This window comes from Haliotis asinina, chromosome 2 (assembly GCF_037392515.1).
Source record: "Haliotis asinina isolate JCU_RB_2024 chromosome 2, JCU_Hal_asi_v2, whole genome shotgun sequence".
In the NCBI taxonomy this organism is placed as follows: domain Eukaryota; kingdom Metazoa; phylum Mollusca; class Gastropoda; order Lepetellida; family Haliotidae; genus Haliotis; species Haliotis asinina.
Genome location: NC_090281.1, coordinates 20,530,157 through 20,659,296, shown reverse-complemented (window position 1 = coordinate 20,659,296; position 129,140 = coordinate 20,530,157). Strand labels below are relative to the sequence as shown.

Sequence of the window (129,140 nt, the reverse complement as noted above, 5' to 3'; positions counted from 1 at the left end):
ACAATCACACACAATCAGGCACACTTATTGAAGAAAAGATATAATGAAGACTAAAGTGTTATGTTTTGATGCCGGTCACGATCCAAATCAAGCAATTCATTTCTAATAGCTTTAGAATTATTGATATTTTAATATTTATATTTTCATCAAACATTTATGTGAAATGAGTTTTTCATGTTACACTATTAGTCGTTGGAATTAGTCAGTGCTGTCACTGTTAAACGAATTTACATTGTTTTAGTATATCTGATTGGACAGTATTATTATATGTAAACATACTGACGTAATTAAACTTTATCAAGTTCACTCCATTCTTCCACAGAGGAGTCATCCGTGTCCAGACGAATGACGACTGGATCAATTGTTTGCTCCTTCAAGCCATCTTTGAGCCAGTACTCTTTCTCCACCTTCTTGACATGTTCAACACATGCATGTCAGCGTGCAATGTTAATATCAAATATAGTAGTGTTGACAACGTGCTTGACATCATTCAACTTGAACGAATGATTTTTCCGGGCCACTGTAATTTTAAGGTCTCCCCAGTGAGTGAGTTTAGTTTTACGCCACACACAGCAATATTCCAGCTATCTGACGGCGGTCTCTAAATAATCGAGTCTGGAACAGACAATCCCGTGATCAACAACATTAGCATCAATCTGCGCAATTGGGAACCGATGACGTGTCAACCAAGACGGCGAGCCTGACCATCCGATCCCGTTAGTCACCTCTTACAACAAGCACAGTCGCCGTTTATGGCAAGCATGGTTTGCTGAAGGCCTGTTGCACCCCGGGACCTTCACGGGTCACAGATCATCTTGAACCGAAACCAACATAGCCATAGCATCAGTTACATGAGTTATAAGCATGTCTATGTCCATCCGCGTCAGCCGGAGGTTTCAAATGAAATATTCCCGTGCTTCAAATACTCAATAACACCCGGAAATTGGCCAACACATTATGTTTATCTCCTAAATATTATTGCCCGGTCATTTCCTGACCTCTTTGGAAAGCATTGTTTCAAGGACGATTATATTTCATTACTTGAGAATTACGTCTGTATGAATTCAAACTTCCTACTTTTAGCTGAGACTTTGAGATGTAGGTGTTGGGGGGACTAAAGACAGCAAGCAGTTAACATCTCAGTGTAGATAGTAGGAAAATAAGTAAATCACGAAGATAAAAGAACAACCTAAGAAAATTATTTTTTCCTACAACCAACACCAGCATGTAAGGAAGGTGTGACGTATTGTTTTATGTTTACATTATGTTTACATATATGGAAATTTTTTTTTTCTTCTAAATATTCACTGGCTTGCATAAGTATAGGATTGCAGTCTCAACCCTAACAGATGTGAGCCTATATTGGTTGTGATTGTGATTGTATAGGTTATTTTATATAATCAGAGTCTCGGAGATTCTACCAGTAGAGACTCCGATCGCAATCATTACTGGTAGAATTTCCGATTCTACCATATCGGAATCTCTACCCTGACATATACATATTACTGCATCAATTACAACTATCACATACGTAAACATAAAAAGAGAGTTACGGTTTGTTGTGTCTGACGAGCTCTTTGTAGAAGCACAGAACAATTGTGAGAAGATTATTGATAACGTAATTAGTTTTCTGTAAAAAAAACAAGCTTTGTGTCTTGATGATAAAATCATGGACGGATTCAACTATTTCCTGGTTTTCACAGTGAATACGTTTTTTGTTTCCGTTCACCGAAGTCATCACAGACCACAATGAGAAAAGGTCTATCTTCAATCAGTCACATTGACTTGTATCGCTTAGAAACAGCGCTCGAAAGACATATATGTGTATAGACCCTACCCTAGTACTATATAAAAGGAAAGGGATGTAACGAAGAGACCACCCCCTGTACGATCAAAGTTACATGTCACCGGGTAAAATATTTTTAAAGGCAACGTCGAGGCCAACGGATCGAACGCCAGATTTCCCTGCAAAACGAGCCATAAATAGTCACAATCGGATCATTATTTCAAAAGTTATACGCCACGAATCATCGAAAACAGCTACCTGCGCAATTTCACGCCCAAATCATGGATCACCAAATACGGCGAAAACTCACCTTTTAAATTAGGGTATTAATTCCAGACATGTTGACAGCACCAGCGCTGGGCTGGATTCGATCGGCTGCGGCATTCCGTGGGTCGGAAAACTTATTGCAACATCTACATGTCATTTTCTCGACAGTAAGCAAGCATTTTCACCAAAATCGCTGGCAAACCTACTTACTTGTCGGCCGTAAGTGACCTTGACATTCAATGAACAGAGCAGATCCGCGCAGACAGACTCGGGCCATCCGATTGGCCACTGCCACTGTATATTTTATTTTCCACCAATCAGATGGCCCGAGTAAACTAATTTAAAAGGTGAGTTTTCGTATTTGGTGATCCATGATTTTGGCGTGAAATTGCGCAGGTAGCTGTTTTCGATGATTCGTGGCGTATAACTTTTGAAATAATGATCCGATTGTGACCATTTATGGCTCGTTTTGTAGGGAAATCATCTGGCGTTCGATCCGTTGGCCTCGACGTTGCCTTAAAAATATTTTACCCGGTGACATGTAACTTTGATCGAACAGGGGGTGGTCTCTTCGATACATCCCTTTCCTTTTATATAGTACTAGGGTAGGGTCTATACACATATATGTCTTTCGAGCGCTGTTACTAAGCGATACAAGTCCCTGTGCAATCAGTAAGGAACCGTGATAGAGTATGGAGTATGCGTATCTTTCTTGGGTTGGTCTTCTCCTCCGTTACCCCCTCACCCCAGTCCACCACCACCAGTACGTGTGGGATTGTGGGGCCGTGTCAGCGACAACTGGCTCCGTGGATAAAACCAGGGATAATCTACAACAAGAATGCATTCCGCACGCTATCTAGCGCCTCCTCACAACTAACAACTAAATATCAGAACACGTATCAGTTGCAGAAAGATTGTCTCTGAAAAATATACATGTGCCTGACCACACCAACTAATTAACTGTTGTCTCTTGTTTCTTTTCAAACTCAAAGTAATTATTTTGTATAACTTGACTTCTTCGGTCATGTTCCCACGCACGGGGCGACGCCTCACACGGTTAGTGGGTATTTGTCAACTTCATGAACAAGCATTAATAACGATGTTCTGAGTTCCATCTAATTAGTCCCATGCACAATGGGTTGTCCTGAAAATCGACAGACGTTTTGTCATTTTATAGCTAGTCAGCGTTTCAGTGCAAATGTTCTAGTCTTTAAATCATTAAGCCTGAGAGCCACTTCATTGCTCAACACCTGGAGCCCCGTGCTGATCGCCTGACTCGCTGTGACGAGACTAATTAGTGCTTATTCACGCCTGACATCCCTGACAGGTTTCGGAGATTACAGGAAACTGTCTCGTCATACAAGCAAGTCCTGATTGTGTAATTGTTTAATTGCTTTGTAAAGATGTGTGTTGAAACAGGGATAATCTACACTAGGGATAGGTCACTCCCTTGCTTTCTTTACCATTTGTACTAATTAACGTGTGCTTCGTCATGCTCCAACGCACACAGTGACTTGGCTCGTTTTCAGCTCAATCTCAGCTGTGTTAAATAGAACTTCAGCCAGTTTATTGTATCAGCCGGAATTTTACAATGAATAAATGAATTAAAGTAAGAATTAAGAGCAAGAATGAATGAACGAAACAAAAGAGAAGTCCATGTGTGAATGAAAGAAAGAATAAATGATATATCACGGCGATCCCTCCAAAAACATGTGTAAAGGTCACATCCAACGTAAAATACATCTTTGCATATTCTGGTATCTTTTGGTATGCACTTAGCGAAACAAATCATCACAAATGCCATTTCAACCTATAGATTTGAAAAAAAAAACGCGATGAAAAAAAGCCCGCGGAGTCAAAGTTCAAACGATTCACTAAATTATCACACCTGTGCTGCGCCCATAACAAGTCTAAAACATTCAATTATTGTATTATTTAGCTAAGAGAGAAAGTTATACAAGGTCACAAGTCAATTTCACAATACCGATTTCCAATACAATACAAATGAGACAAAATCTAAGGCAATGAGTCGCAAAATATATAGCAAACTCTTACTGCGAGAAACAGTCATGCAGAATGCAACACAGTGAACGGTCTGTAGATCAGGCGTTGACGGAGGCAGAAAGATATATACTCCAGTGAATGTGTGTCCGTGTCATACGGCAAGTAGCCTTCTTATATAGTGATTCAGTTATTTCCCGAAAGTTCGAGCATATACGACCATCGCCACTAACGTGGAGAGCTCTAGAACATGTGGTCTCGTGTTTATATGGGTTTTTTTCAAAGGGAAGTGACTCTAAAGTACTGCCTTAGAGGCGTACCGCTTAAATAATTGTCCGTAGGAAATGTGACCCATAATAACGAACACTAAAACCTTTAATATTGTGACCGAATTACAACTACAGCAATAATAATTAATAACAACTCAATTCATGGAAAATACACTCTCGTAGCAATATGCCATAAACAAAATAAATTGATTTATGACTTGTTGGGATACTTGTACAGAAGACATTTTTTTTAGAAACACCTTTCCATGTTTTTGTCAAATAATAAGATCAACAAGAAAGAAAGAAGTTACAGAACTATTATTTGCAAACATTTTTCACCTGATGGTATATTCCCTTCATAAAAATTAAAGGTGTATGTGAAAGAAGTTTTAGAATAATAATTAGAAACAGTCGAACAACGCAGTGTAGTATTTCAAGACTGATGTGATGAAATCAGCGATACGTCACATTTTTCACACACCTCAAATACAAGCTAACATGTTTTTAGATGATGAAACAATCACTATTACATGCAAACACATTTCACCTGATAGTATATTCCCATCATAAGAATGAAAGGTGTATGTGGAAGATGTTTTTGAAGCAATAACTAGGAACACTCAAACAACGTCGTGTAGTATTTCAGTGGCGGATCAGAACAGATCGGCAATATGTCATATATTTCACACACCTCAAATACACCTCAACACCTCACACACCTCAACCATTTTCTTTGCAGTGAATCGAGAATGGAAGCCAGTGAGCTATAACATACCGACTTGAAACTCAACTACAAATCTACTGTCCCAATACTTACACAAATAACAATTATTTGACTTAAACTGAAGTGACAAAATAGTTAACTTATCTTCTCCATATGTGTTTTCAGTTGTCACAACACTCAGCAAATGTAATCAGCTGTTGAAAATAAACCGGGCTCAATCTTAAATACTAAGCTGCCGCCATATTGTCTACACCGGTCACGTGACGAGGCGAGGTATACCTTCAGCGGCTTTTCGAGAAGTTTCTTCTCCCTCTCTGTATAGCTTCCCTGATAAAACGGGACTCCTATAACCCCGTATGCCCCTTATCACAATGCTATAATTTGTTGTTTTTTGTGTATCAGATTGTGTGCATTCTGTAACATTGTATAGTACTGGTGAATAAGCAATATTTTGCTTGCTAAACGATCCAGATTGTTTCAGAATCAAAATATGTTATAACCACATTTTCAAAGTCCCCATTCTCTATTTTAGTAAACGGGGTTGTCCGATCACACAAGCATGTAAATTGATTTCTATATTTATTTACACTAAAATGGCAATTAATTTAATGCAGGGGGATTTTGAGGAGGAGAATTTTACAAAGGATCGAAATTCAAGATTATTCATGTGGATGTAATGGCATATAAGGTCTGCGATGCATCCCCACTATAAATAACAATTTATTTAGACTTTCTGAGTTCACATTACAAAGGAGATTTATATACAAAACGAAAATCTTGGTGCTGATAAGGTGAGAAACCTCAAACAGAATTCAAGTTGGTCAGCTCGACGCCTTATAAAACGTTCAAACGGCTTCATTGCTCTCTGCATATTAGATGAGGGGTGGTGATGTGGATGAAGGTACGCAGGAAAATTAGGTGATGTGGGTACACTACGTCAACAGACAGCTGAGCAGTCAACCGATAGTTTTTTGTTTAAACCTGTCTGATACACATCGGTATATCTGACCAGAGACACTAACAAGCTGATGTTAACACATGTGATCAAGTTTTGCGTTCCTTAACATGTTTTGGAGCTGATGGCCATGGTGTATCATTTATTCTGTCATTCATTCACACATGTACTTCTTTGTTTTCTTTTCTTTCATTCATTTAGATATAGTTCTTGCTCTTAATTCTTACTATAATTCATTCATTCATTCGCTGTAAATTTCCGACTGATACAATAAACTGGCTGAAGTGCTGTTAAACGCAGCCCTAGTTGCGCTGGAAACGAACCAAGTCACTGTGTGCGTTGGAGCATGACGAAGCACACGTTAATTAGTACAAATGATAAAGAAAGCAAAGGGGGTGACCTATCCCTGTTGTAGATTATTCCTGGTCTGACAACTAGGAGAATACCTCACAAAACCTCAGTAGAAGAAAAGCCGTGACCCGCAAACGAGAATTACTCAAAATGGATCCCATAATGTTAAAACGAAACATGCTAACCTGGGTAGGCATGCTTAAAATGTGCGTAAAGTTTTGCCCACGATAGAATGTATTCAACAATGGAAACTTTGACTACATACCGAGTGTCCCGTAAAAAGAAACACAGTTTTGGTGCTTTGTGTTTTGTGTGAGGTTTTACAAGGCCTTTAGTTCAGGACTGGTGACGTGTGACGTCCTGTACAGAAGGTGACAGTATTTTGAGTTCTTTTCTTAATTACGCAGTTAGGGCGTCTTAAGTAACCATTAGTTGTTCTGAAGAAGCACAGACTATGTACATTATATTTAAGCGGTTACTGGCGATTTTCAGTGGGATTGACAAGACATATTTCAATACAGCTGAAAGCTCTCACAACACTGTTTATTAATGTGTCCAAGCATAGTCTTTATGTCACTGGTTCGGTCACTCTTAATCAGGGTGTTAACCTTTGGTCTTGGCAAAATTGTTCCCATAAGATGTTTACAGTTTAAAGTGTGATGTTTTGCACTTTGCCTAGAGTCTTATGCCAGAAGACGGTGGCTCATGGGCCAATCTGGTGGATTTGGTAATTGTAACTCTTCTGCTGGAGTATATCATCCGAGTATCCTTGGTGCTGCAAGTTGGAGACCCACTTGTTTTAGCATTGTCCTTGTGATACTCCGTGGTGGGTGGGGAGCTCGGATGATGAAATCTAAAACACAAACCATGGCTTACGAAACCCCAAACAAAAAGACTAAACGTCCTCTTGAAAATGACCTTGTTGACAACGACCTCAGACTGTCCAAACCAATTGATTACTGGCAACGATTTGTTGTCATGGAGACAAATGATTTGACACCAATAAAATTTAACCCTTTTGCTGTGTCTAAAGGTATCCAAGGAAGATTGCGTTCTGGTGCACTGTTGATAGAATGTACCAAAAGACAACAGTCAACTGACCTTTTAAACACCAAAACTTTTGTTGGCATTTCCGTTACCATCTCAGCTCACAAGACCCTCAATACGAGCAAGGGAATTGTTAGAGATCGTGAGCGATTACTGGCCGACATGTCAAAACTAGATATCGTCTCCGAGATGAAGGATCAGGGTGTACTTTATGTAAAACGTTTCTCATCCCGAAAAAATGGCACAACCATTCAAATTAACACCTATCTGGGTTTTTTTCGCTACCTACTTCACCAAAATCACTAAAGGCAGGTTACTGTAACCTCAGTGTTGAGACATATATTCCAAACCCTCTTAGGTGTTTCAAATGCCAAACGTTTGGGCACGGTGTAAATACTTGCACATTGTCTGTTGTGTGTGCTCAGTGCAGTGAAAAAACACACGCAACAGAAGATTGTGACAGTAATGTCAAAAAATGCACTAACTGCAACGGGGAACACTCATCATTCTCAAAAGTCTGTCCTGTTTGGAAAGAGCAAATGGAGATCAATAAAATAAAATTCACTCAAAATATCTCTTTTTCCGAGGCCTGATCTGATCTTCAAGACAGTAATGCTGCAGTAGCAAAAACATCATCGGGGTCTAGCTCTAAAACATCAACCACAGGCTGCCACACTACCTTGACCTGGGTAAATTGCGATTCTCCACAGCTTTTGTACCCTGCTATATCATCACTGACTGAAGAATCGCTTCCTAGTACCTCAAAGTCGTCTTCTGATCACAAATCATCATCTGAGTCACACTCAAAGTCTCAATCGACAGCTGATAGTCGACAAACGGTGAAAAGTAAACCGAAGCCAAAGCGCGATGCTTCAAAACAACAAAGTGGCAGAGCTCCGAAGGGGTCACAGAACAAAATTCAATTGTTCAATGAATACGGGTCTCTTGAAGACATGGACGTTTCTGAAAACGTATATTCTAGGGCACATAGCTTGTCGCCCTCCAAAAGAGTGCAGGGTAGATCTCCAATAAATCCACCCCCCACCCAAATAGTTTATTCCAACAATATTATACAGTGGAACTGCAGAGGACTGAGGACTAACTTACATGAATTACAGCTATTAGTCCAAGATTTTACACCTTCAGCGATCTGTCTGCAGGAGACTTATTTAAAACAGACAGATACTTTGAATCTTCGTCATTACAAAGCATAGCATTGCTTTTCACCTCCGGGTGATAATGCCACAGGAGGATCATAGCCCCGTCTCACTTAATACTTATCTTCAGGCCGTTGCAGTACGACTAACTTTGCACATTGCGTTTACATTATGCTCTCACTATATCTCTCCGTCTTTTCTGAGGAACTCAATTCCATAGCTGACGAGTGTATACCAAAGTCCTCTGCAGTTCCACACATACAAAAAACATGGTTCACTGATGAATGCAAACAAGCTAAGAAGGCAAGGAAAAAGCGGAACATTATTTCCAAACGCCAATCTTGGCAAAAATATGTATCCAAAATAAATTCTCAGACACCCATGTCCAAGGTATGGAACATGGTCCAGAGAATTAAAGGTAAGGGTACTAAATCTACTGTCCATCTCAAACATGGAGATGAATTACTTACTGACAAATCAGATGTTGCGAATAAACTGGGCGAATCTCTCGCTAAACATTCTTCCTCTTCTAATAATATACCTAAATTTCAGCAACATCAAAAACAAGAAGAAAAGAAAACTATTAATTTTAATTCTGATAATGGGGAAGATTATAATGAAACGTTTTCTATTCATGAACTCCATACTGCTCTTGATCAAGCTCATGGCACTGCTACATACATTATCAACTCCGGAAGCATTTACCAGAATCCTGCCTAGAAACTCTTCCAAATATTTTTGATGATATTTGGACATCGGGTAACTTTCCTCCCTCATGGCGTGACGCCATAGTAGTACCAATACCTAAACCTGGACGTCATCATACGGATCCGTCCAATTATCGTCCAATTTCATTAACTAGCTGTGTTCGCAAGACCATGGAACGCATGATAAATAGTCGACTTGTTTGGTACTTGGAAACAAATAACCTTATCACAAATTCACAGATGTACAATGTGGTTTCTGTAAAAAAAGAAGAACTGTCGATCACTAAGTGCGTTTAGAATCATTTGTGAAAAACGCACTGATTAATAAACAGCATGCTGTGTCTATTTTTTTTTATCTTGAGAAAGCATATGACACAACCTGGAAATATGGCTTTGAGAGATTTACACAATTTCGGTTTGCGAGGTCGTTTGCCTGAATACATTGTCACAATTCTTATATAACAGACAATTTCTAGTCCGTATGGGTTCTACCCTGTCTGATCATCACAATCAGCATCAGGGTGTTCAACAAGGCAGTATTTTGTCAGTCACACTTTTCAGTATAAAGATAAACAGTTTTAAACGATTCAATTGATCGATCGTTATTTGTGGATGATTTTAATATTTCTTGTCATGGTAAAAATATGCATACCATTTAACGGCAACTGCAGTTGTGTTTAAACAAGATTAATATATGGTGTCTTGAAAACGGCGTTAAATTTTCTAAATCGAAAACTAAATGCATACATTTTTGTCGTAAATATAAACCACATAAACACCCTGAACTATCTCTAGATGCCACGCCAATTAAAGTTGTTAAGGAAGCTAAGTTCTTGGGTCTAATCTTTGATTCACACTTAACGTTTTATTCCGCATATTAAATCCCTTAAAACTAAATGCCTGAAAGCACTTCACTTGTTGAAAGTGGTTTCAAATTCTAAATAGGGAGGGGATCAAGCTACGCTTCTCCATCTCTATCGATCACTCGTGCGTTCTAAACGTGATTATGGCTCCATCGTCTATGTTGGAGCCTGCAAAAGCAACTTAAAACGATTAGATTCTGTCCATCATAAATGTCTAACACTTTGTCTTGGGTCTTTTAGAACTTCACCTATTGACAGCCTCTATGTTGAGGCTGATGAACCATCTCTTGTGCAGCGACGTATAAAGTTAGCTCTACAGTCAGTACATTACTAAATTATGCTCTAATGAATCTAAAGCTGCATATAGCTGTGTTTTCAATCCCCTTAAACAGGAAAACATAGCTCCCTCCCGTCTTCTTTCTTCTCCGTGGCAGTTGGTCAGGCCCCAAGTAGACCTAACATTGACCACATTTAAAACATCAGAAACTAATGAATTACAATGTAAACAAGAATATAATCAACTAAAACTTAAATATAGCAATTATAAATACTTATTTACAGATGGGTCCAAGGATGGTGCCACTGTCATGTGTTCTAGATTACCAGATAATAGTTCTATTTTTACAGCTGAAGCTAACCCCATCGTAACAGCTCTGAAATATATTCTAAGACACCCCAAACGTAAACAATATATAATCTATTCAGACTCTCTTTTTTGTCTTCTTCTTGACATTATTGAATTGTATAATAATCTTGCTACTGGCCAATAAGACATCGTCTTCTGTTGGTTACCCAGCCATGTAGGAATCTTTGGTAACACATTGGCTGACCTTGCAGCTAAAGCAGCACTCAACAAATCTGTGACACCAATTCTTATTCCATACTCTGATTATAAAACTACCGTTAGATCTTATATCCCTGATCTGATGCAGAAGAAGTGGAACACCCAGGTAGGCATCAATAAATTACATGAAATAAAACCCTATATTGGTTATTCCTACTTGGGTTGTCAGTCCAGATTGGAAGAGGTCATTATGAGACGATGCCGTATTGGCCACACCAGATATACGCATAAATACCTTATGAAAGGTGAGGATCCTCCATTTTGTATCCCTTGTGATGAAAGAATCACGGTCAAGCATGTCTTGCTTGATTGCGTTGAATAGTCCATCACAAGGGATACCTATTTTAAATCACGTAATATGGAGGACCTTTTTACTAACATAAGTTCTCATTTAATCATTGCAATTTTAAAAGAATTAGATTTATTAAATGAATTGTAAATAGATAATTTTTTATCATCGGAAGTTTACATTTGTAACTGTGCTTGTTAGTGGCTGTATCCTCAAAGGGGGTTGAAGTACCGTGAAACTATTGTTCTCCTGAGAGGGTACGTAAGTCCACAAACATTCAAAGTAAATTCAAACTTTCCATGTTTTTAATCGTAGAATAAGTGTCCTTTTACTGAATGGTTAGATGTCCCGAATTGCTGACGGCTGAGGGGATGATGTAAATCCAGCTAGGGTCCATGTAGGTAGTAAAGGTACTATAAGTACCCATGGTCCCTAGTATGGTGATCTACCTTCAGTTGTTAGCAATCTATAGCCCATTTTTTATATTGTATTGTCCTCTATAGATAAATTGTTTCAGGTATAGTTACTAGTTTTATATTCTACTCTGTGATATCCTAGCTGTTATACTGTCCTTCGTTGACAGGTTTTATAATAGACATATATTTCATTTCAGTACTAAATGTTCTCGTCACGATATGGCTGCAATATTGCCGATGTGACGCTAATTCTTAACTCACTCACTCACTCACTATGCAGAATTCATCTACATTTCAGGGGGTAAACTATTTCGTTTACAGGTTTGTCGAAACCTGAAATCGCAACAGCTGTTGTGAAAAATGAAAGCTATCTGTTCTCACAATCTACTATCATTTAGTTTTGTCTCCTGCTTTGCCTAGTTTCCGAGTTACAACCCTTGTTTTCATAGACGATTCTGTCAAAATTACATGGTGCCGCGAGGTTGTAATCCGTTTTAGGTGGTATAAACCTACATGTTGTTTGTTATCATTCACTTTATGCTCAGATAACGAATTTATAACAGGTATAATTAGTGGTAACGCCACTTAGATACCCGACAAATGTCACCATTTGGCATTTCTAGTGTCTAGATCGATTAAAGCATTACCCGATAACACGCTGATTGATTACCCGTCTCGGTGAGTATTGTTGAAGTATGAAAATGTAATAGTAGGAACTAAAAACAAATCTCACCGAGACTAGTGCTTCTTCGAACGACGCCATGTTTTGCTGCGTGAGTTTCCGTTCGCGACCGACAAATCACGGATGTGAGCCGAAAAATCTCCGAAGACGGCCGAGTGTGTTTCAAGAATTGCCGACATTGCTTCCGACATGGCCGATGTGTTTCTGTTATTACCGCTAAATTGCCGATATGGCTGCAATTGTTTCGCGAGTGGGCTGCGTTTGTTTACATTTGAGATGCAATTCCTTCAAATTTGCTGTAATTCCTTCAATTACTTAGAGGGACCTGTCTTGGGAGCGAGGTGGACGTCAAAATAATATTACATGCAATATTAATGTCACTTCTTCCACCACCTTGCTTCCGTGGAAGAGGTCGTTATGTTACAAGTTGTGTCATACAAAATCCCTTTGGCCATGATTCAAATACATATTTCACTGCTAGTAAAGAGTAGTTTTGAGTTTGTAACTTGATGAAAACAATCATTTTATAAACACAATGAAACTTGAACACCATTTTCTATCCTGGAAGCGTGTTAGGGGCGAACCATCCGATTTAGTACATACCACAGGCTCCCATAACGCTCGCTTCGCACACACAAACAACCAATTTGAGCACAAACTACGAGACCCGGTGGAAATCTGTGCTTAGTGACACCATCACCTGACCCCAAGGAGCAGTTGACGGCAACACTTCGGCATGTCTTTGATGACGTCGAGAAATCAGCAAAATGACGAGATTCTTTTACATCTTCTATACAACTCACTGAAAATCGTTCCTTCTATGACGTCACTGCAGGGCACTGGTGACAGAGTTGCGTAACCTGTCTGTGGTTTCGTTTGCGGGCGAGAGAGAAGCAGACGGCTTTTTAGCATCTTTTAAGCGCTTGGTATTAATTAACCTCAAAAAATGGTGTTCCGTTTATGACCAGAAGTCTTTCATATGCAGTGGCAAAAAGAGTACAAAAAAATTGAGTTTATTTGTTCTTTAAAGAAGTTGTTATCCATAAAGAATCTTTCTTCCTTAGTACTCGCCAAGTTTCAAAATGCAAAAAAAGCAGATCCGTGCCCTTGGTATATATAATCAGGGATACTCTACAACAGAAATAGGTCACTCGCTTGCTTTCTTTACCATTTGTACTAATTAACGTGTGCCTCGTCATGCACCAACGCACACAGTTCCCAGTGCAACTTCAGTTGTGTTTAACCAGGGAGACTATACAAAGTATTTAAGTTGTAGATTATCCCTGGTTTAACAGAACTTCAGTCAGCTTATTGCATCAGTCGGAATGTTAAAATGAACGAATGAATGAATTATAGTAAGAATAAAGAGCAAGAATTATGTGAATGAATGAACGAAATAAAGAAAAGAATGAAAGAAAGAAGTACAATGAATGAAAGAATAAATTATACACCGCGGCCTTCCCTCCAAAAACATGTTAAAGAACGCAAAAGTATCGCTTGAACACGTGTTAACATCAGCTGTCCTTTCAAAAAATCTACGTAGAAACATTTTTGTTTATATTAATAATTAATTCAGATATCTTATTGCGTGTGGGGAATATAAAGGACATTAACAAAATGTTAACTGACACTGTCACACTGCCCTCAAAAATAAAGTGTAAAACTCTCACAGCTGTTGAAAAAAGGGCTCAATCTTAAATACTACGCTGCCACCATATTGGCTACACTGGTTACGTAACGACCCGAGACATACGTTCAGCGGCTTTTCGAGGAGTTTCTTCTCTTCTACTGGTATAATCAATCGCACAAATGCATTGACAGAATCCCCAACCATTTATTGAACGCGATGCAGCTGCGAAGTACGGATAGCTGCGTGTAGTGAGGGCAGTTTGGTACTACAGAAATATGTGTGGAGAAGAAGGAATGTCTCTTTATATTTTTTCATGCACGTGTCTTTTCCTTTTCACAGTCTCTGCAATCTGTGCTAATGTGGCTATGAAAGATTTCAAGAGATTTACGACATGTGATGACGTTACAAACAAGACGTCAGTGACGGTGCTGACGAAGACAGAGTGTGCCATGGCATGTGCCGGACAGGACTGGTGTATATCATTTTCGGTAACGACAACGCCACCGAGACTCTGCTACCTGCACAGTGAATACCTCAAGCCCGGGGTGTGTGAAGGACAATACAAACACTACTATGACGTAAGTAGTCTTTGTACATGTCACAAAGAATATAGACCCTTCATCTTTAATATAGGTGTGTGTACCATAATGGTAATTGCGGCTGTCCAACCAAATATTCAGAAAACCTTAATCTACGTATGCATACATATATACTCAAAGTAAAAGGTGATTGTGGTTATTTAAAGACAGGTATGGAAAACATCAACAGTTCATAAAAGAACAGAAAAATAAAATTGAATGTGCCACCAAATACAAGAGAGTTGCTGAACCATTATTGAATGATTCTCCGTTTGCACAACACACCACTTCGGCCCTTACTTCACCTAGACGGGTTGTGGAACCAGGCCGGTTCTATCAATCGGCTGGTCATGCCGAGTCCTGAGCATTTTTTGTTTGGGTTTATGGTTTTTTTAAAAATATTATTGACCTGTGTGTTTTTGTATACATTGTGTTACATAGATTATTAAATTTGAACAAATTTGCCTAGATGCGGGTGCCCGAAGGCGATGGGACAAATGAATAGAACTTACTGCTGGTGTATATCATCCTTATATCTCTTGTACATGTATCGGTCTGTTGGACATCCACAGGCGTTAAATACTGTCCCTATTGGCACTCGGTGGCGGGTGAGGCGTAAAGATGATTGAACTTTATTCACATAAACATGGCTTTTCAAACTCCTATTACATAATCCAAACGTATGCTTGAAAATGATTCTAAGACGGATGACGTTAATCTGATTTCAAAATCAGCTGAATACTGGACTCGACTCTTGCTGATGGAAATACATGAACAAACCCCAGTTAAACAAATACGTACCTGTTTAGCTTTTCATCTCCCACTGCACCAAAATCAGGCAGAGCAGGATACTGTAAAATAGATGTTGACATGTATATCCCTAACCCACTGAGGTGTTTTAAATGTCAGAAATTTGGGCATGGTGTCATTCCTGTAGAAACAATATAACCTGTGCACACTGCAGTGAAACCACTCATGTCACCGAAGACTGTTCCAGTGATGTCAAAACATATTACGGACTGTTCTGGGTCTCACTCATCTTCCAGTAAATCGTGTCCAGTTTGGAAAAGAGAAATGGAAATCAGCAAAATAAAATGCACAAAAACATCACGTATGCAGAGGGAAAGAACCTTGTACCAAATAATGAGCAGATTGATACTTATACAAGTGTGACCAAAGGACACACAGTATCAAAAATGGTAGCATCAATTCAGTGTCAGACAGATATCACGTTTTACCCTCTATGACAACTACATCAAAACCCCAGTCAGGTGTACACCATGAATAATCACAAAAGCACCTTCTGGAAAAGGCCAAACCGTTAAAGCAGCATATACTAGTAAATCGGACACGACATCTTCTCGTACAAATCAAGCTGGTAGACAATCTAAAGGTTCAGATGATCCCATTAGATTGTACAAGTATGTATCATTAGAAGGGGTGGATTTCTCAGAAACCAACCACCATAGAACTAAAAGTTCTTCACCTAAAAGAAATGGGCGACGTAGGTATCCAATGAAACCGCCCAAGAGATTAATCATTCCCAAATACTAATGCAATGGAATTGTAGAGGATTTAGGAAAACTTAAATGAATTACAGTTACTGGACCAGGAACTGAAACCTTCAGCTTTCTGCCTTCAGAAACCGTGTTTGAAGGAGTCAGATACAATTAATATACGTCAGTACAACTCGTACCGTTGTTTTTCTCCCCGTGGGGTAAGGGCTACTAGAAGCTCATCTATTTTCACTGAGGGAGTGAGTGATCCACAGCCCTGTCTCGCTGAATGTCAACCTTCAAGCTGTTGCTGTGTGAATTACGCTGCACATTGTGTTTAGCTTGTGCTCTTTGCATTTTCCTCCTTCTTGCGTGCTTCAACATTCTGATCTCAAGACATTGCATGATCAGTTACCTAAACCATGTATCATCATGGGTGATCTAAATGGCCACAACCCACTCTGGGGTGGTAATGATACAAGGTAAATTACTGGAGGATTTCATTTCAAATAATGACTTGTGCATTTATAATGACAGTGCAAATACGTATTTACATCCTGGCACAGGCATTATTCAGCTCTTGATGTATCTATTACCGACTCTAACCTTTTGAGTGAATTTGAATGGCCAGTCCACGACGACCTCTGTGGAAGTGACTATTTCCCAACCATACTAAACCCCGTGAATCCATCTGACGTTCCTCCATCATCAAGATGGAATTTTAAGAAGTCTAACTGGCCTTTATATCAAGGTCTCTGTGCTGACCAACTCACAACTGAACTTTTTTATGATATTCCTGATGCCTTAAAATGTTTTCCAGATAAACTAAATGACATAGCTGACGAATGTATCCCAAAGTCCTTACAGATGAATGCAAACAAGCTATCAACCACAATTTCGGTAAATTAAAACTTATTGATGCTAAAACACGGTGCACTTTAAAGCAAAATAAACGACAGTCTTGGCGAACATATGTATAAAGAATCAATTCCCGCAAGCCGATATCAAAGGTGTGGAATATGATCCAGGAGATCAAGGGTAAGGGATCTAAATCTAGCATCCACCATCTAAAAGATGGGAACAAATTATTGACTAATAAATCATATATTGCAAATACACTTGGTAGCACGTTGATCAAAGATTCTTCCTCGTCTAATTATGTACCTGAATTTCAGCAATATCAAAAACAGTCTATTAATGTCAATTCCGACAATGAAGAAGACTACAACGAAACCTTTTCGATACATGAGCTTCATACTGCTCTTGATCAGGCTCACGACACTGCTTTTGGAGCTGATAATATTCATTATCAACTCCTGAAGCACTTACATAATCATGTTTGGAGACACTACTACATATTTTTGATAACACCTGGAAAAGTGGAAATTTCCCTTTGGCGTGGCGTTATGCATTAATTGTTCCAATCCCGAAATCTGGACGTGATCGAACTGATCCTTCCAGTTATAGGCCCAGTTCAATAACTAGGGCTGTTTGTAAGACCATTGAACGCATGATAAATAATCGACTTGTTTGGTACTTGGAAACCAATAACCTAATAACAGATATACAATGTGGTTTCCGTAAGAACAGATGTACTATCGACCATTTAATGCGTTTAGAACCTTTTCTTAAGAATGACATAATTAATAAACAACATGCAGTGTCGATCTTCTTCGATTCAGAAAAAGCGTACGACACGACCTGGAAACATGGGATTTTAAAAGATTTACATGGCTTTGGATTGCAGGGCCGTTTACCTCAATTTATAGCCAATTCTTTAAAATAACAGGCAGTTTCAAGTTAGAATGGGTTCTACCCTATCTGATCATTACAGTCAGGATCAGGGTGTCCCAAAAGGCAGTATTTTGTCTGTGACATTATTTAGTATTAAAATCAACCATTTTATCAAAGGTTTTAAATGATACAATCGATGGATCAATTTTTGTGGATGATTTTAATATTTCCTGTCGTGATAAAAATATGCATACTATTGAACAATTGCAGCTGTGTTTAAACAAAATGAATAAATGAATAAATCGAAATCAAAAAACTAATTTTATACACTTTTGTAGGAAACACAAACCGCATAAAGACCCCGAATTATCACCAAATGGCACCCCTATTAATGTTGTAAGGGAGGCCAAGTTCTTGGGACTTATTTTCGACTCCCATTTAAAGGTCACATGCAACCAAAAAATCAAACATAATCAAAACACATTTATCACTTATTCATGACATATAATATACACTGCCGCTTTTAAAAAACAAATAAACAAAATTATAAGCGTACAATCGCGATTCAAAAGTGCAATATTTTTTACTTGGGCTTACATTCCCCGAAACGAAGCCCTCGGGAGACCGAACCCAGTCGTAGCGGGTGGATATGCACTCAAGTGTAACGACGGCTTCCGATTGGCTGTTTCATTTGTTGATATGCTGAGGGTTTATTGTGTGTGTACAGAAAGATGATCTGTTTGATGGACATTTTAGAAGTATGGCGAGTCACAAGAAAGTAAGATTCTTTATGGATAACAACTTCTTTTTGTGTACTTGATGCGTCGTTTTTAGTATGGATGCATATACTGTTGTCAAATAAAACATCATATACACTTGAAGAAGTTGTTATCAATGAAGAATGTATATAGAGATGTTAGGTTTTAAAAATACATGTTCTCTGAATTTGCGCTCGATCAAATCAAAAATCATCTCTGTAGAGACGGTAAACTACTGCGTGACTGGAATCTGTCATTCGTCCAAGTACAAAGCAGGACTTGAAACTGACAAGAGTTTGTACCAGTTTCCGTCAGATTCACTCATCCGAAAAAACATGACGTGTTGCACACCTGCCTAATTACATAATGTGGCAGAGACGGGACTCGGGTGCACGAGTCATAAATCAGTTTATTTTCTTTATGTCGGATATTCTGATAGGTGTTAAGTTCAAATTGCACGTGGTCAGTGATTGAAGCTGTGTACTGCATGCTGTGACAGACAGGCAGACATATGGGTGTGAATAAACCAGACACTGAGCTTTCTCTGTAACAGAGACTGCTCACCACAATCAACAAGTTTTTTTAGGTAACGAGTAGATTATTTACTTGTTTGTGTACACAACCAAGATTAGACTACTGCTCACGACCGCATTCTCCGGGCATGCATACTGTTTCAAGCTCCGTGAATCTATTCACTGCGCATGCGTTATGAACGCAGCGCAGCACAGGTGCTGAACCAGTTTCCCCCCCACCGCTGGGGGAAATTTAGTGAAACGTTTGAACTCCGATTTCGCGGGCTTTTCTTTCATCGCGTTTTTTTTCCCAACTTTATAGGTTGAATTGGCATTTTTTATGATTTATTTCGGTAAGTGTATTCCGAAAGGTACCAGAATCTGCAAAGTTGTGTTTTACGTTGCATGTGACCTTTAATTTTTTTTGCTGCATATCAAATCTCTTAAAGCCTAATTCCTGAAAGCACTGGATATATTAAAGATTGTTTCTAATTCATAATGGGGAGGAGATCAAACTACCATCCTTCATTTATATAGATCACTGGTGCGATCTTAACTTGATTATCGTTCCATTATATATGGTAGAGCTTGTCAAAGTAACCTAAAAATACTTGATTCTGTCCACCACCAACGATTAACACTTTGTCCTGCTTCTTTTAGAACTTCTCCTAATGACAGTCTTTACGTTGAGGCTGACGAGCCTTCTCTCAACCAACGCAGTATAAAACTATCTTCATAATATATTACAAAATTATCTTCTAATGAGTCTAATCCTACATTTGATTGTGTGTTTAATCCCCTTTATGAGGATTTATATAACAAAAAGTCTTCTCTTCTGCCTATTGGTCTAAGAATTAAGGTATTTATTGCTGCTTCCGGCATTGAGCTGGAAAACAAAGCTCCTTCCCGTCTTCTTTCTTCCCCTCTTTGGCAGTTGGTTAGGCCAATAATCGACATAACATTAACTACTTTTTAAAATTCAGTAATCAATAACTCAAAATATATACAAGAATATAATCAATTACAAAGTAAATATAGCAATTACAAATCCTAACTTACAAATGGTAAGCGTCGTAGCTTGTGCCACTGTCACTGGATCTAGAACAATTATATCTTCTCGATTACCAGACAGCAGCTCTATTTTTACAGCTGAATCAAACGCTATACTGCCAGCTCTTCAATATATATTAATAGGCACCCCAAAAAAAACAATACATTATCTTTTCTGACTCTCTTTCGTGCCTTCAGGCTATTAAAACTCTTTCTTGCAAGCATCCACTTTGAATAGAAATTATTGAATTATACAATAATCTTGCTACTGGCCAATACGACATCGTCTTCTGTTGGTTTCCCAGCCATATAGGAATCTCTGGTAACACACTTGTTAACCATAATCTGTGACACCACTTCTTATTCCTTACACTGATTGGTGGTGGGGTGTAAATCCAGCTAGGGTCCATGTAGGTATTAAAAGTAAGTCCCCATGGTGTGGTGATCTATCCTCAGTTGTTTGTAATCTATAGCCCATTTTTATATTGCATTGTCCCCTGTAGTTAAACTGTTTTAGATCTAATCACTAGTTTTACATTCTTCTCTGTGATATTCCGGTTAGTTTTACTGTCCTTCGTTGACAAGGTTTTACAATGTGTCATTAACTAATATGTATTTCATGTAAAACTGTTTCTGAAAACGTATGGCTAAAAGACAGTTGGGGGTTCGGTGGATGTGTCGATGTGCTCGACTAAAGTACATCTAGAGCTCTACAAATCCACGCTCCACGAGTTTGTCTGTTTTTCTTAAATAAGACATTGCTTGTCATTTGTATCCAACATATTATGCATCTTGCAAATTTTTCTTCCAACTCAAAAAAACAATTATTACACACTTTTACACTCACACTCTTTCGTACACATCTTTGAATGTATTCTCATGGTTACCTAAGTAAACACTTCATGTTACAATAACATTTGCCTCTGAATATAGGTGCTGATCATGACTCATGTACACATGTTTAGGCTTTCTGAATATTTTAGGTGGGTAATGCCTTGCTAGAGCATCTTCTATTCGATCACAGTTACATTTGTAAACAACCCCATTTTGAAAGCAAAATATTCTACGTTAAGGAAACAATACCATAAACAATGTTATGTCCGTACATATTTCTTACCGATATATTTATGATGGTTACCTTCCCTAAAAGCACCATTATAAAACTAGCAGTGAGTAGCAATAATACGATCATACTGATGACAGACTACATTGGCCAATGTATACTACACACAAAAAGTATGGGAACACAATAGATTTTGATTATCATTTATGCTATAGAGTAAATGCAACGTTTTGTGTACTTAGTGGGCGCTTTAAAGGTCACATGCAACCAAAACAACAAACATAAATACAACACATCTATCACTTATTGATGACATATAATATACATTGCTGCTTGTAAGAAAACAAATAAACAAAATTATAAGCGTACAGTCGCGCTTCAAAAGTGCAATATTTTCTACTTGGGCTTACTTCCCTCGAAACGAAGCCTTCGGGAGACCGAACCCAGTCATTGCGGGTAGGGGTGCACTCAAGTGTAACGACGGCTTCCGATTGGCTGATTTATTTGCTGATACGCTGAGGGTCCATTGTGTGTACAGAAAGATCATCTGTTTGATGGGCATTTTTGAAGTCGAGTCACAAGAAAGTAAGATTCTTTATGAACTTCTTTTATTGTACTTGATGCGTCGTTTCAGTTTGGATTCATATATCGCTGTCAAACAAAATCATATATATATATATATATATATATATATATATATATATATATATATCATACACACACATAACGAATGTGTATAGAGATGTTGGGCTTTGTAAATATATGTTCTCTCAATTTGCGTTTGATCCAATCAAAAATCATCTCAGTAGAGATGGTGAACTACTGCGTGACTGGAAACTGTCATTCGTCCAAGTACAAAGCTGGACTTGAAACTGACAAGAGTTTTCACCAAGTACAAAGCTGGACTTGAAACTGACAAGAGTTTGCACCAATTGTCGTCAGATGCAGTCACCCATGAAAAATGCACATAGTTTGTTTGCAACCCACAGACAAAAACATGTCATGTGTACAAGTATCACACCTGCCTAATTATATAATGTAACTGACACAGGACTCAGATGCACGAGTCATAAATCAATTTAGTTTGTTTATGGCGTATAGCCTGATATGTGTAAAGTTTAAACTGCATGTGGTCAATGATTGAAGCTGTGTATTGCATATTGTCACTAGCAGACGGGCAGACAGGCAGACATAAGGTATCAGTAAAGCTCAACTGAGCTTTATCTGTGACAGAGACTGCTTACCACAATGAACAATATTTTTTAATGTAACGAGTAGTTTATTTATTTGTTCGTGTACACCACCAAAATTAGAGTACTGCTCACGACTTCATTCTCCGGGCATGCATACTGTTTCAAGCTCCGCAAACCTATTCACTGCGCATGCGTTATGGGCGCAGCGCAGCGAATATGATGAAACCATTTTTATTCCTCCAGTGCTTGGGGAAATTTAGTGAACCGTTTGAACTCCGATTTCGCGGGCTTATTTTTCGTCGCTTTTTTTCAGCTTTATAGGTTGAATTGTAATTTTTGATGATTTGTTTCGGTAAGAATCTGCAAAGTTGTGTTTTGCGTTGCATGTGACGTTTAAAGGACATGGACCATACAGTGAAGTAACTGATTCAATATTCGTTGAGTCTGTGTGAAATAAAACATTGTCAAAAGCAGCGAAAAAACAAGGGTGTGAAACACATCAGCACCATTCAAAGGCCCAATCATAACGGAATAGTGCATGCAGGAGATAGACATCACACTCAATCTCATCACACAGGTGTTTTTTTCCATTTCATCATTCACATTTGGTCGTTCGGACATCAACAGCAAGTCTTCTTACCGATGAACACTTGCTATGGAGACATTTACCACTGGTACCTTGCTTGAGAAGTCACTGCTTGAGAAAACAGTTCCAAGCAACCCTCCTTCACTTGTACTGATCACTTATCCGACCAAAACGCGTCTGGGTCCTGCAAAAGCAGCCTGAAACTTCGTGATTCTATCCACCACCAAGGTCTCAAACTTTGTCTCGAATCCTTCAAAAACTCTTTTGACATCAGTTGTTGGCGGTCTGAAGAACGTGTTTTATATCGTATTGTCCTCCTTAATTATAATTACAATGTTTAAACTTTCATGTTGATATCTGGTTCAAACAGGTTTTAACGTTTTCAATTAACTGATTTAATGTTGATACAAATTAAATTGATCTTGTCACGATATGGCTGCAATATTGCCGATGTGACGATAAATTCTAACTCACTCAGTCACTCTCCTGTTGACAGTCTCTGTGACGAGGCCCATGAGTGGTCCCTCTATGTTATAAAAGTACATTCTAACCCTGCATTTAACTGTTTTTAATGATCTTTATAACGATATATATGGCATGAAGACAACTCTTATTCCGCCCATAGGAATATGAATAAAACCTTCCTTTTCTGGTGCTGGGATTGATACAAATGATACAGTTCCTTCCTGTCGTCTTTCTCCTCCTCCTTGGCAGTTAGTGAGATCATAAGTTGACCCAACACTGCCCGCGTTATAAAAAAAATAAAATAGAAACTAATGAGTTAAAATATAAACAAGAATATAGTAACTAAAAGTAACTATAATACGTACAAATTCTTATTTACCTACGGGTCAAAGGATGATGGTGCAGTGACTTGTGCTACTGTCATTGGACGCATGACAGTATCTTCCCGATTACTGGATAATTTACCGTACAAGCAGTACTAATAACTCATAAATATAATTATTAACAGACACCCCAAATATTAACAATGAATCATGTTTTCAGACTCACGTTCGTGCCGTCAGGCAATATAAAATCAATCTTGAAAACAACCACTTATAATATTAGATCTTCCTACTGGCCAATGCCGCCTGCCTGCCTTTTATTGGTTATCCAGCCACGTTAGCATTTGTGGGAACACAATGGCAGATGTTGATGCCTGTCCTGCTGGAGTGTGATTTCCCATCACAGGGGAAAAGTATTGCAAAGCCGAAACAGTAAATGACCTTTTTACTGATTACTGATGTTAACCGTCATTTAATCATTGATCAGTTAAAAGAAAGAGTTATTAGAGATCTTTCGATTACAGTTGTGTAAATAGGTAAATGTTTTATAAGTAGTTGAATTAACATCTGAATTTGGTGTCCTGGATCTATAGCCTGTTTTTATATTGTATTGCCTAAATAGTGACACTAGTTTTAACTTTCCAAGCTTTTTAAAATTCTGATTCTGGTTGTTTTGCTGTAATTCGTTGACAGATTTTTTAAATTTGCATATATTCTATTTAAATGTTAAATGTTCTCGTCACGATATGGCTGAGATATTGCCAGTGGGACGTTAAATATTTACTCGCTCACTCACTCTGTATGTGGTTGTTTCCCCGAAGTTTGTGAAGTATTGTAAAATTATTGTAATACTGAGAGGTTACAGAAGTCCCAAGCAGTTATTGTAAAGTTAAACGTACTACTCATTCTTAACTGCAGTAAACAGTGTTATTTTTATTTATGGCTAGATTGTCAAAAATTGCTAACATCTGAAGAGATTGTGTTAACCCAGCTAGGGACAACGCAGGTAGCAAAAGGCCCCATGGTGATCTAACTTCAGTTGTTGGCAATCAGTAGTCCGTTTGTATATCGTAATGTCATTTAGGGGGTATATTATGTGATTTAGAGTTATAATGTTCATAATCTGATTACTAGTTTTCAATTTATATCTGTGATAATCTAGTTTATATAGACTTTCAGTAACTACAAATCTGTAGTCTCTTTATGTGTTACGAGGGTGTGTTTTCTGTAATTTGTATTACTATTGATTAAGTGATAGTTATCATTGGGTCACAATGTTTAGAGTCTTGAGTGATAGTTATTATGGGTCACATTTTGTGTCACGTGTTCTACCTGCACGCATTTTCAGGTAGCGCTTTAGAGTTGCCTGCCTTTGGTGTGTTTTGACTGTTGGTAGATAAGGCGGATACTTAGCTTGAATGCTCAAGAATCAGTCTGTATATATAAGGCTGGTTGTTGTCTTGACGACACACACGAACTTACACTGGAGTTGGGTTATCATTCGGTTTATCTAAATCTGTCTCCCTCTTCGTTAAGCCTGACCTACATTCAAGATCGCTCGCTGTGAAGAAAAAATAGCAGAACTGTTTCCCACTGAAAACCAAGACTTTGGTGAATTGATATTATATTTGTGACCCATAACCCATTACTTTAGGTCTGTCTCAGTTTCATTGTACCAGAAACCTCTATTGTGAATCTTTGTATCTTGGTCAATACATATTATTGAATATTCTAGACGTGTCATTGTTATATTTTGCACTTTCTACGGGGATTTCTTATACCTCTTGTCACGGCAAATTATTATCTGCAACATATGCCTGAAATATTACCGATGTGACTAAAATATTCACTTACTCACTTACAATATATCATGGAAGAAATTACAACTCAGTGTCACCGTTGTTGCTCCTGTATCATAACATATGAGCTTGGAATATTGACGAAAAATGTGAATTTGTCAAATTTAGGTTATGCACTTCTCACAGTTTAGCTTACTTAGATGTTAAGCTAGGTCAAAGTTCAAGTGTCAGTATAAATTCAAGAGTTTACTCACCTGACTTTGTAAATACATAGCCGTACAAATTTAATGCCTCATGATAGAAGTGCATATGAATCTCTGCCTGTGAAACAATATCACTCCTGTATACATCCTATCACAAAGCCTTGAAGAAACTGGACAATGACAAGTACAACAGACTGGAATTCAAACTGATGCTAACTGGAAATTCAACCTGATGACTGCAGTTGTTGTACTGAAATTAAATGAGAACGTTGTTTCTAAAACTGAATCTTATCCAGTTCCAAGAATTGATGACTGTCTGACTCAATCGGGCAAACCAAGTACGTCAAGAAGTATCACTTAAGAAGAGGATATTGGAGATTCCACTGACAGAGCGTGCCATGCAGGTTACAGCCTTCGTGTGCCGAAATAAAATGAAATGAGAACGCGGTTTCTCAAAATGAATCTTTCCAGTTCCAAGAATCGATGACTGTCTGACTGAATCGGCCAAACCAAGTACGTCAGCAAGTTTGATATTAGAGCTTCCACTGGCAAGCGTGCCAAGCAGGTTCCGGCCTTCGTTAATCCAGACAAAATTACTTCCTCCAGTCTTTCTTTCAGCAAAAGGAGAACGGTGTTATCTATTATACACTGTGATACAATGTTCCAAGTGGAATATATTGTGCCTTTTGGCATTCAGTTGAGGCAGTGATGTCCTGAACAGTGACAGTTAATATCTAAAACTGGTGCCAGTGGTTGGTCCTTTGCTTCCCATCGCTAGTAGTTGTGTCTTTTGAACTGAATACTAGTAAGCCAACAAGACCAAACTGCTTCTACGCCTTGTATTATTACTTGTTCTGTGTGCGAATGATACCCTTGTCTGTTTCTTCATGTTGTGGTAACTGAAAGCCAGGAACTACTAAAGACTGCCCAAAGTATTCGTTCTCGATTCATTGACGTGTATATTCAGTGTCTTTTAGACTACTGTATTTTACTAGAAATCCCTATCATTTATATATTTCTAGCATGTAAATAAACAAGTTTAACCTGCATCTCTCGCATATTTTTATCTCCAACAGATTGAACCTTGTTTCTATGGTGGAGAGTATAACGTTACCAGCGGCAAATGTGTCTGTCATGATGGGTACGTTGGTGACCATTGCGAAAGGCTCATGCAAGGTACGTGCATGGTCCAGTGGTTATTTGCATTTTTCAACATTATCAATTAAACAATTATCTTGATGATGCATTGATCGCTATTTCAGTTATGTTAAGGCGATACTTTCTGAGGCATTGTGGTGAAATGTGATTTAACGTTCAGTTCAAGATTAATGCTCCTATATCTGTATCTGTAACACTTCTGATTTGTTACAGACTGTGGTGAGGGGACACTCTACAGTTACTATGCCAACCAAAACGGTATTTTCCTGTGCCAACCAAAAGGTGCCCCTGCACCAATCAAAGTCCGCTGTTTCATGCAATATAAGGGGCGGGCAGTACTCATGACGCAAACTTCAGGAAATCAGAATTATACGAGGACGTGGGAGGAGTACAAGAGAGGGTTCGGCAGTCTGTCAGGTGACCACTGGCTTGGCAATGACAATATACACTACATAACCAGTGGTAGATCACACTACCTCTTAGTTCAACTTTGGACACCCGGTAATAGCCGGTCAAATCAACTCGCACAGCGATTCTACTATGACTTTCGTGTAGGGCCGGAAGTAGACGACTACAAGGTGACTTTTGCCTCCAGTTTCCCTAACGCCCAATTGGCGCAGCGTCCAGCAGAATGTCTCGTGAATGCCACGCCCTTCAGTACCCTAGATGTGGACCACTCATCCGGAGCAGTTGAGTTGACAAAGTCTGGTTTCTGGCATGCCAACCCCCCAAAGTGCAATCCAACAGGACACCTGAAGCCAACTGACACATCATGGGGAGGGGACAAAACCGATGTGTTCTGGGAGGATGGTATTGATGGAGAGGCTGTTAACAGGATCAATCTGTTTATTATCACTACTAATCCAAACGATCTTGCGTGATCTTCTGAAAGGTTATTCTCCAAGGGGCAATGATGCTTTTATTCTGATCTGCGTTAATTCATGTTTACCATCTTTTGTATGTGGATTTGAAACTGTTTATCGTCGCTGAAGCATTCAGAGACTTTCGATAGGGATGGAATAATGTGTCAGGTCTATCCTACTCTGTTACTGTGAAACTGTTATTGTGAATTTAGTTTCAATGTATATAGAAAACATTCTCTTAGAAATTGGTCTCACAGTATTTTGCAAGAATATGCACTCAAACATAAAACATGAGTTGTTCCATCACAAGGGATATTTTCTTTAACTCACGAACCTTAAAGGATCTTTTTGATAATGTTAGCTCTCATTTAATTATTGCATTTTTAAAAGACTTTGATGTGGTAAATGAATTGTAAATAGATAAATGTCTTATGCTTTGAATTAGTAACTTAGAGTGTTTGTGGCTGTATCCTCGAGGGGGGTTAAAGCACTGTAAAATTATTGTCCTCATGAGAGGGTACGTAAGTCCCAAATCATTTAAAGTACGTTCCATTGTTTCTAATCGTAGAATACCTGTCTTTTTTATTTATGGCTAGATTTCCTGAATTGCTAACGGCTAAAGGGATGATGTAAAATCCAGCTAGGGTCCACGCAGGAAGCAAATGTACCGTAAGTCCCCATGGTCCCTACTATGGTGATCTACCTTCTGTCGTTGGTGATATATAGCCCGTGTTTTATATTGTGTTGTCCAAATAGTGATATTAGTTTTAACATTCCACGCTAGTTTTAAATTGTAACTGTAATGTTCTAGTTGTTTACTGTCCTTTGCCGACAGGTTTATTTATGAAATACATATCATCCATTTCAGTGTTAAATGTTTTCGTCACGATATTGCTGAAATATTGCCGATGTGACGTTAAATATTGACTGATGTGACGACATTAGACACACATTTTAACTTACAGTCCTTATTGACACAATAATAGCCATTTCAGTAGAGATCTTTAACATGTATATATTGCAGACTGTCGGCCGTTGTCCACGCAGGTAGCAAAGGTACTGTAAACCCCCTTAGTCCCGTTTATGGTGAACTAACTTCGGTTGTTGGTGACCCATAACTCTGGTGTTTATATTGTATTATCATGTATTGTGTAAATGTTGTGATGCCGACATGCTAGTTTTTAATTTCTATCTGTGATAAACTAGTTGTTTTATTGTCCTTTGTTGACAGATTGTACGAAATATATACCGGGGATGGGAATATATATATATAATGTGCAAACTGCTCGGGAAATCATTCATCCTTTTCTAAAGAATGTCCCATTTGGAAAAAGCAAATGGAAATTAACAAAATCAAATTTACCAGGAACGTCAGCAAAAACGATTGTACAATCTACTGAGCACACTGAAACGTACGCCTCTGTCACAAGTACATATGAAACGTTATCAACAGGAATTACTAAGCCCGTACTAACATCGTCAAGCTCATGTGAGACTGACGTGACATGGGTGAACACATATATTCCCAAGTCTATCTCTCCTGATGTTCCACAGTCTATCTCATAACAGTCTACACAGACAGATACCGCACAGTCAACGCAAAAGATCGTATCCCCTTCGACTACAACTCCTTCACGGTCTGATAGAAATGATAAACAAACTGTAAAATCGAAATTCAAGACAAGGCCAGAAACTTCGAAATCAAATCGAACATCAAAGGGGTCAGATAATAAAATCAAATTGTTTAACAAGTTTGGATCACTTAAGGTATTCGATTTATCTGATCATATCCATCCTAGGGCGCATAGCTTGTCGCCCTCAAAGAAAATGCGTGGTAGATCCCCAATCAACCCACCCAATCGATAATGTATTCCAGAAATTTAGTACAGTGGATCTGTAGAGCATTAAAGACAAATTTAATGAGTTACATCTTTAGTTCAAGACCTGGCACCATCAGTATTTTGTCTGCAGGAAACTCATTTGAAACAGATAATGTTAATCTTCGTCAGTCCGATGCATTTCTTTCTTCCTCACCTCCGGATGACAGGGACACTGGTGGATCTTCAAACCTTGTGAAGCGGAATGTTATTCATAGCCCGCTAACACTTAAAACTAATCTTCAAGGGCACCCGTGGCGAGCCACCTCCTCGTGGTGGGTGCTGGGTAATGCTAAGAGCTCGCCGACACCCCCGTAGTGGACCCGGGGGATATTTGGTCCACCAACCCGTTTGCCGTGGGTTGCGGCCCTGTGTCGGCGGAGGAGGGGATCCTGGTGGTTGAGGGCAATGGGGGCCTTGCAACGTGTTCCAGTTGCTCAATACACCACTTTGGCCCTGACTTCGCCTAGACGGGTGGTCGAATGGGCCCGGTTCGACCAATCGGCTGGTCATGCCAAGCCCTGTGCATGGACTATTTTTTTATATTTATCAATGCACACATGTCATTTTGGAATTGTTGTAACTTTGGACTTGGTTTTTGTTATCTGAAACATTTTTGATTTTGAAATATGTTGTTCTGTAATTTGCCTAGAGTCCTATGCCAGACGGCGGTGGCTCATGGGCCAGTCTGGTGGAACTATTAATCTTTTAATTCTTCTGCTGGAGTATATCATCCGGGTATCCTTGGTGCTGCAGGCTGGAGGCCCGCTTGTTTTTAGCATTGTCCTTGTGATACTCCGTGTTGGGTGGGGAGCTCGGATGATGAACCATTTACACTAATCATGGCTTGTGAAAACCCAACAAAAAAAAGCAAAACGTCCACTTGAAATTGACCCTGTTGATAGTGACCACAGACCGTCTGCATCGATTGAGTATTGGCCGCGTTTCATTGTGATTGAGACTCCTGACAAGACACCGTTGAAGTTGAACCCCTTTGCTGTATCCAAGGGTATTCAGGGTATTGCAGGGGACGTAAAGAACATAAGACGCTTTTTTTCACGTGGCCTACTAGTAGAGTGCGGGAAAAAGCAACAAGCAACTAATTTCCTGAACATCAAATCTTTCGTGGGCATTCCGGTCACGGTCTCTGCACACAAAACCTTGAACTCCAGCAAAGATATCGTTAGAGATCGCGACCGATTGTTTGATGATATGTCGGAACTTGATATAGGATCTGAAATGAAGGATCAAGGTGTACTCTACGTCAAGCGCTTTTCAACTCGCAGAAACAACGAAACCATCAAAACGAACGCGTATCTGTTTACTTTTTCATGTCCTAATGCTCCCAAATCAGTGAAGGCAGGCTATTGTAATATTCCAGTTGATACTTACATCCGCAACCCGCTAAGATGTTTTAAATGTCAGAAATATGGACACGTTGTGAATACTTGCACATTGTCTGAAAACGTCCATTCTAGGGCACATAGCTTGTCGCCCTCCAAAAGAGTGCGGGGTAGATCCCCAATACATCCCCCCAGGCTGTTGCAGTGAGAATTACTTTACATGTAGCGTTTACGCTATGCTCTATTTATATTTCACCATCTTCGATGGTTGCCAAAACCGATCTTCAGCTCCCGAAGCCCTGTATTATAATGGGAGATTTAAATGGGCACAACCCACTCTGGGGTAGTGTAAATACAAACACTAGAGGTAAATTGTTGGAGGACTTTTGTTTTGACAATGATTTATGTATTTATAACACATATTTACACCCTGGTACATGGACTTATTCTGCTCTCGACTTGTCTCTTACAAATTCTGAACTATTAAATGAATTCGAATGGTCGGTCCACGATGACCTGTGTGAAAGTGACCATTTTCCTACTATATTAAAAGCTGTAAATCCATCTGATGTTCCTCCATCATCAAGACGAAATATTAAAAAGGCTAACTGGGCTTTATATGAAACACTGTGTTGTGAAAAACGTTTTTATTGACGTTCCTGATGCTATTAAATGTTTCACTGATGAACTGAATTCCATAGCTGATGAGTGTATACCAAATTCCTCTGTAGCTCCACACATAAGAAGACCATGGTTCAACGATGAGTGCAAACAAGCTAGGAAGGCAAGGAAAAAGGCAGAACATTATATCCGTCGCCATCCTATTGTACATAATTTAAATAAATTTTAAATTTTAAATGCTAAAGCACGGCGTACTTTTAAACAAAACAAACGCCAATCTTGGCAAAATTATGTGTCCAAAATAAATTCTCGGACACCCATGTCCAAGGTATGGAACATGGTCCAGAAAATCAAAGGTAAAGGTACTAAATCTACTGTCCATCATCTTAAACATGGCGATCAATTGCTTACTGATAAATCAGATATTGCGAATAAACTAGGTAAAACCCTTGCTAAACACTCTTCCTCTTCCAATTATGTACCAAAATTCCAGCAATATCAAAAACAAGAAGAAAAGAAAACTATTAATTTCAATTCTGATAATGGGGAAGATTACAATGAAACGTTTTCTATTCATGAACTCCATACTGCTCTTGATCAAGCTCACGACACTGCTACAGGAGCTGATAACATACATTATCAACTCCTGAAGCACTTACCAGAATCCTGCCTAGAAACTCCTCAATATTTTTGATGATATTTGGACATCGGGTAACTTTCCTCCGTCATGGCGTGTAGTAGTACCAATACCTAAACCTGGGCGTGATCATACGGATCCGTCCAATTATCGACCTATTTCACTAACTAGCTGTGTTTGCAAGACCATGGAACGCATGATAAATAATCGACTTGTTTGGTACTTGGAAACAAATAATCTTATCACAGATATACAGTGTGGTTTCCGTAAAAACAGAAGTACTGTCGATCACTCAGTGCGACTGGAATCATTTGTTAAAAACGCACTAATTAATAAACAACATGCTGTGTCTATCTTTTTTTATCTTGAAAAAGCATATGACAACCTGGAGACATGGTATTTAGAGGGATCTAAAGACCAAGGTCTAAGACTTTGTCTTGGGTCCTTCAGAACTTCACCTATTGACAATCTTTACGTTGAGTCCGATGAACCATCTCTTGCACAACGCCGTATTAAATTATCTTTACAATATATCACAAAACTATACTCTAACGAATGTAACCCTGCATATAGCTGTGTCTTCAATCCTCTTTACGAGGATTTGTTTAGCAAAAAGTCTTCTCTTGTGCCACCTCTTGGGCTCAGAACAAAGCCGTTTATTGGTGCTGCTGGTATTGAGCTGGACAATATAGCTCCTTTCCGTCTTCTTTCCTCTCCCCCTTGGCAGTTGGTTAGGCCACAGGTTGACCTAACATTAACTACATTTAAAAAATCAGAAACGAATGAATTACAGTATAAACAAGAATATAATCAATTGAAACATACATATAACAATTACAAATCCTTATTTACAGATGGGTCCAAGGACGGTCCAAGGACAAGCAGTTGCTTGTGCTGCTGTCATTGGATCCAGACATTCTAGATTACCAGATAATAGTTCTATTTTTACAGCAGAAGCGAACGCCATATTAACAGCTCTTAAATATATTCACAGACACCCGAAACGTAAACAGTATATAATATATTCCGACTCTCTTTCTTGCCTTCAGGCTATTAAAAATATTTCTTGTAAACATCCACTTTTAATTGAAATTATTGAACTGTATAATACTCTTGCTACTGGCCAATACGACATCGTCTTTTGTTGGCTCACGTGGGTATTTCTGGGAATGTGATGGCTGATCTTGCTGCCAAGGCAGCACTCATCAAATCTGTGACACCACTTCTTATTCCATATTCAGATTACATAGCTTGCATTAGAACGTATACCCGTGATCTGATGCAGAAGAAGTGGGACACTCAAGTAGGTATCAATAAATGACATGAAATAAAACCGTATATTGGCTACACCTACTTGGGTTGTCAGTCCAGATTTGAGGAGGTCATCATCCGACGATGTCGTATTGGCCACACAAGATATACACATAAATATTTGCTGAAAGGTGAGGATCCTCCGTTTTGTATCCCTTGTGATGGAAGAATCACAGTCAAGCATATGCTGCTTGACTGTGTTGAGTATTCCATCACAAGGGATCAGTATTTTAATTCACGAACTCTGAAGGATCTTTTTAATAACACAAGCTCTCATTTAATCACTGCATTTTTAAAAGAATTAGATTTATTGACTGAATTGTAAATAGATAAATATTTTATTATTGGAAGTTTAAATTCAGAACTGTGCTTGTTAGTGGCTGTATCCTCAAAGGGGGTTGAAGTACTGTAAAACTATTGTCCCCCTGAGAGGGAACGTAAGACCACAAACATTCAAAGTAAATTCAAACTTTCACGTTTTTAATCGTAGAATAAGTGTCCTTTTATTTGCATGGCTAGATTTCCCAACTTGCTGATGGCTGAGGGGAAGATGTAAATCCAGCTAGCGTCCATGCAGGTAGCAAAGGTACTGTAAGTCCCCATGGTCCCTAGTATGGTGATCTACCTTCAGTTGTAAGGAATATAGCCCATTTTTATCTTGTATTGTCCTCCATAGATAAATTGTTTTAGGTATAGTTACTAGTTTTATATTCTCATCTGTGGTATTCTAGTTGTTTTACTGTCCTTCGTTGACAGGTTTTATGATAAACATGTATATTTCATTTCAGTATTAAATGTTCTCGTCACGATATGGCCGATGTGACGTTAAATATTACCTCACTCACTCACTATTCTTCAAGCCGTTGCAGTGAGAATCACTCTTCATATTGCATTAAAATATGTTTGCTGTATATTCTGCCTTCTCTCACACTTCATCTATCTGATAATCAAGCTCTCTAAGATCAACTTCCGAAACCCTGCAATATAATGGGTGATCCTAATGGTCGTAATCCATGCTGGGGTGGTACAAATATTAAACCTAAGGGTAAAATACTGGAATAATTTTATCTCCAACAAAGATTGATACAATGATGGTTCGAGCACTCATCTTATCCTGCAACCGGTACCTACTCTTCTCTGGATTTATCTCTTGCAGACTCTACTGCACTTAATGAATTTGAATGGTCAGTCCACAATTACCTTTGTGGAAGTGATCACTTTCCAACGATACTATCAGAAATATTTCCAGCTGATTCTCCTTCTTACACAAGATGGATTTTTTCCAAAGCAGATTTGTCCTTATTTCAAACTTTATGCACAGCTAAACTACGACCCGTATGTTTCTTGGATATGGTTGATCCTATTCAGGTGTTTTCTGACGTTTTAACTGACATTGCAGATGAGTGTATACCAAGGTCCTCTACAGCTCCACATGTACGAAAGCCATAGTTTAACGCAGACTTCAAAAATGATAGAAAAGCGAGGAAAAAGACAGAGAAATATTTCCGTCATCACCCAGCTGTCCACAAGCTTATGACACTGCAGCAGGTGATGACAATATACATTATCAGCTACTGAAACACTTGCCTAAATCATGATTGATGTATTTAACCAAATATGGACATCTGGGGAATTTCCTCTTTCTTGGCGTAATGCCATTGTGGCCCTAATACCAAAGTCTGGCAGGGATCATACAGATCCGTCGAATTACAGGCCGATATCTCTAACTACCTGTGTGTGTAAAACCATGGAACATATGGTGCATAACAGATTAACTTGGTATTTTGAAACCAATAACTTCATCACAAATATTCAATGTGGTTTCAGGAAAAATCGTAGCACTACTGATCATTGGTACGTTTAGAATCCTTCGTTAAAATGATATAGTAAATAAACAACATGCTGTATCGCTTTTCTTTGATCTCGAGAAAGCTCTTGATACGACCTGGACGCATGTCATTTTCAAGGATTTACATGACTTTGGGTTGAGAGGCCGTTTGCTCTTTTTGTATCCGATTTTTTAAAAGCCAGGCAATTTCAAGTCAGAGTAGGTTCAACCCTGTCTGATCATTACAATCAGGATCAAGGTGTCCCTCAGTAATTTGTCCGTCACTTTTTTTAGTATTAAGATTAACAGTTTACTTAAGCTTTTAAATGATTCAATCGATGGATCACTTTTTGTGGATGATTTTAATATTTCCTGTCATGGTAAAAATATGCATACCATTGAACGGCAACTACTGTTGTGTTTAAATAAAATAAATAAATGGAGTCTTGAAAACGGTTTTAAATATTCTAAATCCAAAAGAAATTGTATACATTAGTGTAGAAAATATAAGTCGCATAAGGACCCTTAACTATCTTTAAATGGCACTCCCATCAAAGTTGTAAAGGAGGCCAAGTTCTTGGGCTTAATTTTCGATTCTCATTTAACGAAAATGCCCTCAAAAAGAAGAAGTACAAACACTAGAGGAACAACTAGATACCTTGAAGTTCAGGCTAGCAAATAACGATCTGACATTGATGGAGTACCTGGACAATGCCTCCTACTCTCTGAAGTGTGTGAAGAGCGTCATAAGTCATGCCCACGGAAGTTGTTTACGTCTGAACATCGGAAGCATACGGGGGCCTGACGTATGACGCTCTTTTGCAGTGACGATCTTTTCCTATAAAAATAATTTATAGCTCCGATAACACCTCATACCTAAACGCATTCAACACGGGTGGTCAAAGATGGATAATTATGAAAATGAAAAATATAGAAACTAAACACAAAACTCACCGAGACGAGTGCTCCTGTCAGTGACGCCATGTTTTGATGTGTGAGTTTCAGGACGCGACCGACAAATCACGGAACTGAGTCGAGAAATCTCCGAAGATGGTTGATCTTGTTTCAAGTATTACCTACATCGTTTCCGATATGGGCGTTGTGTTTAAGTTATTACCGCCAAACTACCGATATCGCTGCAATTGTTTCGCTAGTGGGCTGCGTTTGTTTACATTTGAGATGCAATTCCTTCAAATTTGCCGTAATTCCTTCCATTACTAAGGGGGCCCTGAACTTAAACAATTCCTAAACAATCTGGACATAACCGACGTACACTGAGTGACGTACTGTAAACAGGAAATAGAAATCATTCATAATATACATATTGTGCTTTGCTTTTGGAAAATTGTCGCCCTTGTGCATGTTATGAGGTGCTAGTCTCCTTTCAAATATTCATATTGGGCGTATCATATAACAGAAACATTGACAATCAAATTTTTATAGTACACATTATTGTATATTTAGTATATTTATAGTATAGTATAGTATAGTATAGTATAGTATATTAATTTTCTGGCCTTTCTCGGCTTATGTAGTTGTCTGTTGAAACAGGAGCCTTTTGTAGACATTGTAAGTCGGCTTTTGTTTTCTAAATGTGATGCTTGATATTGTTGTTGTGACTTAAATTAAGACGTGTGCTTAAAATAGCGATATTTTCAATAACCTGTTACTGACTATACTAGATGTGTCTTAAGTGCGCCGCTTGCGGGGGCTTTTATAGCACAATGTCACGTGATATCAGATTGACGTCAGTGTGAAGGCAGCGTTAAAAGAGGTTACCTCCCTTAGATCGTGCTCTCGGATTATAATGGGATTTATCGAGGAGATATGCTTGTCATAAAAGGCGATCAACGGTATAGGGATCGCTGACATATGTCATCGTTTCCCAATTGTGTACATTGAGGCTCATGCTTTTTGTTCACTGGATTGTCTAGTTCAGGAGAAGTATCAAGGATTGTTCAAACCATCAGGAATTCCCGACGCGAATATAAAGCAGCAAAGGATAAAGAGAAATAAAAATAAAACCATTTAACATTAATGTTGATATCTATTCCAAGTTTTTGTGGTGGAGTGTGAGAATCGGTTGAGGTCATGCAACGTGGGGTGCGGAGAGTAGTTGGATGGGTGACCGGATTTGGCAGCTTGACTCCCACAACGAAGCACATGTTATGTATGTGTTCTTACCTTATGCATGTGCGTTTGTTCAAAGCTGCCTGTGTTCAAACCACAAGAACATGGGTACCCGGTGGGAAACCGTACGTGACATTAACATCGAAACTTAAGTTATCAGGGTCATAATAATTAGATTGTAGCGATTGGGGCATTACAAATGCCGTTACGTATCATGGTGCTTCCTTGATTAAACTAAAGGTGCAGCAGAAAGGGTTCGTGTGACCAGTTACCAGTTAAACTGGTAAGGCCCTGTCCCCTCTACGCGCAACCTTGACAGCCAATGGAACTCCTCCCAGTCAACGCTGCTCAGTCGAAGCCACCAAGAACTTTCCGGAGAATATGTTGACTCCCCAACACTACGGCATTCTGCTTTGCCTGAGTGTCAGAAGGGATGTACTCCTGGTGCTCCTGAACATAAGAACCGTCCTGTTCTGAAGCCAAGAGAACAGGAGATACCAAACCAAAGCGGCACTGAGAACAATGGGGAGCTTGACGATATTGTATTTGGGATGCAACCGAGACATTTCAAAGGGGAGGTCCGGATATTTCACGGGCGTCTTCTGAATCTTGTCTAAAGAGACAGAAAATCCAATAAGATCAGGTTTGTTGACTGGGATTCTTCTTAAACTGTATTTGGGCCTATTCCAAAGTCGTTTAAAAGCATCATTTTCCATAATGCCTTGGACATGTTCAGGGTCGTACAATGGATGGAGATCGCGGTCAAAGCCAAAGGCATGACGGAGAAGTGCATCCACTGACAAAGTGTTGGACAGTCTCTGTAAATTCTTTACAGACTCGACATTTCATGTCAATATTTTCTTTCAGAATCACATTTGTCATTTGGTCAAACAAAGGCAAACTACGGAGTTACATAAGAAGCTTAGGACAATTCTCAATTTGGCAGCTGGGGGAATCATGCTAAATCATTCCCAGTCTTGAGTTGGTCCACATATCAAAATATATCCTATTATCTGGGGACCACATATCAAAATATATCCTCTAGGGACTGATAGGTAATCTTCTTGGGACTCTAGAGAATGGTTGGCGTCCGGCTTGTATGTTTTTGAACGTCTACCAAGTAACGGAAGTCAGCATCTGTCCAGGCAGACATAGAACTGAAACCAAGTAAACATGTACCTAAGGTGAAATGAAAATGTTCTCAAGACCTTGGCAAATGTTTATGATAGGGATAACATTTCAACTCAGTCAGCAGAACAGTTCATTGGTCGTGCATGATTCTCATTTATCGGCCTGTGTCATACTTCCCTTGACTATGAAACTGTTTGCACCATCAAAGAGATTTTCAGAAATCAAAATACAATGCACATCTGTTACAGCTGTATACTTGTAGCATAGGTAACATCAACGAGTTGTAATTGTGTCTTGTTTTTCGTTTTTCTCTTTTTTTCTTTTTTCTTTTTAAATTTGATTTTTGTTTTGTTTCACCAAAAATACCTTATGCTGTTTATGTAAGTGCAAATATATGACGATAAAGGCTGTAATCCTTGACTAACCCTCAGAGTTACGTTTGTCTAAAGCAAACCTTGAGAGCCAGTTGTTAGTCAGAGGTGAGTTTATTTTGAAGCTCAAGGTATATACCTTAGATTTCTCAAATACATGTTGTTTTTCTTGGTGAGGTTGAAGTTAGTCACTTCTGAGATGTGTTATATTTTATATAAGGTTTGTTTTAAGATGATATATATTTCTTATGGCATGATCACGATCAAAGTAGTTCGTGCAGCGTTGAAAATAATCAGGTTTGTCAGTGGAGCCAAATGAATGAAAACATTTTCTTATAGGTGCTGTCAATCACCTCCCTACCAAGACGAGGCGTGAATAACCAGTGTTTATCCTGGGCACGTTTAATCGTGGTTTAATCCGCAGTCTTATGACACGGGCGAACCAACAGTTGAAATCTTCCATCTTTCCATGCGTCCCGCATATTTCTCATCTTACTATTGCATAGGTCCGTAATATGAGATATATGATGTGATGTGATGACATAGTAATGATACGGTGAAGCAATTATTATCACTATAATCAGATATCAGACTTGATACGTTACCCATTGAAGCCTTGGTATGGCTGTATTTCTCTGTGGATGAGATTGGTCTGACACCGCTTTTAGCAACATTCCAGCAATATGATGACTGGGGGACCCCAGAAATGGGCCTAAACTATTACGTATAAAGGACATGTACGTGGTTAATCTTAACCCAAACATCAAATTCATTTTTAAAAACCTTGTCAATACCGAACTATTAAAAGTTGCCAAATGTCGTCTCTCCCCTAAACCACAGACAGGTTACGTAACTCTTACGTAACTCTGAGCACCGCAGCGAACCGGAAGTGACGTAATGTGAGGAAGGACTTTTCAGTTAGTTGTATATTAAGTGTGTAACATGCTCGTCATATGCGTGGACTTCAATTGCTCTCAGAGGTCTGGTGATGGTGCCGCCATGTGCAGATTTCCCCGCAGATTTCGTACTAAATGGGTTATGTTCGTGAGTGCGAAGTATGCGTATAATAAATAGTAGGGCTCGACTCCTACCTCGCTTCCAAGACAGAAAAATGCTATTCCGATTTGTTTTCATTGAGTTACAAAATCCAAACTACTTACTATCGTTCATCAATCAAATTCATATTTTGCTACCACTAGAAAGTTCTTTTGATTTTGTAACTCGGTTTTGTAAAACAATCCTAAATAGCATTTATTCTCAGACTGACGGATGTTTGCGACATACAAAATCGTAAGAATCAGTTCGAGATTCAAGTAGATGATGGTTTGTTTTCATCAAGTTTGAAAATCTCAATAACTTCATATTCGTTGTTAAATAATTATGTATTTGAATCATGACCGTATACATAAGAATACGCAATAATTTTGCATGACGCCGCTTGTAACACGGAAACTACGGAAAGCAGGTGACCAAGTTAAATGGCAGTAGATTGTCAGAACTTACGGCTTTCACTTTTCACGACAATCGTCACGATTTCATGTTTAGACAAACCTGTATCCAAGATACTTTACCCCAGGAAATGCACATGAATTCTACAGCGGCCCACAAAAACATACCTCACATTACGTCAAGGAGACGCGTTCCTCTGATTGGTTGAAATTCCACTCGCCGGAGAGAATTGTGCGTTGTTGTCTAAAGGGTTGATTTAAGGCAAATAAATGTCGAAATGAGTAGTTTTAATTTTTTATAATGTTGCAAGATATGATTAATGTTTTTGTACCCCTCTATAGTATATGTGATCTTTAACACATTGTACCCATTTGGAGTAACGAATCCGGGCCTTCTCTCTGTGAAAGCCTAGTAGTAGTTTGGATAACTGAGTTAATGGCAGTGTATAAACAACAACATTTGGAAAAGTATAATATTTATCTGAAATAGTTCATTTTTACAAATACTTCATACATTAGAACATGTGATGGTAAGTAAGGACAACGCCAACTCATCTAGTCTATACTACACCTTTCATGCACTTGACGTCAACACGGAGATATATCGTTCATCATGAAAACGTGGGATGCGGGACAGTATGTATATTAATGACTGACACAGACCAGTTAAAACCACCTCCGCTTCTGACTTGTGATGGCGAATGGAAGTGACAGCAGCGACTGTAACACCAATTCAACCATATTATGTAGGAATGGGTTTCACGCTTTGTACTCGTTTGGATGCGAACCCTGATCATCGGCCAGGCGAGTAGACAGCCAAATCTTTTCGTGTAACCCCGATATGCTCACAACCGTTATATTTCAACAGTATTGAGGTCTTGCCCAGCCCTTTTGGCAACAATCAAGTATAAGCGCGGGCTCCTTTTCGCTTATGATCATCATGGTGGCTAGGCCCCTGTCAGCGCGGCAAGCACCTGTGAGTTCTCGCCACTTTACTCGATGCCAGCTTCATGACAGCGGCCGATATTGCTATATACATTTGGCATCAGTAATTCATTAATATCTCGGTAGGCAAGGGGTATGTTCAAAGACAGAACGCTTTTCATTACTTTCAAACACGCACCTTTTAGCCTTATGTTCGAAAAACGTTATGTTTACGACTCTTTCAGCTAATTACAATTATTTTATTTAGATATTTTACTCAGTATTTAATAATAATTACAGCCCTACCTTTAAATGATGAGTCGTTGGTGACTAATATACTATAGCAATTACGTAGAATATTTTGTTATCACCGACATAAGTTGTTCACTGGTCATGAGGGGAACATGGGTTCATGTGTCCTCAATGTTTGTTAATGTTCCCTGAGCCCGAAGACCGAGGGGAACATGAACAAACATCAAGAGTACAGCACCCACGGGTCCCGAGGGATCCGTGAACAACGTGTTTATCTTACCGAACACCTCAATGTTAATTTTGAAATGTTCGAAACACGGGTACAAACATTTTCGTAGCCATCGCTAGATTTTGCTACATTTGTCTGTTTGCTAGATGTCATCGATTTGCCTTCGCAGAACATCATAAATTTCACACTTCATTGGTGAGTCAATGTTATTTGAGATAAAGAATTACTACCATGAAGAACGGCATTCCCAGCGGGGTGCATTGAATGTTACTCGCTTGGTACATTGAAATTAATACATGAGCGGACAACCAATCAGAAGACATTTATGGGTGAGGTAAGATAATGATGAATGTGACAGTGGTGATAATATTGTCACAGACAGTGGTGATTTTCAAAATTGAAATATTCATCACACTAGTGATCTTGTCAAACTTGACACCAAAGAGCCAATTGCTGTTTTCACACAGACATATAACAAACGCCAGATCCAGAAATATTACAACAAATGAATAAAGGCACATCGAATATTCCCATGGGAACTCTGAGCAATAGGCCCTAACAGCGAGCACAACGTGAATACTGTCACCCAGTCTCAGCAATATTATTCCATACCGAACTATGGAGCTTGTCTTTGAAATCGCTTGTGTCATGTCAGTGACTCGTCCTACATGGGGAAGCAACACCACAACCCTATATGTGCCCCGACTAACAGCAGCACATTTCACAGTAAGAAAAACAGATCATAAGAAGGTGTGTGTCTCTGTGTGTGCGTGTCATACCTATTGTCCGTCATGACTACCAGGCCGAATAGGGACTCAAGTCCTTAGCAAGACCATTTTATGTACATTTTATGCAACTGGGTACCGCCTAAGCACGAAGGGGCACAGAACAAATGACTCGTCAACTCGCGGGAGTACCTCCAAAGTATATTTTCCCTTTATATATGATATGTGTTGCCAACGCTAGCCTCTCCTTATGATCTACTGATATTAGTCTGTCATGTCTGTCTCAATATTTTTGAATACCGGACCTAAGTCAAACACAAAATTTCTTCTTGAAGAAAACTCTGGTCGGATTGTTTAAAGTTCCCATTAGTCTGTCGTACCTTTATACGAGGGACTTCAGTATCACCAATGCCACCCATAAACAGTTTAGACTCACTAAAAGCACTCACTGTTTGTACTCCATGGTTACATGGAAGATGAATTCCTCCACTAACACGGCAGAACCAAATGCAAACCTTATGCCGTTAAATTGAACGAGGGTCAAGCATCAAACCTCTGAAGAGGATGTGCATTTATATCGTGCATATGAGCAGCTGCGTTTTGGTGCTTTGTTCAGAATGCGCCAGTTGTCCCTGAGTTTCATCATTTATTGAACTCAAAACAATAATCACTTCAACCTTACGAACAATGGGGAGCTTGACGATATTGTATTTGGGATGCAACCGAGACATTTCAAAGGGGAGGTCCGGATATTTCACGGGCGTCTTCTGAATCTTGTCTAAAGAGACAGAAAATCCAATAAGATCAGGTTTGTTGACTGGGATTCTTCTTAAACTGTATTTGGGCCTATTCCAAAGTCGTTTAAAAGCATCATTTTCCATAATGCCTTGGACATGTTCAGGGTCGTACAATGGATGGAGATCGCGGTCAAAGCCAAAGGCATGACGGAGAAGTGCATCCACTGACAAAGTGTTGGACAGTCTCTGTAAATTCTTTACAGACTCGACATTTCATGTCAATATTTTCTTTCAGAATCACATTTGTCATTTGGTCAAACAAAGGCAAACTACGGAGTTACATAAGAAGCTTAGGACAATTCTCAATTTGGCAGCTGGGGGAATCATGCTAAATCATTCCCAGTCTTGAGTTGGTCCACATATCAAAATATATCCTATTATCTGGGGACCACATATCAAAATATATCCTCTAGGGACTGATAGGTAATCTTCTTGGGACTCTAGAGAATGGTTGGCGTCCGGCTTGTATGTTTTTGAACGTTAGCAAGATTGTCTACCAAGTAACGGAAGTCAGCATCTGTCCAGGCAGACATAGAACTGAAACCAAGTAAACATGTACCTAAGGTGAAATGAAAATGTTCTCAAGACCTTGGCAAATGTTTATGATAGGGATAACATTTCAACTCAGTCAGCAGAACAGTTCATTGGTCGTGCATGATTCTCATTTATCGGCCTGAGTCATACTTCCCTTGACTATGAAACTGTTTGCACCATCAAAGAGATTTTCAGAAATCAAAATACAATGCACATCTGTTACAGCTGTATACTTGTAGCATAGGTAACATCAACGAGTTGTAATTGTGTCTTGTTTTTCGTTTTTCTCTTTTTTTCTTTTTTCTTTTTAAATTTGATTTTTGTTTTGTTTCACCAAAAATACCTTATGCTGTTTATGTAAGTGCAAATATATGACGATAAAGGCTGTAATCCTTGACTAACCCTCAGAGTTACGTTTGTCTAAAGCAAACCTTGAGAGCCAGTTGTTAGTCAGAGGTGAGTTTATTTTGAAGCTCAAGGTATATACCTTAGATTTCTCAAATACATGTTGTTTTTCTTGGTGAGGTTGAAGTTAGTCACTTCTGAGATGTGTTATATTTTATATAAGGTTTGTTTTAAGATGATATATATTTCTTATGGCATGATCACGATCAAAGTAGTTCATGCAGCGTTGAAAATAATCAGGTTTGTCAGTGGAGCCAAATGAATGAAAACATTTTCTTATAGGTGCTGTCAATCACCTCCCTACCAAGACGAGGCGTGAATAACCAGTGTTTATCCTGGGCACGTTTAATCGTGGTTTAATCCGCAGTCTTATGACACGGGCGAACCAACAGTTGAAATCTTCCATCTTTCCATGCGTCCCGTATATTTCTCATCTTACTATTGCATAGGTCCGTAATATGAGATATATGATGTGATGTGATGACATAGTAATGATACGGTGAAGCAATTATTATCTCTATAATCAGATATCAGACTTGATACGTTACCCATTGAAGCCTTGGTATGGCTGTATTTCTCTGTGGATGAGATTGGTCTGACACCGCTTTTAGCAACATTCCAGCAATATGATGACTGGGGGACCCCAGAAATGGGCCTAAACTATTACGTATAAAGGACATGTACGTGGTTAATCTTAACCCAAACATCAAATTCATTTTTAAAAACCTTGTCAATACCGAACTATTAAAAGTTGCCAAATGTCGTCTCTCCCCTAAACCACAGACAGGTTACGTAACTCTTACGCAACTCTGAGCACCGCAGCGAACCGGAAGTGACGTAATGTGAGGAAGGACTTTTCAGTTAGTTGTATATTAAGTGTGTAACATGCTCGTCATATGCGTGGACTTCAATTGCTCTCAGAGGTCTGGTGATGGTGCCGCCATGTGCAGATTTCCCCGCAGATTTCGTACTAAATGGGTTATGTTCGTGAGTGCGAAGTATGCGTATAATAAATAGTAGGGCTCGACTCCTACCTCGCTTCCAAGACAGAAAAATGCTATTCCGATTTGTTTTCATTGAGTTACAAAATCCAAACTACTTACTATCGTTCATCAATCAAATTCATATTTTGCTACGACTAGAAAGTTTTTTTTATTTTGTAACTCGGTTTTGTAAAACAATCCTAAATAGCATTTATTCTCAGACTGACGGATGTTCGCGACATACAAAATCGTAAGAATCAGTTCGAGATTCAAGTAGATGATGGTTTGTTTTCATCAAGTTTGAAAATCTCAATAACTTCATATTCGTTGTTAAATAATTATGTATTTGAATCATGACCGTATATATAAGAATACGCAATAATTTTGCATGACGCCGCTTGTAACACGGAAACTACGCAAAGCAGGTGACCAAGTTAAATGGCAGTAGATTGTCAGAACTTACGGCTTTCACTTTTCACGACAATCGTCGCGATTTCATGTTTAGACAAACCTGTATCCAAGATACTTTACCCCAGGAAATGCACATGAATTCTACAGTGGCCCACAAAAACATACCTCACATTACGTCAAGGAGACGCGTTCCTCTGATTGGTTGAAATTCCACTCGCCGGAGAGAATTGTGCGTTGTTGTCTAAAGGGTTGATTTAAGGCAAATAAATGTCGAAATGAGTAGTTTTAATTTTTTATAATGTTGCAAGATATGATTAATGTTTTTGTACCCCTCTATAGTATATGTGATCTTTAACACATTGTACCCATTTGGAGTAACGAATCCGGGCCTTCTCTCTGTGAAAGCCTAGTAGTAGTTTGGATAACTGAGTTAATGGCAGTGTATAAACAACAACATTTGGAAAAGTATAATATTTATCTGAAATAGTTCATTTTTACAAATACTTCATACATTAGAACATGTGATGGTAAGTAAGGACAACGCCAACTCATCTAGTCTATACTACACCTTTCATGCACTTGACGTCAACACGGAGATATATCGTTCATCATGAAAACGTGGGATGCGGGACAGTATGTATATTAATGACTGACACAGACCAGTTAAAACCACCTCCGCTTCTGACTTGTGATGGCGAATGGAAGTGACAGCAGCGACTGTAACACCAATTCAACCATATTATGTAGGAATGGGTTTCACGCTTTGTACTCGTTTGGATGCGAACCCTGATCATCGGCCAGGCGAGTAGACAGCCAAATCTTTTCGTGTAACCCCGATATGCTCACAACCGTTATATTTCAACAGTATTGAGGTCTTGCCCAGCCCTTTTGGCAACAATCAAGTATAAGCGCGGGCTCCTTTTCGCTTATGATCATCATGGTGGCTAGGCCCCTGTCAGCGCGGCAAGCACCTGTGAGTTCTCGCCACTTTACTCGATGCCAGCTTCATGACAGCGGCCGATATTGCTATATACATTTGGCATCAGTAATTCATTAATATCTCGGTAGGCAAGGGGTATGTTCAAAGACAGAACGCTTTTCATTACTTTCAAACACGCACCTTTTAGCCTTATGTTCGAAAAACGTTATGTTTACGACTCTTTCAGCTAATTACAATTATTTTATTTAGATATTTTACTCAGTATTTAATAATAATTACAGCCCTACCTTTAAATGATGAGTGGTTGGTGACTAATATACTATAGCAATTACGTAGAATATTTTGTTATCACCGACATAAGTTGTTCACTGGTCATGAGGGGAACATGGGTTCATGTGTCCTCAATGTTTGTTAATGTTCCCTGAGCCCGAAGACCGAGGGGAACATGAACAAACATCAAGAGTACAGCACCCACGGGTCCCGAGGGATCCGTGAACAACGTGTTTATCTTACCGAACACCTCAATGTTAATTTTGAAATGTTCGAAGCACGGGTACAAACATTTTCGTAGCCATCGCTAGATTTTGCTACATTTGTCAGTTTGCTAGATGTCATCGATTTGCCTTCGCAGAACATCATAAATTTCACACTTCATTGGTGAGTCAATGTTATTTGAGATAAAGAATTACTACCATGAAGAACGGCATTCCCAGCGGGGTGCATTGAATGTTACTCGCTTGGTACATTGAAATTAATACATGAGCGGACAACCAATCAGAAGACATTTATGGGTGAGGTAAGATAATGATGAATGTGACAGTGGTGATAATATTGTCACAGACAGTGGTGATTTTCAAAATTGAAATATTCATCACACTAGTGATCTTGTCAAACTTGACACCAAAGAGCCAATTGCTGTTTTCACACAGACATATAACAAACGCCAGATCCAGAAATATTACAACAAATGAATAAAGGCACATCGAATATTCCCATGGGAACTCTGAGCAATAGGCCCTAACAGCGAGCACAACGTGAATACTGTCACCCAGTCTCAGCAATATTATTCCATACCGAACTATGGAGCTTGTCTTTGAAATCGCTTGTGTCATGTCAGTGACTCGTCCTACATGGGGAAGCAACACCACAACCCTATATGTGCCCCGACTAACAGCAGCACATTTCACAGTAAGAAAAACAGATCATAAGAAGGTGTGTGTCTCTGTGTGTGCGTGTCATACCTATTGTCCGTCATGACTACCAGGCCGAATAGGGACTCAAGTCCTTAGCAAGACCATTTTATGTACATTTTATGCAACTGGGTACCGCCTAAGCACGAAGGGGCACAGAACAAATGACTCGTCAACTCGCGGGAGTACCTCCAAAGTATATTTTCCCTTTATATATGATATGTGTTGCCAACGCTAGCCTCTCCTTATGATCTACTGATATTAGTCTGTCATGTCTGTCTCAATATTTTTGAATACCGGACCTAAGTCAAACACAAAATTTCTTCTTGAAGAAAACTCTGGTCGGATTGTTTAAAGTTCCCATTAGTCTGTCGTACCTTTATACGAGGGACTTCAGTATCACCAATGCCACCCATAAACAGTTTAGACTCACTAAAAGCACTCACTGTTTGTACTCCATGGTTACATGGAAGATGAATTCCTCCACTAACACGGCAGAACCAAATGCAAACCTTATGCCGTTAAATTGAACGAGGGTCAAGCATCAAACCTCTGAAGAGGATGTGCATTTATATCGTGCATATGAGCAGCTGCGTTTTGGTGCTTTGTTCAGAATGCGCCAGTTGTCCCTGAGTTTCATCATTTATTGAACTCAAAACAATAATCACTTCAACCTTACGAACAATGGGGAGCTTGACGATATTGTATTTGGGATGCAACCGAGACATTTCAAAGGGGAGGTCCGGATATTTCACGGGCGTCTTCTGAATCTTGTCTAAAGAGACAGAAAATCCAATAAGATCAGGTTTGTTGACTGGGATTCTTCTTAAACTGTATTTGGGCCTATTCCAAAGTCGTTTAAAAGCATCATTTTCCATAATGCCTTGGACATGTTCAGGGTCGTACAATGGATGGAGATCGCGGTCAAAGCCAAAGGCATGACGGAGAAGTGCATCCACTGACAAAGTGTTGGACAGTCTCTGTAAATTCTTTACAGACTCGACATTTCATGTCAATATTTTCTTTCAGAATCACATTTGTCATTTGGTCAAACAAAGGCAAACTACGGAGTTACATAAGAAGCTTAGGACAATTCTCAATTTGGCAGCTGGGGGAATCATGCTAAATCATTCCCAGTCTTGAGTTGGTCCACATATCAAAATATATCCTATTATCTGGGGACCACATATCAAAATATATCCTCTAGGGACTGATAGGTAATCTTCTTGGGACTCTAGAGAATGGTTGGCGTCCGGCTTGTATGTTTTTGAACGTTAGCAAGATTGTCTACCAAGTAACGGAAGTCAGCATCTGTCCAGGCAGACATAGAACTGAAACCAAGTAAACATGTACCTAAGGTGAAATGAAAATGTTCTCAAGACCTTGGCAAATGTTTATGATAGGGATAACATTTCAACTCAGTCAGCAGAACAGTTCATTGGTCGTGCATGATTCTCATTTATCGGCCTGAGTCATACTTCCCTTGACTATGAAACTGTTTGCACCATCAAAGAGATTTTCAGAAATCAAAATACAATGCACATCTGTTACAGCTGTATACTTGTAGCATAGGTAACATCAACGAGTTGTAATTGTGTCTTGTTTTTCGTTTTTCTCTTTTTTTCTTTTTTCTTTTTAAATTTGATTTTTGTTTTGTTTCACCAAAAATACCTTATGCTGTTTATGTAAGTGCAAATATATGACGATAAAGGCTGTAATCCTTGACTAACCCTCAGAGTTACGTTTGTCTAAAGCAAACCTTGAGAGCCAGTTGTTAGTCAGAGGTGAGTTTATTTTGAAGCTCAAGGTATATACCTTAGATTTCTCAAATACATGTTGTTTTTCTTGGTGAGGTTGAAGTTAGTCACTTCTGAGATGTGTTATATTTTATATAAGGTTTGTTTTAAGATGATATATATTTCTTATGGCATGATCACGATCAAAGTAGTTCATGCAGCGTTGAAAATAATCAGGTTTGTCAGTGGAGCCAAATGAATGAAAACATTTTCTTATAGGTGCTGTCAATCACCTCCCTACCAAGACGAGGCGTGAATAACCAGTGTTTATCCTGGGCACGTTTAATCGTGGTTTAATCCGCAGTCTTATGACACGGGCGAACCAACAGTTGAAATCTTCCATCTTTCCATGCGTCCCGTATATTTCTCATCTTACTATTGCATAGGTCCGTAATATGAGATATATGATGTGATGTGATGACATAGTAATGATACGGTGAAGCAATTATTATCTCTATAATCAGATATCAGACTTGATACGTTACCCATTGAAGCCTTGGTATGGCTGTATTTCTCTGTGGATGAGATTGGTCTGACACCGCTTTTAGCAACATTCCAGCAATATGATGACTGGGGGACCCCAGAAATGGGCCTAAACTATTACGTATAAAGGACATGTACGTGGTTAATCTTAACCCAAACATCAAATTCATTTTTAAAAACCTTGTCAATACCGAACTATTAAAAGTTGCCAAATGTCGTCTCTCCCCTAAACCACAGACAGGTTACGTAACTCTTACGCAACTCTGAGCACCGCAGCGAACCGGAAGTGACGTAATGTGAGGAAGGACTTTTCAGTTAGTTGTATATTAAGTGTGTAACATGCTCGTCATATGCGTGGACTTCAATTGCTCTCAGAGGTCTGGTGATGGTGCCGCCATGTGCAGATTTCCCCGCAGATTTCGTACTAAATGGGTTATGTTCGTGAGTGCGAAGTATGCGTATAATAAATAGTAGGGCTCGACTCCTACCTCGCTTCCAAGACAGAAAAATGCTATTCCGATTTGTTTTCATTGAGTTACAAAATCCAAACTACTTACTATCGTTCATCAATCAAATTCATATTTTGCTACGACTAGAAAGTTTTTTTTATTTTGTAACTCGGTTTTGTAAAACAATCCTAAATAGCATTTATTCTCAGACTGACGGATGTTCGCGACATACAAAATCGTAAGAATCAGTTCGAGATTCAAGTAGATGATGGTTTGTTTTCATCAAGTTTGAAAATCTCAATAACTTCATATTCGTTGTTAAATAATTATGTATTTGAATCATGACCGTATATATAAGAATACGCAATAATTTTGCATGACGCCGCTTGTAACACGGAAACTACGCAAAGCAGGTGACCAAGTTAAATGGCAGTAGATTGTCAGAACTTACGGCTTTCACTTTTCACGACAATCGTCACGATTTCATGTTTAGACAAACCTGTATCCAAGATACTTTACCCCAGGAAATGCACATGAATTCTACAGTGGCCCACAAAAACATACCTCACATTACGTCAAGGAGACGCGTTCCTCTGATTGGTTGAAATTCCACTCGCCGGAGAGAATTGTGCGTTGTTGTCTAAAGGGTTGATTTAAGGCAAATAAATGTCGAAATGAGTAGTTTTAATTTTTTATAATGTTGCAAGATATGATTAATGTTTTTGTACCCCTCTATAGTATATGTGATCTTTAACACATTGTGCCCATTTGGAGTAACGAATCCGGGCCTTCTCTCTGTGAAAGCCTAGTAGTAGTTTGGATAACTGAGTTAATGGCAGTGTATAAACAACAACATTTGGAAAAGTATAATATTTATCTGAAATAGTTCATTTTTACAAATACTTCATACATTAGAACATGTGATGGTAAGTAAGGACAACGCCAACTCATCTAGTCTATACTACACCTTTCATGCACTTGACGTCAACACGGAGATATATCGTTCATCATGAAAACGTGGGATGCGGGACAGTATGTATATTAATGACTGACACAGACCAGTTAAAACCACCTCCGCTTCTGACTTGTGATGGCGAATGGAAGTGACAGCAGCGACTGTAACACCAATTCAACCATATTATGTAGGAATGGGTTTCACGCTTTGTACTCGTTTGGATGCGAACCCTGATCATCGGCCAGGCGAGTAGACAGCCAAATCTTTCCGTGTACCCCGATATGCTCACAACCGTTATATTTCAACAGTATTGAGGTCTTGCCCAGCCCTTTTGGCAACAATCAAGTATAAGCGCGGGCTCCTTTTCGCTTATGATCATCATGGTGGCTAGGCCCCTGTCAGCGCGGCAAGCACCTGTGAGTTCTCGCCACTTTACTCGATGCCAGCTTCATGACAGCGGCCGATATTGCTATAAACATTTGGCATCAGTAATTCATTAATATCTCGGTAGGCAAGGGGTATGTTCAAAGACAGAACGCTTTTCATTACTTTCAAACACACACCTTTTAGCCTTATGTTCGAAAAACGTTATGTTTACGACTCTTTCAGCTAATTACAATTATTTTATTTAGATATTTTACTCAGTATTTAATAATAATTACAGCCCTACCTTTAAATGATGAGTCGTTGGTGACTAATATACTATAGCAATTACGTAGAATATTTTGTTATCACCGACATAAGTTGTTCACTGGTCATGAGGGGAACATGGGTTCATGTGTCCTCAATGTTTGTTAATGTTCCCGGAGCCCGAAGACCGAGGGGAACATGAACAAACATCAAGAGTCCAGCACCCACGGGTCCCGAGGGATCCGTGAACAACGTGTTTATCTTACCGAACACCTCAATGTTAATTTTGAAATGTTCGAAGCACGGGTACAAACATTTTCGTAGCCATCGCTAGATTTTGCTACATTTGTCAGTTTGCTAGATGTCATCGATTTGCCTTCGCAGAACATCATAAATTTCACACTTCATTGGTGAGTCAATGTTATTTGAGATAAAGAATTACTACCATGAAGAACGGCATTCCCAGCGGGGTGCATTGAATGTTACTCGCTTGGTACATTGAAATTAATACATGAGCGGACAACCAATCAGAAGACATTTATGGGTGAGGTAAGATAATGATGAATGTGACAGTGGTGATAATATTGTCACAGACAGTGGTGATTTTCAAAACTGAAATATTCATCACACTAGTGATCTTGTCAAACTTGACACCAAAGAGCCAACTGCTGTTTTCACACAGACATATAACAAACGCCAGATCCAGAAATATTACAACAAATGAATAAAGGCACATCGAATATTCCCATGGGAACTCTGAGCAATAGGCCCTAACAGCGAGCACAACGTGAATACTGTCACCCAGTCTCAGCAATATTATTCCATACCGAACTATGGAGCTTGTGTTTGAAATCGCTTGTGTCATGTCAGTGACTCGTCCTACATGGGGAAGCAACACCACAACCCTATGTGTGCCCCGACTAACAGCAGCACATTTCAAAGTAAGAAAAACATCATAAGAAGGTGTGTGTCTCTGTGTGTGCGTGTCATACCTATTGTCCGTCATGACTACCAGGCCGAATAGGGACTCAAGTCCTTAGCAAGACCATTTTATGTACATTTTATGCAACTGGGTACCGCCTAAGCACGAAGGGGTACAGAACAAATGACTCGTCAACTCGCGGGAGTACCTCCAAAGTATATTTTCCCTTTATATATGATATGTGTTGCCAACGCTAGCCTCTCCTTATGATCTACTGATATTAGTCTGTCATGTCTGTCTCAATATTTTTGAATACCGGACCTAAGTCAAACACAAAATTTCTTCTTGAAGAAAACTCTGGTCGGAGTGTTTAAAGTTCCCATTAGTCTGTCGTACCTTTATACGAGGGACTTCAGTATCACCAATGCCACCCATAAACAGTTTAGACTCACTAAAAGCACTCACTGTTTGTACTCCATGGTTACATGGAAGATGAATTCCTCCACTAACACGGCAGAACCAAATGCAAACCTTATGCCGTTAAATTGAACGAGGGTCAAGCATCAAACCTCTGAAGAGGATGTGCATTTATATCGTGCATATGAGCAGCTGCGTTTTGGTGCTTTGTTCAGAATGCGCCAGTTGTCCCTGAGTTTCATCATTTATTGAACTCTAAACAATAATCACTTCAACCTTACGAATTTGTTTACAATACATCAGTTCTTATGTAAACAGCACCTTCAGACAGTATGGAATATGTTTCAAAAAGTAGTTTAGAACAACTGACTGACCTAAATGACTACATTTGCACTAGTGAGTCTAAATTTATTATGGGTAGTAACTGTTTATTACTCCTTGTATCCTCTGAGCAACCCACTAGGGCGATCACAGATCGTGTTACGAATGGCATCTGGGATACGGATATTGCATTGAGTAATGAAAGGCGAGAAGCGTTACTTCGTATCACTGTGCATGTGCATGTGCATGTGCTCAAGATGAACAGTCTGTGGAGTTTCTCTTACTAATTATCTATCAGCACGAATTCTCACAGTTATTACACAGGATGCACATTGTTTTTCACGATGATTTCATGAAGCAAAATATTTTGAAGTCAATTCTTCAAATATATTTGGTCGTTTTTCACACTCGCATGTCTGTCATATTTAAACGTCTGTGAAGTTACTATTTTTGGTAATATACTGACGTCAGTTTTCACACAGGATAACGTTATTTGCGATGATTCGTGAAGCAAGTCAAGGCATCGCATCCTTTTTCTTATTAGCATCTTATTAAACGATTGTAGGTGCTGCAAGAGCGAGTGAGTTTGGTTTTACGCCGCTCTTAGCAACATTCCAGTTATATAGCGGCGGTCTGTAAATAATCGAGTCTGGACCAGACAATCCAGTGGTCAACAGCATGAGCATCGATCTGCGCAATTGGGAACCGATGACATGTATCAATCAAGACAGCGAACCAGACCACCCGATCCCGTTAGTCGCCTCTTACGACAAGAATAGTGGCAAGCATGGGTTGCTGCAGGCCTCTTCTAACCCAAACCTTCACGAGTTGGTGGTGCAAGAATGACGTGTGATGGTTCAGGAACTAAGCAGGAGTGACAATTTTTGATGTAAATTAGTGTAGCAGGAATGTGTAATGTGTGTACTGTACCACTAAAAAAGTAGGGGATTTTGGATTCACAAGATTGATAAAATGCAAATGATGAAGCCAAGGAGGAAACAGATGATGAAGAGAAATTCAGGAGAAAATGTGCCAGGTTATTCCATTCCTTTGGAAATGTTTCATCTGTATGGGTATATATTACTTTTTCTCACATGCACTGGCTAGTGGTAGGCTCGCAAAATGAAATATCCCCTACCTTTGTTAATGGTATATTTGCCTTCGTATAGCTGTGGTCAAGAAAGAGACATGCACACGCATTATATTTTAAAGAAAAGATTATTTCGTTGCAAAAATGTAAACAGCGTAGGATAACAATGACCTTGCATGGTATGTTGCATAGTAGTGTTTTGGTATCATGTTGGACATATCTACAGTCACGCTTGGACATGTCATTAACCTGACCCTCTGGTCGTGCCTCTTTGATCTCTGTCACAACACAGAGTGGTCACTCGATGGACGTCATGAGTTGTGAGCAAATTGATTCATTGTGATGCTGATGTCTTGACGATCAAGAAGGTGTTTCAAACAAAAGCGACGTTATTGAAACTGAAACCAAAGTAAGAACTGTCAGTGATGTCAAAGTCGTAGGTGAAGAGCCATTATAAGGCGATACCGTCTTAATCGATGTATATCTTTCAGCACACATCTTTTGGGAAGCTTCCCCAAGAGTTCCTCCTCGGTACCGCTTATCACAGTAGCCATTGTCAAACCTGTCCTCACAGTCACACGTAAATAATGCATTCAGGAACTGAAACCCTATCGATGTACGGCGAAACTTTGATATTATGTAACTACCGATATCTCCCGACAGACAGGGGTGTTCCCGAGCTGATTTAATGGAAGCTAAACAGCTATCCGTGCACCTGTTTTCTTCTGTCTTGGCGTCTAAACAATGGCCGAGCACAGATTTGAATATATTTATCGTATCCTGATTGGTTGGTTGGAGGAAGGCTAACCAATAGCAACCGTCAATGGAATTGTTTCGGAACTTAGGGAGGAATCGGTCACACTTCTGGACTGACTTCCTGGCAGTGCACCATGGTATGGGAAGGTTCTGTTTTGGGTAATACGTCATGAATCCGTAGCACATTTCGTCCTGTGTTCCGTCTCCGAAACACATGGATTTGCCAGACGTAGGTGTTTCGTAGACGCAGGTTGTTCGTATCTCATCGCCAGGGCGCACTTCGACTGGAGGGTTAAACCTGGGGGGGATAAGAATGCCAGTGTATAGCACCAGAAAGCATAATGCTTCCACGTCATTTCAATGAAAATAGGATCTTTTAAGAAGGTCATTATTTAAAGGATATTTCTTTGCGGCCAAAGAAAATCAAATACAGTCATTTGGTTGTTGATGTCAAATAAAATGAATTACACAATCCCCTTGGGTCACAGTGATTTCACTGGCTGTTTTACGGATTACACCAGATCCCTCATTTCACACATTCCCTGTAATATATACACGTCTCATAGATATGTTTAACATTTTGAATTTGAGGAGTGTACAAATTATTTTGAAATTAATTCGCGGTCATCCTAAGTAGAAAACGATGCTTGTTTGGTTGGCAGATGTAACATCACGACACATCCGTCACATCCGTTAATTCCGTCCTAACTAGTTTCATGTCCCTTTTTAACATTTTCAGTTCCTAAATAAATTTGGACCCGTGAAGGTTCGGGTGTAATAACTCTTCAGCAACCCATGCTTGCCATAAAAGACGACTATGCTCGTCGTAAGAGGCGGCAAACGGGATCGGGTGGTCAGGTTCGCTGGCTTGGTTGACACATGTCATCGGTTCCCAATTGCGCAGATCGATGCTTATGCTGTTGATCACTGGATTGTCTAGTCCACAATCGATTATTTACAGACCGCTGGAATATTGCTGAGTGCGGCGTAAAACTAAACCCACTCACTCTGCAATAGAAATTTGAATAAAACTCACGAGTAGATCACTGGATTGTCGTAGTGATAGAATCTGTCGTATGTGATGTCGCGCACCTTGCTGCCATTCCGGTAGAGCTCTATCCTTTGACTCACACCTGCAAGAAAAATGTCAGTTTTTACATTATAGAGATAGTAGGGATGCTTCAGTGAATTCCATACTCTGTTCGGTGGCCATGTGTGGGAAGTGCAATGTGCACGTTATAAGTTTAGATCATACAAGTGTGGTGACAGTTAGCGCCATTGCTACGTAACACACAACTAGAGTTGTAGTCTACGTATTTGATCGCAGCGGTAAGATGTGTTCAGGAAATCTGTTGATACTATTTCACTTTCGATATGTCTCATGGCACGCACCCGGGTAATCTGAGTGTGTTAGCAACAGTGGTGAATAAGGAATATAAGATATCCCGTGTATGTATGTACTGTTTATGCATGTATTGTTTATGCATGTATTGTTTATGCATGCATTGTGCCAGTGACGCATCGGTGCATCCTGCTGACAACACCAGTCGTTCATGACAGCATATTGTTGACGGTGTCTGTAATGAATGACGACCCCCATCCCTGCTACCTACCCAGACAGGACATGTGTTTGACAGCGTCTGCGATGAATGAAGACCCAATCCCTGCTACCTACCCGAATAGTGTGAGTGTGTGACAGTGTCTGTGATGAATGTAGACCACCATCCCTGCTACCTACCCATATATCGCATGTGTTTGACAGTGTCTGTGATGAATGAAGACCCACATACCTGCTACCTACACTAATTGTGCATGTGTTTGACAGTGACTGTAATAAATGCAGACCCACATCCCAGCTACCTACCCATATATCGCATGTGTTTGACAGTGACTGTAATAAATGCAGACCCACATCCCAGCTACCTACCCATATATCGCATGTGTTTGACAGTGACTGTGATGAATGAAGACCCACATCCCTGCTACCTAACCATATATCGCATGTGTTTGACAGTGACTGTGATGAATGAAGACCCACATCCCAGCTACCTACCACGGTAGTGCATGTGGTTTACAGTTGCAGTGATGAAGATGGACTCAGTCAGCATCTCCTGGGTACATCGCCCGGGGCATGCCTGTGAGAAGGTGACTTGTTTTGATGGGGGCGGCTGGGGGGTTATCTCCAGATATTCCTGGCCAACCAACAGCATCCCCGCATCATAACTGCGTCGCGACGGTGTGAAATACATCCTGAGTCCAGAAGCATCCGTCGTGTTGGCCAACAAGGAGGGATTGTTCCAATGTATCTGAGAAAGTTACAATCACATTACCGAAATAATACATAAGATCTATGTATACATAAGAACTGTAAGGTAACACAAAAAACACATGTGTTCGGTGTGATATGTCTCGTAGCAACAACATATGTTCTCACACGTTTTACCGCTAGACGAAGTATTCTTGTACAATGAATGACCAATCTTGTGTACTGTACATGGGGTGCTTTGAGTGTTTCCACAGTAGCTGTATTCGCCATATGGTATAACATTAACGAAAAATAACAGATTCTCACCTGGAGAGCAGCCTTCCTGTACCCTGTCTTGCCAATGCTAAAACCCACGTTGTCATGGAGACAGTCTCCACGACTACCCACTGTCCAAGTGCCGATGATGTCCAGGCATCTAGGGTGTGCCAACATGGCACACATGAACGGCTCGGGTGTTGCTTGGACATCGCTATCTGTAGCAACAGTATCAACATTAGACGACACCAATCACACTGTACTCAAGTGTCTGGTGAAGTGTTTTCACCTTCTTGTACGATAACTAACTTTGGCCTACTCGATACGACATTCATGGTGCTCTGTGGCATAAGGCCTGCTTATTATGCTAGCTGAGGGGTGGCCAAGTGGACCATCCGTCCGTTCAGCACACTGCATTCATTGGTTCAATTTCGTACAGAAGTACAGTGTATGAACCCCATTTTGGAACAAGGTCAGTCAAGAACATTCAACGGCCAATCGGGCCGGCACTCGTTCACCACCATGCATTCTGAGCTGCTTGCATATTTTGAACGTTCTGCTTCTTAGGCACCAGGATGGCTACCCGACACCAGGGACCCGGCCAACAAAACGTTCGTAACTTTACGAACTATCGTAACTCGATATTGTACCACTGGCGAACGAGTGGCGTCGTATTATAAACGCTTGGGTTAGGTCCCCAGGGACTACATTTTCGAATCTCTCTAAACGCTAAGATAGTCGTAAGTGTCATACATTAACATTAACTTACGACTATCTTAGCGCTAAGAAAGCTTCGCAAATCAAGGCCCTAGAGGACTGTAAGGTGCTTTTTGACGAGTATATTGTTTCAAATGGGTTTGCTAAAACATAATGAACGCACCTGACGGGTCACAGCCAAACAAAAGGATGTGATGAACAGTATCCGTGTTGACCAATATAGGCTCAGTGGCCACAAGATGATAGTCATCATCTACCGGAAGGTCAAAGAGTTGGCAGTAATAAGTTGTCTCCCTTGCCGGAATCACTGTCTCTGGGAAGGTGAAGGACAGATTTCGTGTGGCTGGAAGAGAGAAACTGTGTCAAAAAGATGGACAAGCACGTAGATATATAGAGTTGATTGATTTCTTAATGTTTTCGAAGAACCACACAGTACCCCGTGTTACAGTTATAGCTGTTTTCCAAATATACACTCTCATAATCAATGTGATACAACATACTGCTCCGTTAATAAATCAAATATATGTGTATTCTATTACCTTATCAGCCACGTATACTTTGTTTCGGCTACAGTTTCCATTGGCTTCCTCTTATTGTCACATCATTACCACCATCCATTGTTGTTGTTCTTAATCCCTTTGATTCATGCCTACATGTTGTTAATGCTTTGTCCCTGTACTTAAGTCTGTACTTCACTCTTCCTTGGCAACAGTATGAGGATCCATACCGAAACGTCGCATCATATGTAATAATGAAGTTGTTATCCATAAAGAATCTTACTCTCTTATGCATGGATATTGCAAATAGTTGTGTTCAGTAGTGTGTTTAAGGTAACATTTTTCATAATCTTCAATCATGCACTATTCGACATCCCACATGCATAGGTTACTCTTCAGTAATGACACTACTGCATAGGTTACCCTTCAGTAATGACACTCCTGCATAGGTTACCCTTCAGTAATGACACTACGGCATACCTAGGCTACCCTTCAATAATTACACTACTGCATGGGTTACCCTTCAATAATGACACTGCTGCATGGGTTATCCTTCAATAATGATACTGACATAAAGAATCTTACTTTCTTATGCATGGATATTGCAAATAGTTGTGTCCAGTAGTGTGTTTAAGGTAACATTTTTCATAATCTTCAATCATGCACTATTCGACATCCCACATGCGTAGGGTACCCTTCCGTAATGACACTACTGCATAGGTTACCCCTCAGTAATGACACTACGGCATACCTAGGCTACCCTTCAATAATTACACTACTGCATGGGTTGCCCTTCAATAATGACATTGCTCCATGGGTTACCTTTCAATAATGACACTGCTGCATAGGTTACCATTGAATAATGACACTATTGCATAGATTACCCTTCAGTGATGACACTACTGCATGGGTTACCCTTCAATAATGACACTATTGCATAGATTACCCTTCAGTGATGACACTACTGCATGGGTTACCCTTCAACAATGACACCGTTGCATAGACTACCCTTCAGTGATGACACTACTGCATGGGTTACCCTTCAATAATTACACTACTGCATAGGTTACCCTTCAGTGATGACACTACTGCATGGGTCACCCTCCAATAATTACACTACTGCACAGGTTACCCTTCAGTGATGACACTACTGCATGGGTCACCCTTCAATAATTACACTACTGCATAGATTACCCTTCAGTGATGACACTACTGCATCGGTTTCCCTTCAATAATTACACTACTGCATAGGATACCCTTCAGTGATGACACTACTGCATAGATTACACTTCAGTGATGACACTACTGCATAGGTTACCCTTCAGTGATGACACTACTGCATGGGTCACCCTTCAATAACTACACTACTGCATAGATTACCCTTCAGTCATGACACTACTGCATAGATTACCCTTCAGTCATGACACTACTGCATAGATTACCCTTCAGTCATGACACTACTGCATAGATTACCCTTCAGTCATGACACTACTGCATAGATTACCCTTCAGTGATGATACTACTGCATAGATTACCCTTCAGTGATGATACTACTGCATAGATTACCCTTCAGTGATGACACTACTGCATAGATTACCCTTCAGTGATGACACTACTGCATAGGTTACCCTTCAGTGATGACACTACTGCATGGGTCACCCTCCAATAATTACACTACTGCACAGGTTACCCTTCAGTGATGACACTACTGCATGGGTCACCCTTCAGTGATGACACTACTGCATAGATTACCCTTCAGTCATGACACTACTGCATAGATTACCCTTCAGTCATGATACTACTGCATAGGTTACCCTTCAGTGATGACACTACTGCATAGATTACCCTTCAGTGATGACACTACTGCATAGATTACCCTTCAGTGATGACACTACTGCATAGATTACCCTTCAGTAATGACACTACTGCATAGATTACCCTTCAGTAATGACACTACTGCATAGATTACCCTTCAGTGATGATACTACTGCATAGGATTCCCTTCAGTCATGACACTACTGCATAGATTACCCTTCAGTGATGATACTACTGCATAGATTACCCTTCAGTGATGACACTATTGCATAGATTACCCTTCAGTAATGACACTACTGCATAGATTACCCTTCAGTGATGACACTATTGCATAGATTACCCTTCAGTAATGACACTACTGCATAGATTACCCTTCAGTGATGACACTACTGCATAGGATACCCTTCAGTGATGACACTACTGCATAGATTACCCTTTAGTGATGACACTACTGCATAGATTACCCTTCAGTCATGACACTACTGCATAGATTACCCTTCAGTGATGACACTACTGCATAGATTGCCCTTCAGTCATGACACTACTGCATAGGATACCCTTCAGTCATGACACTACTGCATAGATTACCCTTCAGTCATGACACTACTGCATAGATTACCCTTCAGTGATGATACTACTGCATAGATTACCCTTCAGTGATGACACTACTGCATAGATTATCCTTCAGTGACGATACTACTGCATAGATTACCCTTCAGTGATGACACTACTGCATAGATTACCCTTCAGTCATGATACTACTGCATAGGTTACCCTTCAGTGATCATACTACTGCATAGATTACCCTTCAGTGATGACACTACTGCATAGAATACCCTTCAGTCATGACACTACTGCATAGATTACCCTTCAGTGATCATACTACTGCATAGGATACCCTTCAGTCATGACACTACTGCATAGATTACCCTTCAGTGATGACACTACTGCATAGATTACCCTTCAGTGATGATACTACTGCATAGATTACCCCTCGGTGATGACACTACTGCATAGATTACCCTTCAGTGATGACACTACTGTATAGATTACCCTTCAGTGATGACACTACTGCATAGATTACCCTTCAGTCATGACACTACTGCATAGATTACCCTTCAGTCATGATACTACTGCATAGGTTACCCTTCAGTGATGACACTACTGCATAGATTACCCTTCAGTGATGACACTACTGCATAGATTACCCTTCAGTGATGACACTACTGCATAGATTACCCTTCAGTGATGACACTACTGCATAGATTACCCTTCAGTAATGACACTACTGCATAGATTACCCTTCAGTAATGACACTACTGCATAGATTACCCTTCAGTGATGATACTACTGCATAGGATTCCCTTCAGTGATGACACTACTGCATAGATTACCCTTCAGTGATGACACTACTGCATAGATTACCCTTCAGTGATGACACTACTGCATAGATTACCCTTCAGTAATGACACTACTGCATAGATTACCCTTCAGTGATGACACTACTGCATAGATTACCCTTCAGTGATGACACTACTGCATAGGATCCCCTTCAGTGATGACACTACTGCATAGATTACCCTTCAGTGATGACACTACTGCATAGATTACCCTTCAGTCATGACACTACTGCATAGATTACCCTTCAGTGATGACACTACTGCATAGATTGCCCTTCAGTCATGACACTACTGCATAGGATACCCTTCAGTCATGACACTACTGCATAGATTACCCTTCAGTGATGACACTACTGCATAGATTGCCCTTCAGTCATGACACTACTGCATAGGATACCCTTCAGTCATGACACTACTGCATAGATTACCCTTCAGTGATGACACTACTGCATAGATTACCCTTCAGTGATGATACTACTGCATAGATTACCCCTCGGTGATGACACTACTGCATAGATTACCCTTCAGTGATGACACTACTGCATAGATTACCCTTCAGTCATGACACTACTGCATAGATTACCCTTCAGTGATGATACTACTGCATAGATTACCCCTCGGTGATGACACTACTGCATAGATTACCCTTCAGTGATGACACTACTGCATAGATTACCCTTCAGTCATGACACTACTGCATAGATTACCCTTCAGTCATGACACTACTGCATAGATTACCCTTCAGTGATGACACTACTGCATAGATTGCCCTTCAGTCATGACACTACTGCATAGGATACCCTTCAGTCATGACACTACTGCATAGATTACCCTTCAGTGATGACACTACTGCATAGATTACCCTTCAGTGATGATACTACTGCATAGATTACCCCTCGGTGATGACACTACTGCATAGATTACCCTTCAGTGATGACACTACTGTATAGATTACCCTTCAGTGATGACACTACTGCATAGATTACCCTTCAGTCATGACACTACTGCATAGATTACCCTTCAGTCATGATACTACTGCATAGATTACCCTTCAGTGATGACACTACTGCATAGATTGCCCTTCAGTGATGACACTACTGCATAGATTACCCTTCAGTGATGACACTACTGCATAGATTATCCTTCAGTGATGACACTACTGCATAGACTACCCTTCAGTGATGATACTACTGCATAGATTATCCTTCAGTGACGATACTACTGCATAGATTACCCTTCAGTGATGACACTACTGCATAGATTACCCTTCAGTCATGATACTACTGCATAGGTTACCCTTCAGTGATCATACTACTGCATAGATTACCCTTCAGTGATGACACTACTGCATAGAATACCCTTCAGTCATGACACTACTGCATAGATTACCCTTCAGTGATCATACTACTGCATAGGATACCCTTCAGTCATGACACTACTGCATAGATTACCCTTCAGTGATGACACTACTGCATAGATTACCCTTCAGTGATGATACTACTGCATAGATTACCCCTCGGTGATGACACTACTGCATAGATTACCCTTCAGTGATGACACTACTGTATAGATTACCCTTCAGTGATGACACTACTGCATAGATTACCCTTCAGTCATGACACTACTGCATAGATTACCCTTCAGTCATGATACTACTGCATAGGTTACCCTTCAGTGATGACACTACTGCATAGATTACCCTTCAGTGATGACACTACTGCATAGATTACCCTTCAGTGATGATACTACTGCATAGATTACCCTTCAGTGATGACACTACTGCATAGATTTCCCTTCAGTAATGACACTACTGCATAGATTACCCTTCAGTAATGACACTACTGCATAGATTACCCTTCAGTGATGATACTACTGCATAGGATTCCCTTCAGTGATGACACTACTGCATAGATTACCCTTCAGTGATGACACTACTGCATAGATTACCCTTCAGTGATGACACTACTGCATAGATTACCCTTCAGTAATGACACTACTGCATAGATTACCCTTCAGTGATGACACTACTGCATAGATTACCCTTCAGTGATGACACTACTGCATAGGATCCCCTTCAGTGATGACACTACTGCATAGATTACCCTTTAGTGATGACACTACTGCATAGATTACCCTTCAGTCATGACACTACTGCATAGATTACCCTTCAGTGATGACACTACTGCATAGATTGCCCTTCAGTCATGACACTACTGCATAGGATACCCTTCAGTCATGACACTACTGCATAGATTACCCTTCAGTGATGACACTACTGCATAGATTGCCCTTCAGTCATGACACTACTGCATAGGATACCCTTCAGTCATGACACTACTGCATAGATTACCCTTCAGTGATGACACTACTGCATAGATTACCCTTCAGTGATGATACTACTGCATAGATTACCCCTCGGTGATGACACTACTGCATAGATTACCCTTCAGTGATGACACTACTGCATAGATTACCCTTCAGTCATGACACTACTGCATAGATTACCCTTCAGTGATGATACTACTGCATAGATTACCCCTCGGTGATGACACTACTGCATAGATTACCCTTCAGTGATGACACTACTGCATAGATTACCCTTCAGTCATGACACTACTGCATAGATTACCCTTCAGTCATGACACTACTGCATAGATTACCCTTCAGTGATGACACTACTGCATAGATTGCCCTTCAGTCATGACACTACTGCATAGGATACCCTTCAGTCATGACACTACTGCATAGATTACCCTTCAGTGATGACACTACTGCATAGATTACCCTTCAGTGATGATACTACTGCATAGATTACCCCTCGGTGATGACACTACTGCATAGATTACCCTTCAGTGATGACACTACTGTATAGATTACCCTTCAGTGATGACACTACTGCATAGATTACCCTTCAGTCATGACACTACTGCATAGATTACCCTTCAGTCATGATACTACTGCATAGGTTACCCTTCAGTGATGACACTACTGCATAGATTACCCTTCAGTGATGACACTACTGCATAGATTACCCTTCAGTGATGACACTACTGCATAGATTACCCTTCAGTGATGACACTACTGCATAGATTACCCTTCAGTAATGACACTACTGCATAGATTACCCTTCAGTAATGACACTACTGCATAGATTACCCTTCAGTGATGATACTACTGCATAGGATTCCCTTCAGTGATGACACTTCTGCATAGATTACCCTTCAGTGATGACACTACTGCATAGATTACCCTTCAGTGATGACACTACTGCATAGATTACCCTTCAGTAATGACACTACTGCATAGATTACCCTTCAGTGATGACACTACTGCATAGATTACCCTTCAGTGATGACACTACTGCATAGGATCCCCTTCAGTGATGACACTACTGCATAGATTACCCTTCAGTGATGACACTACTGCATAGATTACCCTTCAGTCATGACACTACTGCATAGATTACCCTTCAGTGATGACACTACTGCATAGATTGCCCTTCAGTCATGACACTACTGCATAGGATACCCTTCAGTCATGACACTACTGCATAGATTACCCTTCAGTGATGACACTACTGCATAGATTACCCTTTAGTGATGATACTACTGCATAGATTACCCCTCGGTGATGACACTACTGTATAGATTACCCTTTAGTGATGATACTACTGCATAGATTACCCCTCGGTGATGACACTACTGTATAGATTACCATTCAGTGATGACACTAGTGCACACGTCATCCTTCCATAATGACAGTGATGTTGATCATTGGATTGCCTGTTCCAGACTCGATTATTGACAGGCTTTGAGGACAAAAGGGGGATGCGTACCCCTCTCTGGATCCGCCTATATATCAAATGGAACCAGAACTTGTCTGATTTATTCAGGATAAGTATAACTCACATGGTGTCTTGATGGCGGGACAGTGGAGGCCATTTTGGTTACACTTTAGCCAGCCGTTCATAGCCTGGCACTGCACGGAGTCCCAAGGGTCACAGACACCTGCAGACCAGAATCAAATACATGTCAACATACATGCTGCCAAAGTCAGAAATAAAGGTAACGTAAAAGTGATACACATAGATCTAGCCTGAATACGTGCCTCATATTATTTCACAAATGAAAATATGTCGTTCAAATTCATACAATTTGCAAACTATAAATTCATTAAATCCCTGTTAATTGTTTTGCTTCCACAAACGTGTTATTCGGGTTTCAGTTATTTGGTCTCTCCATGTGTCAATGTACTATACTAGTACTTATCGGCACCATGGTTTGTACAGACATATACAGAGGCCTTGATGATACATCATGGCAACATTGCAACAGGGAAACGACATCAAAGTTACGAGACAATTCGGATTCTACAGAAGCGCCATAAAATCTCACAGCTCAGAGCAAAACCATGTTGCGAGTATGTAAAGGTTCCATTCAGGAATGGGTATGTGTCTTACCTGATAAACACAATTCGAGCAGGATTTCATTGCAGTTTAGAACTGCAGTATTTCATGGCAATTTCTAACGATTTGTTTATGGACAGGGGAGTTACGATACCAGTTCAAATACCTTATTGCTTCTGACTGCATACGTTACAAAACGGTTACACCTGTGTATCGGCAGAAACATGATGCATAGTGTACCAACTTTAATTTGTAGGCTAATCAGTTGGATTGTCATTCGTTGAATGGCTTTGTTACGTTTACTGATTATCAATTCACCCGTGAACATATACTAAGAAGTGTTCTCCATGAAACCATTTTGTCGTTAGAGGCGTTTCAGGTGGTCAGGCCAGCACATTATGAAAAAAGTCCGCATTCTTGGTTGATACACATCGTCGTTTTCTAGCTGCTTAATGCTTACAGCGTCACTCTGATCCAGACTCGATTACCTACAGACAACCGTTTCATAGCCGGACATTTGTTGAGCCTGGCGTTAAGCAAAACACCTGTAACACACAAACTGACGTACCCACCCTTGGGTCTGTCCATTCACAACCTGGCGACTACCCGTTACGTCTGTACGTTGATACAAATTGTTGTCATGTGCTCTTGTTGAGCGTTGTCTTTAGCCCTTTGATCAACTTGACTGTGTTAGAAGAACAAGGTTCGTTTAAAACAGTGACACATTCCGTTCATACAATTTGGAATCGGCATCTGTACCAGCACTTACTCTAGACATGTGACCAATTTTAAATAACCGAGGCTCATTTAATGATACTTACATTACTTAGAAATACCCTGCTCGATGCAATTAACTTGTTTACCTCACGCCCTTCGAGGGACGTCAAAAATGTCGACATGGAAACTACCAGCAGGTGTCCTCTGTCAAACACTGCTACACACACAAGTAGTAATCTAGTGCGTGAGTGGGTGAGTTTAGTTTACCGCCGCATTCATCAATATTCCAGTTACATGGCGGCAGCAGTTATCTATACTGGACAAAATAAGTTAAGGATATTCGTATTTATGTGAGTGATATTTTATCAGTATGTCATTGAAGACCTCATTATTCAAAATTTTTGTCCAGTACATGTTTCATATCACTCAACACCGATAACCATATCTTTAGTCCTGTGACATAATGCAATATATATAACCAACCCAACACGTCGATGAAATTACAGATAAAGAGTGTGAGTGGTGACTGATTGAGAAAGTGAGTTTTGTTTTACGTCACACTCTGAAATATCCCAGCTTTAAGGTGGTACATATTAAGATAATGTGAATTACAAAACGTGTTTACTAAAAACAAAGACCACAGTATATCATGACTGAAATGCACGTCTTCACTAATCACTGTCAACTAAAAATGATTCCTTATTGTTTTGTGCCGTTCAGGTTAGTGAATTAACGCGTTGTAATAGCTATCTGTCAACAAAGGAACGATATCAGATCATCAGTATACCTGAAATACCTTAAACCTCTGGGGCGAATTCCCGTGTTTTGAGACCCGAGAAGATCCCGGGGTAGAACAGGCCTTCCGCAGCCTATGCTTGCCGGAAAAGGCGACTATGCTTCTTGTAAGAGAAGACTAATGGGATCGGGTTGTCAGGCTCGCTGTATTGGTTGACACATGTTATCGGTTCCCAATTGCGCAGATCGATGCTCATGCTGTTGATCACTGGATTGTATGGTCCAGACTGGATTAGTTATAGACCGCCGCATATAGCTGGAAAATAATCTGACTGCGGCGTAAAGCTAAACTCACTCACGCACGCCCGTGTTTTGATGTTGTCAATCCTAGAGGATATTCCAATTCATGTTAAAGAAGAAACACAATAGCAGGGCGGTGGTGGCAAAGGGTGGAGAGGAATACAGTTGGTGACCATTAGCATTTTTATTGCTTGTTTAAATGTCATATCCCGAAATGTCAAATAGATGTTTTCTGTGGGGACGTCAACAAGTTCTCAGTAAATTTCAAACGATATTTCTGTTCACGTTTGCAAAACTGTCTTGAGCCAAGTTGCGATGACTTATATATGCAGCCATTACCATATGGATGTCTTGCACCGCGTAGGACAACAAACAGAGAACTGAACAATGTAAAGACAAAGTGGGTTGTTGAGGAGGTAGACTTTTTGCAACTTCTGAATGCAATTACAGCATTGCAAAGAGGTGCGAAGGTGCTACCACCTTTTCAGCAATATTGGAAACGGGGACGTTTTCACGTCGACACGAACCACCTGCTAAGGCTTGTTGAAACAGACCTGCATATACAGCATGTTAACTATGATTTCAGTAGATCTACGATGAGAAATGGGAATACTTATACCCATATGTCGTTGCCGGGATGACACCTGTTGGGACCTCCCAAGAATTTGGCTATATCTAGTGATAGCAGACTCATCGGAACCAGTAGCACCACCGTCATCCATAAAGGCTTCACGTCGCTGATCGGTCTTACATCCTTAACACCACTGATCATTGTTACTTCCTTAACATCATTGATCGGTCTTACATTCTTAACATCACTGATCAGTCTTGTAGTCTTAACATCACTGTTCAGTTTTAACATCATTGATCAGTCCTACATTTTTAACATCATTGATTTTTACATCCTTAACCTCATGTTACATGCTTAATACATCTAATCAGTCTTGCATTCCTTAACACCACTGATCATTGTTACTTCCTTAACATCATTGATCGGTCTTACATTCTTAACATCACTGATCATTCTCACATCCTCAGCATCATTTATCAGTCTTAAATTCTTAATATCAATGATCAGTCATATTCTTAGCATCACTGATCTGTCTTACATCATTAACATCACATATCAATCTTACATTTTTAACATCACTGTTCAGTTTTACACCCTTGACATCATTGATCAGTCCTACAATTTTGACATCAATGATCAGTCTTACTTTGTTAACCTCACTGATCAGTCTTTCTTCCTTAACGTCATCGATCACTCTTATATTGGTGACATCACTGATCGGTCTCACGCTATGCTATTGAATGTTTTCATTTTATATTCCAAATACGTGAGAAGAAATTATCACATATCAAATCTAAGTTGTGCTCGGAAGTCAGATGAGGGAGTTTTAGGAGCGGACATTTGATAGAGAACCATAGAGAATATTAACTCCAAATCTAAAGGCAGATATGTGTTTTGAATGCAAAATGGTAACTCAAGACCAGAAATCTGTCGCCAGCAGTGCTCGCCAACGTTGTTTCTTATAAACGCAAATGATATATCCCTGCCTTGGGAGATCAATCAAACAATCAGTGAGTTGCGCAGTGTTAACAGTGTATTAGACTTTGCCTATTCATCTGTCAGGCTTTAAGAGATGATCATGTGTTGATGTTGACGGCGAGTCGGGCTATCTTGTCTGCGAAAATGACGGCGGTGGGGTAGCCTAGTGGATAAAGCGTTCGCTGGTCACGCCGAAGACTCCGGTTCGATGTGTGAAACCCATTTCTGGTGTCCTCTACTGTGACATTGCTGGACAATTGCTATAGGCGACGTAGCACATAACCCACTCACTGCTCTGCTAACCGTGTGAGATGCCACGAATACTTAGAATAGCAATTCAACGAACAGTGGGAGATACACAACCGTACATGACCGAGATGAATAAACCCATCTTGTCAGTTCAGAAGAATTCTATTAGTAGAAACTGGAACATGTGGTGTGTCCAATAAGATGAAAGAACAAACTGTTTTTATCGGTTTTTCGAAGAGCACTCAAAGGCCGTCTGAAAAATTGAAGGAAAGCTAGTACTCAAATTAGCTGCACATGAAAGCAGAACCAACGAGTGTTATACATGGCGATACACCCTATAACAGAGGAGTATATTTACATGAAGGGATACAAGAGTTCCAGGTCTCCAGACATCTGCAGAGAGCAATTAAATATTACACACTCCCTGTTGTTAACATAACTGACTGATGTATTTGCCAGTCCTCGAAAAACGATCTCAGCGAGACGAAATTAGATAGCTATAAATTATTGGAACAATTAACAAGATGGCAGAAAGGTGGGGCCGCCATCGAGCCGATAGTTGTCACGCTGGACGTAATTATCCCCCTTCCTGCAACAGGAAACACGTGTACGCAAATTGATACAAGGATCGGTAAACAGGTTTAATTAGTAAGGTAATATAATGCTGTAAAAATTAGTCCAGGGCCCCGCTGCATAAAACCGACTTTAGTGTTACAACACCCGTAAGCTTTAGGTGATGTATAGCCGTTACGGTCACCTTAGCGCTAAGGTCGCTTTATGCAACTGGGCCCCGGTCCTGCTTTGACGTCACCGCCTCTGCTGGGCTGATGGGTACACACCCGAATACCGTGAGACGGAGACTGACTGTAACACGAAGCGCCGGATGAGGGGATAAGTGAGGCGTATATAATCAGATATACTGTCTCGGTATGCTGCATGAAGGATATGAGCTTATAATTACCTTCGTCTGAAGCTATTAATAAGTGTACTAGGCATCATTTGCAACTGATAGATGAACTTCTTAACTTATCGTTCAGTTCCAGCACCGATCACAGTGGGACGGGTGGTTGCAGTATTTGACTTATTCCTCCATCACTTAACTGGTATTTTAATGTTCCGCGAGTGGATGCGAGATGCTTTGCGGTGTATTACATGTGTATTGTTGTGGTGGTGGTGGTGGTTGCTGTTGGTGGTGGTGGTGGTTGCTGTTGGTGGCGGTGATTGTTGGTGGCGGTGGTTGTTGTTGTTGGTGGTGGTATGTGTCGTTGTTGGAGGTGGTATTGTGTTGGTGGTGGGGGAAGTGGTGTTGTGTTCTGTCTGTTGCTTCAGATCTTCTCCTGGATGTTTTGTTTGAGTATGACGTACAGGACTAGTCTTGTACCCGTGAGGTATATGATCGAACATGATGTTGATGTGGTGCATGTTGATGGTGCATCATGATGATGTTCACACACAGGTAGTCTGAAGGAGACCAATCCTCAATAGACATTCTAAATCCCTAGTGACTTTCCATTGTTGATTTATAGTTCGTCAGAATCGCGGGATAAGCTGCGGAAGTCTAGCTAGACAACTACCTGGATTTATCCCACTGACATAAAGCTTTCAGTTAGATGTCAACCTAGAGAGACGGGGTTGTCGTCTCTGTATTTTCATGCCATTTCACTCTTCTTGTCAATAAAACCGTCAGTGATGTACCGGAGGGATAACGGCGCCGTTAGATTATCCAGTAGGTGACATAGCAATCAAAGTTTGGGCCACGTGACGGACTCATCAATTTGATGACGGGTTGAGGATTTGAAAAAGTTATTCATCACTTCTGACCACCGTGCATAACAAATCAGCTGATGACCAAATATGGTTGTTTAAAGTAGTATATTAACTAATTATATGACTCATCTTATCAGTTACAGAATCACATGACGTTCACCTTTTTCAGTTGTCACAGAAAGAAATATTCACTTATGGATACTGTTGATTGGGTGATATGATTTTAGTCTCTGTGCTGATATGACATGTCGAGTCCTTATGAGTGTCATGAACTGATAAGGATGGGTTTTCCATAAGCAACCCTGGTATGAGGTCACGTGAAAGGGGTTATATATAAGTATATACAACGCTCACTCACAAATGCAAACCACAGCTGAGAAAAAGGAAGACAACCAGATTTGCTCAATTTAGAAGTTGAAATCAATATTTTGTCTGCGGAAGCGCGAAGAAAACATTATCTCTGTTGTAATAAACGAGAACACGTGGAAATATGCATGTGTGTGACAGGTACATTGACAGCTCGGAGCACAATTAGTTCAATAACTTGCCTTAACTACCTTCCCAATCCCATCTATCTCACTGCCAAGAACCACTCTCCACCCAGTCCGCGACCCCCGGCCAAAGTGGCAACTGACGCGCATCTGGTGCCAAGAATTCATATCTTCTGTAGCCTCCTGTATACATACGAGATAGTGTATACTCTCTCTGGGAATCCTTGATAGAAGATATATATGCGTGCTTCGTTAAATGTGTTAGCTACTGAAATCAACCTTATTTCAACTCAGTGGTGATTTTTTTTTCTTATTTCCGACCTGACAACCGTAGTGAATCTACAGATCTACAGTTTAGCGACAAGCTATATCAGATGGGCTAAGGGTTGAGGGAGGAAAGGGTAAGGGGCAGCTGTAGCCCGTTGCTTCTTCTTTTTTTTCTTTCTTTCTTTATTTTTTTCTTTTTCTTTTTCTTTTTTTTTTTTTTTTTGATATATAGAAATATATATTTTCAGATATATTTAGGATCAATTAGGGCAAGAATTGGATGGGGATGCCGGATGTAGCGAGAGTGTCGGATGATTCGGAATCAACAAGGGAGGAGATGCCAGGTGTTATGAAATAGTTACCATCAGCTGTGCTTCTTGCTTTTAGCCTCGAATGTGTAAATAACTGCACATCTAAAACATTTCCCACTTATCAAACAGCCATGAACCCCATTCCGTGTCTGAGATAACAAACAACCTCCCGTGCTGTATATATATTGGTAACACTGGTTGCATTGTGAACGCAGCACCTACCGCGCCGACTACATACTCGACTACACCGACGACGATCCACAGATGTCAAACGACCGACAGCGCACTGGAACCTTCCCTTTCCAGTGACGCCAGACGGACGCAACACATCCTGCACAGTGAAAGTTACATAGACTGGCGTAGAACTACCGAAGACGTTATTCAATACCGATAACGTCATATATTCAAGTCAAAAGAACGCCAAGACGTCTTAATACTCACAGTTGTAAAGCGCAAGCATATTCGACTATATCAACACAGTTCCACTTACTAGACGACCAACATATTCGGCTACCTCGACACAGATTCACACACCAGACGACCCACTCACACGACTATTCCGACAAAGTTCCAAGCACCAGACGACCAAGACATTCGACCACACCGACACAGATCCACACACCAGACAACCAACATATTCTACTAGTCCGACACAGATCCACATACCAGACGACTTACTCATTCGACTGTTCCGACACACTTCCAAGCACCAGATCGACCACACCGGCACAGATCCATACATCAGACAACCAGCACATTCGACTATACCCATACAGAACCACATACGATACTCGACTAACGACGACAACTTTCAAACAACGCCAAACGCCCCACACCGCATTCCACTGACGGCAAATCGTGCGCCGGCAAATCCAACTGCACCTACACGTTTAAACGACCGAAAATCGTCCACAGCGACATTTGTCCCGTCGACTTCAGACGACCGACTATTCACTCAGGAGACGTTTTCGATCAGATAGTCGTGTCTCACTATAGGGAAAGATCATGACAAATGAAACATTGTTTAAAAGACATATCGGAAACAAGTATGTATATAACTGTCACAAACGCGACGTTGGATGTACATAATGTACATACCAGGATGGGTGATGTTAGTTATCCGCTGTGGCCGTTCCCCGGAGCTCCACGCACAGTTCGGATCGCCAAGCTCCTCGCCGTTCGTCCTTCCGTCGCCGTCAGAATCCATGAGACACAAGCTTTGCGTCCATTGCTGAAACAAAGGTAATGACGACTGGCATAACCTTGATCAACAAGCGTCTGTTGTGAAATTTCAATTTCACACGTGCAAGTCGCACACGGGACTATTCTACCAGCAAGTGCCTTGAGTTTTACTGATAATAGACTAAAATTTACTCTCGTAATGTTTGTCATTTTGATAGTGAAAACCATCCTGTAAAAGCTGTCAAGGGCACGGGAGATTCAGACGAAATCCAGACTGTCCCGCGTCAACGCTTGAATCGGCATGTCGATTATGCCAGTTCCCTAGCTGCTGCGTAACGGTTTATCCGACAGCTGATCAGGCAGGCTGGTGCATCTTGCTGTGAGACATCTTCAGTGTCAGACAACAAGGAGATAAACGCGATTTGGACAATAACTGAACTTCGTGTCACGCGGCATTATCTGGCCACACGAAGGCATTTGTGTGTAACGAACTAGTATCAGCGAATAGCCGACATTTTCTCCGAATTCCGTTAAGGTCAAGGGTTTCATGCCGTGCCTCGCACATCAGCTGATGGCCGCCATGAGAATCGCTTAAAAGGCTGCATGGTCTTTTACTTCCTGCCTGGGGCCTGTTAGCCTTGCCAACCTACTACAATTATACCAGGCACCACACTGACCACAGGTGCATTCAGTTCATTACTGTATGGCTGACCTGTGTACCTATAGGATCACCTGAAGGGAATTATTTTCGTCTTCTCTCACGTATCCACTTCTGTATCTTTCCAGTTATCCCTTTGATATATAAATATGCACTTTCATAAACCTTATTGTCGCAGCTGTAGACGAGTATTTATGTAACACTGTTAAACTTTGTGATCATGAAGACCGCAGACTCTTAATTCTTATTTACGAATATGCTCGTTTGTTAACAAACAAGAGAAAAATTCGGTCACGTGATATGCAGATTAGCCTGTGGCAGTGATGGTATACCATGTCATGACTGCGCCGGTGTGCGCATGACTGCCAGGACGCCATCAAGTGGGCGTATGTCAGTCATGAACGCTGAAGATGCATGTTTGTAGAAAGGTTACATGAGTGAGCGATCCATAAAAAGTAAAAGTAGAACTAATCTTCTGAAAACTATGCATGTCGTAAGAGGCGAGTGACGACGTCGGGTGGTAGCTTGATGCGTGTCGTCGTTTCCCAAATATCGCTGATCATGCTGTCTGCCACTGGATAGACTGGTCCGGCCGTGAGGAGATGGTTGGGGCGGAGTTTTGGACTGGGTCGTGGTTGCTGCACAATGCACATGATCTGATTTTTTGTTGTCATATTCGTAAGAACAGCTTTTTCTAGCAGTTCATGTTAACACATTGTAACAGCATTTACTACAGACGATTATTTTTCAAAAACTTCAGGACAAATATATTTCTGTCAATTGTTTTCCTTGGAAACATGAGGTGTTCTATTTTTGAAAAGAATACTGAATTAACCCAACTCTGACTTGACCTAAAACCGAAAATGCGAAAAAGCTCCGAATGACATATTATCTGTAGCGGGATTCGAACCATCATCCAAATAACACATCCGCAGATGGAACTGTTTCACTACTGGACCACCCGTGATACAAATCACTGACACATGAAGAAAACTGATATCTCCTCTTACTGTGTAATTGTTTAAAATTGACTTTAAGGAGCTGTTGGAGTGATGTCACGTGATAATTTAGATTCATCTCGCTTCTCCAACCTCATCTGGCCAGGGATAATGTATTTTAATACACTGCTTCCTGGAGTAAATCTAAACGTTTTCAAAAAGACTCGAACATAAAAATCTACAATAAATGAAAATAAATCTTGAATTAGACATCTAGAATTGTCAAAAAGCATGGAATAACGAGCTGAAGGTCAACCCTATTATCACCGAATCTACGTACATATCGAGTTCCCAGCCCTAAATTTCCTTGCAACTGACGTTTATGTATGGTAGATACACATATGCCAAATTTTCAAGGCGTTTGTGACATAACGGAGTGATCTCTCAAAGCTACCGCTATCACATCAGGGTTTATTGATACTCGTGACCCTGAGAATTGTTCTTGGAGGTTTCCCTACTTTCGTATACGGTGTGGCTGTAACATGGTTGCTGAATTCACACAGGTACCGCTGTAGCAATCGAACACCGCCTATACGTGCCACTATAGCAACAATCAAACACCTCCTACAGGTACCGGTGTAGGAATGAAACGCCACCTACCAATATAGTAGCTAATAAACACCAACTACCGGTACCACTGAGTGGCAGTCAAACACGACCTACTGGTACCACTGTTGTAGCTATTAAGCACCTCATATAAGTACACTGTAGTAGCTATCAAACACATCCTACAAGTACTACTGTGATGGCTGTCAAACGCAATCTATAGGTGTCACTTTAGCAATAATCAAATACCACCTATAGATGTAGCAGCAAACAAACACCTCATACAGGTACCACTGTAGCAGCAATCGAACGCCTCACACAGGCACTACTGTAGTGCCTATCAAACACCCCCTACAGGTACCACTGTAGTGCCTATCAAACTCAACTTACAAGTACATTGTAGTTGCTATCAAACACCTAGCCCATACAGATACCTCTGAGTAGCTATCAAACACATCATTCAAGTACCACTGTGTAGTTATCAAACACCCCCTACAGGTACCAATGTATTAGATATCAAACACCATCTATAGGTGCCACTTTAGCAGCAATCAGATACCACCTGCATGTACCACTGCAGTAGCTTTCAAACACCACCTACAGGTAACCCTGGGTAGCAATCAAACACCACCTACTGGTACCACTGTAGTAGCTGTCAAACACATCCTACAGGTACCACTTTGTTGCTTACCGTCGCACAGAACAGTATATTCAGTGAGGGCGACTGGTAAAATATTCCAGCCATGACCAGACAATCTTGTGGCAGACACTTCAAGCATCGATCAACACGTCACCCATCATACCCTTTCCCTCCAATCCATTTGGTGACCTCATACGTGAGTGAGTGAGTTTAGTTTTACGCCGCACTCGGCAATATTCCAGCTATATGTCGGCGGTAAATAATCGAGTCTGGACCAGACAATCCAGTGATCAACAACCTGAGCATCGATCTGCGCAGCTGGGAACCGATGACATGTGCCAACCTAGTCAGTGAGCCTGACCACCCGATCCCGTTATTTTGACGATATTTTGTTACGTAACGTATGTCATATTTGGGATTACCCTTTCTATGTACAAATTCTATTAATTTGTTGGTTGAGTCCCATCTGGGATTCGAACCCGCATCCTCGGAGTCTGGCACCTATTCGTCAGCGCACAAAGTCAGCCGCTTAGCCCGCTCAGCCACCGTGAATGATTGTGAATACATTTTCTTACGTATATAGACTTGACATGTCCGTCACCTTCTGGTGCTGACGTTGGTATAGCGGTGACGCTGAATGTGTCATAAACAATGTTTTAGAAGGAAATAGCAGGTGCAAAACTGCGATTGGTGTGTTAAATGTTAAATGTCTTTTTGTGTGAAATTTGCAATGGGGACTCTGCAACTGCTCACTGCGTTTATGTGAAAGAGTACAGTATATATCTTGTCTGGTGAAATTTCTCCTATAGCCATTTTCTCCAAAACACGACACTCCCCATGTGGAACACCTATTGTAAGAGAACATGAAGTTAGAAACGGATTCAGGATTCGGATTCGCATCCCGAATCTGAATATGTATGTATGTATGTATGTATGTATGTATGTATGTATGTATGTATGTATGTGTGTGTGTGTGTGTGCGTGCGTGTGCGTGCGTCTGTATGTCTGTATGTATGTTTGTGTGTGTATGGGTGCGTGCGTGCGTACGTTTTTTCTTTCTTACAAGCATTGTCAATATACATTATTTCAACCCTTTTAATGTACCAGGTGATCCTTGTGACCTTGTGTACATTAAAAACACAAACCACCAAACTGCAGTTTTCCACATTTGACCCTCACGTTTGAGTTTTCATATTCGGGTTTCTGCATTTAAATCCCGAATCTGAATATTTTGTTCAGATTCGGAATTATGACCAATAGTGTCAATATACATTATCTCAGTCCTTCTAATGTACTAGGGGCCCCTCTTAAATCTGGGTATCTTAAAAACATGAACACCAAGACCTACATTTTTCCATATTTCAACCTCCAGTTTGACTTTCCGCATTTGAATCCCGAATCTGAATATTTCGAATCTGAACAAAAAATTCAGAATCGGGATTTGAATCCCGATTCTGAAAAAAAAATCGAATCCCAAATCCCGAATCCCGAATCCGTTTCTAACGTCATGTTCCCATGAGGGAGGTCCATCAACCATCCAGTTCCCTCCAGTCCCGAATGTATATCACATGCCGATATAATGGTTGTCGCAGTTAAAGCTATAATCTCTCCCCACCCAAAAAACGGATTTCACGGTGAACGCAATTAATGAAATCTTTATGACCCAGTCAAGGAGTCAAGGCAACCATATTATATACTCTTTTATTTGAAATATTTGGAGACGTTTACGAACATTATCGCATATGTGCTTAAATTACTGAAAGTAAGCTTATCTAATGGTGTTCTCACATAATCTGACCTGCCTCCTAAATAAGCACTAGCGAAACTATCGTAATGCATTTCTTTAGTGTTTTCTTTCCTTTCTCCCAACGTATAATCTTTAATGATAAGAGTGTTTCGTTATCAAGAGACTCTGTCTGTATCAGTAGCCCGGGAGTCTGCCGTTACACAGTTAAATAGGTTTGGTTTTTAAGTAGGTTCACAGATGTGTTCTGGTTTCATGTATGCTAATGAATAAAACTCCGTGTCTCCATTTACTGTGCCATCGCCCTTAACTGTGCCCGCCTCCTCAACACTTTTGTCTTTCCATGGTGAATCTCCCCCAACTATGAAGTCCCCAACTTAGCGAGGTCGTTTACAGTGGCCTCTAAGGTGTAAGTCTAAGGTGACCGTAAGTCACAAAGCTAAGGTAAGGTTAACCTTAGTAAAACGTTGCTTCCTGATCTGTGTCCTCCAAGTGAATTGTGTCCTCAGCAGTAATGTCCCCTACGTGGTTGATGTACCATGATCATCAGCGTCTTATACAGTCGGTGTTAACATTTCAGTGTGACCCATGATCACCCCCGCTGTATGGTGTCAGGACGATGTACCGTGACATTACGTTTGGCCTCGCGATACGGGAATACCTCTAAAGGCATAAGTATACAACACAAGTTTTGATCTTACAAACGATCTGAGGCATCACGATGTTATATGTAGGCAACTACCATCAAAACCTTCAGAAAACATATACACATTTCATTTTAATGATGGTTGGTCCTTTTCATGAATGGTGGGTACACCGCGGTTATGTCAGACTGAAAGTCGCTGTCCACTGTATGGAGGCATCGTCTCCCAAGGTTACTGAAGATTTAAGTGTTTTAGAATCACTTTGCTTCGAAAATTGGTGAACGTGTTGTTTGACACATCCCCAAGGCGTCAACAGTTCATTATTCTCAAAGCCCGGGCTGGAATGGGATATTTTTAAAGAAGTATTTGCCCCAAGGAAATGTGGGGAAAATGGCACATTGTGCGCTGGTTTTTTTCCACCATGGAAGGAATTGTACCATAACCCCAGACACATTCACACCATTCAAAGTAAGGAAACAACTGCATCACATGAAATAATTCACTGCTTCATATATCATATTTTTGTCGAAATGTCCGCTTACATATTCCTGAAAACTGGTTATGTTTAGTTTCAAATGACCTTTTCATTACAAAAACAAAGGAATTACATTTAGATAAACATCTATACAAAGAAATAACTTGTGAACTCCCCAGTACTAATAAGATAGTTGTACGTCACAATTGGAAGAAATACTACTCTATGCCTTAACACGACAGAATAGTTTCGAAAACAGATATTCTTTTCTACATGGTTGCAGTTTTGAGACTGATGGGGTCTAAAGTTATTGTTAATTGATTTGACATGCTGTTCCCTTTCTTGTAACATATGTTATATAGGGGATTACACTTTTTAGTAAAGTATAAATTCTGCTACTTTGGCGGGTTTTGTGGAAGTCGCGGTGGCTGAATGGGTTAGGCGGCTGTGTTGTGTGTTAGCGATTTGGTGCCTGACTCTGAAGGTGTGGATTCGAATCCCGGATGGAACTCATCCCCAAAAAGTACTAGAAATTTGTACGTTACTAAGAAAATGTAATCCCAAATATAACATATGATACATTACCACTTTCTAACCCGTGAAGGTCCGGGTAGAATAGACCTTCAGCAACCAATGCTTACCATAAAAGGCGACAATGCTTGTCGTAAGAGGCGACTAACGGGATCGAGTGGTCAGGCTCGCTGACTTGATTGACACATGTTATCGGTTCCCAGCTGCGCAGATCGATGCTGATGTTGTTGATCACTGGATTGTCTGGTCCAGACTCAAATATTTACAGACCGTAAAACTAAACTCACTCACTCACTCACCCATTACCACTTTCTAAATGGCATTGTGTAATCGCGGGCTCTTTCTTGTAATATTCATGACTACCTCATGTTAACTTGCATGGGTTTTTGGAATGAAACTGCTTATCAGGCCCATGAGATCAGAGCAACCCTATCACCATGAGGCCACCACAATGCTATCACCTCCCACATACTAGGTATGCTAAAGGTATGCGTATGGTATTTGTGTCGAGTTGGGGCATACATGTTAGACATATCTCCTGATTATAAATCGTCCATGGGGGACTTGGTTCAAACGCATCCATGTCAGACGTCAAGCAATGGCCATACCTTTCCCTCTTTGTGAAAATCCTCTCCAAATGGATTTCTACGCCCTTGTCCTCCGGGAACAAGGTGACCGACCCCACCCCAAACCTCCCCGGGGTTGCATGGGTTGGGCACTCGGTTGCCGTTTGGTAGGTGTTCCTGGAACATCTTGAACGCTGCTGTTAGCTGTAATACCAGGCACGTGACGGTCACGTGATGTATTACACGTTCACGGAAGCACTTCCAGCTGAAAGTAAATATGTGAGACTTTAAGTTACATAAACCATCACTAAATGCTAAAATCACTAGATTTCGTTTTTCTAAGTACACAAAATTAGTTAGGGATATATGTAAATTTTGAAATTATGAATGATGATCTATTTATTCACTGGCAATTTGATGAAATATCAATAATAAAAATACCAATATCCCTACATTATTTTGTCCAGTATATATGAAGAGTTCAACAATGGTGGAGAGGAACAATCAAGATATAACATGACGTTAGTGAACAATTATGCAAAGTAACAATCAGCAAATAAAACGCTTTACAACTTCAGTAAGTTATGGTAGGGATGTAGGACAGTAAGCAAAGGCAGGCTTCTTGAAAATCAACAATCAATTAAATTTTCAACTTTCATGGCATATTTCAGTCATATGGCAACTAATTCAGTCATATCACGGAGTTGTGGAAGGATGTGGCCTAAATGATAATATCAACATGTGGAACATGTGGAACCAAAGTACAGGTATGGTGGGGACAAATATAGATACATATATTCATGTTCAACCATGATCGTAGGATACTAGCACGCAGCTAGCGCGAAGCCTTTGGCTTAGGCGACTGGACGACCTTACGTATACACATGAAGAAATTTAGGAGGATTTGGCTTTTAGCACATATGTGTCTATACTCCGCAGTTTGGGATCTACATTCTGTCCTAAGTTATCAATTGTTGAAAATACTGCATATACTGCACAGCCGTTATCATTTATGTGTTTCTCTTTCATATCTTCATGTTTCTTTTACGATGGTAAGCTGAGCCTGTCATACTTGTTGCATTCCGTTCATACTCCGAGAGGGCACTGTCAGCGCACCTGCAATTGCCACTGTCGGAACACCTCCACCTAAACTGTGCTTAGTGTCTGTGTGACTGTTCATGTGACAATGGTATTGAAAATTTGTTTAAGAGGCACTGTAGAAGTTGAAATGTACAATAATGAACAATGTTTATAGAAAACAGCTTCTTTATTATTCATGAGCACGACATTAACAAAATGTTTTACTATTGTTAAGCAGGAATGTAGATGGATGGCTCATTCTTGCTTGACAAGGGTGCAAGAATCTATATCGAAAATGACGAAGTTATGTTAACCATACAGATTGGCCATTTTAGTATTGAAAATGCATTAGACGCTTTACCGTATAAATAACGTTAACTGTGCTTATAACTTCTACTATTTCTGTCCCTTTCATCAGCACAAACTATACGGGAGTCTAACGTTTTATCCCTCTTGAGAATCGAACTTGACCTCCTGGTTCAAGAGCAAACGCCCTGCCCACCCTGCTAACTATCCGTCCTGTAGAATTAGCATCGTGCCCCAATAAGCGTTACTACTACATACGCCAGCCTAATGGTGAGTCTAACGTTCCACTTTCTTAAAGTTTGTTGGCGTTTTTCGAAAAAGAGCTCATAAAGAATATCAATAATCCTAACAATTTCACTCCAAATGCGATGTGTCACACCCAGATCCGTGTCCGGTTCTACAGCCATACGGTGTTGATCATCTGTTTGGATGCGTACGTGACAACACTACCATAAACCACGTGGGAGGAAATAGTTCAATACTCCATCATATTCCAGCGTTATTATATTCACATTTTGACACAGTGTGTGATGCATTACTTTCGGAGATAAGATCTGTTTGTGCAGTGTTTACAAACCGAAAGGGACACTGCTCAAACCGCATGTCCTGCAGTTCCTTGTGTCAAGTTCTCAAATTCCGTCACGTTTGGGACGTTCATTTTTTCCTTTGATAAGCAGGCGTTTTATTTATTTAGATTATATCACTACGTGTCAGCTTGACCTTACCAGCACGCGGAAACATGAGTGCGGACGTGGTGATGAAAAGGCAAAAACCTAGCCGGGACATATTCAGATCCACGACATAGGCTTAGGGCTTGTGTTAAGTCCTTATATACTTTCACTGGTGCAACCTGAAATTCCTAAATGCAACCTCTCATGTATGTTCATTTGCACCTTAATATTTTGTCGTCAAAGAACTCAGACTTCAGCTGGAAAACAGAATGATGAGAAACTGACTTGGAACAGTGACTCTGATTATTGTAGGAACAGTGGCTGAAGGACTTACTGTTCTGAACGTTTAGGAAGTAATACAGCTTTCCTTTGTATAATTCTGTTCTAAACCGGCGTTACCCAAACTCAGGCATTATGTAACGCAACCTGTTTTTGCGTAATGCAACAAGGTAATTGCCTGCGTTTGCAGTGGGTGCAAGTACAGATTTCATTTCGTTTAATCGACCGATGAAGCATGTGGCACAACGAAGGGTGCGCAAGTGTTCGCCCGCACGACCCGTTTGCAGGGGATTCGTAAATGTAAACAGTTCCGTGATGAATGTATGATTGTCACAACGTTTGGCATCTGTTGTTGAACAGACAGCCCACTCACCCAAATTGGACCATGCATGACGAAGAGTGGTATCTATAGCACAGATGGTGAACTACAGAATGCTGAAAAACAGGCGCCCCCCGACCTCGTGCTCTCCTTTGGGTATTTAAGACAGAACATATATATCTTGTAGGAATAATCGACTATTCATCTGTGGTAAAACAGGTGCCTCATGTCCCTAAAGAGATATGGGTTGTACCCAGTCTAGATCCAAATTGGATGTTCCTGTTATTTGCCCGGTGCCCGGTAATGAGCATCTACCTGATATCTCTCTGATACCCAGTGTAGAGCACTTATATGTTATGTCGATGGTAACTTGAGTATCCGTACAGAAAGTAATAGGACTGGATTTTGTTGTACACAGCTGCTGTTACCAAATCGAGATGTTGATGAAGTTTGATAAGGGCGAGATGGCAAACCGTCCGCTTATTATCCCCAAGATGAGATTGGTGCAAATGTAAACGAGATTAGATGAGATTTTGAGAGATTCATCCCGAGCACTATATGTTTAAAGTGTGATACAAGTGTACCTGATTCAAGAGGTTCTACCATATTGACCAGTATGTATAGTAACAGCACATGCCATCTCTCTCTCTCTCTCTCTCTCTCTCTCTCTCTCTGACCACACTCTCTCTCTCTCTGACCACACCCTGTCTCAGACAGTGAAACCAAGCTGCACTCTTTCCTCCCGATATGTAAAATCTACTACACATACTTCAATGAATTTATTTCGTGTTATACAAATGACACATCAGATGTCTTGGCTGCCACATACACCGCCTTATCAAGCTGACCTTTCCAGTTCAGCCAGACAAAGCGCTGGATCTGTTCCGGATGTAACCGTTGTTTGTAAGGACTGTGATATACGTTCGTCACTTCCTACACGAGGTGAATCCAGTAACACTGATAACCCTTTCTCTCTGTCAGGCTACAAGTAGGTGCGATGCGATAACCCCAGAAGTACGCCCATCCTACCACCCCCCCCCCCCCCCCTCCCCACCCCCACTCACTATACACATCATTACACTGCATCTTTGTTGACAGAAAACAGAGCAAAGTGAAACAGACTTCATATCTCGACGACACAAAGGCGAGTTCCCGTCGTACGTTATCTGCATAAAAGATGCTTGGTCTGCCTCTATCAAAGATCGCTCTTACAAGTGGCTCCCCTTGAATAGGCGAGGTTTCAGGGAGGCTGCACTGTGTATTCTCATAACAAACATATCTTACATTAAAGATGCTATTTACGAACTGAATAAAGTAGTCAGGGGTGTACACACTGACAAATACATTAGAAATGAAGAGGCAGTGAATTCTGGAGTCTGTCTTACAGTTCCTGAACCACTTTAGTTTCCCGAATGCCTAGCCCTCCCCGCAGTCTGTCGTACCAACCCTGAAGCAAATATATCCAGGAAAGTCCATGTAAGTCTAGACTGAAAGTGAAGAAAGTCTCAAAACTCCTTTTCGTTATGTTCTATTGCTTTACTATGAGCTTTTTATGTAAAATATGTTCATTTCATTGACTAGTAGTCAGTCTATACCCCTTTAGTGTTGAAGCCCTAAATGAAGCAAGTCCCCCAAATCACCGAGGCTCCTTTTCAATTTAAATGTGTTTATGTATTAAGAAACAAAGAGTAAGTCTATGAATTCTGAGACTGCTGCAGCGAACCTCAAACATGCCATGATGTATAACTTGGGTGGAACTGCACTGCCAACATATACTATCTGATTTTGATCACACACGCGCAAACACATGCAATATAACTTTACAACGTCTCAAGAGCCCAATAAACCCCAAGTACCTGGATTGTATGGCAGGAGTGTGGCGACTATAATAATCAACAAAACAATTCCATGAAATATTAATTTCAGAATCAATGTGTGCTGGGGTTTGGGGATATTTTGAAAACAATTTCGCAGACACATGTGTCTATTTTATCATTTTCCTCACTGTTGTTGGAGCATAACAATGGTATGTGTTGAAGGTGACGACTTACTTGTAAAATGAACCGGTAGGTTTGACAGTAAAAAATAGTGAAAGCGAAAGGGAGCACAAATCTTAATTCGTTACAAGCGTTTTCGTTACGTGCATTTCGGATAAAATATACAGGGAGTGGTGTACACTTGCCATAAAAGGCGACTGTGCTTGTCGTGCGAGGCGACTAAATGGATCGAGTGGTCAGGATCGCTGACTTGCTTGACAATTACACATCATAAAATACTTCTGTTGCACAGGTGCCCGTGAAGATTCAGGATGGTCTTCACAACCTATGCTTTGCCACAAAGGCGACTATGCTTGTCGTAAGAGGCGACTAACGGGATCGAGTGGTCAGGATCGCTGACCTGGTTGACATATGTCATCGGTTCCCAACTGCGCAGATCGATGCTGATGTTGTTGATCACTGGATATTTTGGTCCAGACTCGATTATTTACAGACCGCCGCCATATAGCTAGAATATTGCTGAGTGTGGCGTAAAATATACTCACTCACTCACTCACTCACTCACTCATAAGAAGAACACGTTCTGATGACGTATACATGTGTTTTTGACGTATAGGAATAATATAATAGGAATTTTAAAATTAATTCTCGTGTTAAGAAAGGAATCTAGCAAGGATATTTGATGCTAGCAATAAAAACGGGGTGTTGCAGCTGCAGCTATTGGTGTTAGGTAAGTCGAGTCAGAATTCTTGCAGTTTCAAAAGTTTTGATCGTCCACTGACGCACGTTTAGAGATGTACACAATTAGACATCATAAAATACTTTTATTGCACAGGTGCCCGTGTCCATACTTTGCCACAAAAGGCAACTATACTTGTCGTTAGAGGCGACGAACGGGATCGTGTGGTCAGGCCCGCTGACTTGGTTGACACATGTCGTCGGTTCCCAACTGCGCAGATCGATGAACATGTTCTTATTCAGACGCACTGGATTGTCTGGTTCAGACTCGATTATTTATAGACCGCCGCCATATTGCTGGAATATTGTTGAGTCCGGCGTAAAACTAAACTCACTCACTCTACAAACATAGACAGATTTGCGGCAGTTAAACAAGCACAAATGTCTTCGTGACATGTTGATGCATGAGCGCTGGAATATGAATATACAAAAAACAAGGAAAGTCCACAAACGACGTGGATCAGCCTTTATAAGAATTTAACTGTCATGTAGAGAACCGAAGCAAGTCTATTATCGCGCGCTCGCAAATGACAGAGAGCGACCAAACGGTGCTAGTGGCGCCCCCTAGCGACCGTCAATGGGTGAATTATTCACGCTATCTGCCTTTCACTGAGTATGCATGCTATCGGAGCTGCGCCATGCCGTGCTCAAATCGAGATTTATAGAAGTAGCGTTCACTTGAATCGAGTGAACAGTTCCTTTCAACTGTGGACGCGTCCTCGGCGATATCGATCGCCTTCAGGATGCAGATGAAGCAGGCGATACCATTCCAGCTGGATTTCATTGAATTCGGGATAATGACTTTTCCTGCCTCGAAAGAATATCTGTAGAAGTGATCAGTAATGACATATTTGATAAACGGACATCATTAAATCAGGATGTCTTTGCAAAGCGTGTCTGACTAAATAAAGACTAGCGTTGCGCCTTTTGACTCTCTGATTCATCATCATACGCATGGTACTCAGCAGACTGTATTCGCGTCTGACGACGCAATCAAGAGAACCTAGCAAGGTCATAGTCCTAAGTGGCTTTGTTTCTATCCCATAGGACTGTGGGGACCACCGTTAGACAACCTATGCAAGCAAGTCTCAAAAGGCATCTAAATTTTACGGGTGGTCTGGCTTTGGGGGATGATTCATACATGCGGGTACATACAATATTAGTCACCGAATTGTCAGGTCGAAAATCGATATTATACAGCCCGTCGCCATGAACCTGAAATGATTGTCAGTCTGACGTTACGAAACCCACAAATCACTACTTCCTGTGCTCATTACTCCGCCGCAGAAGGTTAGGCAACCCGTCCCATAAACCTTTCTCCATCCCTTACTGTAGCCTCATACTACTATGGAAAGTAAATCTACATGTTCCCCAGGCTCTGCACCCCCGACATCATTGAATTGCCTTTCCAACTGCAATAACATTTGAATCATATATAATTCTAATTTTAGTGAAGTATATTTATTTAATTCATTATGTCAATGGATCTCCGCCTTAGTCACGGAGATGCTGGGGAATCGAGGAGCACACGGCTATTTGGTGGTTGAGTCGAAATGTTACAGTTGGATCAGTATAAAAAATCGTTGATGTTGGTACGTGTAGACTATCAATGACAGAATCGATTGTCCAAGCATATCGTTTATTATATCGAGAGCAGAGAGTCCAGATGTGAGCGCGTGTCTTGAGAAATAATTAATCTCGGTCATTGAGGTTGTTACGTGAAGACCCTGTGACTTTGGTATTGACTCTTCACATCAACCACACAACAGGTACACTGGAGTGATGTACAGTCGTTAATTAATTCACAGCACAGAAGGGCATTCATCTCCCTAAGATCTGTGATTCCATAACCACACACATCGGTAATATTACTGGCTCCATGTCCCTGTGATATATCTGTCATATAAATTGCCTTTTGTCTCTCTGATAGATCTGTCATATTGCCGGTTCCAGGTTACTGTGCTGTCTGTATGTGTAATACATTACTGGTTCCTGTGATACATCTGTAATATTACTGGTTCCGAGTCCCTGTGACATATCTTTAATAATACTGGATCAGAGTCCCTGTGTTCCATGTCCATGTGATATATCTGTAATATATATTAGTGGTTCCATGTCCCTGTGATAAATCTGTAATACTACTAGCACCATGCCACTGTGATATACCTGTAATATTACTGGTTCCACGTCTCTGTGATATATCGGCAACATCACTGGCTTTGTGCCTCTGCGATGTATCTCTTATATCACTGACATTTTGTCCCTGTGATATATTTGCAACATTACTGGCTCCATGTCACTGTGATATAACTTTAATATTATTGATTGCATGTCTCTGAGAACTATATTTAAGATTTCTGACTGCATGTCACTATGATACATCCATCATTTTGAAAACTGCACGCCTCCATGATGTATCTGTACTATTACTGCTGCAGACGCATATCTTCATTTAAACCCCCCATCAGAGTAATGGCCACGTTTCTACAGAGCCAATACCCTAGATCCTGGTCACTGATTCAAGTGATCACAGTACATTACCTCGAGGCATTAATCTTCGCCATTCTCCCATTGTAACATATTATGTTAGTATGTTATTGTCAGCTGAGGACGATGAAACCTTGTGAGAGGTTATAATCAATATTGTCACACACACTCTCCAGGTTCACCCTCCTAGACAAGTATACTTCATCATAACATCGTTACAGCGCAACCCCACAATCGGATGCTGCGACTCTGGCTGGAGTCTGTACTGTGGATATCCATCAGGATTGAGAGCCGCTATATGTCCGGCAAAGTCTTGTGACAGGAGTCAAACCACACATTGTGCCTATGTGGAGAATCAGCCTAATGTATTCGGAGTGACAAGTGAAGGCGTAATCATATACAAAAAGGTTATATATATACTTACCTTCTAACTAGTGTGGCATGGTAGCCTAATGGTTAAAGCGTTCGCTAAACAGACTGAAAACCTGGGATCGATGCCCTACATAGGTACTTAGTGCGAAGTTCAGTTCCTGTGTCCCTTGCCGTATTCTGGCTGGAATATTGCTAAGAGCGGTGTATTTTCACATCCACTCAACTCTTAAACAGCGTAATGCTTACAGCTTGACGGAAGTCAAGTTCTCTGACAGTTATTGCCATGTTTCCGGTAAGGCATTCTTTAACAGTCACGAACCGGCTGCAGGTAAGGAGTTTGGTATTTGACGTCATAGAAGACCAAGGGTGGATGAGGATTCGTTGGGTATTAATGCTGTTGTACAGATTACTGAATGTCGATCCCGCCAGCGACGATACAGTCGATGACTCTTAAGAACCTCTTAAGAATCTACCTGATTTTTGTTCTCCCTTGGAGCTGGGAACTGGCGGTGGAACATATTGTCCAGTTTTTCTGTGGATTTCCGTGATGATCTGGGTTGCATGCATACAAAATAGTATGACAACACTACTCGCTGCATTCTGTCTTATCTTTTGTACTTGGGGGTCTTTACAGATCTTATACACTGATGAAATGCATGCATGCATGACACATGCATGAATTCCAGTCTACAGCTGTTAATAATGCATAATGATAACGTTTGTTGATTAGACATGTATAGCGATGTAAGTTCGTGTGTTATGCTCCAAACATGAGGCAGTAAACTAACCAGCACACCGAACTGAGGTCGAATAGGACCCTGTGGAGCAGAAATACCTTCATTATCTACATAAACTATCTGCAGTGAGCAAGAATCACTAGATACGTAATGTCAGTGACGGCAGCAGTATCTGCAGTGAGCTCTGATATACACCTAGACAAATTGGAAATCGATTTGAGAATATATCTTACATTGAGAGGCCAACAGATTATAACAAATCACGGCAAGATTTACATTTGGCAATTTCACGTGAAGATAATGATTATCCTAGATGTTAATCAAGGTTATAATTCTCGAATAACGAGAGCAAGTTGTGAGTCTGGTGTCTGTCACTCCATGTGCTGTTTAGTGTATGTGCTGTTTCCACGAGGAAGCAGCCCGTATTTTAATCGTCATTTGGCTGCCGTGGGAGGCAGATGTTCCAATCACTGGGGGCTCATGGGCCACCCTCATATCACACGTGCAACACGTCGGCGAGATTACAACCCGTGTCAGATTAACAGCCAATAAGCAGGTGCCAAAGGTCCCAGCGGCAGACGACAACAATGACGACAGACGATATATTCTGTGGGAAGGAGTGTAGAGGGTGTGGTTGTGAATGCGTACGTCCCCTGGAGAGGCATTATATTACCAGTTACCATTCCCTATTTTATAACTCAAACGGATTTCGAAAAAAACTGCGAAAATACATACACACAAAAAAAAGTACGCGAACATAAAATGACAGTATCTAGAGACGAGTAACTCCTTCCAGGCGCTTCACTGATACAGAAGGCATATATTACGTCCTCGATAGTCTGTCATACAGACCCTGAAGCAAATGTATCCAAGAAAACCCACGCACGTCTACAAAATGTGGTAAGTCCAGATTTCAACCGAATCAGGCCTCGGGGCTCCTTTTCATTTTTCCTTTTCTTTTACTTTGAGCTTTTTTCTGTAAAATATGTTCATTTCAGAGATTAACTCTCAGTCTACAAGAAAGAAACGCCACCATTACATGAGGGACTAAACCAAAGTCACAGTCGATCAAAGCTACCAGAATATAATCCAGTCGTGATTCTAATCAAAACTGGTTCGTCTGTGTTCCCCGGCCAGTGGTTCTGCATGTTCGGTTCCGGCTCCTGGAGAGTGCACCAGAGACGCCAACACATATCGGGAAATATTCTCTATATTGGTGAACAGGCGCAAACACTTTACAGTTTTGACACTTGTAAGTATGTACATTTTCGTGTTCCCTCCATCTGGTAGTCTACCAACGGACAGGTCAGTTCTTTCTAGTACACAAGGTGAATGTGCGGTATACTAGAGGCACTGGCATCACAATATGGACCTGTTAGGACAAGAAGCTGAATAACAACCTGGGCTTCGTTACACAAAGCTATCGTAGCGCTATGACTGTCGTACCTCCTATACTGGACCCCGTTTCACAAAGCTATCGTAGCGCTATGACTGTCGTTCCTCCTATACTGGACCCCGTTTCACAAAGCTATGGTAGCCCTACAACTGTCGTATCTCCTATACTGGACCCCGTTTCACAAGGCTATCATGGCGCTATGACTGTCGTACCTCCTATACTGGACCCCGTCTCACAAAGCTATAGCGTTATGACTGTCTGACATCCCACACTGTAACATAGACGTCGGGCAATAGCTATCTTAAAGGGGACCCTGGACACATGCAAGCGTCATGCGAGCTCAGCACCTTCAGCTTCAGACTGCTACAAAACTTCCAGAGATGTGCCTGTGTTGAGAGTCGAACCCTATCCGAACGAGCACCTAAACAGCAAACACTGCTTTCTACTAAATAACAAGTATGATGAAGTGCATAAAAACACGACCTAAACAGATAATGTCAGACAATAAATTACTTCTTTAATCTGGGCGGGGGTTATATACGGTAATTATTTCTTATCATTAATGTTTCTCGTATGTGTCTTGAAACACCCTTCGCAATCAGTTCACATTCATTATCTATGGCAAACTTCATTCAGCGCCTTTCGTTGCACATCTTACACATGTTGTGGTTGACCTGCACACTTCTCTGTGATTGCAGACAACGATAGCACACACACAGGCCCTGCACAGATGCAGTGACGTGTCTCTCCACAGGCAGTGACGTGTAACAGGCAGTGACGCATCAACCATAAGGCGGACATCTGTAACAGAATTGGTGATGCGTGCAACACGCTGCATATAGGTCTAGGGAAGGCCGTGACGCTAACCCACACTGCCTATACGTCTAGGGAAGGCAATAAAGCGTACACCACGCTGCCTACTTGTCTTGGAAAAGGCACAGTGTAAAGTATGGAATGGATTTTGGAATGGAGTTTGGATTGGAATGATGAAATGGAATTTTGAATGGAAATAAATGGAATATACTCATCTTACACTAAACAAACCAGAGTTGTGACAGCCTCCAAACCAAAACTAAATTGACAGTAAACAGTTCAGGAGACACTTTCCCTCCCGCTTACACCCCTCCAGATGGACGATAAGGCTAGTGGCAAACAGAGTTGTGGCAACAGCCTGTCTCACAGTCCCTCAACTGTTTTATTTTCCACTATGTTCACTTAAAAGTCTAACATAGGAATCACATACACTATATGTAAACCATTTTGATTTGGGACATCTTGTTCTTATTGTCCACATAACCTGGAAAGTATTATTTAAACATGTTGCCCCCGAGTCATGTGCCTTCGACCATGTGGTGGATGGGCCATAGCTGAAGAGAGAAACTGACACTCATGTCTTCTAGCTCCTATCAGTGACCAACTGTTAAACTGTCTCAGCATATTTGAATGAAGACTTGTTTACAAAGAGCAAATTTGTGTCACTCCAAACTCCATTCCAAATTTCATTCCATCATTCCAATCCAAATTCCATTCCAAAATCCATTCCATACTTTACACTATGCCCTTGGAAAAGGGGTGATACGTACACCATGTCGCGTACAGGTCTTCGAAAAGAAGTGACGCGTACATCATACTCCGTACAGGTCATGGAATGATACACACGTGTTATCGACGCTCTGTATAGACCTAGGAAAGGTAGCCACGTAATATCCACGCTGTGTATGGTCTAGGAAAGGCAGTCAGGTGTTATCCACGCTATGCATAAGTCTAGGAAACACAGCCACGTAATATCCACGCCGTGTATGGTCTAGGAAAGGCAGTCAGGTGTTATCCACGCTATGCATAAGTCTAGGAAACACAGCCACGTAATATCCACGCTGTGTATGATCTAGCAAAGGCAGTGACGCGAACCCGACGCTGTGTACAGGTCTTCGGAAAGAAGTGACGCGTACATCATGTGACCTGCGTACAGGTCATGGAATGATACTCACGTGTTATCCACGCTGTGTACAGGTATAGGAAAGGCAGTCACGTGTTATCCATGCCGCGTGTAGGTCATGGAAAGGCAGTTACGTGTACACCACGCCGACATTTATGCTAGAAGAATTGACAAATATTTCTTGCGTCTTTGGGGCATATTTTTCACCACTGCCAATGCAAATACGCATAAACATTCCCATCAGTGATCAGAAAATTTTACAGAATGGGCACCTGTATGAATCTGTTGGCATCCCTGAAATCCAAAAACGTCATCTTACTTTTTATGAAACAAATTTCATCATCGTCGAAGGATAAGAATGCAGATGCTTTCATTGTCGACTGGATCCCCGGGCTCCTCCATACAAACAATTCACCAAGGTCTGCATAAAATGATCGTATATTCCCATGAGATAGGGTGGTCATCTCTCACCAGCAGGGCTGAAACCGTTATCGTGATCGGTTTTTTTCATTTAATGTATTTCCAAACGCATCTCCTCCATACAAACCCAAGCAAAACGCAAAATACAGGAAATCTAATGTTCTCATTCATTAACTGTAACAATGCAGTATCTTAGCTCAACGTCCTTGAATGCAAGACTATCAGCTGAAGTTACTAAGTGCGGTAATATCAGCTGAAGTTACTAAGTGCGGTAATATCAGCTGAAGTTACCAAGTTACCACCGGCGATAATGCTAGTCAAAAGTACCAACAAGTGTTGTGGTAACGTTAAGGGAGCAAATTCGAAGTTTTCGAACAAGAACAAGCTGGTGGATGGTTGGACGTATGGAAGTTATTTATTCGGGATCAAAATCCAAATTCTTGCGACGCCTCTTTCCATAGTGGCGCGTTTAGACTGAAGGGACGTACGATTGAAATATGGTACCAGAGTCCAACAACAAGCCGAATCCTTTATGGATGAAATTGTGATTCCAAACAGTCTCTCTTTCAATCTTCCCTTATGGACAGAAAACACAATAAGCTTCGATGGTGTGTTTAAATTTGGAGACCTGACGCTCCAACTGCAGTTAGAGCTTTAGCAAGTCAATATGGCTCATGGTGAACTGAACATTTGTATATGGTAGGGTGAATGTTCACCTCTCCACCTAATGCCCCGGTTTACCTGCAGTCACGGGTGTTACTCTCATCATTTCTCACACTCTTCTACAGGTGCCCCGTGGGAACCAACACTAAAATAGATTCTGGGTAACCCTGTACCTTTGAAGCTGGCGATAACTGTAACATTGAATCCAGTGGTTCGTTATTTCTGAACCTGTCATAAAGAGCGTCATTACTGGCTATGATTAAATGAATGCTTTGTCAGACCAAATGGCAACTTTAGGATTCAAGGTGTTTGGCTTCAAGAAAACGACTATACATATATCTTAGATGGAGATGTGGATCGCTTAATCCCAGTTGCCAGTAAACCCCAGTAAAACTCAGACTTCAGACGAAGGAATAAACGTGTTTGCTACAGAACAGGAAAATTTATAAGAGCTTAGCGAGGAAGACTTCAGTAAGTGTTCAAACATATTTTTATTTTATTGCATCTGAAGGTCCCACGTGGCTTTCTGTGCGACTTGTTTCCCATTAGCTCCGGGTGAGATGGTGTATGCAGAAACATCTCTCTCGCCATCTATATGCAGGCGTGTATTTGTGCAAACAACAAACCAGGCAATAATACTCGTAACGCCCAGATGTCTTCAATCACGTGATCCTTCCCCTCATACACCGCTCATCATCCGGGTATTAACCTGTCTTTCACACATGGGGTACGTGTCTAACAGCACCGACTCGGTGTTTGTGAATGGCATCATTCACACCAACCTATCAGTTTTCGTTTTATGTGACACCACAAAGTTAACTCAGCAATGAATCTGTTGGAGTCTTAAACATATGTTTATAGTTAGGGAGGCATTTACCATCACTCTGGTTTCAACTCTCCAAACATTTAGTGAATTCAATCGCATTTTATGTCAATAGAATGGCGGTTTCAGAATTAGTGTTAAGAAAACATTACTTCCTATGAATGTGAATGGAAAGGTTAGACGGCATTTCAGGTCAACTCTAAATGAAATTAACACGATGATGTGAAAGTGCTTAACGCTGTTGCAGATAGTTAATGCCATTTCACAAATCGGCAGTCTGGACTGGGGTAGTGCTATCGTCCTTTCAACTCACATGTTAACAGTTTCTGAGAGACTGAGAAGTATTTAAATATATATTGTGCCAAAGGTGGTTCGAACATAACATTTAGTGTTCATTAAATTTCTGTCCATACACATCATTTTGTACCTAAGCTCGCCATGATCATGAGCTATGATATGCTTAAGAAAAGGCGTTATTGCTTTATCAGAGGGAAAAGTTGATGTATATCTCTACCCTGAAACATTCGGGGCAAAAGGAAAGTTGATTCCGTATGAAACATACCACGAGAATAGTTGCTAGAATTCTTGAGAGGTAAGAGCAAAGGCAAAGATGGTTACAAACTGAACAATATTCAAACAGCTTTATCTGTTCTTTTAATCTGCATTTTACATGTTACAAAATTTGCGGAACTGTCAAACACACAACATGAGATTCCGAATGTTTTCTTGTATCGTATATAAAGTGATAAAGATGAACAATTGGTTTAATCTGTTCTGTGCTTGTGATGGGTGCAGACTAGTTTAACCTTCTGAGTAAAAGTTAGTGATGTATATGCACATGCTTTGGACATAGTTGGAATTAGTACAATGGAATCGGAGTTTAAAAGACGTCTTGGATTGTATTCCTCTCAAATTGGTCGGGACAAATTCTTTCTCTACCCAGTGTACTTGAAGACGAATGTCTGAATTACTTAATTACATATCTGAGTACTTGCGAAAAGAGAAATCTTTAAAGACAACAATAAAGATATCAAGATTAACTTCGCTTGGCTACGTATTACTCAACGGCGGTGTAAGGAGTTGAAGTGTATTACATTCAGGATTCTAGGAAGAGTTAAGTCTTCAGAGAAGAACGGAAGGTATCAGATGATCTTGGTGGGAGATCTCCTGACAAGAGGCTGTAAGGTTCAAGGAGTGCGAAAAGTGACTTAATTATTGGGGCACATTTTGTGAAAAGCAGTACTACATGTGCCAGAAGGGCCAAACAGGATTACCCTTTTTCCCGAAGAAGTGATTGTCTCGTACAAGTAAGTCCTTGCTTCTAATAGATATGCGACTGTCTAAACGATCACTGTCCAAGAGGGTCAAGTCTTGGAAGTTACTTTAATCAAACAGATCGGTTTCTACAGGTGAGTCCTAGCTTAAGAAACAGGTTAAATACAGTCGGAGATATCTTTGTGCACACGTGGGTCCCAGCTTGTAAAACAGTCCAAGTGACTGCAATTCCCTAACGTCCCCTTGCTTGTACCAACAAAGCCTTTCACATGTAAAACGGTGGAATGATCGCTTTGAACAGGTGAAGCCTTGGTCTAAATGGTGCGGTAACCTGGTGGTTGCTCATCAAAGACAGCAAAAGACAGAAGCGTGCGCACATGGGTACAGTTGCTGAAGCCTCAAAGACACAGGTGTGGTTACGCACATCGGTACAGTTCCTGAAGCCTCAAAGAGTGAGTGAGTTTAGTTTTACGCCGCACTCAGCAATATTCCAACCATATGGCGGCGGTCTGCAAATAATCGTGTCTGGACCAGACAATCCAGTGACCAACAACATGAGCATCGATCTGTGCAATTGGGAACCGATAACATGTGTCAACCAAGCCAGCGAGTCTGACCAACCGATCCCGTTAGTCGCCTCTTACGACAAGCACAGTCGCCTCTTATGGCAAGCATGGGTTGCTGAAGGCCTATTCTACCCTGGGACCTTCACGGGTCTAAGCCTCAAAGAAACAGGTGTAGTTGCGCACATGGGTGCAGTTCCTGAAGCCTCAAAGACACAGATGTGATAGAACAAATGGGTACAGTTCCTTCTGTACAGAAGACTCTCTCTGGTATAACCATACACCGCTCACGTATACGTTCTCTAAATGTGTATTGCCACACTACTTTGCACTGTCAAATTGCTAATTACAGTCCACTTCTCTGTTTATGTTGGTTTCACACCTTGCGTTTTTAGAACAGACGTATTAATGGTTGTCTTGTTAGTTTCAAATTGGGAACCAGTCCGTAATTGCTGTACAAATAGTGATGGTCCTCATCCCGACAATAAACAAACCATGGCAGTTCCATGCGGAACACATAACAGGGCCGGATGAGAAAGGATGGTGAGGGTGCACACTTCATTTCCACCCGAGTTTCGATAGTCTCCTATCAAAAATGCAGGCCAAACAGGGGTGGGGTGTGCGCACACCTGCAGTCCCCTATGGATCCACCTATGCATCACGGCTATTGGATGCAGACAACATATAGGCCTCTACACACAACTTACATCTTCCTTTTTAGTTTTAGTTTTTCTGTGCGATAGTTACGATAGAGGTTACAACGTAATTGTTTCTCAAGTGTCAGTAATGTGGATAACGTTATGTTATCGTGTCGGGCTGTGCCTCATAAAGAACAAACAAATGCATTTTTTAAATGTTTAAAACATGAAAAAACGCGAGATGAGGGTGAAATATTGCCTGGCTAAAAGAGTCTGCTGTGACAGTGAAGAGTAATGTCCCTTCCGATAAACTTCTATGGCCTGAACCATTTGCTTTCCCGTCCGCCGGATCGTGTTGACTGAGTGGATGTACAGTTAATATACTCTGCATGTGTTGAACATTGATATTATCCATAGGCTACATACACCATACGCTCTTTTTTTTCCAAAGGCACCTAATAATGAGAATTTCAGTTGCAAAATCTGTTCCATGTGTTGGTTAACTAAGTGGCCTTGAAAAAATATGAAAGCTCATGAAAGAGACGAATTCCACAATTTCCCAGCAGGATCTCGCTAGTTGGTCGCGCTGCTGAGATGTCCCATGCATGTGCCATGTGACTTCCGTTATCAAATGTCAATATTGGTTTGCATGGAGATATAGAGAATGATCATGAACACCACTTCCGGTGATGTGCATGTCGCGATCTGTTTAATGGCAAGCGAGCAACGGATACATACGTGCTCTGCTGCAAAACAATGTTCATGTTTGGCATCGATCGTCTCCGTGATGCCGCCGTGGCGTGAACGACCAAAGTTTTAACGCGGGTCAAGTGAGGAGAAAGCCCTCTGTAAACACGATCATTAACAATTACCAGACGATTGTGACGACTGCACACTCAGATACTGCCAACTTGCCCATTAATCATCGAAAGTAATCACGTGAATAATTGCACGAGGAGTAACTGCCGTATTTAAACGTTTTCTTCTTACGTGAGATGAAATCAAATTGTGAAATAGGAAAACGTGTGACGTGAAATGCGTGGCGTATAGAAAAACATAATTGCAGTTGGACATTAAAGTTAATTGAGTTTGAACTGGAAACCTAGCTCTACCCATGTAACTTTCAAGCAATCTCACACTCAGTGATCACACAGTAAGCGATTACACACACGAGAACTCACTACATCACCGACAACGCAAGCCTCCGATACTGGGAAAGAAAATAGGCATCATAATTTTTCTCCTTTACCTTAACTGCTACCTTGATTATGACAACTAATTTGAAGGACGATTGATATCGGATTCGATCACCTTTCTTGTCCGCCTCCATGCACAGATAGAAGACCTTATACCTACCGGTCACTGAGCAACAGCGGGTTATACGTATGGAAAGCATGAGGTAATATGTCACACCACGTGAGCCTAAAATATATATCATAAACGTCTGCAATAGGGTTCATTATATATACCAAGACATTCAATTTGTTGTCAACTCAAACGGGTTTGTATCACGCTGAAGTGGTGTGGTCAGTATTGAAAGAATGCATATCCGTCAGTTTTCAGTCGGCTGAAAAGAAATGTAATCGCCACTGAGAAGCAATGTTCATGTTATATCTTGACGGTCACATAGCCTAACCTTTATTTTGGCCCAGAGTAATATCGGTCTTACATGTCAGACATGTGACTGACAAAACGTTTTTTTCAAAGAGATTTAACGCCACAACCCATACATTCTGAAGAACTTCACAACTCCCTCATTCGGACACGAGACTGTCGGGAGTCATTAGAGGCACCTGAAATTCCTTGCAAATTACCGAGACTCAGTTCATTCTCCCAAAGGTTCAGACATAGAACGATTTCAGTCCTCAACAGGGTGTGTCAGGCCAGTTTTCCTATAGTACAGACAGCATGCTGTCACTCCAGTCTCCCTCGGTTCAGACACAAAATGGTACAACTTTTGTCTGCCATCACTTCAGACAGGGTCCTCCAAGCGTTCAGACCCGCTAAGGAATTGATGCATCCTCCCCACCGTTCAGAAGAATTAGGGAGTCAATCGAGTATCACAATGGTTCAGACACTACAGAGCGGCACTCCAGTACCCCACTGATCCGACAAACTGTAGAGTTAATACAATCTCTACCAAGGTTCAGACGAGTCAGTGAGTGAGTTTTGCTTTAAGCCGCTTTTAGCGTTATTCCAGCAATATCACAGCGGGGGACACCAGAAATGGGCTTTACAAATTGTACAAATGTGGGAATCGAACAGGGATCTTCGGCGTGGCGAGCCACTACTGTAACCCACTGGCCCAAATTCAGACGGAATCAGGCGTCACTCCAGTCTCCACAACCACAGCACATCACTGAAGTCCAGACACGGAATTCAGGGTTTTCGGCGTTCAGACACATCAGGCCCATCCAGGAACAGACCGGAATGGTGTCAGTGAGATATAGTGATAGTGGCTCGGTGTGTAAAGTAATTCCAAACTCTCTATGTTGTCCAGGTAACACGGGATAACCTCCTTTCATGTTCAGAGAGGCGCCCGCAATCATCGGGCTTGGGGTATAATTCCACTGATTAGTAGATGCTAGATATGGTACTGATACAGCTATTTATGGACACCGTGTGGCCTTTAGATACAACAAAGAACACTACAACACGTCATGCCTATAAGGCACAGCTATTTGCATCTCAGTATAGACTGCATAGGTCTCATGAACGTAATACATAAAGAGGCGAGGTTGCATGCTGCAATTTAACATGGTAACCTTATTCAAACAGCAGTTGTTCTATCTCTTTGAGCTCGGAAACCAGAGAGTGCTCCAACAAGCACCATCTTTAAATGTCTTTTTATATGTTGTTGTGACGAGAACGAACCATTAGCCTTTGGCATTTTCGGTCCATTCCCATCAGGTCCAACCTTAAGATTTCGAAGGTGGTTTAAACCGTTGAACGCCGTGTGATAACGGATCTTCAGCAACCCATGCTTGTCGTTAGAGGCGACTAACGGGATCGGGTGGTCAGGCTCACTCAATAGGTTGACATATATTATAGTATCCTAGTTGTGTACAATGATTCACATCATGTGGATCACTGGATTGTGTGGTCCAGACTCGATTATTTACAGACCGCCGTTCAAAGCTGGAATATTGCTGAGTGTGGCGTAAAACTAAACTCTCTCACTCGAAGGTGTCGAAGCGGGGATAAAAAATATTACATTTTAAGTATTGTATTTACGCTGAGATACTGGCGCAGATATCCTGCACTTTCTGGTATAGTCTTCCAGATATGAGTCAGATAGGGAGTCAGTCAATGAATGTGTTCCTGAATTTATCCCTGGAACGTGCAACAGACCACAAATATTATGTCCTATTCCAAACACTTTTGTCAACAGCCACCTTCATTAGGTCTGGATAGTAACCCGAAAACCTCGAGCTACAGACAGGAGTTCTATAAGTGATATCAAGACAAGCAACAATATTTCTTTGGAAGGTTTCCATGCCATATTTAGCAGCTGTCTCATGTCTTAACCACTGTCTGTCAGTCTGGAAATCCAGTGATCTGTACTTCATACCTGGTCTCCTGAAATCTTTACCATGACCAGTTTATTTCTGTGTTGTCTCAACTTCCTGAGCGATGCATGCTGTTCTTGCTATGTGACGTCTCGTGATCTCATCATCCATAATCTTAACAGGTAGGTGTGTGGTTGCGACTCTAGGTCTGACCTTCAAAGTTCTTTCTTCCCCTACTTGAACTCCGCTGCAAATCTCTTGACAAAAACGCATCATCTGGAAGCTGCCAACGTTGACACGATTTCAATATGGACGGCGGGTAGAATTTAACCTTTCCATTTGAGATACTGTGTGATCCCTGATCTACGCACGGTTGGTGTTGCCTGCAAAGATTGGTTGATGAAATGACTGAGTTTTGAGGTAATACAATCTCTTCCAAGGTTCAGACGAGTCAATGAGTGTGTTTAGCTTTACGCCGCTTTTAGCATTATTCCAGCAATTTCACAGCGGGGGACACCAGAAATGGGCTTCCCACATTTTACCCATGTGGGAAATCGAACCCGCGCCTTCGGCATGACGTTTCAACCCGGCTACCCAACCCAACGTGTTTTCCGTCTTCATTTTGTAAATGTTGGGATCTTCTACCGACCCATCTAACTTATGCTAACCACCACAGGGCCTTGTATTGCTGAAAATAATACGTCCTGGGTGCAACAAGCCTACACTGATATCCATACGCATATAAAGAAGGAAAGGAATGTGAAGCGCACAACGTTGTCGAACACCCCACTCTCGATTATGGGCGAATTCTGGGTAGGAAATTGTGGAACATACAGCCGCAATTCTTACTGAAAATGAAATAAAGCCAGATAAATTCCCTTTCGAATGAATCCAAAATTATCAAAATCGGTGCATTAAGCACCGAGTTACTTTGCTTGGAACTCGGGGAAAAGCAGCTTTTTCATGTGTACGCCAATAACCTGCCTACGGAGATCATCGCCTCTCGGGGAAGAAATACGATGTATTTCACTTTAAAACACCCGATCGGCGAAAAACACTACCGTAATCGCTGGATATTCCGCTTTCGTTCTACCACTAGGTTTGCACCAACACGATATATCGCACCACGAAATAAAAATAATACTGGTGTTTTATTTTTGACCAATCAGAGAGCAGCTCGTCGTTGGTGCAAACCTATTGAGGGTGAAGGACAAGCATGGTGCACTCGATCACTCGATACCGCTGATTTCCCAATAATGTCGTGTACTGCAGGTAAAAGAATAATCTATTTCATTTGACAGATTGTAGAACGAAAGCGGAATATCTAGTGATTACGGTAATGTTATGTTTTTCGCCGATCGGGTGTTTTAAAGTGAAATACATCGTATTTCTTCCCCGAGAGGCGATGATTTTCGTAGGCAGGTTATTGGTGTACAAATGAAAAAGTTGTCTTTTCCCCGAGTTCCAAGCAAAATTAATCGGTACATAGTGTGCCGATTTTGATAATTTTGGATTCATTCGAAAGGGAATTTATCTGGCTTTATTTCAGTAAGAATTGCGGCTGTATGTTCCACAATTTCCCACCCAGAATTCGCCCATAATCGAGAGTGGGGTGTTCGACAACTTTGTTCGCGTTACATCCCTTTCCTTCTTTATATGCGTATGGATATCAGTGTAGGCTTGTTGCACCCAGGACGTATTATTTTCAGCACTACAAGCCCCTGTGCTACCCACAGCACTTTCAGTCAGCAGCCGATTAACTTCAAATATAATGAACTCGACACTCACGCTGGTAATGAGCAAACAAGTATTTCTTACAAAACAGTAACGTAAACTGGAAGATGAATGGCAAATCGACGTTAACCCGCGAATAGCAGTGCTCTTCAAACACCTATAATATCACACAATCAACGAGCAAAAACACAACGCGTGTTCAGATAGTAATGAGGCGGAATGTGCAGGTGGTATTTTCGTCACGGTATATAGCTCTTCAGTGCTGAAACCGGCATTCTGGACGTCAAGCGGCATAAACTGGAGTGAGCAGTTGCGTTGTGCACGCTTTGTAGTGGGCTCTGCTCACACCTACGGTGCTATAGTGTAGTGTACGTTGAGCAATGGGATCTCTTCAGACGGGCAACTGCAGTGCTGTAGTGTACGTTGAGCAGTTGGGATCTGTTCAGACGGCTATTACTGTAGTGTACGTTGAGCTCTGAGGATCCGTTCAGACAGGCATGGCTGGAGTGTACGTTTAGCACTGAGGATCCAATCAGACGAGCATTGCTGTGGTGTACGTTGAGGAGCGATCAACATTTCAGACTGTTTTGTCTCACAGACCGTGAGGCAAATATATCCAAGAAAGTCCAACCAAGTCTAGAAAATGTGGCAAGTCTATATTACCACAGCTTTTGGGTCTCTAAAAACGAAGAAAGTCTAAGGGCTCTTTTTCACTATATTGTATTGTTTGCTATGGACTTTACTTCTGTTGAATATGTTCAGTTCAGAGACTTCAGACAGGCAGTGTTGTACATAGTGTACGCCCTATAGTGGGGATCTGTTCAAACCGAGAGCGTTGCAGCGTTCAGCCTACTCAGGTCTCTGCTTGACAAAGAGTGCTTTACTGTAGGCAGTGTAGTGAGCCATGCCCAAATCGGGAAGGTTGTGGTCTCCTGTCTGTCGTGGAGTCTGCTCCCAATCCCGTGTGTTGGGCTCTACTTCTGCACACAGAGGGATGTCGTGTGATATTTGTAGGGGATTCTACTTTTACCGGAAAACGTACAGCGTAGGCTAAACAAATCGCTCTATTTCCACGGGAAGGAGAGTAGTCTACGTTTACGACACAATCATGTATTCAGGTATTCCGAGTACCCATCACTCCAAATATACCATTAAAAAGTAGGGAATTTTGCAAGCATAAGCCAATGCATATGAGAAAAAGTAATATATATACACACACACACACAGATGAAACAGTTTCAAAGGAATTACCAAACTTTCCCGTAATTTTTCTTCAACATGTTTCTTCCTTGCCTTTCATCAATTGCATTTTATCAGTCTTGTAAATCCAATATCCCCTACTTTTTATTGTATCGAATAGTATCATTCAGATCAACTCTGCAAATACAAACAGGACAGCGTCCTGGAATGCCACCTTGAGTGATATCCCAAAGTTTATTAACCATAACAGGTCTTCAATAAGGTAAGCAGCACACACATTTGCTTTGTAATAGTCACGTTTGATCTAACGCAAAAGCTGCGGCTTAAACGTCCTGTGTGCGTGATAAGGTCTCATGTGATTATTTCACGTGAGCTCCAAGGTCAAGGGTTGATGGTGGAAGGTCAAGCGTGTGCTGAAATCAATGTGCAGAAGTGACTCAATTACCGATCATATAGCCATGTGTATAACGTAGAATATGTGATGAGGAATGTGGACGAGACGTCCTTGATATGTGGAGCTCGTTTCTGAAATGTGAGGATACTAAGCCACTTTCCGTGTAATACAATTCATATTAAATGAGTTAATGATCAAAATGATACTAAATCTTTCATGAGTTCAGTAAACAATGGCATTTTACCATAGGAGGATCCATGTGGACCCTTCTGTTTACTAAATGACAATTGAAAACGGGTGAAAAAAGACGTGTGCAGTCCCTCTGTGACAAGAGTGAGCATCTGCCCACACCACACCCCTTCTCGAAAAGCTGTATCCTGCTCTGTTCATGGAACGAGTTCAGTTTCTGTTTATTGCTCTCCAACATAAATTGATAGAACCTGTCTACAGTTTAATGCCTCCGCGACCTTCTGCCGGTCAAGCAAGGTCTAATACAATTGTGATAGAGATATTGTGACGTCATAACTGTAAAAGATTTTGACGTTATATGTCTGGCGCTATTACACATGTATGATATTGTCGTAAAATATTATACGGCAGTATATTCCACGGGCGAGTAATACAAGCTATACTCCCACTTAAACAAATGTAATGTCGGATCTCAAATCCCAGTGCGGATGAGGACAGATGGCGTTGCTCTGGAGGAGTGAGAGAGATGAGGTGAGTTTTACGCCGCACTCAGCAACATTCCGGCGGCGGTCTGTAAATAATCAAGTCTGGACCAACGATCAACAGCATGCTCATCGATCTACGCCACTGGGATTCCATGACACGTGTCCACCACTGCCTAACCTCCCGATCCCTTTAGTCGCCTTTCACGACACGCACTGGTTACTATAGATCAATTTTAATACGGATCTTCACGGGTGTTGCTGTGGAGAACGTAGGCATCTATGACTGGTGACGCTGGGCGTTTACCTTGCCCCGCTGTATAATGGTCACCTGTGTATTTTTGTATGAAGATAAACGTTTCATTCTTTCAGCGAATGCCAACCAGACAACCAGAAAGAGCAGACAAACACACAAGTTAATGGCCTATACATGTGCGTTGTATATAGATGTTGTAAATAACGCATTACGTTTCCTAGAAAAAATGTATGAACTCTGGAATATGTAAACACACCCATATTATCTTTAGGCGCAGCTGTGCAAGGCATAAATATCATCTTCATACCCATTACGGGTCCTCAGTACGACCAATTGCATGTACCACGGGTTCACCTGCATTTGGGTCTAGGTATCCATTGTTTTGCGTATGGTTACATGCTTCAGGGTTCGTGGTGAATGGCGATGTTCATGACAGATGTGTAACATGATCAATGGTCACTGTTTTTCTTCAGATGACACGGGTAACACAGAGTTATGTCTCATTTGAAAAAACAATGTCCTGGACATCGGAGAGATGACAATATGATTCTGTATAGACATCTAGTGTTTCTATGTTCCTTTCTAGACATATATTGTTTCTGATGTGTTACTTAGTCTCCCAGACTAATGTCTTGGAGAAGCAAGCCATAACATTCCTTTCAAGACATACAATTTCTTGACAGACAATAAATGTCAGGGCATTGTTAATTATTGGTTCAGAAAGAACGGACACCTGTTTACAATAGCCATTACGGCTCTAAACTCAAATGAATGGAATGGTACGATAGGACTTGAAGAGAGCTGTGAACTACCTGGTCAACGAGTTACTACCCCAGTACGCTCGGCACAAGGGTTTTAGTTTGTTTTTCGCATCACTAACCAACATTCCAGAAACCATATGTTACATGATACATTTAACTGAATACTTAATTGGACTGCTATATTATATTTCAGATTTAGCGACCGAGTCTTTCTGTTTGGTTCATCACTGCAAGGCTCTAAATCCAGTTTCCTATCATCTATTATGTAGAGTGAATGAGTTTAGTTTTAAGCCGATTTCAGAATTATTCCAGCTATATGGCGGCAGTCTGTAAACAGTGATCAAAAGCATGAGCATCGGACTGCTCATTTGGGAACCGATGACATGTGTCAGCCAATTCAGCGAGTTTGACCACCCGATGGGCTCTTACAAGCATAGTCGCCTGAGTTGCTGCAGACCTATTCTACCCCGGTTCTTCACGGGTCTATCTATTTCAGAACTATGTGGCCGTTCCCAATTGTGAACTTTATAAACTTCTTGGAGGTCATTACCAAGAGAGCATGGCGACAGTCTACACAACTCTCAAACGGCATTCCCCGTTCCCGTGCTCTGTGTAACAATGTGTCCCGACAGCAAGATTCCAACAGAAGTCGGACGCTAAATTATTTATACGTGATGATGTTCTTGGGGAGCGTTAATGTACCGGTCGTGTACTAATGTAGCTTAATAACAACCTGTAAGATAAATATATGCCCCAACAAAATACCCAGGGCCAGACTGTGAGGGTAATTCTTGACCGGTGGTCGACTCTTAACGCCTTTGAAGACACTAACTTTTATCATCTGAGCACGCGTTATCACGTAAACACACACCTCCCGCTATCACTATCCACTGGAAACAACAAGGGAGTTCATGGGTCAGGTGCACACAAGGGAAATGACCAGTTGCAACAGAAAGGTCACCCAGAAAGTTTCAGGCTGGGTTAAATACAAAACTACGAAAGAGCACAAGAGTCGAGTGAGTGAATGAGTCTGTTTTGTTTGACGCTGCTTATAGCAATATTTCAGTAACATGTTAGCAGTAGACACTAGAAATAGGCTTCACACATCGTACCCATCGAATCGAACCCGGTTCTCCTGAGCGAACGCTTTGACCATTACACTACCCCACTGCCCTTCAAGAATTGTGAATAAATATTATTTCACAAAATGGTATCTTAGGATTTAACGTTACGTCAATTTCGTTTCACCAAACATAGAGGGTTAATGGGAGACTCAATGGGAATTGGACCAGCCTTTGAATTTAAAAGATTGACAAATACGTAAAATACATCTGCGAATGAATAATTGTATGACGAAATACGTAACCATGGTAACTGGGGTAGCGCACAATATATCAAAAACGGTACTACTAGTAACCAGTTATCCAGTTTACATCCCCTCACTGATCCAGTCTGGACCGACGCCTTCCAAAAAGGGCCACTAAGGCTCTAACCTGGCCCAATACTTTAAGATGCTGATGTTTATTGATGTGCTAAGATCACTGCGCAAGACAAGTCCCCATATAACAAATGATTACACAGTATCATATGTGTTCAAGTGTAACTGGGTATCAGTTCAAAGTTCTGCTTAACAACAGAAGCGTGCTGATAAGGAATTGCCAAACATTGTAAATTGTCCCTGATTTCGCCACCCTCTGTTTCACCTGTTAACAACGACTATTGGTCGGATATCACTCTTCCCCTACAATCACTCCCACTCCTACTCTGTGCGGGGGATTGGGTGGGGTTGTTGCAACAGGTGTAGCCTGATATGGCTGAAATAATTCTAGAAGCACCCTTAAACTCACTCACACACTCAGGCTGTGGCGGGTCTCAGCAATCAAGTATTGTCATCAGTCAGTCTCACAGAGAAATAACGTTTGGGATACATCAACATTAGCACATTGAAGCTGGGCTGGGGTTATAGATTATGTTTCCTTCATTCTGTGTTAGTATAGAATGTTATACCTTAGGGCCACGACCTTGCTGTTATTCCCAGTATTAGGTATCACGAATGGGAGTGAGGGTTTCTGGAAGGGGAGAGCGTTTAAGCATGGGGGGCGGGCTCATAATGGCTTCTCCTGCTGGAATCACTGACAGAGGATTGGCGTGTTAAATTGACCGTCCATCTCGAGACAGGTGAGACAAGAAGTGAGTAAACCGAACATGCCGTAAAGAAAAACCGACATGTCGAAAGGAGATAAATCCAGGATGACTGGTATGTGGAAGTAAATCACAGCACGATGTTCACGATGGTGATCGTAACAGGATTTCTGGCAAATTCATGGACCACCAACCTACCAAACCCGTGCATGTGTCGGGGCACATGTATATCTACTGAGTCGTCACAACATTATAGTTGTTCGTCTTGTTCTAAATGTATACAGTAGATTAGATTAGGTGAGCTGATGGCATTACCGGCAAATGTTAATGCCTATATCCAATAATGGACAACCGCGTGGCACGTTCAACTCGCCCACAGAATAATGGGCAGCTGTGCTCATCAATCACGAATGCCTGACAGAAGGCAGGAGGACTAAGGATAAAAAGCAACGACAAATTATAGAATCTGATTAAAGTGGTGTTGTAGTTACAAAAAAAAGTATTACTTTATCTACGTATGACTTGCCATATCATTGATCAGATAACCTCATTGGCTGGTCTTCCTTAGCCAATATTTGACAATACCGCCCGTCTATCAAACGACATATTGACACGCAGAGGTCCCAATCCATCGTTTTAATATCGATTTAAGAACCTCGGCCTCAAGCGACACTTCATGTTCTTTAATATTCCTCAGCATGAATTTGCATCAGCATCAGCAGCAGCACCTCAACGTATCACCCCAAAAGCAACATGTCTCAAGATGGGGCGAACCCTGCACAACGTAAACACAAGTCCGCTGTACAGCATGCGCTGTGTATATTGATACCCTTGAAACGTATCTGTGTACAATGAAACGCAGAAAAACCCTCTACATTCTTCTACAAATTGTAATTCGAAGAAAACAAGGCCAACATCACGACAATGATTAAGGAGGTAATGCTATAGAATATGAAACTAGCACCTGCAGGATTCCACATTCCTCTGGCGCAGCAAATCAAACAACAATGTATTTATGTGAATATGGTTGAAATTAGCAAAATGAAATGTGCCAAAATACGTTCAACACAGAACCATTCTGCTCCACAGTCAACAACTTCAAGTAATGAACACGCCCTTGAAATATAAAAAAAAACATATTCACTTTTTGGCGGGTAAAGGTTGAGGAATAGGCTGTTCACTGTGACCAGGTTTCTCTTTAATTAGCGGGACTGACATATTTGGTAAATCAATAGAATGTCTGCCTTGTCTTCTCCCTTTTAAGTGTAGGTTGCGGTCACGTGCTCGCGTTATCAGTGCGAGGCACAATAATAAAATCAAACAGTAGCGTTTCTGTGTAATTATAGATGCAGCTTGTGCAATACGGGGGCTCACTGGTATAGACACCAAACTTAATAGTCAGTCTAAGTATCTGAACCGCATTATTCTAGCTCCTGGCAGCTTTTTCCGTGATACTAATGTCCTTTATAAAGCAAGTCTAGATTTCCTCCGAATCCCATCTCACAGTGACTCCTTTTCAGTTTAAATAAAACTATCTGTTTTTGTAATAATTATCTATTTTCAGAGACTAAGTGTTACACTACAGTTTGACATATGTAGATGTACTGGGCCCCATTCCACAAAGCCATCGATGTGCTATAACAGTCGTAAGTCTACGTTAAAGTATGGTACTTACCACCGTCGTTGAGCTACGACTGTCGTATGTCTGTGTTAAAAGGTATGGGAGTTACGATCACATTAGCGTACATTTGTGTTGAAGTATGGGTGTTATGATCATCTTAGCACTATGTCTGTCGTAAGTCTGTGTTAAAGTATGGGTGTTACGGTCACCTTAGCACTACCTCTGTCGTAAGTCTGTGTTAAAGTATGGGTGTTACGATCACCTTGCCTCTACGATCGCTTTGTGGAAAGGGGCCCTGATGACGGTTTGTCTTCAATATACTTGGGTAATAGAGTTAGGTCATAGCTCTCACTTTGTGCTTACCTTCTGTTGGGACTAAATTCCAACTTTCAGATCCACTTCATATGGATGGGTTGACAGCACCCATCGTTCTTCTGGATATTCCACTCATACACAATGTTCAGTCAGCCAGTCCTTATTTTAGGCTGGGAAATAACAAGTGCCCTCATTTACCGTCTTTTGTTGTGTCGGGTTGAAACACCGAACAGACGTGATACAGACACTCTGCTAACCAGACCACGGCAGAGGAGTTTTAGAGTTGAATGAATGAATATGGTTTCACGCCGCTTTTAGTAATATGGACACAGAAATGAGATCCATACATTGTATTCGTGAGGAATCGACCCCTGGTTTTCAGTATGATGAGACAACACTGTAAACATTATACTACCTTACCACCCCATATGAGTTTCAGAAAGTAATTATACCATTTTCATCCGAGAGTCTTTCGAAATCGCAGCAAAAGAACTAATTTGAGTGCACGTAAATTTACGAGTGTTCTGTGGATAGTTAACTTATACTTGTTCACAACCTGTTCCATCCAAGAGTCTCCACTGGGCTTGAAAGTGTGGAGTAAAATAGAGGTGAGATTTTAGCTTGAGAAATCACAGTCGCTGTGGCGTTCTACAGTAGCCATGTGACAGCGGTGTGCGCGTGGGATAGCATTACGCCAGCTGTGCGTACATGGGTTAAACATACACAAAGTGTTGTTTTAGTGCGTTACGTTCTCATGCTCCAACACCTAGCTGTAACCTCGGTGTCGTTGCCATCCCAGGAATGCCAACTTTCCCAACACCGCGTCTAGCCCTTGTGAGACACCTGTAACCATCGCGGGGCCCTGTCGTCTTCACAAACCAGTGTGGAAGTGAAACATTCAAACCCTTCTTTCATCGAGGAACGATGAATCGGGATTGTTTAACCATCTTTTTTCGAAGTCTTTCACAGAAAAGGCCCACGTTAATCACATTTCCAAATAACGCGCATGATAGGCAGTGGCGCGGTTTTTTTGTACTTGCCTTTTGGTAAGAGAGCAACACGGGACTGCATAGAGCGGTTTACTTATTTACATAACTGAACATTTTTTTTCAAGGACTTATGCACCGGGAGTCGGACGCCAACTCACCTTTGCCAAGAAATAGAAGTAGCGCATCACAGTTACTGTCAAGTCATTTCAGAACATGTGCTAGGGTTTGAAATTTGTTTGTGGGCCTCGTGAGCACCCGCCTGTTTTTATAGGACACTACATACATACAGACGCCGCCCCTGGAAGCTCATCCTTTATCGTGTAATTCCATGATTAAATTTACCTGGAACTACTCCAACATGTGTTCGACCACTGACAGATACACCTCGCTACCCTTTAACGGGGACCAAGTTGGCACTGGCTGAGAGAATTCGCTTTGCGCTGAGATACTTTTATTGCACCTAAATCAAGCTAGTCTGTAACTGAACTCATCCTCAAAAAGGTTAAGCGAAGTTCAGCACGACGCAACGAATACGAACGTTTCTATCAAGATAGAGAGACATTTTTATTAATGGGTCGCGAAAAATCCACGGTTTATTCCATGGCAGGAAACGTCACTTTAGCCGATACGTGTCTCTCTTCGACGGTCCAATGGCAAGGTACTTCCTTCATAACCGCTGCATGTCCATCTTTCGTGATTCCAGGTCTCAAAATTCTTCCGCGGTAATCTTGCGTCACCGTTGTTTCTATTCCATGACAGAGTACCGTTCAATTGGAGGCCATTCTTGTCTTCCGTTCATAACTTTGGGGCAGAGGACTTCTCTGGTTGCCGATACTTTTCCAGTCTAACCACATGCCGATGCTTGTGATTACGGGGTGCCATTGTACAACGCGATCTCACTGCAGAAACTTACGGCTGGTTTAGCACTACGTTGTTAGGTACAATGGGACCCAGCTCAGAAGGCTTCTCAAATAGGTGATAGGCATAGTGAGTGAGTTTAGTTTTACGCCGCACTCAGCAATATTCCAGCGATACCACTGCGGTCTGTAAATAATCGAGTCTGGACCAGACAATCCAGTGACCAACAACATGAGCACCGATCTGCGCAACTGGGAACCGATGGCATGTGTAAACCAAGTCAGCGAGTCTGACCACCCGATTCCGTTGCTCTTCTCTTACGTCAAGCATAGTCGCCATTTACGGCAAGCATGGGTTGATGAAGGTCTATTCTACCACTTCCAGGATCGCTATAGGCATAGACTTACGGCACTTTTTGCACTAAGGATGTTTTGTACAATGACACCTAGGTGGGAGGGTTTGTCCAGAAGCCGATGCTTGATGCCTTTGATTCGCCGTACGTGTGTCTCCTTGATCTGTAGGGAAACGCCCCCTCATACTTATTTAGGGCAGGAGACACCGAAATGAGCTTCACACATTACGGTCATTTGAGAACTGAACCAGAGTCTTTGAGGTGACGAGTGGGCGCATTAACCACAAACACTCCTTGTTCAAAAGATGGATCGGATGCAAAACTGGAAAATGTCGTACAGTAACGTAAAATAACATTTACTCATCCGTTGGCACGTGTTTATTAGAAGATGAAACTGACGAACATATCATGTAAACGCTACTGGTTGGTTTACGCTTTTGCAGTGCATATATGCTGATAACACCATACACTCAGCATGGCTCTGTCAAATCTACACACATTTCCATCGAAGCTAACCTCTGTCATCCAGTGTATCAATCTAAACAGGAGCCCTAGGACATCGTATAGCAGGGATAGGCAAATCTCCATGTAAGTGAGACAGATAATTAGAATGAATGACATGCCAGGATACAAATCTTCCTGCCATGGCGAGCCATCGAGAGATTTGAGGATAGTTTACTGTTATTGTACGTGCTTTCTGTGATGAGTTACTGGCCTCAGCGGCTAGTCAACAGGTGATCAACAGTTTTAATATCTGTGGTGGTTCCACAATTCAGCGAGATTAATAAAGTGACTGAAAAACGTGATAAGAATCAATCATCCATGAGATATCGCGAGACTTGCGGTGATGTTTCACGTGTTCTCTCGCCACATCCTTGTGAAGCAAGGGCAAACACGTACAAACTCGTGCTCTTTCAATTTCAGTTATCAAAAAGTTCATATTTGACGTTCAACTTCACGATAGAAAGCTATTTGTGTACTTTCCCCTGCTATCAACTGGTTCATATCTGACTTAACTTTCACGATATGAGCTATGTGTGTATATTCGACGAGTTATCAAGTTATTCCTACTTTACAACGCTATAATATAAGATCAGTAGTCTTCTTAACAGGCTTCATTGCAGTCCTTAATAACGGCAATGCCCAGAAGATAAACGCGACGATAAGCACGTCAACATCGACGTTTTCTGACGTCCTTGACGCGGTTTCGCTTTCAGCGAACACCCGGTAACATTGCTATTTGCAAATGATACATAAACACATAATTATGACAGTCGGAATTGTATTTCTTAAGATCATGGGTAAGTACGGTTTTACTTTTTAATTTAAGCTAAATTCCAGCAATACCACGGACAAAACATGCCATACTAGCGCAGAAAGAAGGAAACAATCTATGTCTCCAGCCCAGCTTCAGTGTGCAAATCTTGGTGTATTCCAAACGTTATTTTTCTGTCAGATTGACTGATGACAATATATGTTCGCTGAAACCCACCATAGTGGTATTGAGTGAAGGCGTTTTACGCCGCTTTTAGCAGCATTCCAGCACTATCAACACGAGTGACACCAGAAATGGCATTCCCACATTGTACCCATGTAGCGGAATAGAACCCAGGTCTCCTTTGTGACGTGCGAACGCCTTAACCACAAGGTGATCAGATCGTCCCGCTTCTGAGTATGGAAAATAATGATTGTATGAAGCGTTGTGTAAGATACTTGATTACGTTATGTAGAATATTTAGTTCATTAGAGGATATCATCGTTCAGTCAGCGTCTGTTGTTCAACGCCAAACTCAACAGTTTTCCAGCTTGATGAACGCTGTCTGAAAATAATCGACAACACCTTGGTTGACATCATGAGCCTGGATCTATGCAGCTGGAATACGATAGTTGGTTGATGTATCATAACATAACATTTATGAGCAAGTGTGTGAAATAGTCACTGGCTCGCTAGCGCGTGTCTAGTACAAGTTCAGTCGGACCAGTAAAAAATCCACAGGGCCCGAATGGCTGGTAAATTTTCACTTTGTAAATGACTCTCTCCGACTTGTTAACATAAAATACATGCAAGACTGTGGTCTCACAACAATGTTCATTATACCGGCCGTTGATATATGTTGATGCGACCAGTGTGTTTGTGTGTCATGCATATCTGTGTCATGCGCGTTTGTGTGGCATACATATTTGTATGACATATTTGTATTTGTATGTGGTCTCACAACAATGTTCATTATACCAGCCGTTTAATGATGAGACCCATACCCATGCCATGCCGACAATATCTTTTTCTCATCTATTATTGTTATCTTTTAGTCAGTTCCTACATTCAAATTTCAAACTATCGAATTATTTCGTGGGCTAGTAACTTTCCAGGCATAAGTAGCTCGAGTGACTAGCAATTTTTGTAAATTGTTTCGCACACTGGTAAAAACCAAGTAAATAAATTTGACTTCACTACACCTTCTGCTGTTTCTCAATCACAGTTTCAGTCTTAGAGCAATCATAAATCTTCACGAGTACACCCAGGTTTTAAGCTGTGCGACTGGAGATACAAATAACTGATCAAATAGTCATTGCAAACAGAACAGTTTACCTCGAATGTCCATCAATGCTGGACTAAAACCAATGCATCAAAGAAAAGGTTAGGCTCCTCTGTTTAAAGATATTATGAAACATGTAACGAAATATTCGGTTCTTCACAGTAACGATGACTATCGTCGAGCCACATGTGATGGCAAAAAATTCACAATGCAATCATGTTTGTCACTGAATAATCATTGAAATGGTCCAGCGCTTTGAGAGATGGTATTTCCTTTCACCGCCAACCGATCAGCATGCGTTCCGACACGATTATCATATCCCTTGCGAATATAACAAGAGCTGCAGTTTGAACGCTTGAAAAACTTCGCATTCACGTCGACATTTCAATCTTCAGCATTCAATTGTACTCATTTAGAGCCACTTTATCCTCTCGCGGCTTTTACATTTAAAAAATAGTTATCCATTTATCTTGCATAACCTTTAAACATGGTTGACACAAGGACCGTGTTTTTTTCTAAACGCCATGCAAGGAATCAAATTATGAATTCCAAACATGTCCCCACTTGAAAGAGTTTTCTCCTATTCAAGACACTTAGCATTCTCTGAAACCACAAGATAGTGACGGATCAAGCGAGTGAGTTTGGTTTTACGCCGCACTCAGCAATGTTCCAGCTACATGGCGGCGGTCTGTAAATATATCTAGTCTGGACCAGACAATCCAGTGATCAACAACATGAGCATCGATCTGCGCCATTGAGGAACCGATGACAAGTGTCAACCAAGCCAGCGAGTTTGACCACCCGATCCCGTTAGTCGTCTCTTACGACAAGCACAGTCGCCTTTTATTTCAAGCATGGGTTGCTGAAGGCCTATTCTACCCCAGGACCTCACGGGTCCGGAGCAACATATAGATGATTGAATTAATATTTAAGGGGGGATTTTGTTAGTTGTTTCTTAATGCCGAACCAGACAAGATCTCAGCTTTATAATCGAGTCTGAACCTGACAATCAGTGACTGACATCATGAGGAACGATCAGCGATGTAGAGTGAACGAATGAGCGAGTGTAGCTTTACGCCGCACTCAGCAATATTCCAGCTATATGGCGGCGGTCTGTATAACTAATCTATTATGGACCTTGCAAAAACAACAACAGGATCTATCTACGCAATTGGGAATCGATGACATGTGTCAACCAACTCAGCGACCCGTCAGTCATCTCTTACGACAAACATTAGTGAAGATGAATTCTAACGCGGATCTTCACGTGTTCAGCACCACTGGCATGCGGTAACGTGTGAACTAAGTCAGCGAGCCAAACATCCCGTCCCTGCCCTTAAGACAAGCAAGGACTGATAAAGACCTGAACTAACCCGGATATTTCCAGTAAACTGAGGGGGTGGGAGACAACAGACAACACCATTATGAAAAAATGTAATGCACACATTGCTCGGGGAAAGTGTGAAACGGAAACAAATATTCGGCAATGTATGGTTTAATATGGTTATTGGTTGGCGATGTATTTAGCGTGGTGTAACAGTCCTGTTGTTGTTGTTTTTCAGTGACTGAGGGTGGTTTTACGCCGCTTTTAGTAATATTCCAGCAATATCATTGCGGGAGGCACGAGAAAACGGCTTCACACATTGTACCGATCTGGGGAATCGAACCCGGGTGTTCAGCGTTACGAGCGGATGTTTTAACTAATTACGCTACCCCACCGTTATTTGTAGCATGAGGTTTCACACTCTTTGACCCTAACAAATTTTGAGATTATTCTTCATTTATCCGGCAATTTTGTGAATGCGCTTGTCTTAATTCCACTTTGAAAATTGACAGTATTTTATCTTCAGCACTGTAACATCTAACTTTGAGAAGGAAGAATATCACGGCGTGGGAAGGAACAGAGGTTACGAATACAGGGCGTGCCAAAGTGAGGAAATGTAAGATGAAAGAAAATCGTTCTGTGCCGCCTTGTATTGTAGTAATTTAAAGCTGAGATTTCGATGTGGGATGATAGCCGAGTGATACAAATCTAACTCATGATAAATAGCAGTATAGAAAATAAACTATGCACCAACATCCGCATTGAACTGATGTCCCGGAGGACGGTCAATGCGCTGCAATGTCAAGAGATTGAATGCGGTTAAAGGCGACTGTTAGTTATATTCCAGCAATATCACCCATGGGAACATCACAAATGGGCTTCGCATATCGTACGGATATATGGATTCGAACCAGGGTGACGGCCAAACACTTTGACCACAGGCCTACCCCTGTCAAGTCGATAAGGTCGGGCAAGAGATCAGGAGAGGTTAGTACTTTACCCAAATATAACACACACTGTGTTCACCGGTGTGACCAGCTGATGAAGGCGAACGGGGTAATTGAAAAATATCGATCTGTGTTACTATTCCAAGCGAAGATAGAGAGAAGGAGGCGGAAGGGAAGAGTGTGTGCGTATCCTGGTAACGCGTTAAGATCTGTCACCCGCTGTTACGATAGCTGTGACGATAAAATGATTTAAAAAGATCACCACAGAAGCGTCAGGAACCACGGTTGATGAAACAAGAAGTAAGAGATATATGCCGTGAGAGGAGGTTGCAGTGACGGTGATGGTGATGAAAAAACGATGCAAACACTTCCGGACAAAAAGATACAGGCAAGACGCTTCGTGAATCAAATGGTGATAGAAGGCTTTTGCACGTTGTGAGTGAGAGAAGGTGGAGTGTGGATGCAGTGAGTGAGAGAAGATGTAAGTATGTGCTTGGATGGAGCAACTAATATACAACACAGTGAAGCTGTTTCTACCTACCTGCTCATGGTGGTACTGATCGTCTGGTATATCCACACAGATGCGTCTGCCTACACACGCACAGCCCGAGACGATCGTGCTGCACGCACGCTGTAGTAGTCCTTGCACGTGAACTCGTGGAAATGGAGCCTAGCACGAGCGAGGAGCGAGTCGCGTGCAGGAGCGTTGCTGCCGGCAAAAGGCACTGAGAAGGCCCGCTCTGCCGCCGACCACTACATGCAGCTTTCAATCTAGACTGTGAACGGCTCCCACGACCAAGACGATCAATGATGTTACTCCAGCTGCACAGTGATCAAGACGAATGCAGGATTAGGGCAGCAGACAGCCGCTTATGTCAGTCCACAGCAGCTTGACTCATGATCTTGAAGTAGCCATACCTCACACTGGGTTTGCAATTTCAGTTAACAGCGAAAATGTTTCAGAAATTGCGTCAACAACCTATCCTGTATGAAGAATATAAACTAATACATTAGGTAGCCTAAGTTTATGATTATGACAGACAGAAAACCCATTCACCACGAATCGCGGTTGGGTAGCCTTGCAGTTAATGCGTTTGTTCGTCATGCCGAACACCTAAAACCGTATTATACAAGGTTTCTAGAAAATCTTTAGCATCCGTTAATATTTACTGTCAGGTCTTGTAGTTTTAAGAGTAAATATCATACGAAATCAAAATATTTTACTGTTTTCTAACAGGGGTACACATATTTTTAATGAAACTGGTGGAGTGTAAGCCTGAGTACTACTAGTTAGAAATACTGACTCTCAAAGCTTCCAAAACTGATGCTACAAGTCTGGATACAGTTGGCTTCTATAGACAAAAAGATAAGAGAAAATCCTGTATCGATCTGGGTAGCGCAAAGGTCAGAGCGGGAATGCGCAAAATAGCCCGAAACTCATTATGTAATTGCCAGAGTCTGATGCACGTGTAATATGTGTCCTCTGCTGATGCCAAACTCTGTCGAGTTCTCAAGTCAATATTGCTTTTCGCGGGTCCATAAAAAACAGGCACCAGTCTGTAGATGTACAGTGGTTTAGTTTTGCCTGGGTATTCCATATAATGGAAATTTGGAAATCAAACCAGGAAAAAAAATGCCCAGAGCATATTTCACGGAAATATCGCCATGTAAGTTCATATTTATAGACGCAAAATGTGTGTATGTTCATTGTGATGTGTTTGTTTGCTGTTTAACGTGTCGTTCAGCAATATTTCATCCATATGACGGCAGCTCAATGACGTCATAAGCATCAGTCTATGCAACAGGGACAGGATGACAACCAAGTCAGCGAGTCCGATGACCTGAGGCTCTTTTCACGAAGCAGCCTTTACCAGCGCTGGTCAAAACGTTCTAAGCCTACATAACTTCTAGACTGGTGGCACCAACTAATCTTCAGAGTGCTGTTGGACAGTGTTCGTCATCAGCATTTCCAGTTATTGTACTCAAATAGATCAACTATCAACTACATGCAGTTCCAAAGCAAAAGCAGATTTGAGCTACTCATTACCGACATAACGTTTTCCACGGAGATGTTCCTTCAATTTTAAAAATAGGTGCAATTCGTTTGGGGCCAAAGATCAGGTGAATATGGAGGATGAGGAAGTTTTTCGAAGACTTTGCCGATTGAAAGGTGTGAGATGAAGCATTCTCATGCAAAATCAGAACTTCAGCCCTCAACATCTCTCACATTGTACTCATATGTTTACCCCAGTATGCTTCAAGGCCTGTTGCGTTTGAACTAGTTGATCTATTTCAGTAAAATAACTGGAAATGCTGATGAAGAACACTGTTATGTAGGCTTAGAGCTTTTCAGTGACCAGCCCTAGTAGCGACAACTGTTAATCTTACTGCTACTTTCAAAATGTCTTATAAACACAATAACAGAAAGGAGCTTGCCATCTGGCACACGTGAAGATTTTTCACCTTTATGAGGCCAGTCGATCAAATGTGCACTTCATTTATAAGAAAAGTTAATATTATTAAGGTGATGAGAGAGGACACAAATGTGCTCATTTCTACGTCCGGACTTTTTCTCCTTTTCAAACACCCAAAGTGCAAGATAATTTCAAAACTTATCACAGAATCCAGGTCGACTCAAACTGTTTCTTGTGTGTTTGAACCCCGCTGATGGCAGAGGTTTTACCCTCCAAAATAACGAAATAGCAATCATCTTCATAAGTGTCAAAACAAAAAAAATCAGTTCCATTAATTCCAAGTGTTCTATGATTGCAATGTTTCTTCAGGATCTCGTCCATGAATAATTTATTGAAAACTAGCTCTCAATTCCTGAGATAGTGTGCCCCAGATGTGTTCTGTCGTCTTTCTACAGCTAACAGTTCGGTTGCACTTCCTGTTCTGTTTCTGTTTATGTTGTTCTGTCTCTGTTTATGCTGCGTCAAATATCACAAGTGCAAAGTTAGAACCTTAATATGATATCCAATCGGTTATGTACCTTTGCGTCTTTTCATGAACAAATGTCCGTCTATATTGCAATTTCGAGCAGTGGAACTGTGAGCAATTTAATACTACTACACTAAGCCTGATATTACCGGTAAATGCAGACTGGTTTCCTGAAGTCCAAACATGTCACTGGTATAAATACAGACTGTTCTCAATGTTTCGTTGAGTGGCGTCAACGTCCTGGTATGTAGATATTGATACTTTCATGATATATCTTTGTACTACCATCAATACCAATTAAAATCTAATACCCGTTTCGTAAACCGATCGTAGCGCTGAGGTGATCGTAATTCCAATACGTGAACATACGAGGGTTGGCTGAAAAGTTCTAAGCCTTTTTGTGAAAAAAAGTTACAAAGTCCACGTTTGTATTTTATTTTTCTACATAGTCCCCTTCCAAGTTAAAACACTTTTGCCAGCGATGCTGCAAGGCCTGAATCCCGGTCAAGAAGAAATCTTCTTCAGCTACCCTAAAAAAATCAGTCACAGCGGAAATGACGTCATCATTACTTGCAAAATGGCGACCGGCGAGTTCCTTTTTCATTTTGGGGAACAGGTGGAAGTCAGAAGGAGCCAAATCAGGTGAATAAGGAGGATGGTCAATGAGTTCAAAGCCACAATCGCGGATTGTTGACATGGCCACCACCGATTTGTGAACAGGCGCATTGTCTTGGTGGAAGAGGACACCTTTAGCGATCATCCCTCGTCGTTTGGCTTTGATTGCTTCTCGCAACTGGTTCAGTAGATCAGCATAGTATCTGCCGTTGATAGTTTGACCTTTTTCAAGATAATCAATGAGCAGAATACCCCTGGAATCCCAGAAGACTGATGCCATCACATTTCCAGCTGAAGGAACAGACTTGGCTTTCTTCGGAGCTGGTGAATCAGGACGCTTCCACTGTTTTGACTGTAGTTTTGTTTCTGGTTGAAAGTGATGTATCCAGGTTTGTCAAGGGACGTCTGGAACCTGACACGTTTCTGTTCTGCTGTCAAGAGCTTTGGCACCCATCTTGCAGAAACTTTAGTCATTCCTAATTCGTTGGTGATAATATGCTCAACCCTCTCATGAGAGATGCCCACTACACTAGCAATATGTCGAGTAGTCAATCGTCGATCATCCATCAACATATCGAGCACTCGCGAGATGTTTTCTGGAGTGGTTGCTGTGGAAGGCCTTCCTGAGCGTGGGTCATCATCAAAGCTTTGTCTGCCACGCTTAAATTCTGCAGCCCACTTCTTTACTGTGGAAAATGAAGGAGCATCATCCCCTAGAGTGGAGACCATGTCAGCATGTATCTGTGTTGGGGACATCCCTTTCTTTTGCAAGTACTTGATGACTGCCCTGTATTCAGTTTTGTCCATTTCTGATGATTTCAGAGGGTACGTTTACCAAAAGAGCTGTAGTTGAGATAAAACTATTAGTACGTTTGTAGTTCTTGTGTCTATGATTCACTAAATGATTGTACTCATTGGTGGCAAACACCTGTCTCTACCTGGTGGGAAAAAAACACTCAGGCTGAGAACTTTTCAGCCAACCCTCGTACCTGAACGAACATCGCATCGCTAAGATGACGGGATATCTGACGGGCGACATGAACATGCGCTCAACAGCTTGTGCCAAAAGATTAGATATTGTAACTACATGCTCTAACAATCATACTATTTTGGAATTTAGGACGCTCCATTAGTTTTCAGAAAACATACGTTACTGAGTAAAATAGGTTTTGCGTCGGGTTTAGCACTAATACGGCGGGGGACAGATGACATGGGCTGCACCCACTTTCATGTGGGGAATCGAACCAGGGTGTCTCGAGCGAACGCTTTAACCACTAGGCGGCTACCTTTTGACATGGTTAGGGGTTGGTTATCAAGCCTTCATGCGAGCAGAAAACCTCTCGATTTGATGATAACATTGCTTTAAGCATAGGCACCACACACGCATGTTTGACAAACACAGCTCATTCGTCAACTTCAGATGATTTATCTCTCTGAAAAATACGAGATTTGCTTATGATTGTAAACTGAATTTATCTCGATAGAAATGTAAAATTAGTTTGACCGAGTCATTGATGATAAGGTGTTTACGGTTGAAGTTTAGTATGACGGTGAACAGCTGGCCTGTATGGTGCGTGGACGTCAAGTCATATACACAGACGCATATACAGATATAGGCTTAACGTTTTAAATGTGTTTGTATAACTGAATTACATCAGAATAGTTCTTGGTATGTGACCCTGGGTAAATTGGTTAGGACACTGTCCGTCAGTTTGTAACATTCCCTAATATCACAGCTTATATAGTTTCTCACAACGCCCAATTCCCAACATATTGCACGTATCGTTATAAAATGTGATCTATTGTGTACACTCACTTTTCTTGCAGTGCTTGTACAAACTATTGGAGGTTCTGTGGCTGTTGCGGACGAGACCGCAAACATTAATCAGGTGGGTCCCAACAATTTGCTCAAAGGGGTTTAGATCTGGAGGCGTTGATGGCCGTGGCGGTACTTGGATGTTGTGTGGTTCCTATGACAGGTCGTGGTCAGTCTTGCCATGTGCGGTGTTGCGTTGTTGTGTTAACATTGACTTTTACTTTTTGCGGAAGGCCTGTGGCCAGATAATTTCAACTGTATAACATTGTGCTATTAAATCGCCCATTACGGTCTGCCTAGTCAGTTCTATCGGTATGGGAGACCGTCACATAGCTGGAATATTGATGAGTGCAGCATTAAACAACAGCAACAGCCAACGGTATAGGAGATGGCAGCCCAAATCATTACACAATCCTCACATGTATGCAGGTTCGAGAATGACGTTCCCCGTCTGAAAACAAGTCTTCCGTCTGTGCGAAGAAGTGAAAAAGGTGACTCGTCACTAAAACAGACATGTCTCCAGGTGACTATGCTACGTGTCCTTGACACTATTCATGTCGCAGGCTCCTCTGTTAAATTGGTCAAAGCGGCGTCTCGAACTGGTCGTACGGGGCGATTACCTACGGCGTGTAGATTGTTCCTCACTCTCTGAGTTGACATCGTCCTGGTATTGTGATCATGATGAGTCTATAACGTAAGTGACAACCCATATGAGTGATTGAGTTGGGGTGTAAGCCGCTTTTAGCAATATTCAAGCAATATCACGACTGGCGTCACCAGAAATAGGCTTCGCATGTTGTAACCATGTGGAAAATCGAACCCGGGTCATTGGCGTGACGAGCCAACGTTTTATAACCATCGGCTACATCACAGCATGTATGAACTGGTTCTGAGTACGTCTCCTTTTGCCTCTGGCGTCTGATTATGGTTTCATTGTCTTCTAATGGTGTTTGGCCATGCGTGGCAAATACCTGGCTACGGCGCCTATCTAGGGTCGGCGTTGAACGTCTGTCAGTCGTGGCATGTCGTAACTATCTCCAAACCTCCACCAGGTATTTCCAATGTTTTCGATTTTTGTGTTTCTTTTCTAGCAGAATACAGATAGTCCAGGGAACATATAACAATGAGTACCCTGGTATGTGTCTGTGAGGGTCAACTCTGTCGGAGTTAGCATCAACCACTGACTAAAGTCGTATAAGTAAGTGAGTGAGTTCAACAATCTTTCAGCTATATAACGTCTGCCTATAAATAATCCAGTGATCAGCAACGTGTGCATCGATCTACGCAATTGAGTTATATGTTTCAACCAGGTCAGCAAGCTTGACAACCTGATCCCTTTAGTCGCCTCTTACGACAAGCATGGATTACTGAAGATCAGTTCTAACCTAGATCTCCATGGGTGTGAGGTCGTATAAACATAGATCTTTTAGTCTGAATTAGTGAGGGAGTAAGGGGATCATTTATAACCAAAGAGGAAATATTTTCTGCTTAGATATGGAATATGAAGTTCCTATACGCTATACTAACCTATGCTATTCACTGTAAAAGCATTGCCATTTTAAGCTACAGCGTTCTCACAGAGAAAGAAACAAATTTGGTTTGGGCATATATGTGTTTATTACTTCATTAAAACAGTTAGTTTTAACAAATACAAATAAGAAATAGGCCTTTTAATTTGGTCCTGTAATCATCATCCAAAAGACAATTTTACAATAATAACAAAATAAAAAATAACAAAAAGGTGTATGTTATCAATAAAATTAGAAACATGTTAGAACTGACGTCACAAACAACATTGGTGGCAACAACTACCTGCCAGCACTGCTTCGACGGGAGGGTACATTTGCACGTGTGTTGCTACTGATAAACGAAGCTTGTGAATGAACTCGTAAAAATAATAAACGCCCCTATCCCGAAATCAATTATTTTGTACATCAATTTGGATAAAGAAATAAAGGATGAATGGTAAATGACACCATTTACTCACCTGTAAACTGGGATTTTCGGATGATTTACAAAAACAAGAGTTATTTCATTTACCTGTCAAACTTAAGTCGTGTTCAAACTACAACATAAACGCCCCGAAATCATTGTCACATGCATACTGTCACAGTTTGGACACAAATCATTGTGGTGCCTCAGTGGATAACCACATGCATACTGTCACGGTTTGAACACGTCATTGCGGTCCCTCAATATAATGTCACATGCCTACTGTCACAGTTTGGACACAAATCATTGCGGTGCCTCAATGCATTGCCACGTGCATACTGTCACGGTTAGAACAAATTATTGTTGCACCTCTAAGTTATTTAAACAATGCATATGTTCATTGCTGTACCTCCATGGATTACCACATGCATATTGCCACAGTTTCAATGAACAATCGTTTCAACTCAGTGTTATGCCACATATACATGGCTATACCTTGCTGGAACAGAGGCCTTGCCTGTGTGTAATTCCACACGTAGAAGGCTATAGTTACCTATTTATGCTCTGTTATGGTTACAGTATCTAAAATAAATACATAAATATTTTATGCAAACGATGTTGAAAACATTCAGGAGAAACCTAAAACAATACCGCTTTTTAAAGCCAAATTGTAACACGCATTTGTGTTACTCCGAATACATTTATGAAGATTTCATTGGGAGTGTTTGAGAAAACATTCCTGTTCTGCACATTATGTGCCAGGCGTCATTATGTTATGCATGCTATTTTAGGTTTAAGTAGAAAAATACAGCATGTGTTAAAACAAGCATTGCTGTGCCCAAAGCAAAAAGAATTATTCGTGCAGCTACAGGTGACGGCATATAGTTGAACATGAAGCTCGAGCTTGGGTCAGTATTACCCCCTTTTCCCTGCTTGAGCGAATGTAATTTCCTTGTCAAAATCTGCAGATGTTTTTGAAAGAAAATCCTGGCAAAAAAATGAAGTCATTACGTTCCTCGAGGCACTCCTTCCAGTACGTGTGCGATGTCATCTGTTCTTGAAGGCATGTGTCCCGGACTGATTGGGCACTAGAAAGAATCATGTCACAACGTCAACAATCGTTTCTTTTTTCTACCATACTTGGAGACCTAATCAAATAAATCGCGAGAGAAAAAACACGTATCAGCAACAGAGTAGATGTCTAGGTAGCGTATGGTATTGTTAACTTCTTCGGATATTGCGAGTACTGAAGAAATGACGAGGTATTGCAAGGGCCCCACAAGGATTGAATGATCAGTTTAGAATATGCATGGGAGATACATCACACGTTTCACCTTTCACGCATCAGTAAAGTGGATGGGCAGTGCTCAACAATTAAGGCTGGCTACAATAATCTGCAAATCAAAACAAGAACATACATCAAGACGTCTTCTGATTGAGTCACTTGAGTCACGTTAATGCAAACAATCCCTATCCGCTTTCTCCACTTTTCTGAACGAAGAGTATTTAATTTACAAAAGCAAATTAACCCGTCCAGTTTCACCTTCAATTATGTGACAAAGATAGTACATGTTAGCTATGTCAAACATGTTAATAGATTTCATGTTCTCCTGAAGATCTGAATCCAGTAAGACACCAGTTGTTTCTACACCATTCTTAAAAATGTTTGTAATATTTATTCAGTGTGTACTGTGTAACTCCTATGTGTTTCACTATGTTGAGTTTAATAAAGTGTGATATCTTGTACGTTTTGAACCTGCCACTTGAGGGTGCTTTGTGCGATAGAATATAATGAGTATTGGCTTTTAACATTGCATGTGGTCAGGGTTGGTAGTACAAATAGCCATTCGGATACATTTCACTTTTCATTCCACCTGAACCAGTAACTAGAAACCAATGAACGACTGTAATGTTTCATTTCTATGGATTTGGATAAACATTCAAAGAGACAAAAATAAACAGCCGACAAGAGAGATGACCTCAACTTTCCAGTAGTACTCAACTTTCGCTTCAAGTCGTACAGTATTTCAGCAGCGAGAGTTGTCTAAATTTCACAGCTTCTGTGATGTGGCCAAACATGTTGTTTCCCCAAGAATATCAAACACTATCAAGCAAAACTTGTTTTGAAGGTTTGAACCTTTGAAATGATATCATGGCAAACATGTACGGGGGGGGGGGGGGATCTTCAGAATGTGACGGGTCAGTGACCAATACAATCAGTGCCCCATTGTAATTCCTTAATCTGATTTGTTCTTATCGTACACACCAGAGGGTATACATGTACCTTATGTTAATGTTAAGATAATACGTTCATCTTTACCCAACTTAAGCTCTCTTCTAGATTACATTTTTGACTATTCACAGATTATTCAGACCAAAAATTTCAAGTATCTACACCTTGGTTTCTGCAGACGTTTGACCAGCTGCTCAACCTTTCAAATACCACTGGATCCTAAAGGTGGCTGCATGCAAACCATACTTGACGGAATCCCACCGGAACTCACGGCTACAGTAAAACAAAATACAACAGCCAAGATGTGTCACGTCAGTCAGAACCCTTCCCCAAGCCTTGTAACTTGTTTAAATGTAAATAACACAATCTTTCAACACTTGACGTTTACAAACGTGGCAGGGTGTTTAAATAAACATTAGTCTTTTTGCAAGAGTTGTATATTCTCACTAAGAGTCATTGCATTTTGAGTAGCTCCGACTTATCAGTGAAGTTCATTTCGACAGTTCCCCTTTTCTGTCACGGCGGTAGAGCTGCAGGCAATGACGTGTATGTGTGGTGGTATGTGAGGCTTCCCCTAAAGATCACCTCCGTCACACATCCAAGTGCTACTTTGTCTACATGGCACTAAGAATTTCCCGTACTTCAACTAAGTGTACACAGTTTATGTTCTGGTGGAGTGGTATGTCTTACTTCTCACATACACTCGCACCTGTCTTCTTGTACCCAAGGGGCCAAAGCTTAGCAAATAGTTTCTTGTTGCCTTTGTCCGTTCACGAAAAACGGTATCGATGTAGACTTTTCCACCGCGAAGTTTGGGCACATGCGTTGGAATATGAAGATACAAAGGACAGATGATTTTACCCCACTTGAATAAATCTACTTCTTCCACGCCCAGTATTCTGCGTCACCAGGCACATCCCATAATATGACTAATTTAGCTGCCATATGCTTGAAACTGAGAGAGGCCCTTGTATTAACACCAAAGGAAAGGATTCTCTAACCAATGGCCCCTAGTCACGTTGAGGATGAGGCCCATTTCCTACAACACTGTTCCTTGTAACGTACAAAAAGATACAGTGATTTCCTTTACATGAATGACAAAAATAATCAAAATAAATATTTAGAGGACCCTATTTCATCGTGTCGCCGGTTTTCTGTTATGGAAAGACAAACCTCTCAGTTCATAGTGATATTCTCAATACAGAAATAAATATACAGACTTATCTTATATCTGTATAATGAAATGTTGTGTATGTTTGCCTGTTCGTTGTATTTTGCAGACATTTTGAACGCATGTGGGTGTTCTAATTTTGTTTAAGGGAAAACACGAAGTTTTACATTAATAAGAAATGAAAACATCAAGGAGTTTCCTTTATGTGATATTTACGGATTGATGCAAAAAGATTGAACAGAAAGATTGGGAATATTGGGATTACAAATCATAATTTCATAGATGAACAGATTGGTTTTATCGTCGCTTACTAATTACATATGAGTTATAAGAGGGATATTGGAAAAGCATATATATTCAGACCATTGACGCCGTAAGATTTTGTGCCTGATATAGGTCAAGAAGAGAATTAAGATATTTTAAAAGAGTATTTCCTGAAATTGAGTAGGACATGTAACTTTATTTTGCCTCAACATTATCAATAGGAATATTCCACTATTCTAAGCTATCGCCTATCCTATTGTTGGCAGGAATGTAGATATAACCCTGTGTCAATACAGTTTCAGTTTATTGTATCTAATATTGCAGACAGAATTCCGACCGTGTATTTGTTTTGTTACAGAGTGCAGTGTGAGGGATGTGCCCCGCGGTATAACGAGTATGCTAAGACAAAGCTACCGATTGTTCTTGCTCTCGAGTCATACAATGACCCTACTATGTGAG

The 129,140-nt window shown here is 40.9% G+C and overlaps 2 protein-coding genes across 2 annotated transcripts; one reads left to right on the top strand and one right to left on the bottom strand.

Moving 5' to 3' along the window:
* Nucleotides 1–7,220: 7,220 nt before the first annotated feature.
* On the top strand, nucleotides 7,221–27,787 carry LOC137271627 (angiopoietin-related protein 2-like). The gene is made up of 4 exons (XM_067804065.1): nucleotides 7,221–7,386; nucleotides 14,328–14,566; nucleotides 26,825–26,924; nucleotides 27,120–27,787. Exons 1-4 carry the CDS (start codon nucleotides 7,221–7,223, stop codon nucleotides 27,785–27,787), a joined length of 1,173 nt encoding a protein of 390 aa, XP_067660166.1.
* A 27,241-nt stretch (nucleotides 27,788–55,028) lies between these two features.
* On the bottom strand, nucleotides 55,029–118,437 carry LOC137273376 (dopamine beta-hydroxylase-like). Its single transcript, XM_067805997.1, has 9 exons — nucleotides 118,252–118,437; nucleotides 81,443–81,665; nucleotides 74,515–74,647; nucleotides 66,534–66,632; nucleotides 59,077–59,256; nucleotides 58,248–58,414; nucleotides 57,729–57,981; nucleotides 56,712–56,808; nucleotides 55,029–55,973 (listed from the first exon to the last, which is right to left on the bottom strand). The coding sequence occupies exons 1-9, from the start codon at nucleotides 118,257–118,259 to the stop codon at nucleotides 55,280–55,282; spliced, it is 1,854 nt and encodes a 617-aa protein (XP_067662098.1). The 5' UTR covers nucleotides 118,260–118,437; the 3' UTR covers nucleotides 55,029–55,279.
* Between the last annotated feature and the right edge of the window lie 10,703 nt (nucleotides 118,438–129,140).

Bases quoted from the DNA above. Each gene is read 5' to 3' on its own strand.
- LOC137273376 (XM_067805997.1), bottom strand. The intron at 56,809-57,728 runs GTAGGTAGCTGG...TTTTTCTTGCAG, and splicing joins AAACCACATGCACTACCGTG to GTGTGAGTCAAAGGATAGAG. The intron at 55,974-56,711 runs GTGAGTTTTATT...TATCCCCCCCAG, and splicing joins GACAATCCAGTGATCTACTC to GTTTAACCCTCCAGTCGAAG.
- LOC137271627 (XM_067804065.1), top strand. From the start codon at position 7,221: ATGGCTTACGAAACCCCAAACAAAAAGACTAAACGTCCTCTTGAAAAT. The intron at 7,387-14,327 runs GTATCCAAGGAA...TCCTTTTCACAG, and splicing joins CCCTTTTGCTGTGTCTAAAG to TCTCTGCAATCTGTGCTAAT. The intron at 26,925-27,119 runs GTACGTGCATGG...GATTTGTTACAG, and splicing joins TTGCGAAAGGCTCATGCAAG to ACTGTGGTGAGGGGACACTC.